Raw genomic sequence first — 144,179 nt, forward strand, 5'->3', positions numbered from 1 at the left:
ACAGAACCAATTGATATCCAATTGATGCATAATAAAGAGCAAAATATATGTGTTTCATAGTAATAAAATTGACTCAATTTGTCAATGTTAGGGGTAAAATTGCTATTTGCTGCCAATGTTAGGGTTAAAATTGCACTATTTTAGACGTTAAAGATAAAATTTCTCATGACTATAAACGTTAGAGACATATTTGCACCTTATCTTTTTTAATTATATAAAATTTTAATACACTTAATTAATTGAGTTTCTTATCCGCCAAGTATTCCATCCATTACTTAACGGTAAAAAAAACAAGTTTTCCGATAAGATACCAAAATATGCTTATGTTTTTGGGAAGTATCAATTTAAGCTGGGTATTGTTATATACCGCACCCAAATTCCTTATCACCGCACCCATTGGACCATTTTGCCCTTAGCATAATTTTTTTGTCAAAATTGGGAAAAAAAAATTTTGAGAGAAAATTCAAAATTTAGCCTAAACGGATGCGGCACCCGTTCCCGCCATGGTGGGAATGGTATGCCGCATCTGTTCCCGCCATGGTGGGAATGATATGCCGCATCCGTTCCAGCCATGGTGGGAACGGATGCGACATACCATTCCCACCATGGCGGGAACGGATGCCGCATCCGTTCCCACCATGGTGGGAATGGTATGCCGCATCCGTTTAGGTTAAATTTTGAAATATGCAAAATCGTAAAATTTTTAGTGATGAAAAATACTAAATCATTCAATTTTTTGTGACGAAAAATTAAAAATTCTCCTATTTTTTGAGACGAAAAATTCAAAATCGTCATGAAAAATATGTATTATTTTCATGAGTTCTTTGATAAAAAGATGTAAATCTTAATGTTTCCGACTCGTAATCATCTATTTTCGGGGTTCGGATTGTCACACATCAATTATTTTCATAATTTCAGTTATTGTTGTTCGGGTTTATGATTTTGGAGAGAGAATTTTCTGTTTTTGATCAAAATTATGAGAAGGGCAAAAAAGTCCAAAAGTGGCGGTGAAAAGGAATTTTATGGCGGTATTTAGCAGCTTACATTTAAGCTCCATGTACAAAATAGTACAAATATAGGTTTAACCTTTAAAAAAGATACCAATTTATACTTCGATAGCGGTCTGTCAATTGTACATGGAGAGAGAAATCAGAACTTAACCGAGTAATATGAATGGTGTGTCACGTTCAGTTATCGAAACTTAAATTAATATTTTTTAAAACGTTAAATCTATATTGGTGTTATTTTATATATGGAGTCTAAATAGATACTTCCAAACAACTATAAACCTATTTTGTTACTTTATCTTTGTTAAATAAACACCTCAAACAAAAAGGAAAGTTAATGGCCTAAGTTATGGTTCCATACACTTGAACATTTTTGTTTGAAGCATATATTCTCAAGGTGGGTGAGCTTTGGCGCGATGGTAAACGTTGTTGCCGTGTGATCGAGAGGTTATGGATTCGAGTCTTAGGAGCGGCCTCTTGCCACAAAAAATTGGCTGGTGAAGGCTTGTCTCCAATACACCCTTGTGGCGGGACCCTTACCCAGACACTCGTTTAGCAGGGACTTTTAGTTAACTTAAGTAATAGTTTTGGCCATAGATGCTTAAGTCTTTGCTCTACTTCTGATTAAAGGATTTGCCTGATTTTTATTGCATACAGGAAAAATGCTCTAATATGGCGTCTTTATGTTCCAAATTAAAAAAGAAAATTTAGTTCAGGCTCTTTTGTCAGTTATATATAATCTTGCTTGAAAATTAAGTGTTGTATGGGTAACCAATGATTCTCTATGCAGTATTAGATTTGTATCAGCCAATTACAAACCAAAAAGGGACTAAACAAAGATCTGACTTATTAGCAGATATATTTCATGCTTATGGATATTGATTTTCTTGTTATTTTAAGGTTTTGCAAATCATTAGTAGATATACTTGATGCTTATGGATATTGATTTTCTTGTTCTTTTAAGGTTTTGCAAATCACCAGGAAATTGAAAATGACCCCTATTACATGTACATGGAATGCAAAAGAACTTCTAATTCATGCTGAAAAAGTTCTTCATCTATGGGATTCTTTTACCATATTCATCTAGTTATTCTTGTTGATACATGGATGATACGTTTCTTGAAATATCCGCATGAAATCTCATTCTATTGATAATTTTTTTGAAATAATAAATTTATAATTAATAGTCTTTATTTTGATAAAGATCAAGGATTAAAATTAATTATATTCCTATGGCGAAAGAAAGAGAGAAAACGGCGAAGTCAAGGGCGACAGGGGCGTTGGGGGGAGATGGCGGCCGATCGGTGTAGGGGATAGGGGATCGGACGGCTGGGAGGGCGAGGGTTGCGGATCCAGGACCGGAGGGGGAGTTGGCGGAGGGAGATGGGGGTTCGGCCTCCTTGTCGTGCGTTAGGCGTGGGAGTGGTGAGAGGTTGAGGGATCGGAGCAGGGAGAGAGGGAGATCGGCTCTTATGGGGGATGAGAGATCGGATCCGGCGGCGTCTGTGGCTGGCGTTGGGGGTGAAGGGGCGGTGCAGGCTAGGGAAAGGATTGTGTGGGCTGCGGATTTGGGTTGTGATGGGGGCGGGATGCTGGCGTTTGCGGCAGAAAGTCCGGTTTCCAGATCTGGAGCTGGGGTTCTTACCGCGCGGGCCCGCAAGGGTGGTGAGGGGCCAGGTCCGGGGTCTGACACGGTAGGCGGTGGAGATTGGAGGGCGGAGAAGGCAAAAGAGTGGTGGGATGTATCGGTGGAGGGTGGATCTGGCGGGGATGGGAAGGATGATGAGTGCGGGGGGCCGATGGGTGCCAAGGGAGGGCTGGTTAGGGGCGCAGGCGCGGGGGATTACGAGGGGCACGAGGATCCTACGGGGGATTTAGCCCGCGTCTTGCAGGGATGTGGCCCAAAGGGCTGTGCGGTTACGGGTAGCCCGGCCGCAATTATGCCAGCAGCGATGGCCGCTGCCCAAACAGGAATTTCGGTAATGGCCCCTTGCTCTAGGGTAGTTTTTTAGGCGGATGCTGTCCCGATGGGCGGACCGTTGGCCCAGGGGGCTGCGGGTCAAATTCCTATATATCCTAATGCTAATCCAGGTTCTTGGAAATCTGTGGATATGATTAAAAATTTCACTTTTGAGAATGGTATGGGAAAATCCTCCTGGAGAGATAAGGTATAAGGGGTGGTCGAGGAGGAGCCCATGTTGGAGGATGACATTATCGAGGATGAGTCTGAGGAAGCATTTTCCGACTCTGATGTGGAGGATGGTGAGCAAGAGGACCCGTTGTGTCCTGTGATCCATCTCTCCTCTGAAGATAAACGAGTCCTCAGATCGAAGTGGAAATTATCCCTAATTGTCACTGTGCTTGGAAAAAGGATTAGCTTTAACTACTTTGCACAGAGGATCCAGGCACAATGGGCGAAGAAAGGGAAGGTTACCATCACGGACCTTGAGAATGACTATTATGTCATTAAATTTACAAGGACAGAAGATTTTAATGCAGTTGTTAATGGTGGACCTTATATTATTTCCAATCATGTATTGGCGCTGAGGCCATGGGTCCCAAATTTTAATCCTTATGACTGCTTTGTAAATAGGATCCTTACTTGGGTCAGATTCCCAAGTCTTCCTATTGAATACTATAACGAAATATTTCTGAATAAGATTGGTGACCTTGTTGGGAAAGTTCACCATGTAGACAAAACTACCGTTGGGGCAGTGAGGGGCAAGTTTGCCAGGGTTTGTATTGACATTGATCTTGCTAAGCCTCTTCTGTCTAAATTCTGCGTTCAGAATAAGGTTTTTCATATTGAATATGAAGGTATTCACAATATCTGCTATGAGTGTGACATGTTTGGCCATACTTATGATGGATGTCCTAAAAGAAGGAAGGTGGTTGAGGAAGTGGTGGAGCCTAACATAGGTAGAGCTGATGAGAGTCAAGGTGAAGGGAGGAATTTTGGCCCATGGATGCTTGCCAAAAGGTCGGTCAGAAGGAAGCCACGGGCAACTGCTGCTAGGAATCACTCTCCAGATATCAGTAAGGAGATGACCTCTCTCCAAATTGCTCCTGAGATTAAGGTCAAGCCCCCTGTCATCAAGAGTGGCGCTGGCATTGATTCTGCTTCCGGTTCAGGGTCAAGGTTTGGAGTCCTGACTATTGAGGAGGGACAAGAGTCAGATCTTTCAAATGAGCATATGGAGTTAAGCATGCCAGGCCTTGAATCGGCCGAGCCAGCTTCCATCCTAGGTGAATCTATTAATCCTCTTTTTTGTCTCCAAATCCGTTGTCAAAGGGAGCCCCCAGGTCTTTGACTCAACAGGAAAAGTGATGAACAATGAGGTGAGTAATTCGAAAACTATTGTTGATGGCCCAATTGGAAAATCTATGGGAGTCAACAAGTTGAATATGAAGAAACCGAAGGCTAACCCTAAAAAAACCATAGTTATTTGGATTCTTGGGATAAAAGGGGGCCTTCTGGCACTTCTTCTAGGCTCTCAGGAGCCCCGAATAAATACCTGATCTAGGGTGTGGGCCTGTGTCAGTAGTCTTCCTTTCTGATGGACTTTTTTGTTTGGAATGTTAGAGGTGCGGCTAGCAAGGCGACCCGCATCCATGTTAATGATCTAATTAAGCAATTTAATCCTTCTTGTTTTGCTCTTCTGGAAACCAAGGTTAGTGGTTCCAAAACAGATGAAGTGGTTAGAAAGTTTAAAAATTGGAGTTGTGTTAGATCGGAGGCTACTGGTCGGGCAGGGGGGATTTGGATTTTTTGGAAGCCAGGTCGTGTTAATATTGACATTATCAGTATGGATAATCAATTCATTCATAGTAAGGTGTGTTACCCTGGTAATAAACCTTTCTTTGTCACCTTTGTTTATGCCGATCCTGTTTTGACTAACCGAAAAATGTTATAGGAGATCCTGTACTCTATGAGTGTAAGCATGGTGGATGCTTGGTTGGTTGCTAGGGACTTTAATGATATTGCCCTTATGAGTGATCAGAAAGGGGGGGTAATCATTATGTGAACCGGTGCCTAAATCACAAGCAGGATATGGATTTATGCGGGCTGTCGGACCTGGGAGCCACTGGTCACAAGTTTACTTGGAAAAGGAATAGCGTTTTTGTTCGGTTGGATAAAGTTTACGCAAATGTTGCTGCGATATATAGATTTCCCGAGGTGAACGTGCTGAATCTCCCTTTCCGGCATTCTGACCATTGTCCTATCCTCTTTAAGCTGGTTAATTGTCATAAGCGTAAATGGAATAGACCTTTTAAGTATCTTGTTGCTTGGGAATCCCATCCTGAGTTTAAAATTTTTGTGAAAAACAATTGGCAACCTCATTCTAATGTTCTCCTTGCCGCTGAAGGGTTCAGAAGGAATGTGGTGGGATGGAATAAAAACATCTTTGGCCATATTATCAGGAGGAAAAATAAACTGTTAAGAAGAATTGATGGCATTCAACGCTGTTTGGAGATTCTTTTCGATCACAGTCTGAATTGTCATCTTAGATCTCTCCAAAACGAGTTGGAAGTTGTGCTTAGACAGGAAGAGCTTCTTTGGTTCCAGAAATCTAGAAAGGCTTGGATTAAGGACGGTGACCGGAATACCAGGTTTTTCCACCTTTCTACTATTATTAGGAGGCAGAGGAATCGGATCGATGATATTAAAGATTCCAATGGTGATTGGGTCTATGAGGACGAAGATATTCGTCGCCTTGCCCTTGATTTCTATAAAGACCTCTTTAAAGAGGAAGAGGTGGATCTGGACAAAGCCCAATCTGGGATCTCCTTTCTTAGGCTAGAGGAGGATGCTATTAAAGAAGCTTTTCATCCTATTGACCAGAAAGAAATTGATCTGGCCTTCACCAGTATTGGAGCTACTAAGGCTCCGGGGATCGATGGTATTCCTGCTAGTTTTTACCATAAACACTGGGATACGGTGAAGGAAGGCATTTACAGTTTTGTTATAGGTGTTTTCGACGGATCCAACGATATTAGGCTGGTGAATAAAACCCTCCTGGTTCTGATCCCTAAAGTTGAAAAACCTTCCTCCTTTTTACAAATGAGGCCGATCAGTCTGTGCAATGTGTTATATAAAGCTATCACTAAGATTGTGGCTAATAGGCTCCGGCGTATCCTTCCTGAGATTATTAGCCAAAATCAAGGTAGTTTTGTTCCTGGCAGGCAAATGATGGACAATGTGGTTATTGCCCAGGAGGTGGTTCACTCCATGCAAATGAGGAAAGATAAGAAAGGGATCGTGGCGCTCAAACTAGATCTGGAGAAAGCTTATGACCGTTTAAATTGGAGTTTTCTTCTGGATAGTTTAAAGAGAGCTGGTATCCCGGAGAACTGGAGGAGATTGATTGAGGATTGCATTTCTTCTCATGTTTTCCAGGTTTTGATCAATGGAGATATGTCTGATGCGTTCTCTCCCTCCAGGGGTATCCGTTAAGGGGATCCTATGAGCCCCTTCCTTTTTGTTATTGCTATGGAGAGGCTGTCTCACCTAATTCAAGAGGCTGTGAGCAAGGGGATTCTCCATCCTGTGTCCATTAACAAGTTTTTCCCTCCTATTTCCCATTTGTTCTTCGCTGACGATGTGATGATCTTTGTGGAAAGGAATGAGGAGCAAGTTGGTGTGGTTATGGATATCCTTAATTGCTTCTACGCTGCTTCTGGCCAGAAGATTAATATCCAAAAGTCTCGGATGCTTTGATCTAAGAACATGGATAAAAGCGTTTGTAAAAGGCTTAGTGATCTTTCTGGCATTCCTCTTACTCACTCTTTGGGTAAGTATATTGGGGTTCCCCTCCACAGCGACAGAGTTTCCAAAGCCTCTTTTAAAGAGACTCTGGATAAAACTAATGGGTTGTGTGCTAGTTGGAAAGCTAATTCTCTTTCCCTGGCAGGCCGTCTAACTTTAATTCAGTCTATCAATTGCGCGGCTCCCAATCATATCATGCAAGCCTGTAAATTGCCTGAGCCGGTTCTCAATGAGCTTGACAAAACTAACCGGCGTTTCCTTTGGGGAGGGTCTGGAGAGGGAAAAAAGATTCACCTGGTCCCTTGGAAGGAGGTCTACCAGCCTAAAAGCATGGGGGGTCTCGGCATTAGACAAGCTAAGGACAACAACAAAGCTTTATTAATGAAGCTCCTCTGGAGAATGTGGCAATGCCCCTCTTCTCTTTGGGTTCGTCTGCTCTGTGGTAAGTATCGGAAAGACAAAATATTTGGGGGCCCTAAGGAGAGAGTTGTCAATTGTTCTTTCCTCTGGAAAAGGCTTAGCGCTGTGTTTGCTGAATTCTGCTCGGGGGTTAGCCTGGAGTTGGGTAATGGCAAGTCCATCAACTTCTGGAATGACACCTGGATTGGAGATAAACCGCTTGTAGATGTTTGTAGCTTCCCCCCCCCCCCCCCCCGCCTAGTAATATCCGCAACTGGAGGATTGCCGATGTGGTGGACTCTGATGGGGACTGGATTTGGTCAAAGTTTGATACCTTCTTTAGCCTGGATACTCTCCTTAGAATCAGGGGAGTTAAGATTAGTAATCAAGAGGAAGACAAAGATAGGCATTGCTGGGCCCTGACTAACAATGGAACTTATTCTCGCAAATCAGCCTTTGAAGCCTTTACCCTCAACAGATCCGACCCTCTCTCGAATACTTGGAAATCCATTTGGGCCCTTAAAATCCCTTACCGTATTAGGAGCTTCCTGTGGCTGGGAGTTAGGGACAGGTTGCTTACTAATTCGGATAGGCACAGACGGCATTTGGCGGATTCCAGAGCTTGCAGTAGATGCAGAGGCCATGATGAAACTTTGTGCCATGCTCTTAGGGACTGCTCTAAAAGTAAAGAGGTGTGGAATAAAGTTCTCCCACACCACATTCTTCCTTCCTTCCTAGCCCACTCTGAGTTTGACTGGTTCTCTAATGGGGTTAGTGGGAAGTTACTGGCTAACATGGAGCATGGTGACATTTTCTTTGCTATTATCTGTCACCAAATCTGGAAGTGGAGGAACGAGGAGATTTTTGGTGATAAAACTGTTTTTATTCAGAACTTACCTGAGTTCTTCTCGAAAAAGCTCTTTATTATTACTGAGAGCTTCAAAGGGGATTCCCTTGCCAGGTCTACCCAGAATAAAGAGGTTCACCTCGTTGGTTGGAGTAGGCCGAAGGATGGGGTGGTGAAGTTGAATACGGATGGCTCATGCCTCAACAATGGAAGGATCGCGGCCGGAGGTGTTATTAGAGATGCGGGGGGCGCCTGGATGTCTGGGTTCACCCAAAACCTGGGGTTGGGCTCGTCCTTTTCGGTGGAGCTTTGGGGTATTCTCTCTGGTGTCAAGCTTGCCAGAAGTCTGGGTGTTAAGAGGCTATTTGTGGAGTCTGATAATAAGGAGGCCATCAATATGATTTCTGATAATCATGTTATTTGTCTTAATAGCCAAAACCTTATCAGAGCTATTAAAAGGCTTGGCTCTTCCTTTCAGTTCTTAGAGTTCAGCCACATCTTCAGAGAACAGAACCGGGTTGCGGATCGCTTGGCGGTGGCTGGTCATGAGGGGATGTTAGGTGTTACTACCCTTTCTGATCCTCCTATCTTTCTTTCTTCTCTTCTTTTAGAGGATATGATTGGGGTTAGCTTTCCTAGGTTGATCCCAGGTTAGTTTGTTCTTTGTTTGTTCTTTCTTTTCCTGTTTCTACCAAAAAAAAATAGTCTTTATTTTGATTGTTAGCAAAATTAAGTTAACTTGTAACTATTAGAGTTACTTAAGTTACTTTAGAATAACTTATAAAAAGTTATGTGATGTTAAGTTAGTTAAATTCTTAATTAGTAATTAAGAGCCATTAAGTTTATTTATTAGGTTTGTAATAGTTACATTTTCATGTACTATAAATAGCTTATCTTGTATAAGCTAAAAGTGAAGAAGCATGAATTAAAAAGAAATAAAATTAAGAAAAGCTTCATCCTTTTTTTTTCATTTTGTATATTCTTCTTTTATCTCCAACAAATTTTGTTTTTGTTTTGCATTTCTTTTTTTAGTATTGTGGAATTGCGTTGTGGGAGCCTGCAGGTTTCTGAGTGGATGAATAGCAAGATTTGATATTTCCTTTGAGAATTACAGCTATAGAATGCATGACTTCTTGTGCTGCAAGAGATGATCTTAGTGGTGTGGAGAAACTTCTGGAAGAAATAGAGAACCAACCTGACATCTCATTGGATTGACTTTTACTTGTTCAACAGTGGCTAATATCTACAGAACCGTCAGCTTAAAAGAGAGGGCACTTGTCTACCTCAAGAAATGCAAAGAATTAGTTGGTGAAAATTCACCAATTATAATTCATTTTCTCCCTTTCTCTCTTATCTTTCTCAAAAGAAACACATAATCTCCGCCACCGCTGGGGTCATCTCCTGCAAAAATCCTCTGATCATATTCTTTCTAGGTTTTGTAAAAAAACCAAAACTAACTACACCTCACTTCACCTTGTAATGATCTCTTGCTTTTGCTTTGAAATCTTTTATAGCCGTTCCACACTCTCCAGTCTCTGCTTTATAAACATGAGAGTGCATCCTTTTGCTAATATGTCTGTCAGTAACAATTTTGACAGACATATTAGCAAAGGGATTCACTCTCGTTTTTACAAAACAGAAACTGAAGAGGGTGAAATGGCTATAAAATATTTCAAAGCAAAAGCAAGAGATCAATACGAGGTGAGGTGGGGTGCAGTTAGTTTTGATTTGTTGCAAAACCTAGAAAGCATATTATTAGAGGATTGAAATTATTGTGTAACCAAATTTGATTTTGACAATAAAACATGAATCAATATATTAAATGGAACACTTATATCATTTCAATTTTTTTATACCTATAGAATAAAACATGTATCAATATATTAAATGGAAAACATGTATTATCTCAATCTTTATATTATATTCGGGAACTGTGGCTTGCACGATTCTAGGTATGAGCTAATTATTGCTATGTGCAATTAGAAAAATGTCAGCATAGTTATATTAACAGTTCAAAATGATGGTATTAATTTAAGCTTAATGTTCAATATTATACACTAAACGAACAACACAATCTGTGAATTTGTTTCAGGCTTGGATCACTATAAATAGTTAAATACAATAGAACCACATGCACAATTTCATCCCTCTTTCCAATCAACACATGGAAGTGTTTTGCGTAACTTATTACCTTGTTGGGACTGAAATTATATTGTTAAATGTCTCAATTTTTATTATTGAAACTTTTAATTGCACCATTTGATAAACTTGGGATTTAAATTATACGATTTTGTACATAAATTCTCTCAAACGTACCTTACCCGTTGTCATCCTTACTTATCAAATGATATAAAACCAAAGGCCTAATAAATCACCGGCTCCTTTAACTTGTCTAAAATAGTAGATTGGCTCTCTGAACTTTGCAAGTGTCTCACCAACTCCCCAAACTTGCTTATTCTGTAACAACTAAATACAAAAACCATAATACTAACTCTCGACCCTCACCTCAAACCTACAATACTAACTCTTATAATAGCTTGAAAGGCAGGAGAAGCGAAAAAATTATCTCTCGAATAGATGAAGACGTATTTTTAGAATTTAGGTTTAATAAGTTTCTTATATTTATTTGTTACAGAATAAGTAAGTTTAAGGAGTTAGCGAGACACTTGCAAAGTTCAGGGAGGTAATCTACTTTTACAGACAAGTTTAGGGAGCTGGTGAGACACTTGCAAAATTCAGGGAGCCAATCTACTATTTTGGACAAGTTCAGGGACCTGGTAATATAGTAGGCCAAAACCAAAAGATCAAAGTAAGTCATCCAAGTCCATACATGATGAATAGAGATACGAAATGCACATGGAACAACAACTACCTGTTAAGCTCGAGTTAAATACACAGTTGGTCATTAAATTTTTATAGTTGTTTTAAAATGGTCACTCTTCTTCAATTTATCTCAATAAAATTAATAAGTTTTGAATTTTATCTCAATAAAGTCACTCTAGTGACTTCAAGAGCAAAAACACACTGGAAAAGTGACGTGACTGCAACATCAACAATAATCAACTTTTCATCACTGATTGAAGCGACACGTGTCAGTTAGGTGAAAGCCACGTGTCGTTTCGATCAGCTAAGTATCATCAGCATGTCATTTCGATCAACAGTGAAACTTGAATAGTGCTGACGTGGAAGTCACGTCATATCTCTAGTGTCCTTTAACTCTTGAAGTGCCCAGAATAATTTAAGGAAAAATTCAAAGTTGAATGATTTTAATGAAAAAAATTAAAGTTGAGCGACCATTTTGAGACAATAATAAAATTCAATGATCCTTTAGTTAACTTAAGTCTTCCCCGGACACTCGCTTAACGAGGACTTTTAGTTAACTTAAGTAATAGTTTTGACCATAGATGCTCCCTTTGCAGAATTCCTTTTAGGTCTTTGCTCTACTCCTCCTGAGTAAAGGATTTGCCTGATTTTTATTGCATACAGGAAAAATGCTCTAATATGGTGTCTTTATGTTACAACTTAAAAAAGAAAATTCAATTCAGGCTCTTTTATTAGTTATATATAATCTTGCTTTGAAAATTGAGTGTTGTGTAGGTAAGCAATGATTTTCTATGCAGTGTTAGAATTGTATCAGCCAATTACAAACCTAAAAGGGACTAAACCAATATCTGACTTATTAGCAGATATACAGATATACTTGATGCTTATGGATATTGATTTCCTTGTTCTTTTAAGGTTTTGCAAATCACCAGGAAATTGAAAATGACCCCTATAATGACCCCTATTAGCTGTACATGGAAAAGAACTTCTAATTCATACTGTAAAAGTTATTTATCTATGGGATTCTTTTACCATATTCATCTAGTTATTCTTGTTGATACATAGATGATATGGTTTCTTGAAATATCCGCATGAAATCTCATTCATTGATATTTTTTTTGAAATAATAAATTTATAATTAATAGTCTTTATTTTGATTGTTAGCAAAATTAAGTTAACTTGTAACTATTAGAGTTACTTAATTTACTTTAGAATAACTTATAAAAAGTTATGTGATGTTAAGTTAAGTTAAATTCTTAATTAGTGATAGAGTCATTAAGTTTATTTGTTAGGTTTGTAATAGTTATATTTTCATGTACTATAAATAGCTTATCTTGTATAAGCAAAAAGTGAAGAAGCATGAATTAAAAAGAAATAAAATTAAGAAAAGCTTCATCCTTTTTTTTTCATTTTGTATGTTCTTCTTTTATCTCCAACAAATTTTGTTTTTGTTCTGCATTTCTTTTTTTTAGTATTGTGGAATTGCGTTGTGGGAGCTTGCAAGTTTTTGAGTGGATGAATAGCAAGATTTCATATTTCCCCTGAGAATTACAGTTATAGAATGTGCATGACTTATTGTGCTGCAAGAGATGATCTTAGTGGTGTGGAGAAACTTCTAGAAGAAATAGAGAACCAACCTGTCATCTCATTGGATTGACTTTTACTTGTTCAACTGTGGCTAATATATCTACAGAATAGTCGGCTTAAAAGAGAGGGCACTTGTCTACCTTAAGAAATGCAAAGAGTTAGTTGGTGAAAATTCATCAATTATAATTCATTTTCTCCCTTTCTCTCTTATCTTTCTCAAAAGAAACACATAGTCTTCGCCACCGCCGGTGTCATCTCTTGCAAAAATCCTCTAATGATATGCTTTCTAGGTTTTGTAAAAAAACCAAAACTAACTGCACCTCACTTCACCTTGTATTGATCTCTTGTTTTTGCTTTGAAATCTTTTATAGCCACTTCACACTTTTCAGTCTCTGCTTTATAAACATGAGAGTGCATTCTTTTGCTAATATGTCTGTCAGTAACAATTTCAGAATGACAGACATATTAGCAAAGGGATGCACTCTCGTTTTTACAAAGCAAAAACTGAAGAGGGTGAAGTGGCTATAAAAGATTTCAAAGAAAAAGCAAGAGATCAATACGAGGTGAGGTTGGGTGCAGTTAGTTTTGATTTGTTGCAAAACCTAGAAAGCATATTATTAGACGATTGAAATTATTGTGTAACCAAATTTGATTTTGACAATAAAACATGGATCAGTATATTAAATGGAACACTTGTATCATTTCAATTTTTTATACCTATAGAATAAAATATGTATCAATATATTAAATGGAAAACATGTATTATCTCAATCTTTATATTATACTTGGGAACTGTGGCTTGCACGATTCTAGGTATGAGCTAATTATTGCTACAGTAAAACCTTTATATAAGAATACACTTGGGATCGGGCTATTTGTATAACAATTGGGAGGTTATTACTAAATAGAGTTTGGTATAATAAAATTTCTCAACACATAAAATTTTAAATTTTTATCATAGACATGTATGGTTTATATATAATGTATAACAATAGGAATTAATGTAATAAATTAAATATTTAGAATTTCAGTTTAGAGTTTAGATTTTCAATATATAGATAATTGGAAGAGTTGTATGGGAAAAATGTAAACATCAATGAGAATATTAAATATTTATAATTTCAAGTTGTAGTTTGTGTTTCCAACTCATAGATAATTTCAATAGTTTTTTTTAATATTTTATAATTTAGTTTGAATTCTTAATATATATATATATACATAGTTTCTAAAGGTGGAACTTGAAAAGTGTATAATAAATAACGTTTGGGAGGTTATTCCTATTTATAACTGGCCCAAGTTGGGACCGATTTTTTTTTATAACAAAATAGAGGTTATTCCTATATAGAGTATTCATATATAGAGGTTTTACTGTATGTGCAATTAGAAAAATGTCAGCATGGTTATATTAACAGTTCAAAATGATGGCATTAATTTAAGCTCAATGTTCAATTTTATTTCTATTCTCATAGTAAGAAAACTCTAGTCATGAAAGGTTTGCACTAGGTAACACCTCTTCAAGATTATACACTAAATGAACAACACAATATGTGAATTTGTTTCAGGCTTGGATCACTATAAATAGTTAAATACCATAGAACCACATGCACAATTCCATCCCTCTTTCCAATCAACACATGGAAGTGTTTTGCGTAACTCATTACCTTGTTGGGACTGAAATTATGTTGTTAAATGTGTCAATTTCTATTACTGAAACTTTTAATTGCACCATTTGATAAACTTCGGGATTGAAATTATACAATTTTGTACATAAATTCTCTGAAAATTAAATTATGCGATTTTGTACATAAATTCTCCAAAAAAACTTTAAGAATTTTGATACTTTATCCTCGTATAGTAATAAAAAATATGTTATATTATTGAGACAAAATCAACTTATGTTATTTTATTAAAATATTGGTCTTAACATATATGATATATGTATAATTTACCAATGATTCCGAGACTCGCCAAGTGCACACTAAGATGTGAATTTGAGATCTCAAGTCTAAGCGACTTGTAACTTTTAATTACTCAATCCAACTTTAATTTAATGAGGGTATCAATAGGAATAAGGAAATCTAAGATCATAGCAACAAATTTGGTCAACTTGGTTCATCAAGATTACGAACGAGCGTAGAATAAAGTTACATGGAGATCAAAATTTTAAAAGGAGTTGCTGCTGGCTAGGGGGAAGTTGGGATCAAAATCTTTCACCCATCGTACTAAAAGACATTTTTAGGCTGGGTAGAGAGAGAGCAAGCCCCTTCCAGCCATTGTGTGGGTCTGCTCTTGAGCATGATGATATGGTAGATAAAACGCATAATGTGTTTATATTATATGAAGTCTAATGTGTTGCTTTTAAGTACTAATGTAGGTTGCAATAAGCTGTACCAAAACAGATTTGTAAGCCTTTGGATTAGGCCTAACCCCTTCTCAGCCACTTAAACTTGTAACTTTTTTTCATTTAGCCACTTTAACTTTAGGTCTTCCTATTTAGCCATTTAAACTCAAAAATTGTAACTCTTTTGGCCTCTTTTTCCAAATCAAAATTTTAAAAAATAGTAATTCGTCAAATGCAATTGTTAATTCATCATAACCAATTAAGTTATTAAACAACTAACCCCATAATTTGAACATCCATAAAACAATCTTCCCGGATTTGAGGGTTTCCGTGATACTTTAAGTGGTGAAATTTTACCGTTATACAGCCTAGAGGAATAGAAATTTAATATCCTATGCGCCTCCTAATGTTTGGAAAGACAACAAGTGACACTTAAGTGCCATGTAGGCTTATAAGGACTAAAGGTGTCTCATTTGTTGAGTTTAAGTGGCTAAATGGGAACACTCTAAGTTTAGGTGGCTAAATGAAAAAAAGTTACAAGTTTAAGGGGCTGGGAAGGGCTTAGGCCTTTAGATTATTATTTCCATTCAACAATAATAAGCTGGGTTAAATCCATTATTAGTCACTGAACTTATATGGTTGTCTTAAAATGGTCACTCAACTTCAATTTATCTCAATAAAATCACTCAACTTTGTTTTGTCTCAACTAGGTCACTCCGTCGATTTTAGTGGTTAAAACGCATCGAAATAATGACATGGGTGACACGTAGACATGAGTTAACTCAAATCTCTGACCGAAACAAAATGTGACAGCCACATGTCGGGTATTTTTCTGAAAAAACTAAAATTTATTTTTTTTTTCATGAAAATAATCGACATGTGATAAGCTAGGTGGCGCATATGTTGATATTATGTATCATTTCAGTTAGAAATATGAGTTGTTTCATATTGACGTATCACTTATGTCATCATTCTGATGTTTTTTAATCACTGAAATCGTCATAGTGACCTAATTGAGACAAAACTCAAAGTTAAGTGATTTTATTGAGACAAATTAAAGTTGAGTGACTATTTTAGAATAACCATGTAAATTCAATGACTAATGGTGCATTTAACCCATAATAAGCTAGGAAAAACTCGTAACTAAGTATTAAACTAATAGCTTTCCAAAAAAACATATTTGAGCTTAGGAACAACCCAAGAAGTACTAAAAAAACTAATTTATGGACTTAAACTTGAGGTTTACACATAAAAGCTTAGCATAATACGCAATTAAAAAAAGTTATGTTAGGTCCCTAAAGTTAGAAAACTATACAATGAAAGGCCTAAACAGACTATCATATGTGAAGCACAGATTCGAGTGTGGACACAGATGCAGGTATGGGCGCAGCAAATGACATTTTTAAAAAATATGAGATATGGTGCATAAATTAGTTTTTAGGTCCCTAAAGTTAGAAAACTATACAATGAAGGGCCTAAACAGACTATCATCTGTGAAGCACAGACTCAAGTGTGGACACAGATGCAGGTATGGGCGCAGCAAATGACATTTTTAAAAAATATGAGACATGGGTGCGGTGGGACACGATAAATAAATAAATAAATAAATATATATATATATATATATATATATATATATATATATATATATAGAGAGAGAGAGAGAAAGAGAGATAAAAATATATAAAAAAACGTAAATAAGATTTAAAAGTGATATAACTACACAAATTACAGTCTAATTATGTAACCCCCGTCTCGGGTCACATTGAAAACGTATAGGAAACCAAACAATTATTATAATTAAGCATAAACACCAACATAACTACATATAGGCTCTCCATTTATTTCCGTCTATCAAAACCTCATAACCAAAAGGTTAAATAACCAACCAAATAATTTAATCTATCAATAATATTCACTTAAATTTAAGCAAATAATCCAAACCAATAATATAATAAATCCTAATGAATGTCTACAAAATTGCTAATGGGAATAAGACACTTATGCTTGTCAGCGTGAACGCATGGTAACCCTGAAAATCTAGCAAATAGGAGAACCTCTGAACCTAGCCTGAAAAATATGGCAAGGGGTGAGCTGCCTACTCAATAAGCATAATTACAAATATTTATACATATACATATATAAATACATATCATTCACACCTATTATATTTAACCAGATAACATAACAAATCAGACTCTTGATTATAAATAATATCCTAAAGTTAATATATTTATTTTTAAGGGCCCTGACTAAACCTAAGTGAAATATGTTCAATGGTCTCATGGTTAACAATATTCAATTGTAGGTATACACTATCACCCTCAGTTTCAGGACATGTATCCTTTTAACCTTATAATAATTATCTAAATAATACGGTACTGCTATTGCCCCCCAGTTTCAGGACACAGTACAAATTCGATTAGAGTAAAGTAACACCCTACCCAGGTGCATGTGATCACAGTATCAACAAACCTCCAGACCATTGTACCTATCCACTTAAGCTAGGTAATTAAGTGAGATTTTAAAATGAGACGTATTGTCATTCTACCATAGGCAATCACCTTGTAAAATAATTACTTCAATATATGATCAAAATAATATGCATCATCTGCGAATTTAAGCACAACCATCTCCAAATTTCAGACATCTATATATCACCTAGTTGCGTAATCTATGATTTTAAATTTGATTCTATCCAATTAAATAATAATTATTCTTCACCATCTCATCAGCCAAGACTAAAATAACTCAATCATCGTAATTAGCAAGTTTTTCCAAACATCACAACCATATACACAATTCCCTTTTCCTCGAACAATAATCCATAGCATATAATAATCATAGCAAATTTATGCATATATAACAATCCATAGCATGGTTTCATCATCACCTCACACAAATATATTTGTTTGAACAATTCACATATATATATATATATATATATATATATATATATATATATATATATAAATATATAAATATATAAATATTAATAATTATGATTACCTCTCGTTCCAAACTAATCAAATTGTTCGAGTTCTTGTTCACCCGTTTCTTCCTCTCCTATAAATATAAAAATGCATTCCTATAATTAATTCGTGTTTAGGAAAAATGATAGATATGTAATGTATGTTCGGAATGTTCCTAAGCCCTCCCCACGATATTAATTAAGGTTCCAACTCAATCTAATTAATCAATAACCATCTACTTAAATCTAAAATTCTAACCCTTTAAAAATTCAATTATCATATAAGACTAATAATTTATAAAAACCATCATATATATTGGAACCTAAACAAAGGGTAAAATTCTGCTTGGAAAAACGCTCACCGGAGTCTCGCCAGAATCTCGTCGGACTTGTTGGAAATGCAAACTAAGGCTACCACGAGATAGCCAACGTTCAGAGGAGTCCAAAAATACACTTTTCTCACTACTAAAATCGCCTAGAAGGTCAGGATCTAGCACTTTTTCGGTGAAAAATACCCGCTCCGATCACCACACTTTTTGGTCAGAAAAATATGAATAGTGGTCTCAAAATCTTCCTTACGCAATAAGGAATTTAATGGTATGATTTCCGCTTCAAAAGTTTATCGGAATAAGGAGTTACGAGGGAAATTAGGAGATAAAAAGAAAATAAAACTCAAACTGCGGATAGAGAAAGGTTTGGTTCTGGAAATATATTCCAGGAACCAACTCAACCTAATAATAATAATAATAATAATATAACTAATAATAATACAAACATTCGAATGGTCCCACAACTTTGGTTTATTTCTTTTCCTCTTGTTTTTGTTTTACACGAAAACTTATTTCATTTCCTCAATTTATTTATTTATTTATTATTATTATTATATTAATTGTAATTAATTATTCGGATGTTACAGGTTTACCCTCCTTAAAAGAAATTTCGACCCCGAAATTTATATACCTGCATGTGCAAATAGATATGGATATTGTTCCATCATGTTTTCTTCTAGCTCCCAAGTTGCTTTTCTAAGCGACTTGTTGTGACTCCACCTTACTCGTACCATAGGCATTTCTCACCTCCTAAGCTTCCGTATTTGTCTCTCCAAAATTTTTACTGGCTTTTCTTTGATTGTCAGATTCTTATTTACAACCTCGATCTTCGGCTCGGGAATCATATGACTCGGGTCCGAATTATACCTCCTCAATACGGATACATGGAAGACATTGTGAATCTGAGATATTTCATCACTTGGAAGGTCTAACCTGTATGCCAATGGTCCAATCCGTTCAATAATTTCATAAGGTCCAATGAACCTTGAGTTTAATTTTCCCCGTCTGCCAAAACGTACTATCCCCCTTCCATGGAGATACTTTCAGAAATACTTTGTCCCCAACTTCATACTCCATTTCTCTCCTGTGTTGATCTATGTAAGTCTTCTGTCGTTCTTGAGCTGCTTTAAGGCATTTCTTCACCATATTTATCTTCTCTACTGTTTCCTGAATTAACTCAGGTCCCTCTAACTGTCTCATACCCTCAACATCCCAACAAACTGGACTTCTACAAGGTCTCCCATAAAGTGCTTCATATGGTGCCATACCAATACTACCATGGAAGCTATTGTTATAAGCAAATTCAATCAACGACAAGTACATGTCCTAATCTCCCTGAAAATTAAGTACACAAGCTCGCATCATATCCTCCAAAGTCTGAATGGTCCTCTCGGACTGGCCATCAGTCTGAGGATGAAAAGTAGTACTGAAATTTAGCTTTGTTCCTATAGCTAACTGCAAACTAACCTAGAATCTAGAGGTAAATCGGGGATCTCTATCTGACACAATAGAGATAGGTATGCCATGCAGCCTCACTATCTCAACTACATACATCTTGGCCAATTTGTCCATTAGATCAGTCTTTCACGTCGGTATAAAATGAGCAGACTTTGTCAATCGGTCCACAATCACCCAGATACTATCATGCTTCCTTCTAGTCCTCGGTAAGCCAATTACAAAGTCCATAGTAATCAGTTCCCACTTCCATTCTGGAATAGCTAAAGGCTTCAACTTTCCAGCAGGAGCTTGGTGTTCAATCTTGACTTGTTGACAAGGCAGACACTTGGAAACAAATTTTGCCACATCTTTCTTTAAGGCAGGCCGCCAATAATAGGATCTTAAATTCGTATACATCTTAGTCATACCAGGATGCATAACATAGGGAGCATTATTTCCTTCCTTCATAATCTCTAGTCTCAAATTATCCACATATGGGACACAAATTCCTCAACTATAATGTTTGGTTTCTTGCTTAGTTTCACTTTCTCATACATTCTTTGTAAGAATGGATCTTGCATCTTTGCCAATCTAATTCTGTCTCTCAAGTCTGGTTTCAGTTGTAAGCTTAGCTATAAGTCCAGTCACCTCATCGACTTTCAGTTGAACATCGATGGATCTCATTTCCTGTAAGGGATTCATTTTTTTTTCAACGTACTAGAATTCTTCCTACTTAAGGCATCTACAACTACATTAGCCTTTCCCGGATGGAAATCTATCGTGCAATCATAATTTTTTAACAGCTCAATCCATCTTCTCTGTCTCAAATTCAACTCCCTCTGAGTGAGGATATATTTCAGACTCTTATGATCGGTCAGAATCTAAAACGTCTCTCCATATAAATAGTGTCTCCATATCTTTAAAGCATGAACTATTGCTGCTAACTCCAAATCATGTGTAGGATAATTCTTCTCATGAGGCCTTAATTGCCTAGAAGCATAAGCTATCACCTTCCCATTTTGCATCAGAACACATCCTAACCCTTGTCATGAAGCATCTGTATACACAACAAATCCTCCACCCTCAGATGGTAGCACAAGAACTGGATTTGATGTCAGACTCTTCTTCAGCTCATCAAAACTCTCTTGACACTTCTCATTCCACTGAAATATAGCTCCCTTTTTCAGCAGTTTAGTTAAAGGCGACGCAATTAATGAAAAACCTTCCACAAACCTTCTATAGTAACCAACCAAACCAAGAAAACTTCTCACCTCTGTCATATTCTTTGGTGCTTCCCACTCCATAACTACCTTTACCTTAGAGGGGTCAGGCCTAACACCTTCACCGGATACCACATGGCCTAAGAATACCACCTGCTCCATCCAGAATTCACACTTACTGAGCTTTGCATACATCTGTTGTTCTTTTAGGATTTGCAACACTATCCTCAAATGATGCTCATGTTCTTCTGGCGTTCGCGAGTAAACCAATATATCATCAATGAAAACGACAAAAAATTGGTCTAAGTATGGCTGAAAGGTCTTATTCATCATTGCCATAAAATCCGCAAGAGCATTTGTAAGTCCAAAAGGCATTACAAGAAATTCAAAGTGACTGTACCTCGTGCGAAAAGAAGTTTTTGGAATATCAGAATCTGCCACTCTCAACTGCTAATAGCCTGATCTCAGGTCAATCTTAGAGAAGTAGCGAGCTCCCTTCAACTGATCTAGAAGGTCATCTATTCGGGGCAAAGGATACTTGTTTTTAATTATTACCCGATTTAGCTGCCTATAGTCAATGCATAACCTCATGCTTCCATCCTTCTTCTTGACAGACAAGACCGGTGCACCCTAAGGTAAAGTGCTAGGTCTCACGAATCCTTTCTGCAATAGCTCCTCCAATTGCTTCTTCAACTCATGTAACTCCACCGGTGCCATTCGATATGGTGCAATGGATATAGGGGGAACCCCCGGTATGGTCTCAATGGTGAAGTCAACCTCTCTATTAGGTGGTAATCCAGGAAGATCATCTAAGAATACCTCTGGAAACTCCCTCACTACAGGGATAGCTTCTAATTTCATATCCTCGACACTTGTATCAATAATGTGTGCCAAAAAGGCTGCACTCCCCTCTCTAATCCACCTAAAATCCTGAACTGCTGACACTAAACACGAAGGCACTATTGACCTTTCTCCTACAAATAGTACCCAATGTTACCTCCTTAGAATAGCAGTCCACTATTGCCCTATATTGTGAAAGCCAATCCATATCCAAGATCACATCAAACTCGTTAAAATCTAAAACAATTAAATTAGTTGGAAATTCTCTCTCACTCACTCTTATAGGATAATCTTTTACAACCTTATTCACTACTACACTATCCCCAGTTGGCATGTCAAACCCGATCCAAAATAGAATCGGATATGACAGTGAGACATTACCACAAACGTGAACGAGTCGGAAGTAACATCTCACAATCAAAAGTTAAGAATTACAAATCATGTTTGAACTTAAAAACATTTTCTACATATACTTTTACATTTGTAAAAGGTCGAAAATCATTTATAATTTCCAATTACGAATCCTTTTCTCGTGTGTTTTACCAAAACGAGTTCGAAACATAGAAAATTACTCCAATTCTGACTTGTTAACTTTTAATTTGCCTAATCTCACAAATTAGCACCATACTTGGACATTCAAACCAAAATCCGGCATACCACAACTTTATATTCGATTCAAAATGGGCGACGTAAGTTCCTACATATTCACAAGCACAAAAAAAACGCCTATATCTACATGTACAAAATGGTATGCAATACCCTAGAAGACGACTTGGACAATCGTGGCCGTATCCAATCCTCGCCCTAGTGTCGAACACTTCCCTCAGTACCTCGTACTTGTTTGCCTAAAAACATTAAAACATTTGAAAATATGAGACAAAAATCTCAGTAAGCAAACTATCAACTATAAAAACTAGTTTTTACGTAAAATAGCTATATGTATACATTTGTGAAAACATTTAACCAAACCAAACCTTAAACTTATTAACTTGTAAACAACATCAAATTAAAATAGAATGTTAATCAATAACCTCAAATCAAGCTTAATCAAAACACCATGATTCTTATATAAACATTTACTAAAAACCGAAGTTCGAATTAAATTCAATATCGTATCCATCACCGAGTATCCCCTCGTAAATCGATCCACAACACGTAAACATAATCGAGACGTCTCTTTAACCATGCCTAATCCCGTATTGGTCTTACCCAACACTTCGCTGCCAATACCCGACTAGGTCTTTAGACTGTGTACACAGGCCATGTTCCTCACTGAACATGGTCTTCAAATATCAAACCACCCGTCCGGACTACTCCTGATGGATACAAACGTTACCCAAAATCCAACCAAACTTCAATTTCATCAAATAGATCCAACTTTACTACAATCATCAATAAATCGAAATCCAACATTTACTGAACCAAAATAGCAATTGAACCCTGAAGAAATCCAAAATATCATTAAAACCCTTTAAGAAATCCAATTGAACACTAATTGAACCAAAATAACATTAAAACCCTTAAAGAATTCCAATTGAACACTAATTGAACCAAATTCCAATTTGAACACTAATTGAACTAAAATAACATTAAAACCCTTAAAGAATTCCAATTGAACACTAATTGTACCAAATTCCAATTTGAACACTAATTGAACCAAAATAACATTAAAACCCTTAAAGAATTCCAATTGAACACTAATTGAACCAAATTCCAATTTGAACACTAATTGAACCAAAATAATATTAAAACTCTTAAAGAAATTCAAATCAACATCAATTGAACCCAAATAGCACTTAAACCCTTAAGAAAACCAATTCAACATCAATTGAACTAAATATCCCTTAAGAAAACCAATTCAATATAAATTGAACTAAATAATAATCAAACTCTTAGGAAGAACCAATTCAACATCAAGGTAAAACCAATTCAACATCAAAATAGTTCAAAATTACCATTGTGAACTCATTTCCTTCAAACTTGAACACAATCTCAAATCAACAACCAATACTCAAATAATTTCTAAGAAAACCCTTAGGAGACAAATTCATGGAGATTTATATCTTAATATACATATATTTATACATGCAAACCAAAAACTAGTTGATAGTTACTTACCTTAGTCTAAATTTGAGATTAACACCACAAAACCCTAAATCTGTCCCAAAATCTGCCTAGCCCGTATTCTCTTCTCACACCTCCAAATAAAAATCCCTCCGGTAATACGTTGCTTCTATGTGTCTATAGTCTCCAGTTAAAATTTGAGGTCATTTGGACGGTTAGATCTCCGGCAACACCCAAAACGGTGGAGCTGCCCTATTTTTGGTGGTGGTGGAAGGTGGAGGAGAATGGAGAGAGAGAGAGTGGTGGAGGAAGAACAATGTAAAAGGATGAATTGATCCAAATGATTTTCAATTCTCAATAAGGCTATATATAGGCTTTGAATTAAGTGGTTAATTAGTCTTTTTGGTCCTCCAAAAATCTAATTTCTTTTAAAACTTACCCTAAACTTATAATTGTTATAAAAATATGCAATTACTCTCAAAACTATACCCGTAACACCCAATTAATCGACCAATCCTATAACGAATTTAATATAACTTAGGGTTTGGGGTATAATAAATAAAATTTAAGGGCACAGACGTGACATGGCATTTGTACCCTCAAATCATAACCTAGAGGCTCTACTTTCCCAGACACTTTCAAAGTAAAAATAGATGTTATGTATGAATGGGTTGGCCAAGAATCTATCAATACAAAAGCAGGAGTATCAAAGATAGTAATGGTACCAGATATCACATCATGTGAAATGGCCGCTTCATTTCTAGTCATCTTGAATGCTCTCGGGGTACCTTGTGTCTGAGTCTGAGTGCCTGCCACACCATTTTGTCCACCACCAACATCAGATCCACGACCTCTACCTCGGCCTCTTCCAGCACCAACTATGTCGTCAACTATATTGCCTCGACCTGCTATTCCAGATGAAGTCACACCACCAGTCCCTATGACATATGGGCACTTGTTTTTATAATGGCCTAACTCGCCACACCCAAAACAAATGATCTTTTGAAGCTCCCAACACTATCCTCTATGATGTCGTCCACATATCTCACACGTCGGAACAGAATATGATCTTGTACCTCCTCTAAAACCACTCCCTAATCCACTACCAGGCTCTCTATTGCTCCCTACATATGGTGAGCTATAAGTTCTCTATCGACCTGGAACTTGGCCAGAATTCGCTGATCTGCTACCCCCAAATCTACCTCCTCCTCTCGATAGCTACTACCACTCTATGAAAAACTGCCCCTTCCACTAGAGAAGGACTGCGATCCACTTCTCTTGGTTGATGGACCCTGCTCTCCCTGACTCTCAGATCTAGCTCTCTTAGCTGCCAGTGTCTCCCATTCATTAAAAGAATTCTCAACTTTAGCAGTTGTCTTATGGAGGATACGATAATTTTTGACACAATTGGCTACACAAGCTTTGATTTTAGGGGTCAGACCGCGCTCAAATCTTCTACATCGTTCATCTTCAGTCATAAGTGGTGCATACCGGGATAATGCAGCAAAACGATTCTCATACTCAGCTACTGTCATCTCGTTCTGCTTCAGATTCATAAAAATAAGTAAAACCTTCATAAATTAATACTCGATAGACTAATAATCTGCTTAAAATAATAATTTCTTATGGTCTCGACTTGGATCAGTTCAGTAAATTTATACTCGATAAATTAATATATCTATAAATTAATAAAATTCCATGGTCCTAACATTATTAATTTATAAAGGTTTTACTGTTTAGGCTAAAGCCTAATAAAAGATCCACAGAGGAAACAGAAAGACTACAAAAAGCAAAAAATGTCATAAAAGGTAGTACAACTAAAATAAAAGGATAACAAATCTCATACTTCTCTTGAATCCAAATCCGTATGAAAGCAGCTGCAAACCAGTCGTTATTAATGTAGATACAAAAAAAATATATGAAACTGCTTCAATTTATGGATAAATGTATGAAATTGCTTCAATTTATCGATAAATTCATTTGGAAAGTTCAATTTGAAAGTTAAATAACTGTCAAACCTATCTTTTCAAACTTCTCATAGCGCATGGTTAAAATTGATCTTAATTGGAAATATTATGGTTACATTTGCATCATTGCATACGTTATTGGCTAAATCTTCACTTGGGTTGAAAAGTTAGGGTTAAATTTGACTATTATCCTTTAATTATATATGTTTACTTTGTATAAAAAAATTAAAGGGATAAGATGCAACTGTGCCCTTAACCTTTTTAGTGAAGTGCATATTTACCTGTAACATATGAAATGATGCAATTTTACCCTTAATCTTGTAAAAAAAGATAAATTTTACCCCTAACATTGTCAAACAAGGTCAATTTTATCCTTACCTAAAATAAAATTTAAATAGATTGTTTTATTGTTATTTAACTCATTTTTTAATTATCACATCAGACATTCTAAACATCAATTATGTTTAAAATATTGATTCTGTTACTAATATAATTACAAACAACCTGTCGAAATAATAATATTTAAGTCTGCCAGATACAAATTAATCGCAAAAGTGCATAAAATGCTTACATATTATTAAAATAGGTATAAATAACCCTCCAAGATACATTTAACTGCTTTATTTTATCGACAAACTTGTTCGGAGATCCAATATGATAGTCGAATAACTGTCAAATCAACCAGTTTAAAATTTTTGTTGTATAGGGATAGAATTGAACTTGCTTGATAACGTTAGAAGTAAAATTAAACCATTTTATATGTTATGGGTAAATTTGCACTTCCCCAAAAACGTTAGAGATAAATTTGGATCTTATAAAATAAAAACATATGTATTATGTTATCAGCCTCCTCTTTTTTGACTAGTACGGATGCAATAATACTAAATAATTTGTTAATTTATCTAAATTAATAAACTGGATGTAAGTGAAGCATCATGTGGAGATGTCAGCTTCAGAATTAAAAAAAAAATGTTAGCCTTGGATTATTTTTTTATATAAGGGAAGTGTAGATTTAGCTTAAGTAACTAAATGGTGTAAATTTAATCCTAACATTTTCAGAAAAGATCAATTTTAACCTTAACATATGAAATAGTATAAATTGATCTTTCTTGGAAACTTTATGGTTAAATTTGCACAATTTTGTATTTCAAGGTTAAACTTACACTTCTCTTAAAACGACAAGAGTTAAATTTGGCTCTATCTCTTTTTTTTTTATGTAAAAAAAAAAAGAGCCCGAGTCCACAATATTCCACCTCTAATTTCAGAGATATACTAAGTGAATTATACTATTTTGGTAGCAAGTTGAAAGGGTCTACACTAGGGATGACAACAGGTAGGGTACGCGTGGGTAGTGTCAATCTCAAACATTTACCCGTTTATTTTTTAATTATTCGTACCCGTCTCATTACCCTAATGAGTATACTTTTTGCATCTCATAGCCATTCCATGTAATTTGCGGGTACCCGTGGGTATCTTTACCCATTAAGAATCAATAAATAAAACAAAAAATATTACCAGTTTAATGAAGTATAAATTTAATAAATCATTCATCTAAAAATTGAACAAATTAAACATTAATTGATAAGAATAAAATAGTTTAGTGGTATCACGAAATAGTTAAAAAATAAAAGGTTGAGTTCCAAATCTCACATCCCATATTTAAAAAAACAATAATATTTTTTTAATATATAAAAGAGTTATGATGGATAACGGGTAACTATACCTTGAGGATATTCTCATACTCGTCTTATTACTGTAACAGATAATGTTTTTTTATCTCATAGTCGTCTCATACATTTTATTCAGGGTAGGGATAATACCAACTTACTCTCCCTAATAGCGAACGAAAAGGGCAGGGCTAGAATTCAAACTAGACTAGACTCTTACCCATGCATATAGTACCCATTCCATCACTAGTTTGGACCACAAATTATTCAAATATTTATACCAAGTTACAAATTTGACCATTTTGGCATTGTTCACATAATGGTTTACATATCTTTTCTTGGTAATGGCCCCTTTGCCATTATCCAAATAGTTTATTCTCTTATTGTAGACTTTACAAAAATAAACTTTAAGTTTTGGTAGATTTACAAAAACATTATTTATGGTTTAAAAGTTTGTAAATAGAAGTTTGTGCGGTATAAATTTGGCAGTTAAAGGATATATGAATCAATTTTTTGACCAAATAATACTTATGAATCATTTTTTTTATTGTTGTTAGCTGTTTATTAATAAGTAGTAGTCCTTTGGTTGATTTTTCTACTAAAAGCTTATATTGTTAGCTGTTTACTGTTTTCAAAACACTTTTTTTATCTCCTATTTTGAATTAAAAGGCAAAAAGTATGTTTTGAAATATGAAAATAAACAAATACACCGAGGGTGTTTGTTTTAGCTTTTTGAAGCAGCACAGTATGATATAGTGGTTGGTTAGGTTTTGCAACAATGGCGTTTACCATTTTTTTTATGGAAACAACAATATTTAGTTATTTTTACTATTTTTATTAATTTTTATTATATTTTTTATTAGAAAAATTCCAAATATCACATTTATAAGTGTTTGTGGTTTTTTATCCTAACGAAAGATTAATTTGCGAATCCACAAAACCATATAGTTATATTTCGAAGTTGCCTTTTTTTATTATTGATTAATTAGAATATGTCAATATTAGATATTTTACATACTAACAGCGAAAACAATTGATCATAATTTTATCAAATACTAAAACTTAATCGGCTTAAAAGAAAAAGCTAACCACTAACCGTAACAACAAAAGTTAATGGATAAAATCATCTCCAACAGCCTCTTAATTTGGCTCTTAAATTAAAATTTGAGTAGGGAGAGTTAAAATCAGCTCTAACAGCCTCTTAGTGGCTCCTCAAATCACTACGAGCATTTTCATTCTCTCTATTAATAGAGAGCCTCACTCCACCTCTTAGTATCTTCTTAATTAATTTTTTATTAATAATTTATTATTAATGAGTATCTTGGAAATGCTCTTAGCATCTCCAAACGACTCTTAGTGAACTTATTAAAAATAATATAAATAATTGACTCTTATTTATTTAAGAGTGACCAAGATATATCATCCCCAATAATACTGTAATTAATTTATTAGTCCCTATATTTTGACAAAACACACTGTTTAGTCCCTGTATTTTCAAAAACACATGGTAAGGTCCCTAACATTTTTCTCAGTGAACTGTTTAGTCCTTCCATCTGTTTGTTAGATTTTTTACCGTTTATGACTTCAAAAATGACGAAATAACCCTTTACTATTTACCTTTAAACTTCAGAAGAGGAAATCCAATGTAGAAGAAGAAGCTATTTGTATGGAGAACAAGAAAAAGAACAGACCCAATGCTTACAAATTTGAACGATTAAGAAGAAAATCAAGGAAAAGAACATTCAAAGTTGATTTCAGATGCATTAGAGTTTAAAGGAAAGGAAAATAAAGGAAAAGAAGAACGCAAATCCAAATTGACTAACAGAATCTTCATGAGAGTCTAACGGCATGGACTAAATAGTTCACCGAGAAAAATGTTAGGGACTAAACAGTTCACAGAGAAAAACATTAGGGATTTTACCGTGTGTTTTTGAAAATATAGGGACTAAACAGTGTGTTTTATTAAAATATAAGGACTAATAAATTAATTACCCTTTATTATTTTATCATTAAAATTACTAATTAGTGTTATATTTACCAATAATGAAAGGAAAGAGACTCTACAATAATAAATTATTAATAAAAAATGAATTAAGAAACACTAAAAGGTGGAGAGAGACTCTTAATCTATCCGTATAATTAACAACTCATGATCTATCCTTATAATTATCATGTTTTTATATGCAAAGCATCTCCGTTTTTTTAGGACACTATTGGACGTATTGGTTTGGACCACATATTATTCAAATCAAATATATTTAACAAGTTACAAATTTGATTTTAATATATTTCTACACTTGCCATTTATTTAATTTATTCAAATAAATAATTATCAAGTGCCATTTATTTAATTTATTCAAATAAATAATTATCACGTTTCTAAATGAAAAGCATCTTCGTTTTTATAGGACACTATTGGACGTATTATATTATTCATAACATTTCTACACTTCCCAATGAGAAGAACACGTGCCAATTTCTCTTTCTTTTTTTAAATACATATAATATAATTATTTATTCGGTTTCATAGCATCTTTGAAACATTTATACACTATTATATGATTTACAGATGGATATTTTTTTACAAATGTTGTACAAACGCAATCATGTAGTTTGAATAATTTTATATTTTTTTTACTTTACCAAATTTTATCTATAACAATCTCAAAATAATTTTTTTAAGAATTAAAGTTGCGTAATGTCATATTTACTATGAAACCATATTTTTAATTTTTCAAAACCATCATTTTTAGAGTTTTTTCTCTCTAGATATTAACTTTCTCTCTCATAAAAAAACAACACCTAAATGACTTTAAACCTGAAAAGTTAAAGAATTAAAGTTGCTTAAAATATCATTTAACTCTTGAAAAGTTTCATTTCGGTGTCGTTATCGGTCAAACCCTGACAAAGTGAACCAAAATACAAAATCTTGCAAACCACATAGTTGCATTTGTAAGATTTTACAAACCACAGAGATGTGTTTGCAAAAACAAATATCACAGATACCAATCTGTAAATCGGTAAAACTACAGAACATCTATATGTAATTAATCCTATAAATAATTGACATTATAGAATTGATCTATTCACGAATCTAGATACCCGTTCAATCCATCTAGGCTCGTATCCATTAAACCGGACTTAGACAAAAAAAAAAACTCATAGATCACCAGAGAGCATGGACGGCTGTAGTATTTAGAGGCACTTGGCCTAATTTTTCTTTTATAAATTTAAATTTAATAAATATAAAATTTATTTAACATCTAATGAGATAAAGAAAATTAGAATAAAATTAGACTTTCGGGCAATTTGCAGAATGAAACAATTAACAACTATTTTATTATTAAGGTAAAATATAAAACAAACTTTATAAATTTAAAAGTTTGTGGTTTGTGCAATTTGTAAATTTAGGCTTTTTGTAAAAAATATTGTCATAATTTAAAGGGGGATTCGAAGCATTTAAAAGTTCTAACTTTATAAATTACCCTATACATAAGTTCTGCTTTTGCAAATTAATAATTAAACCATAAATATATTAATAACATGGTAAATATTTTACACAATTTGACCAAAAATATTATATTAACTTATATGTAGACCTCGCCATGGGCCGATGAGCCCGTCCGCCCGGCCCGAGCCCAGGCCCATTTAGCCAGGCCTGGACACATAAACTTAGTATCAGGTCCGGCCCGGCCCAAGCCCGATTAAGTCCGTCTATTAAATGGGCGGGCCTGGGCTATGTAAATACCCGGCGGGCTTGGCCCCGGCCCGGCCCGTTATATATATGTGTATTTATAATTTTAATTATATAAATTAAATGAATCCATAAAAACCCTACATATATAAATTTTAAAATTTATAGATAATTATATAAGTAATGAGTATTTACAATTTACAATTAGTTTGCATAAAAACCCTACAATTAGTTTGTTATATTTTTCTAAGACTTATTAACTATTATGTTTATTATTTTCTATTAAAAAAGTTAGTATTTTATTTTAATTGATTTTTTTTAATTTAGATATGGGCTTGGACAGGCGGGCTTAGGATTCCGTTTTTAGGTCCGAGCCAAGCCCGACTATATTAGTGTGGGCTTGGGCTGGGCTTGGGCTTATCAGATTTGATCACAAGCCCGACATGCCCGGCCCGAGCCCGGCCCAGCCCGGCCCATGCCGAGGTCTACTTATATGTAGTAGAGTTCGTTTTTAGCATTTTAACAAAATATTTGTAAAACACTAAATATCTTAAACATAATTGATATTTGGAAGGTCTAAGGTGACAGTTAAATACTAGTCAAGCCAATTTTTTCTAATTTTCAATAACATAGAGCTAAAATTGATATTGTTTGGGAACGTTAGGATTAAATTTAACCACTTTATATATACGTTAACGCTAAATTTGTTTCCCTTAAAAAGTTAGGATTAAATTTAGGGTTAATTACAAATAACTATCATGTTGTAATTTAACAGACCGGTACCTGTAGTATTTTTTTTGTGAACGCAACCCTGTGGTTTGCAAAATTTTGCATTTGAGTTCACTTTGTCAGAATTTGATCGATAACGACATCGAAATGAAAATTTTCAAGAGTTAAATGATATTTTAAGCAACTTTAATTCTTCAACATTTTAGGTTTGAGGCCATTTAGGTGTTTTTGATGAGAGAGAAAGATAATGGTTAGAGAGAAAACTCCAAAAATTATAATTTTGAAAAATTAAAAATATGGTTACATAAAAAATATGACACTAAACAACTTTAATTCTTGAATTTTTTTTATTTTAAAGTCGTTATTGGTCAAATTTGATAAAATAGAAAAACATGTAAAATATTTCAACCACAAGATTGTGTTTGCAAAAAAAAAAAATTCCACAGATACTGGTCTGCAGATCGACCAAATCATAGAGTAGTTATTTATAATTAACCCTTAAATTTAGTGTTTATCCTTATCCTTAAACAATTAAGAAATGAATATGAGACCAAGTTGGTAGCCTTATTTTCCTCTATAAAAGGAATAGATATCAAACTCTAAAAAATCATCTCTTTCCTCACTTGCTAACTCTGTAAGTACATCAAAATCTCTCTCTTCTTTCTTTCATATTTTATGCTTTATTTTCATTTAATATTATTGATTAAAAAATTCTATAATATTTGGTTACTTTTAGGGTTAATTTTAAGTAAAACACTGTGATTTCACGTTTTTGTAGATTGATACTTGTGGTTAGAATCGTTAGCCATTTTGGATTGATTTTGCCAAAGTTGGCCGATAACGACCTCAAAATGAATTTTTTAAAGAATTAAATGATATTTTAAATAATTTTAATTCTTCAACTTTTTAGGTTTGATGTCATATAGATATTATTTTTTAGGAGAGAGAAAGTTCATGTTTAGAGAGTGAAAACTCCAAAAATGATGATTTTAAAAAATAAAAAATATGATTTCATAGTGAATAGAATATTAAACAACTTTAATTCTTGAAAATTTTCATTTTAAGGTTATTATCGGTCAAATTTTATAAAATCAATTCAAAATGGTTAATGATGCCAACCATATGGTTTTTTTTGTAAGAAAAAAAAAACTACAGTTATTAATCTGTAAAAACGTGAAGTTTTATTCGAAATTAACCTTAAGTTTAAGTTTATTTTACCATAATAATCGTATTTGTTAAAGAATTATATATATTCAATTGCTTTGAAAAAAATTAATACTAGTATTATATTTTTTGTTTAATAAATACTAAAGGGTTGAGTTTTGAACCCATAAGATTCGATCTGTATTATAGAATTAATTCCAAATAAAATCCTGTAATTTCACATTTTGTACGGATCATTATTTATGGTTGGTAAAAATTTCATTTTTTGAAATTTGACCGATAACGATCTAAAAATCAAACTTTTTAAGAATTAAATGATATTTTAAGCAACTTTAATTCTTCAACTTTCTAAATTTGATGTCATTATTTTAATGTTTTTAAGAGAGAAAGTTAATGTTCAGAGAGATAAAACTCCAAAAATGATGATTTTTTGAAAAATAAAAAACATGATTTCATAGTAAATATGATATTAAATAACTTTAATTTTGAAAAATTTTCATTTTAAGATTATTATCGGTTAAATTTTGCAAAATCAACTCAAAATGGCTAATGATGCCAATCACATGGTTCATTTTGTAAAAAAACACATACAGATCTATAAAAACGTGAAATTACAGAAGTTTTATTTAAAATTAACCATTAAGTTTATTATACCATAATCGTATTTGTTAAAGAATTATATATATATATATATATAATTGCTTTGAAAAATTAATAGTATTATATTTTTTGTTTAATAAATATTAAATGGTTTAGTTTTGAACCCATAAGATTCGATCTCTTTTATAGAATTAATTTTAAAATTAATTTCAAATAAAACCCTGTAATTTCTTATCTTTTGCAAATCAGTATTTATAATTGGTAAAATTTTCATTTTTTAAAATTTGATCAGTAACAACCTCAAAATGAAAATTTTCAAGAATTAAATGATATTTTAAACAACTTTAATTCTTCAACCTTTTAGATTTGATGACATTATTTAGATGTTTTTTAGGAGAGAAAGTTAATATTTAAAGACTAAGAGAGAAAGTTTAGTATACCGTAATAATTGTATCTATTAAAGAATTACGTATATATTTATATTCAATTGCTTTGAAAGAAATTAATAGTATTACATTTTTTTGTTTAATAAAATATTAAAGGGTTGAGTTTTTAACCCATAAGATTCGATCTTGATATACCAATTGAGTTATACGTAATTATTAATTATTAATATTATAGGGATAATTTCAAATAAAATTATGTGATTTCATAATTTTTACAAATCGGTATTTATGGTTGACAAAATTATCATTTTTCTAAGAATTAAATGATATTTTAAGAAGCTTTAATTCTTCAACTTTTTAGGTTTGATGTCATTTAAGTACTGTTTTTTTTATGAGAAAAAATTAATGTTTAGAAAGAGAAAATTCCAAAAATGATGATTTTGAAAATAAGAAATGTCATTTCATAGTAAATATGATGCTAAACAATTTTAATTCTTGAAAACTTTAATTTTGAGGTCGTTATTAGATAAATTTGGAAAAATGAAAATTTTACTAACCACACACACCAATCTGAAAAAAAACTATTTTAAATTAAACCAGTATTATATTGAACGTTGAGTTTATTTATGCGGATTTTTTTTAGAAAATAAATAAATAGAAGTTTAATGTTATTAGGGTTAAATTTTTTGTTACTAATTTTCTGTTGTTATAAATTTTCAACAGGTGAAGAAAATTTGAGAACAAAGAAGTTGAAAAGATGAAAACTTGGATTGTGTTTACAACATGGTTATGTTTCAGTATTGCAATGGCTTCTAGTTTCACGACTATTCGATACACGACGAACGGTGCCAGTGTCGGTAGTTACCAATTATTCATTACATCTCTCCGACGAGAATTATCAAGTGGAATTACAAGCCACGATATTCTAGTAACTCGGAGACCCTCCACCATTACAAACCAGAATCGGTATCTTTTGGTTCAGTTGACTGGCGCAAATTCCGGTGAAACAATCACAATGGCATTAAATATGGAGAATGCTTATTTTATTGGCTACCTAGCCGATACTCGTCGCTCTTTCTTCTTCATAGATTCTCCACCGAATGTTGAAGCACCAAACAGTGGACTTTTTGACGGAACAACGAAAGTGAGAGTGCAAGGACTTGATACTCATTATATGAATTTAGGAGATAGAACGAGAATTCCATTAGGAATTTCAACTCCGATTAGGACTGCAATCAATCATCTCCGACTATTTAATGGTGTTGTGACCACCAATATTCGTGAAAGTGTTTTAGTTCTTATACAAGTTGTTTCAGAGACCGCGAGATTTAGAGTTCTTCAGAGAGGGATTGAGGGTAATGTTAATGATGCGTTTAATGTTAATGATGCGTTTAGACTAGGAGGTGTTGTTATTAGCTATCAGAATTCGTGGGATGCGGTATCGGAACAAGTTCAGCTCGCCAGAGCAGATGGAAGATTTAGAACTCCGGTTCAATTGCAAAATGAAAATTTTACACCTAGGATTGTGTCCACAGTTGCACAAGTTAGACCTGATATGGGATTGTTGCACTATAATGGACCCCGAATGTTTGAAAATCACAACAATTCTATCGGAGCTGAAGATCTTCTCCAGGAACCGCTACTGGCAGCACTTTAAAGATTGATGCAACTTACTGTTAGCTGTTTGCGAATACAGTAAGTTGTTTGTTGTTTAATTATTAGTGTTTGTTAAAAATACTGAACTCTGTTAGTATTTAAAATACATGTTTTAAATTAATCAACAAATAAATTATAAAATAAAAAATGTATTACACAAATTAATAAAAATAATCTAAAATAAAAAATAAAAAAAAATTATTGAACGCAATAAAACCTTGTCCTTTCGTTAATTATGTTATAGAAATAGAAATAATGTTAAAGAAGAAACATTTTGTGAAAATAAGAAATATAATTTTTTCAATAACAAATAAGTACAAACATTTGTTTATGAAAAGCTCTAAAAAAGAGAGCTTTTTGTGAAAAGCTTCAAAACACTACAGTTTTTAGAGAAAATGTTAAACCATGAAATTATATAAATCTAACCAAACGATATATTTTATGTGGTTTGGAGTGAAACGATTAACGCTTATCTGAAAAGCTGAAACAAACACCCTAATAATCACCTATGAATTTATGATTGTTCGTCGCTACTCGGAAGCTAGCTAGCTACCAATTTTTTATAAAGGATAATAAATAAGATATCAAATTTTATCTGGAATTGTAAGGTTGATGAAATCCTAATATTTTGCTATATATAGGCTTAATACATCCGTTGTCTCCTAAACTTGTTTAAAAAACTTGATTGACCTTCTGAACTTACATGGTGTCTCATTAGCCCCCTAAATCTGCTTAAAATGTCATGATTAAGTTCCTAAATCTATAAAAACGCGATAAATATGTACAAACTAGAAAGTTAATTTGTTTTACATACTTAAAATCGCGAATTAGATCTTTATTTTTTAAGTTTTGATTTTTTTTTAATAAATTTAGACAAATTGCAATATATATCACTTTAAACAAATTCAAGGGGCAAATGGATTACAGTAAGCAAGTTCAAAGGGCAATATGTTACTTTAAACAAACTTAGGTGGCTAGTAGGTTATTTTAAGCAAATTGAGGAAACTAATTAAATATCATATAAATTTAGGGGCCAATTAACCTTTTTGACAAGTTCAACAGACTTTTGATATATTAAACCATATATATTGTATTTTCTCCTATAAATCACATGGATAAACATAGTTTCTTTATTTATTTTTTTTGTTACAGATAAAGCATAAATAAAAAAAATATAAAAATAAATTTTATGGTTTGACCGATTTGTAAAGATAATTTACATGGTTTAAAAGTTTACAAATAAGAGTCTGTATTTTTTTCCAGCTTACAAACTCAATCATTTCTTTAGAAATTATTATCGTGAGTATTTATTTCAAAATGGAGCAATTTGGAACAAATTAAAAGATCGACTTTACAAATTATCCAAAACTCAAGGTCTAACTTTGCATATTAACTAAACCACAAGTATTATTTAGTTGAAAAAATGACTCACATATCTTTTAACTATAAAAGTTATAAAATACGAACTTCTATTTACAAATTTTCAAACCACATTGACTGTTTTGTAAATCTACCAATTCTTAAAGTTTATTTTTGTAAAATCTACAATAAGAGAATAAACTATTTGGATAATGGCAAATGGGCCATTATTACCAAATTGCATAATTCCTGTATTTATTAATATTAAATCAAATTTGCTATAAATATTTGAATAATTTGTGGTCCAAACTAGGAATGATAACGAATACTATATCCGTGAGTAAGAGTCTGGTTTGGTTTGAATTCTGGCCCAGCCCTTTTCCTTCGCTATTAGGGAGAGTAAACCGGCACTATCCAATTTTAATTGGACTACCCGTATCCTGAATAAAAAGGTATGAGATGCGTATGAGATCAAAAGCATTACTCGTTACCCGCCAGAACTCTTTTATATATTAAAAAATATTTTTTTTAGATGTAAGATGTGAGATTTTACAAACCACAGAGATGTGAGATTTTACAAACCACAGAGATGTGTTTGCAAAAACAAATATCACAGATACCAATCTGTAAATCGGTAAAACTATAGAACATCTATATGTAATTAGTCCTATAAATAATTGACATTATAGAATTGATCTATTCACGAATCTAGATACCCGTTCAATCCATCCAGGCTCGTATCCATTAAACCGGACTTAGACAAAAAAAAAACTCATAGATCGCCAGAGAGCATGGACGACTGTAGTATTTAGAGGCACTTGGCCTAATTTTTCTTTTATAAATTTAAATTTAATAAATATAAAATTTATTTAACATCTAATGAGATAAAGAAAATTAGAATAAAATTAGACTTTCGGGCAATTTGCAGAATGAAACAATTAACAACTATTTTATTATTAAGGTAAAATATGAAACAAACTTTATAAATTTAAAAGTTTGTGGTTTGTGCAATTTGTAAATTTAGGCTTTTTGTAAAAAATATTGTCATAATTTAAAGGGGGATTCGAAGCATTTAAAAGTTCTAACTTTATAAATTACCCTATACATAAGTTCTGCTTTTGCAAATTAATAATTAAACCATAAATATATTAATAACATGGTAAATATTTTACACAATTTGACCAAAAATATTATATTAACTTATATGTAGACCTCGCCATGGGCCGATGAGCCCGTCCGCCCGGCCCGAGCCCAGGCCCATTTAGCCGGGCCTGGACACATAAAATTAGTATCAGGTCCGGCCCGGCCCAAGCCCGATTAAGTCCGTCTATTAAATGGGCGGGCCTGGGCTATGTAAATACCCGGCGGGCCCGTTATATATATATGTATTTATAATTTTAATTATATAAATTAAATCAATCCATAAAAACCCTACATATATAAATTTTAAAATTTATAGATAATTATATAAGTAATCAGTATTTACAATTTACAATTAATTTGCATAAAAACCCTACAATTAGTTTGTTATATTTTTCTAAGACTTATTAACTATTATGTTTATTATTTTCTATTAAAAAAAGTTAATATTTTATTTTAATTGATTTTTTTTAATTTAGATATGGGCTTTGGGCAGGCGGGCTTAGGATTCCGTTTTTAGGCCCGAGCCAGAGCCCGACTATATTAGTGTGGGCTTGGGTTGGGCTTGGGCTTATCAGATTTGATCACAAGCCCGACAGGCCCGGCCCAGCCCGGCCCATGCCGAGGTCTACTTATATGTAGTAGAGTTCGTTTTTAGCATTTTAACAGAATATTTGTAAAACACTAAATATCTTAAACATAATTGATATTTGGAAGGTCTAAAGTGACAGTTAAATACTAGTCAAGCCAATTTTTTCTAATTTCAATAACATAGAGCTAAAATTGATATTGTTTGGGAACGTTAGGATTAAATTTAACCACTTTATATATACGTTAACGCTAAATCTGTATTTCCCTTAAAAAGTTAGGATTAAATTTAGGGTTAATTACAAATAACTATCATGTTGTAATTTTGCAGACCGGTACCTGTGGTATTTTTTCTGTGAACGCAACCCTGTGGTTTGCAAAATTTTGCATTTGAGTTCACTTTGTCAGAATTTGATCGATAACGACATCGAAATAAAAATTTTCAAGAGTTAAATGATATTTTCAGCAACTTTAATTCTTCAACTTTTTAGGTTTGAGGCCATTTAGGTGTTTTTGATGAGAGAGAAAGATAATGGTTAGAGAGAAAACTCCAAAAATTATGATTTTGAAAAATTAAAAATATGGTTACATAAAAAATATGACACTAAACAACTTTAATTCTTGAATTTTTTTTATTTTAAAGTCGTTATTGGTCAAATTTGATAAAATAGAAAAACATGTAAAATATTTCAACCACAGGATTGTCTTTGCAAAAAAAAAAAATTCCACAGATACTGGTCTGCAGATCGACCAAATCATAGAGTAGTTATTTATAATTAACCCTTAAATTTAGTGTTTATCCTTATCCTTAAACAATTAAGAAATGAATATGAGACCAAGTTGGTAGCCTTATTTTCCTCTATAAAAGGAATAGATATCAAACTCTAAAAAATCATCTCTTTCCTCACTTGCTAACTCTGTAAGTACATCAAAATCTCTCTCTTCTTTCTTTCATATTTTATGCTTTATTTTCATTTAATATTATTGATTAAAAAATTCTATAATATTTGGTTACTTTTAGGGTTAATTTTAAGTAAAACACTGTGATTTCACGTTTTTGTAGATTGATACTTGTGGTTAGAATCGTTAGCCATTTTGGATTGATTTTGCTAAAGTTGGCCGATAACGACCTCAAAATGAATTTTTTAAAGAATTAAATGATATTTTAAACAATTTTAATTCTTCAACTTTTTAGGTTTGATGTCATATAGATATTATTTTTTAGGAGAGAGAAAGTTCATGTTTAGAGAGTGAAAACTCCAAAAATGATGATTTTAAAAAATAAAAAATATGATTTCATAGTGAATAGAATATTAAACAACTTTAATTCTTGAAAATTTTCATTTTAAGGTTATTATCGGTCAAATTTTATAAAATCAATTCAAAATGGTTAATGATGCCAACCATATGGTTTTTTTTGTAAGAAAAAAAAACTACAGTTATTAATCTGTAAAAACGTGAAGTTTTATTCGAAATTAACCTTAAGTTTAAGTTTATTTTACCATAATAATCGTATTTGTTAAAGAATTATATATATTCAATTGCTTTGAAAAGAATTAATACTAGTATTATATTTTTTGTTTAATAAATACTAAAGGGTTGAGTTTTGAACCCATAAGATTCGATCTGTATTATAGAATTAATTCCAAATAAAATCCTGTAATTTCACATTTTGTACGGATCATTATTTATGGTTGGTAAAAATTTCATTTTTTGAAATTTGACCGATAACGATCTAAAAATCAAACTTTTTAAGAATTAAATGATATTTTAAGCAACTTTAATTCTTCAACTTTCTAAATTTGATGTCATTATTTTAATGTTTTTAAGAGAGAAAGTTAATGTTCAGAGAGATAAAACTCCAAAAATGATGATTTTTTGAAAAATAAAAAACATGATTTCATAGTAAATATGATACTAAATAACTTTAATTTTGAAAAATTTTCATTTTAAGATTATTATCGGTTAAATTTTGCAAAATCAACTCAAAATGGCTAATGATGCCAATCACATGGTTCATTTTGTAAAAAAACACATACAGATCTATAAAAACGTGAAATTACAGAAGTTTTATTTAAAATTAACCATTAAGTTTATTATACCATAATCGTATTTGTTAAAGAATTATATATATATATATATATATATATATAATTGCTTTGAAAAATTAATAGTATTATATTTTTTGTTTAATAAATATTAAATGGTTTAGTTTTGAACCCATAAGATTCGATCTCTTTTATAGAATTAATTTTAAAATTAATTTCAAATAAAACCCTGTAATTTCTTATCTTTTGCAAATCAGTATTTATAATTGGTAAAATTTTCATTTTTTTAAATTTGATCGGTAACAACCTCAAAATGAAAATTTTCAAGAATTAAATGATATTTTAAACAACTTTAATTCTTCAACCTTTTAGATTTGATGTCATTATTTAGATGTTTTTTAGGAGAGAAAGTTAATATTTAAAGACTAAGAGAGAAAGTTTAGTATACCGTAATAATTGTATCTATTAAAGAATTACGTATATATTTATATTCAATTGCTTTGAAAGAAATTAATAGTATTACATTTTTTTGTTTAATAAAATATTAAAGGGTTGAGTTTTTAACCCATAAGATTCGATCTTGATATACCAATTGAGTTATACGTAATTATTAATTATTAATATTATAGGGATAATTTCAAATAAAATTATGTGATTTCATATTTTTTACAAATCGGTATTTATGGTTGACAAAATTATCATTTTTCTAAATTTGGTTGATAAGGATTTCAAAATGAAATTTTTCTAAGAATTAAATGATATTTTAAGAAGCTTTAATTCTTCAACTTTTTAGGTTTGATGTCATTTAAGTACTGTTTTTTTTATGAGAAAAAGTTAATGTTTAGAAAGAGAAAATTCCAAAAATGATGATTTTGAAAATAAGAAATGTCCTTTCATAGTAAATATGATGCTAAACAATTTTAATTCTTGAAAACTTTAATTTTGAGGTCGTTATTAGATAAATTTGGAAAAATGAAAATTTTACTAACCACACATACCAATCTGAAAAAAAAACTATTTTAAATTAAACCAGTATTATATTGAACGTTGAGTTTATTTATGCAGATTTTTTTTAGAAAATAAATAAATAGAAGTTTAATGTTATTAGGGTTAAATTTTTTGTTACTAATTTTCTGTTGTTATAAATTTTCAACAGGTGAAGAAAATTTGAGAACAAAGAAGTTGAAAAGATGAAAACTTGGATTGTGTTTACAACATGGTTATGTTTCAGTATTGCAATGGCTTCTAGTTTCACGACTATTCGATACACGACGAACGGTGCCAGTGTCGGTAGTTACCAATTATTCATTACATCTCTCCGACGAGAATTATCAAGTGGAATTACAAGCCACGATATTCTAGTAACTCGGAGACCCTCCACCATTACAAACCAGAATCGGTATCTTTTGGTTCAGTTGACTGGCGCAAATTCCGGTGAAACAATCACAATGGCATTAAATATGGAGAATGCTTATTTTATTGGCTACCTAGCCGATACTCGTGGCTCTTTCTTCTTCAGAGATTCTCCACCGAATGTTGAAGCACCAAACAGTGGACTTTTTGACGGAACAACGAAAGTGAGAGTGCAAGGACTTGATACTCATTATACGAATTTAGGAGATAGAACGAGAATTCCATTAGGAATTTCAACTCCGATTAGGACTGCAATCAATCATCTCCGACTATTTAATGGTGTTGTGACCACCAATATTCGTGAAAGTGTTTTAGTTCTTATACAAGTTGTTTCAGAGACCGCGAGATTTAGAGTTCTTCAGAGAGGAATTGAGGGTAATGTTAATGATGCGTTTAGACCAGGAGGTGTTGTTATTAGCTATCAGAATTCGTGGGATGAGGTATCGGAACAAGTTCAGCTCGCCGGAGCAGATGGAAGATTTAGAACTCCGGTTCAATTGCAAAATGAAAATTTTACACCTAGGATTGTGTCCACGGTTGCACAAGTTAGACCTGATATGGGATTGTTGCACTATAATGGACCCCGAATGTTTGAAAATCACAACAATTCTATCGGAGCTGAAGATCTTCTCCAGGAACCGCTACTGGCAGCACTTTAAAGATTGATGCAACTTACTGTTAGCTGTTTGCGAATACAGTAAGTTGTTTGTTGTTTAATTATTAGTGTTTGTTAAAAATACTGAACTCTGTTAGTATTTAAAATACATGTTTTAAATTAATCAACAAATAAATTATAAAATAAAAAATGTATTACACAAATTAATAAAAATAATCTAAAAAAAATAAAAAAAAAATTATTGAACGCAATAAAACCTTGTCCTTTCGTTAATTATGTTATAGAAATAGAAATAATGTTAAAGAAGAAACATTTTGTGAAAATAAGAAATATAATTTTTTCAATAACAAATAAGTACAAACATTTGTTTATGAAAAGCTTTAAAAAAGAGAGCTTTTTGTCAAAAGCTTCAAAACACTGCAGTTTTTAGAGAAAATGTTAAACGATGCAATTATATAAATCTAACCAAACGATATATTTTATGCGGTTTGGAGTGAAACGATTAACGCTTATCTGAAAAGCTGAAACAAACACCCTAATAATCACCTATGAATTTATGATTGTTCGTCGCTACTCGGAAGCTAGCTAGCTACCAATTATTTATAAAGGATAATAAATAAGATATCAAATTTTATCTGGAATTGTAAGGTTGATGAAATCCTAATATTTTGCTATATATAGGCTTAATACATTCGTTGTCTCCTAAACTTGTTTAAAAAACTTGATTGACCTTCTGAACTTACATGGTGTCTCATTAGCCACCTAAATCTGCTTAAAATGTCATGATTAAGTTCCTAAATCTATAAAAACGCGATAAATATGTACAAACTAGAAAGTTAATTTGTTTTACATACTTAAAATCGCGAATTAGATCTTTATTTTTTAAGTTTTGATTTTTTTTAATAAATTTAGACAAATTGCAATATATATCACTTTAAACAAATTCAAGTGGCAAATGGATTACAGTAAGCAAGTTCAAAGGGCAATATGTTACTTTAAACAAACTTAGGTGGCTAGTAGGTTATTTTAAGCAAATTGAGGAAACTAATTAAATATCATATAAATTTAGGGGCCAATTAACCTTTTTGACAAGTTCAACAGACTTTTGATATATTAAACCATATATATTGTATTTTCTCCTATAAATCACATGGATAAAACATAGTTTCTTTATTTATTTTTTTTGTTACAGATAAAGCATAAATAAAAAAAATATAAAAATAAATTTTATGGTTTGACCGATTTGTAAAGATAATTTACATGGTTTAAAAGTTTACAAATAAGAGTCTGTATTTTTTTCCAGCTTACAAACTCAATCATTTCTTTAGAAATTATTATCGTGAGTATTTATTTCAAAATGGAGCAATTTGGAGCAAATTAAAAGATCGACTTTACAAATTATCCAAAACTCAAGGTCTAACTTTGCATATTAACTAAACAACAAGTATTATTTAGTTGAAAAAATGACTCACATATCTTTTAACTATAAAAGTTATAAAATACGAACTTCTATTTACAAATTTTCAAACCACATTGACTGTTTTGTAAATCTACCAATTCTTAAAGTTTATTTTTGTAAAATCTACAATAAGAGAATAAACTATTTGGATAATGGCAAAGGGGCCATTATTACCAAATTGCATAATTCCTGTATTTATTAATATTAAATCAAATTTGCTATAAATATTTGAATAATTTGTGATCCAAACTAGGAATGATAACGAATACTATATCCGTGAGTAAGAGTCTGGTTTGGTTTGAATTCTGGCCTAGCCCTTTTCCTTCGCTATTAGGGAGAGTAAACCGGCACTATCCAATTTTAATTGGACTACCCGTATCCTGAATAAAAAGGTATGAGATGTGTATGAGATCAAAAGCATTACCTGTTAGGGTAATAGGACGGGTATGGAAATACCCCCAGGGTACAGTTACTCGTTACCCGCCAGAACTCTTTTATATATTAAAAAATATTTTTTTTAGACGTAAGATGTGAGATTTGGACCCATACCTTTTGTTTTTCAACCATTTAGTGATACCAGTAAGTTAGTTTATTCGTATTGATTAATATTCAATTTGTTCAATTTGTTTAATTGTTAGATGGATGATTTATTAAATTTATAATATTTTTTATTTGTGTATTGTTTCTAACGGATAAGGTACCTACGGGGCTTAAAAATGTCAATAATTAGATAATACAACTATTAGTTGTGGATTTAAATATCAAGGGTTTTATGGGGCTGACTTGTAAATGATCGAGACCTCGCCTCTTTCAGCAGAGAAGAAAGCTTTCTGACAGTTTTCTGAACTTGTTAAAAAAACTTGATTGACCTCTGAACTTACAGGTTGTCATATTAGTCCCATAAGCTTACTTAAAATGTCATGATTATGTTCCTAAATCTATAAAAATCTTGTAAAATGTACAAAATAGAAGGTTAATTTATTTTAAAGACTTTGAATCACAAAAATGTACAAAATGTTATATTTTTTAAGTTTTGATTTTTTTTTTTTTACAAATTTAGACAAATTGCAGTATATATCACTTTAAATAAGTTCAATGGTAAATGGATTATTATAAGCAAGTTAAGGAGGCAAATAAGTCACTTTAAACAAATTCAGGTGGCTAATTAAGCCATTTTATGGTGTAAATTCAGGAGGCCGATCAAACTTTTTGAACAGAGAGCTTTTAATGTATTAAGCCATTTTATGGTGTAACTATCAATATATACATTTAATCTATATACTATAGACAGTACCATCTATTGAATAGGGCCAATTAAGCCGCTGTAATTTACATGTTTTATGGATTAAATCCATGATTAATTATTTTTCCATATTGAGCTATTAATCGTTGATTTCGTTATGGATAGAAATTGATTTCTAGTAGGTTCTTCCAAGTTGGAAATCGAACTTGGAAGAACCTCCTGGAAATGGATTTTGGTATTAAGGGAGAAGATCGATTTGACGATTCTGATGCTGCAAATCGCGAAATGGGAGAGGAGAAGACTGAGCTTGGAAGAACCTACTGAAAATTGATTTCTATAATTTCTTTTACTTTTTACTTTCTATCTTGTTTAGTCGAGAAACTCGTATTTTTATTTGTCGACATCAATATGGCGAATCGCCCTTACAGGACGTGCCATCCAAACTCGACAATAAAGTTCAATAAGGGCCGAATCCATAACAAAATCAATGATCAAAAGCTCAATATTGAAAAATAATTGGTCAGAAACTTGATCATTAAAACATGTAAAGTTCGGATAAATTACACCCATTGCTACTAAACTTTATCCATTTTAATATTGTGACCACTAAACTTTATTTTTTAACAGTAAAGTTGAATAGCTTGATTATGTTTTTTTTTGGCCTTATTTTCTTTGGGATTAGCTTTACTTGTGTCTTGCTTTATCACTTTAAAACAATTTTTGCAAATACGCTTTCCCAAGCATTATATAGATTTAGGGTCTGTTTGTTTCACATGCTCATGTTTGCTGTTTGCTGCTACTATTAGCTATTTGCTTTTACTGATAAATAGCAGATATTAATTGATTTTTCTGTAAAAAGCATCTGTTTCGAATTTTTACCAAACATTTTTTTTGTCTCATGTTTGACTTAAAAGACAAAAAAAAAAAAAAACAGGTCCGAAAATTAAAAACAAACGGACACTCCCTAAATTTCAATCTTTTATTTTTTGTTACAAAATTCATTTAATAGAGTGTTACTAATTCCATTTACGTTCGATGAATTTGAAAGGAGTTTTTATAAACTCTTAAATTTGTAACCCTTAAATTTAGTGTTTATCCTTATCCTTAAACAATTAAGAAATGAATATGAGACAAAGTAGGTAGCATTATTTTTCTCTATAAAAGGAATAGATATCGAACTCTAAAAATCATCTCTTTCCTCACTTCCTAATTATGTAAGTACATCAAAATCTCTCTCTTCTTTCTTTCATATTTTAAGGTTTATTTTCATTTAATATTTATTGATTAAAAAATTCTATAATATTTGGTTACGTTTAGTGTCACACCCGACCCTAGACGACCTCAATCGGCATCGGACGTGAAATAGAAAGATTGTAATCAACACTTAGGAGTCTCCAATTTATCCCAATATCATAATATCATATATATTACAATTGAAATACCAAAGTTCTTACCATAATTCTAACAATAAGCAGCCAACGTCCAAACCTCGCCTAATCGGTTGGTAACCTTCTCTATATCCTGTACTTTATCACCTAAAAACATTAAAACATTTAAAAACGTGAGACAAAAATCTCAGTAAGAAACTATCAGCTATAAAAACCAACTTTACTTAACATAGCTACATATATACGTTTATAAAGGGCTTAATCAAAACCTTATAAACTATACTCAAAACTTAAGTGTATAATATAATCATCAAACCTTATAAAATATACTCAAAACTTAAGTAGTAAACCAAAAACATAATAAATATATAATATTGTATCCATTCTTGAGTTCAAAACCTTATAAAATATTGGAATCAAATAAGTGTTTTATCAAACCAACTCGTATTTAATCAAACGTAAAACCTGATATCAAAATCAATAATAACCAAAAACATAATCCAAATGAACTTAAAACATTGTATCCATCCTCGAGTTTTTCCCCTTAAGTATCAATCCATAATCACATATATAATCGAGACGTCTCTTAACATTGCCTATCCCATATGGTCTTACCCAACACTTCACTGCCATACCCAATAGGTCTTCAGACTGTGTACACAGGCCATGTCCCTCACTGAACATGGTCTTCAAATATGGAACCACTGATCCGGATAACTCTCGATGGATATAAAATCATAAAATCATAACGTGCTCAAATTTCCTTTCACAATCAAATTCCAAACTATTACATAATCATAAGTCATTTGGCTTCAATTAGCCCTTTTGTATCATAACAATCATATTTGGACTTCAATCCAAAATAATAACAATAATAACCACAATAGATTTCTCAATCCAAAAACAATTCGTAAGAAACCATCAAATTCAAGTAAAATCTGAAATTCACATAGAAGCATAATCAATAGCTTCATTTGAACCATAATTTCACAATAAAAAGCAAAATCGGGAAAAACCCCGATTTACAAAATTCCTGCATAACCTTAAAATATCACTTTCTGAAAATTCTTTGATTATATATATATCCATATACATAAAACTCAAAATATAGTTGATAGTTACTTACCTTGGCTCTTAATTGAAAACCACAAACCCATTCAATTCGCCTCTAAACTCTGTCTAAGCCATTTCCCTCCAAACACTGCCGAAACTCAAAAACTCTTCGGCTAGGACTTAGATCTATGTATAAGGATACTATGGTTCCCATTTCACATGATTCGGACGGTCGAATCTTCGTAAATCAAAGAAATGGTTCAAGAACGATGATTGAGATGAAGAGGCAGGGTAAGAAAAGAAAAAGGGAAAAATGAAATCAAAGTGATGATGATCATCACGAATTCTCTGAAAATATATATCCAAATCTGGATAAAATCCAGTTTGATCCTCCATCTTTATATAATCTTTTAAAAATTATCATAAACTTTTAATTACATCTAAAATCCCCAAATTAACTCCAAACTTTTCCTATAACACCAAATTAACCGCACATACCCAATAATTATCCGATATACTAATATCAAAATATACATTTTAGAAATTTAGTCACGGACGTGACATTTAGGGTTAATTTTAAATAAAATTTTATGTGGTTTCACGTTTTTGCAGGTCGGTATTTATGGTATTTTTGTTACAAAACAAACTATGTAGTTAGAATCGTTAGCTAGTTTGGATTGACTTTACCAAAGTTGGCAGATAACGACCTCAAAATGATTTTTTTTTAAAAAATTAAATTATATTTTAAACAACTTTAATTCTTCAACTTTTTAGGTTTGATATCATATAGATCTTGTTTTTTTTACGAGAGAGAAAGTTAATATTTAGAGTGTGAAAATTCCAAAAATGATGATTTTGAAAAATAAAAAATATGGTTTCGTAATAAATATGATACTAAACAACTTTAATTCTTCAAAAATTTCATTTTGAAGTTATTATCGGTCAAATTTGCAAAGTCAACTCAAAATGGCTAATGGATGCCAACCACATGGTTTATTTTGTAACAAAAAAAATTATAGATACTGATCTGTAAAAATGTGAAATCACGGAGGCTTTTTTTGAAATTAATTAAACTTGTCTTTTTTTTTTTGCCAACCATTATATATATATATATATATATATATATATATATATATATATATATATATATATATATATTCAATTGCTTTGAAAGAAATTAATAGTATTATATTTTTTGTTTAATAAAATATTAAAGGGTTGAGTTTTGAACCCATAAGATTCGATCTCTGTTATAGAGATATACTTACTTAATTATTAATTAATAGTATTACTTGATTTCAAATAAAACTCTGTAGTTTCATATTATTTACAGGTTAGTATTTATGGTTGGTAAAATTTTTATTTTTCTAAATTTGGCTCATAATGATTTCAAAATGATAATTTTTAAGAATTAAATAATATTTTAAGCAATTTTAATTCTTCAACATTTTAGGTTTGGAATCATTTAAGTGTTGCTTTTTTACGAGAGAAAGTTAATGTTTAGTAAGAGAAAATTCTAAAAATGATGATTTTGAAAAATAAAAAATGTGATTTCATAGTAAATATGATACTAAACAATTTTAATTCTTAAAAACTTTAATTTTAAAATCGTTATCAATCAAATTCAGAAAAATAAAATTTTTCAAAGTACCGATCCGAAAAAGTCAAACCATAAGGTTTTATTTTGAATTAAACCAATATTATATTCAACGTTGAGTTTATTTATGTGGATTTTTTTTAGAAAATAAATAAATAGAAGTTTAATATTATTAGGAATAAGGGTTAATTTAAATTTGTTACTAATTTTCTGTTGTTATAAATTTTCACAGGAGAAGAAAATTTGAGAACCACTGAGTTGAAAAGATGAAAATTTGGATTGTGTTTACAACATGGTTATGTTTCAGTATTGCAATGGCTTCTAGTTTCATGACTATTCCGTACACAACGAACAGTGCCAGTGTCGGTAGTTACCAATTATTCATTACCTCTCTCCGACGAGAATTATCAAGTGGAATTACAAGCCACGATATTCTAGTAACTCGGAGACCCTCCACCATTACAAACCAGAATCGGTATCTTTTGGTTCAGTTGACTGGCGCAAATTCCGGTGAAACAATCACAATGGCATTAAATATGGAGAATGCTTATTTTATTGGCTACCTAGCCGATGCTCGTCGCTCTTTCTTCTTCAGAGATTCTCCACCGAATGTTGAAGCACCAAACAGTGGACTTTTTGACGGAACAACGAAAGTGAGAGTGCAAGGACTTGATACTCATTATACGAATTTAGGAGATAGAACGAGAATTCCATTAGGAATTTCAACTCCGATTAGGACTGCAATCAATCATCTCCGACTATTTAATGGTGTTGTGACCACCAATATTCGTGAAAGTGTTTTAGTTCTTATACAAGTTGTTTCAGAGACCACGAGATTTAGAGTTCTTCAGAGAGGGATTGAGGGTAATGTTAATGATGCGTTTAGACCAGGAGGTGTTGTTATTAGGTATCAGAATTCGTGGGATGCGGTATCGGAACAAGTTCAGCTCGCGGAGCAGATGGAAGATTTAGAACTCCGGTTCAATTGCAAAATGAAAATTTTACACCTAGGATTGTGTCCACGGTTGCACAAGTTAGACCTGATATGGGATTGTTGCACTATAATGGACCCCGAATGTTTGAAAATCACAACAATTCTATCGGAGCCGAAGATCTTCTCCAGGAACCACTACTGGCAGCACTTTAAAGATTGATGCAACTTTAATTTCTATGAAGCATCCGAATAAAGGACACTCATTTAATTATGGATTTGTATTGTAGAGCCTGTTTGGTTCATCTGTTAGCTAATAGTTGTTGTTGTTGCTGTTAGCTGTTTACGATTGCAGTAAGTTATTTGTTGTTTAATTATTAGTGTTTGTTAAAAATATTGAACTGTTGCTGTTATTATTTAAAATATATAATAGGGAAAAGTATAAAAATAAACCTAGTGGTTACACTCATTTTCGAACAACACCAATGTGGTTTAAAAGTTTGTAAAGTGGTACCATGTACTTCATTCCGTTAGCAAACACATACCAAATTGACTAACGGTGTTAAAAGTCAAAAGAGAAAGAGTTAATTTGGTCCTTATATTTATTTATTTTTATAAATTGATCCCCTTATTATCTAATTATCATAAACAAACCCCAAAATAAAAAATAAAAATCAAATATACCATCTTCTCAATCTCTCTTTAATTTTTTTTCTTATTTCTCTCTCCCATCTCTCTCCTCTATTAATTTCTTTCTCTAAAATCAATTAAATTTCCATGTTTTCAATTAAATCTCCCCTATTTTTTTTCTTATTTTCGTTTGCACATTATTTTCCATTTTCGTCACTGGTATCCTATCCATCTTTTTTTTTTATTTTTTTTTGGTTTGAATTGAAAGCTACTAAAAGCAAACAACAGAAAATCAATGCGGATTTACAGAAATCAATCTGCAATTCCCTATGCTCCTACAATCTAATTGTAGTAATTATTGAATCTCGCTTGGAGGGCATCTGAAGGAAGTTACTCCTTTGCTAGCATCTAGAGCCGATTTGGCAAGCCAATCTGCACATTTGTTCGCTTCCCTGTAAATGTGGTTGAAAATAACAGTGCACTTACTCTTGAAAGAGAGGATGTCCTGGATAAGAACTCTTTGTGGGTGGAGTTGGTGTTGTTGAAAGCGGCCATTGAGAAATTGAATAACCTCTAGACAATCTGATTCCACAATTATAAATTCATATCCTTGTTCAACTGAGATCTTCAGGCCATTGTATATTCCCCATAGCTCAGCTACAAAACTGTCTCCTTTCCCTATGTTGTGTGTAAATCCTATTATCCACCTTCAGTTTGAGTCCCTTAGAAGACCCCCTGCTCCAATTACTTTCGAAACCTAATTGCACGACCCATCCGTGTTCAATTTAACCCAGGGATTGTTTGGTTTTTGCCAACTAACCCATATCTCTTGATTAGGTGCTCTAGACACATCTGCAGTATCCACCCCAGCCTCCACACAGTTAATAACATAATTTCTGATGAAATTAACCTTGTCTCGTGGGATGTCGCTCTCGTTCCCAAAGATCAACTTGTTTCTCCACCTCCAGATACTCCATAGACTCACTGCAAAAATAGAGTTCCAATTGGACTCCTAGAAGAGGGAATTTGAATTTCTCAAATTTGTATGTAACCAATCTGACCAGTTCTGATTAAAGAATGTTGAGTTTCCCATGGACCTGCTGATGGCTATCCAGAAGGAAGAAGTCTTTGGGCAATCTCGAAAAAGATGAAGAGTTGATTCCTCGCACTGCTTATAGCAACTGCAAATCGCTGAATCACTGAGGTGTCTTCTCTGTCTTTCCAGTTGGGTAAGTAATCGATTGTGTACCACTAGCCATAGAAAGCATTTTATTCGATAGGGAATATCGATTTTCCATATAAAGCTCCAAGCCCAAGAATTCCTCTGCCAGTCCGCCCCTGCTACTATTGCGTGTGCAATTTTGGTAGAGAATTTCCCATTAGAAGTGGGTTCCCAAATTAATTCATCATTTTGGCTGCCTGATATATCTACCTTGATAGCTGTAATATATAGACACATTTCTAGAGGGATGAGGTTTTCAAATTTTTCCCAAACTCAGTTACCTTCTTTGTTGACATAGTCAGCTACTCGCAACATCAACTGATCGATCGGGATGTTCGAGCAATGATCCTTCAGCACCACATCTCCTAGCCACTTGTCATTCCAAAATGAGACGTGTTTTTCATTACCTATGCTCCAGCTTGTTCCCAGCTGAAAGTTTTCAGTTACCGCCCGAAGGCTTCGCCAAACATAAGAGCACCGTTTTGACAATTGCGTGGAGGAGAAGAAATCTGAATTTGGGTAGTATTTACCTTTTAAAACTTTGACCCACAGTGAATCTGGTTCTCGAATAATTCTCCAAATTATTTTCATCAACAAGGCTCTATTTTGATCCTTTGTTTGTCTGATTCCTAGTCCTCCATTCTCTTTTGGTTGACAAACTTGATCCCAAGGAACCAGGTGTATCTTTCGTGCATTAGGCTGTCCTCCCCATAGGAAACATCTGTTCAAACTATCCAGTTTTATGCTTATGGATTTGGGAAGCAAATTTGTATTCATTTGGTGAGAAGGCATGGCGTTCGTAACTGATTGGATTAAAGTGGCTCTTCCTGCTAAAGATAGCGTGGAACTTTTCCACCCAGCGAGTCTTCTGCTAACCTTCTCCACATTTTCATGAAAATCTGCTTTTCCTGCCCTTTTGTGAAGGATGTTTACCCCCAAGTGTTTTCCTAGGCAAGACGTGAGAGGAATCCCACATTGGGAACTCAAGGCTCGTGCCACGCTGCTGGTAATGTTTTTGGAGAAACATATCTTTGACTTGGATAAGCTCACTTTTTGACCTGAAAGGGTGCAAAATGAATCTAAACAGTCTTTAATTACTGTCATTTGGCTCTGATTTGCTTCTGCAAAGAGGATCAAATCATCCGCGAAGAATAAATGAGAAATACGTGGACTTTCCTTGGAAATCTGTATTCCCTTCCATGCCCCATCTCTTACTCTTGCTGTGATCATTTGACTCAATCGGTCCATCTATACATCTAGACAACAACCCCACCAAAATGCATTATGTAACATCTCTTAATTAGTTTTCGATCTAATCAGAAATGACTTCATTAAACTAATCTTATTCCCGATTTAATCAAAATTAAGTTAATTTACCATTTATAAATTATATATTTACATAAAACTCCATTTCCATTACTAACTGAGCTAGAGCTAGAGCTGAGTAATGTAGAATTTGACTATGCACGTGGGTAGGGGCACGTGACAAGACGATGAGCAGTAGTAGTAGAAGAGGGAAAGAGTAAAGTGGTGCATTATTGGACGAACAAGTGTGCGTGTGTGGTTCATTTCATATTCCAGAGTTCACTTTGTCCTTTTCCGTTCATCACAATCTTTTTCTTATATATTTGTCTCCGGCCGCCGCTGGAAGAAGAAAGAAAGACAGTATGAATTGGGGCAGCGTGAGATTGGTGAGGTCGTCATCATCGATTTGCTTAGAAAATCAAGTCGGAAGCTGCTTTTCTTCTTCATCTGATAATTTCCGTTTGAGTTCAATTAAGATAAGAAAAGGAAGGAAAGTAATGGCGGCAATGCGGAATTTGAATTCTAATTGATTTTAGAGAGAGAAATTAACAGAGGGGAGAGAAATAAGAAAAAAAATTAAAGAGAGATTGAGAAGATGATATATTTGATTTTTATTTTTTATTTTGGGGTTTATTTATGATAATTAGATAATAATAGGGTCAATTTATAAAAATAAATAAATATAATCACCAAATTAACTCTTTTTCCATTGACTTTTAACACCGTTAGTCAATTTGGTATGTGTTTGCTAACGGAATGAAGTACATGGTACCACTTTGCAAACTTTTAAACCACATGAGTGTTGTTCGAAAATAAGTGTAACCACAAGGTTTGTTTTTGTACTTTTCCCTATATAATATAGACATGTTTTAAATTAATCAACAAATGAATTATAAAATAAAAAATATATTACACAAATTAATAAATTAATAAAAAAAATAAAATAATAATAAAAGAATTATTGAACGCAATAAAAACTTGTTCTTTCGGTAATTATGTTATAGAAATAGAAATAATGTTAAAGAAGAAACATATTTTATGGAAATAAGAAATGTAATTTTTTTCAATAACAAATAAGTACAAATATCTGTTTATGAAAAGCTCACAAAACACTGCAGTTTCTAGAGAAAATGCTAAACGATGCGGTTATATAAACCTAATCAAACGATATATTTCATGTGGTTTGAAGTGAAACGCTAAACGCTTATCTGAAAAGCAGAAACAAACACCCTAGTAATCACCTATGAATTTATGATTGTCCGTCGCTAATCGGAAGTTAGCTAGCTACCGATTATTTGTAACGGATGATTATTGTCTTTATATAATTGTTTAGTTAGTGAAAGCACAAGTAGTTGTAGGTCTCTAGTGCTTTGTTTGATCCAAACATGAACCAAATCGGACCTGACCGAAAAAATTCGGTTTGATCCAGAGCAAACCGAATTATAATTTGGTTTGGTTTGGTCCTAAAAAATAGAGGTAATTTGGTTCGGTTCAATTTGGTTTGGTTCGGTTTTTGGACCGAACCGGACCACGCTCACCCATATATATATATATATATATATATATATAGATAGAGTATTTTCTCCTATAAATCACATGGATAAAACATAGTTTTTTTTTTTTTTACAGATAAAAGCATAAATAGAAACAAGGGAAACGTATAAAAACATACTTTATAGTTTGACCGATTTGCAAAAATAATTTACATGGTGTAAAAGTTTGTAAATAAGAGTCTATATTTTGTTTTTTTTTTTTGCAGTTTACAAATTCAATAATTCCTTTAAAAATTATTATCGGGAGTATTTATTTCAAAATGGAGCGATTTGGAGCAAATTAAAAGACCGACTTTGCAAATTATCCAAAACTTAATGTCTAACTTTGCAAATTAACTAAACCAAAAGTATTATTTGGTCGAAAAATTGACTCACATATTCTTTAACTACAAAATTTATAAAGTACGAACTTTTATTTGCAAACTTTTAAACCACATAGACTGTTTTTGTAAATCTACCAATTCTTAAAGTTTATTTTTGTAAAATCTACAATAAGAGAATAAACTATTTGGATAATGGCAAAGGGCCATTACCAAATTGCATAATTCCTGTGTTTATTAATATTAAATCAAATTTGTAACTTGCTATAAATATTTGAATAATTTGTGGTCCAAACTAGGGATAATAACGGGTACTATATCCGTGAGTAAGAGTTTGGTTTGGTTTGAATTCTGGCCCTGCCCTTTTCCTAGGGAGAGTAAGCAGGTACTATCCAATTTTAATGGAACTACCCGTATCCTGAATAAAAAAGCTATGAGATGGGTATGAGATCAAAAGCATTACCTATTAGGGTAATAGGACGGGTATGAGAATACCCCAGAATACAGTTACTCGTTACCCGCCAGAACTCTTTTATAAATTAAAAAATATTTTTTTTTGAGATGTAAGATGTGAGATTTAGACCTCTACCTTTTGTTTTTCAATCATTTAGTGATATCAGTAAGTTATTTTATTCTTATTGATTAATATTCAATTTGTTTAATGGTTAAATGGATGATTTATTAAATTCATACTTCGTTAAATTTGTAATATTTTTTGTTTGTTTATTGATTATAATGGATAAGGGTACCCACGGGGCTTAAAAAATATTAATAATTAGATAATACAACTATTAGTTGTGGATTTAAATTTCAAGGGTTTTATGGGGCTGACTGCTCTCTGAACTTGTTCAAAAAGCTTGATTGACCTCTAAACTTACATGTTGTCATATTAGCCCCCCTAAGCTTACTTAAAATGTCATGATTATGCCCCTAAATCTATAAAAATCTTGTAAAGATGTACAAAATAGAAAGTTAATTTGTTTTAAAGACTTAGAATCACGAATTATGCTTTTATTTTTGGGTAAAATACAAAAAAAACCTTGTGGTTTCCGACTTTTGCAAACAAAGTCCCGTGTTTTAAAAGCGTACAAACGGGGTCTGTGGTACCAGCCGTTAACAAAGAAGAGATTTTTTATGGATGCCGTTAAGTTGGGCTGACCTGGCACTTTGACTGAAAATTGCACCAAAGGCAATTTCGTCCTTTCGCATCCCAATTGTGGTATAAAAGGCTTGAGAAATTTCATCCCCCAAATTCGCTCTTCCTCTTCTTTTTTGGTCCATACAGCCTCTGGTTCAAAATTTCCAGGATTGCAGTTCATTGTGATATGTCTTTAAGTATTTATAATGGTTCTAAGTATTGAGTTGGTAGGCTTTGTTGGATTGCTAATGCTTGGGAAAGTTCTTTCTCAATTTTATATGCACTGAACTAAATTTGTCAAGTAAAATTTTGGCCTTGTGAACGTATTTGCTGTGAAAAGAGGAAAATGCCACCAATGAAAAAAGCTACATAATTATCTCATTTAGACATTTCAACAAACACTAAAAAAATACCTTCTTTGTTAACGGCTGGTACCACAGACCCTCGTATGTACGCTTTTAAAACACGGGACCTTGTTTGCAAAAGTCGGAAACCACATGGTTTTTTTTTGTACTTTACCCTTTATTTTTTAAGTTTTGATTTTTTTTACAAATTTAGACAAATTGCTTATATATCATTTTAAACAAGTTCAATGCCAAATGGATCATTATAAGCAAGTTAAGGGGCAAATAAGTCACTTTAAACAAATTCAGGTGACCAACGAGACAACATGTAAATTCAGGAGGTCAATCAAACTTTTTGAACAGAGAGGTTTAATGTATTAAGCCATTTTATGGTTAAACTATCAATATATACATTTAATCTATATACTATAGACAGTACCATCTATTGAATAAGGCCAATTAAGCCGCTGAAATTTACATGTTTTAAGGATTAAATCCATGATTAATTATTTTTCCATATTGAGCTATTGATCGTTGATTTCGTTACGGATAGAAATTGATTTCTAGTAGGTTCTTCCAAGCTGGAAATCGAGCTTGGAAGAACCTCCTGGAAATGGATTTTGGTATTAAGGGAGAAGATCGATTTGACGATTCTGATGCTGCAAATCGCGAAATGTGAGAGGAGAAGACTGAGTTTGGAAGAACCTACTGAAAATTGATTTCTATAATTTCTTTTTACTTTTTACTTTCTATCTTGTTTAGTCGAGAAACTCGTATTTTTATTTGTCCACAACAATATGTCGAATCGCCCTTACAGGACGTGCCATCCAAACTCCATAAAAAAGTTCAATAAGGGCCGAATCCATAACGAAATCAATGATCAAAAGCTCAATGTTGAAAAATAATTGATCAGGCACTTGATCATTAAAACATGTAAAGTTCGGATAAATTACACCCATGACTACTGAACTTTACTCATTTTAACATTGTGACCACTAAACTTCATTTCTTAACCCGTAAAGTTGAATAGCTTGATTATGTTTTTTTTGCCTTATTTTCTTTAGGATTAGCTTTACTTGTGTCTTGCTTTATCACTTTAAAACAATTTTTGTAAATATGCTTTCCCAAGCATTATATAGATTTAGGGTCAGTTTGTTTCACCTGCTTCTGTTTGCTGCTACTGTTAGCTATTTGCTGTTACTGATAAATAGCAGATATTAGTTGATTTTTCTGTAAAAAGCATCTGTTTAAAGTGTTACTAATTTCACATATGTTGATGAATTTGAAAGGAGTTTTTTTATGTGTAACGTGACTATATGGAAACTGTAAAACCCTTAATTCAAATTGTAAAAAAATATAATTTCAAATACTGACGAAATGAATAACGACTTTATAACGTGACTATAGGGGAACTGTAAAATCCTTAATTCGAACCGTAAAAATATAATTTCAAATACAGACGAAATGAAGACTTTCAAATACATACCCGCATGAATGAGGTTAAAAGCATTGTTCTTCATTGAATTTTCATGGTTATCTCAAAATGGTTACTCAACTTTAATTTGTCTCAATAAAATCATTCAACCTTAAATTTTCTCTCAATTAAGTCATTTCAGCGACTTTAAAAGTAAATAGACTCCGAAAAAGTGACGTGGTTGCTATGTCAGTAGTAGTCAACTCTCAGTAGTGATCGAAATGACAAACGACTACCATATAGCTGAACGAAACGACATGTGGCTGCTACTTAGTTGCCATTTGTCGTTTCGGTCAGTTAGGTGACAGCCACATGTCATCCACGTGACAACTATGTGTTGTTTCGTTCAGCGGTGAAACTTGACTACTAATGATGTATATGAGAGTTCTTATATTAAGCATCCGGTCTTCCATATCACTTGGAGGACCCTCAATTCACATTTGGACACGTGTATTGTGATCCCACTGAATAAATAAAATAGTAGGGCCTCTTATAATATGTGTGGGTCCGTATTACACATGTCAAAATATGTATGGAAGGTACATCGTTTGACATGGAGAATCATGTGTTTTTAATAATTTCGCAATGATATGGTAGCCACATCACTTTTTCAGTGTCTTTTTATTCTTGAAATCGCTAAAGTGATTTAATTGAGACAAAATTCAAAATTAAATAATTTTATTGAGACAAAGTAACCATCATAAAATAACATCAAAATTCAGTCAACATTTAACTCCACATGAATGGCATAATACAAATAAGTAAAGCAAGATTTCACCTCTTTAATTGCAAATGTCAATATCATAAAACGTGAAGAAATAGGTCAAAAAAACAATGTTTTGCTTTGATTTGCACAAATTGAAATACCTCCTTATTTAGTAGTGGATTGCTATTAATCGTTGTCCTTTTACTTATCACCGTCCCTTTTAACGTTTTTCCCCTTTTCATTTTTTGAATCAAAATTTCTCATTCTCTCTAATCTCTCCAAAAATCACAAACCCCTACACGAGAATCATGACGGGAAATTACGGCAAATTTACTGGAAAATTACGTTTTTTTAAAATTTTCATTGAAAACACGAGTTCTGTCTCTGGATTTGGAGACGGAACTTGTCATCCGCCTATTAGGCGGATGAATCTCCCGCCCAAGCCAAATACGAGTATAAAAAAATTAAATCGTCCATTTCCGGAATTCTCGGGTCCATTTTTTAGCTCGTCTTCGAAATCGTTCATTTCCGGAGTTCTCGGGTCCATTTTTTTTAGAATTTCGGTTTTACTCGGGAGAGATAAAGAATTTTCAATTTTTGATCAAAATAAAATAAAAAGGGAAAAATTGTCAAATATGGGACGGTAATAAGTAAAATGGGGACGGTAAATAACAACACCCTATAATGTGCTTAAGTTATTAAATAGTTAAGGTGTTACAGAAATTTGACATTAAAAACCATATGAATATGAAACAAGCAAATAGAGAAAAAAGAAAAAAATTGCATTTAAGTATAGTGCATTAGTTAGTCACTCAATAGGAATGGTAAGGTAACGATTATGAGTTCACGTCAACCCGACATTACTTGATCTTAATGGGAGTACTCGAACCTTGTATAAAAAGATATGGGATCCAAAAAATTACTTGTGGCGGGTACAGTGCGGGTATGGGATTACCTCTAGGGTACCCGATACCCGACATGTATTTGAACACATAAATTTTATGTTTTTGAAGGTTGATGAATGTAGACATCAAATGAGAGAAAACGTGAATATTATCATTGTATCAGAATGGACTTCTTATGATTATTTTTAATGTGTTATAGTTTCTTGATAATTTGAGCGATTAAGCATATTGAATTTAAATGTTTGTTAAATTTATAAATGGTTTATTAAATTTATGTTTTGTTGGATTTATAATTTATTTATTTTATGCGTTGTTTTTTAACGAATAAAGATATCCGCGGGTACCCGTGATTTAAATGGGACGAGTATGGAATTTAAAAAGTATACCTATTAGGATAATGAAACGCGTATAAGTAATTAAAGAATAACCGAGTAAGTAAATAGGATTAACATTACTTGCGGGTACCCTACCTGTTGTCATCCTTACTTATCAAATGATATAACCCAAAGGCCTAATAGATCACCAGCTCCTTTAACTAGCCCAAAATAGTAGATTAGCTCTCTAAAAACTTTGCAAGTGTCTCACCAGCTCCCTAAACTTGCTTATTTCGTATCACCAACTCCCTAAACTTGTCCATAAAAGTAGATTAGCTCCCTAAACTTTGCAAGTGTCTCACCAATTCTCCAAACTTGTTTATTCTGTAACAATTAAATATAAAAACCTTAATACTAACTCTCGATCCTCACCTCAAACCTGCAACACTAACTCTTATAATAGGTTGAAAGGTATGAGAAGCGAAAAAATCATCTCTCGAATAGATGAAGACGTGTTTTTAGAATTTAGGTTTAATAAGTTTTTGTATTTAGTTGTTACAGAATAAGCAAGTTTAAGGAGTTGGTGAGACACTTGCAAAGTTTAGGGAACTAATCTACTTTTATGGACAAGTTTAGGGAGCTGGTGATACGAAATAAGTATGTTTAAGGAGTTGGTGAAATACTTGTAAAGCTCAGAGAGCCAATCTACTATTTTGGACAAATTCAGAGAGTTGGTAATATATTAGATCAAAACCAAAAGATCAAAGTAGGTCATCCAAGTCCATACATGATGAATAGAGATAAGAAATGCACATGGCTCAACAACTACCTGTTAAGCTCGAGTTAAATACACAATTGGTCACTAAATTTTTATAGTTGTTTTAAAATGATCACTCTTCTTCAATTTATCTAAATAAAATTAATAAATTTTGAATTTTATCTCAATAAAGTCACTGGTGACTTCAAAAGCAAAAACACACTGTAAAAGTGACGTGACTGTCACATCAATAATAATCAACTTTCATCGCTGATTGAAGCGACATGTGTCAGTTAGGTGAAAGCCACGTGTCATTTTGGTCAGCTAAGTATTAGCTGCCTGTCATTTCGATCAACAGTGAAACTTGATTAGTACTGACGTGGAAGTCACGTCATATTTCTGTTGTCCTTTAGCTCTTGAAGTTGCCAGAATAATTTGAGAGAAGATTCAAAATTGAATGATTTTAATGAAAAAAATTAAAGTTGAGCGACCATTTTGAGACAATAATAAAATTCAATTATCCATGGTACATTTAACCATATTAAGCTCGGGTTTATTTAACCATATTAAGCTCGGGTTTATGTTTTCTCTATTAACTACCCAAATTAAACTTTTATAATCTTTTAGACACATTTACTCCATTTGTAAAGCGAACTAATATATTAATGTAATTTCATTATCTAATTAATAAAAGAATGATATGTTATAATTACAAATTGCTTTTTGTTCAATGTGATAAGGTGTAAAAGTACCTGTAACGTTTATATTTAGGAGTAATTTGACCTTTAACGTTTAAAATGGTGTAATTTTACCTTTACCATTTTTATCATTGATTAGTAACAGATCACAAACACATGAATAAATATGATTTTTTAAAGTTAAAAAGTATACTGTCTTTTGTCTTTTGTACGAGTTGGATAAAAAAAATTCTAATATTTCGCCAAATTTATAAATATAAATCTCCAATTCTATTATTAAATCACACAAAAATATAAAATATATTTTTTACAGAACCAATTGATATCCAATTGATGCATAATAAAGAGCAAAATATATGTGTTTCATAGTAATAAAATTGACTCAATTTGTCAATGTTAGGGGTAAAATTGCTATTTGCTGCCAATGTTAGGGTTAAAATTGCACTATTTTAGACGTTAAAGATAAAATTTCTCATGACTATAAACGTTAGAGACATATTTGCACCTTATCTTTTTTAATTATATAAAATTTTAATACACTTAATTAATTGAGTTTCTTATCCGCCAAGTATTCCATCCATTACTTAACGGTAAAAAAAACAAGTTTCCCGATAAGATACCAAAATATGCTTATGTTTTTGGGAAGTATCAATTTAAGCTGGGTATTGTTATATACCGCACCCAAATTCCTTATCACCGCACCCATTGGACCATTTTGCCCTTAGCATAATTTTTTTGTCAAAATTGGGAAAAAAAATTTTGAGAGAAAATTCAAAATTTAGCCTAAACGGATGCGGCACCCGTTCCCGCCATGGTGGGAATGGTATGCCGCATCTGTTCCCGCCATGGTGGGAATGATATGCCGCATCCGTTCCAGCCATGGTGGGAACGGATGCGGCATACCATTCCCACCATGGCAGGAACGGATGCCGCATCCGTTCCCACCATGGTGGGAATGGTATGTCGCATCCGTTTAGGCTAAATTTTGAAATATGCAAAATCGTAAAATTTTTAGTGATGAAAAATACTAAATCATTCAATTTTTTGTGACGAAAAATTAAAAATTCTCCTATTTTTTGAGACGAAAAATTCAAAATCGTCATGAAAAATATGTATTATTTTCATGAGTTCTTTGATAAAAAGATGTAAATCTTAATGTTTCCGACTCGTAATCATCTATTTTCGGGGTTCGGATTGTCACACATCAATTATTTTCATAATTTCAGTTATTGTTGTTCGGGTTTATAATTTTGGAGAGAGAATTTTCAGTTTTTGATCAAAATTATGAGAAGGGCAAAAAAGTCCAAAAGTGGCGGTGAAAAGGAATTTCATGGCGGTATTTAGCAGCTCACATTTAAGCTCCATGTACAAAATAGTACACATAGAGGTTTAACCTTTAAAAAAGATACCAATTTATACTTCGATAGCGGTCTGTCAATTGTACATGGAGAGAGAAATCAGAACTTAGCCGAGTAATATGAATGGTGTGTCACGTTCAGTTATCGAAACTTAAATTAATATTTTTTAAAACGTTAAATCTATATTGGTGTTATTTTATATATGGAGTCTAAATAGATACTTCCAAACAACTATAAACCTATTTTGTTACTTTATCTTTGTTAAACAAACACCTCAAACAAAAAGGAAAGTTAATGGCCTAAGTTATGGTTCCATACACTTGAACATTTTTGTTTGAAGCATATATTCTCAAGATAGGTGAGCTTTGGCGCGATGGTAAACGTTGTTGCCGTGTGATCGAGAGGTTATGGATTCGAGTCTTAGGAGCGGCCTCTTACCACAAAAAATTGGCTGGTGAAGGCTTGTCTCCAATACACCCTTGTGGCGGGACCCTTCCCCAGACACTCGTTTAGCAGGGACTTTTAGTTAACTTAAGTAATAGTTTTGGCCATAGATGCTTAAGTCTTTGCTCTACTTCTGATTAAAGGATTTGCCTGATTTTTATTACATACAGGAAAAATGCTCTAATATGGCGTCTTTATGTTCCAAATTAAAAAAGAAAATTTAGTTCAGGCTTATTAGATTTGTATCAGCCAATTACAAACCAAAAAGGGACTAAACAAAGATCTGACTTATTAGCATATATATTTCATGCTTATGGATATTGATTTTCTTGTTCTTTTAAGGTTTTGCAAATCACCAGAAAATTGAAAATGACCCCTATTACATGTACATGGAATGCAAAAGAACTTCTAATTCATGCTGAAAAAGTTCTTCATCTATGGGATTCTTTTACCATATTCATCTAGTTATTCTTGTTGATACATGGATGATACGTTTCTTGAAATATCCGCATGAAATCTCATTCTATTGATAATTTTTTTGAAATAATAAATTTATAATTAATAGTCTTTATTTTGATAAAGATCAAGGATTAAAATTAATTATATTCCTATGGCGAAAGAAAGAGAGAAAACGGCGAAGTCAAGGGCGACAGGGGCGTTGGGGGGAGATGGCGGCCGATCGGTGTAGGGGATAGGGGATCGGACGGCTGGGAGGGCGAGGGTTGCGGATCCAGGACCGGAGGGGGAGTTGACGGAGGGAGATGGGGGTTCGGCCTCCTTGTCGTGCGTTAGGCGTGGGAGTGGTGAGAGGTTGAGGGATCGGAGCAGGGAGAGAGGGAGATCAGCTCCTATGGGGGATGAGAGATCGGATCCGGCGGCGTCTGTGGATGGCGTTGGGGGTGAAGGGGCGGTGCAGGCCAGGGAAAGGATTGTGTGGGCTGCGGATTTGGGTTGTGATGGGGGCGGGATGCTGGCGTTTGCGGCAGGAAGTCCGGTTTCCAGATCTGGAGCTGGGGTTCTTACCGCGCGGGCCCGCAAGGGTGGTGAGGGGCCAGGTCCGGGGTCTGACACGGTAGGCGGTGGAGATTGGAGGGCGGAGAAGGCAAAAGAGTGGTGGGATGTATCGGTGGAGGGTGGATCTGGCGGGGATGGGAAGGATGAGGAGTGCGGGGGGCCGATGGGTGCCAAGGGAGGGCTGGTTAGGGGCGCAGGCGCGGGGGCTTGCGAGGGGCACGCGGATCCTGCGGGGGATTTAGCCCGCGTCTTGCAGGGATGTGGCCCAAAGGGCTGTGCGGTTACGGGTAGCCCGGTCGCAATTGTGCCAGCAGCGATGGCCGCTGCCCAAACAGGAATTTCGGTAATGGCCCCTTGCTCTAGGGTAGTTTTTGAGGCGGATGCTGTCCCGATGGGCGGACCGTTGGCCCAAGGGGCTGCGGGTCAAATTCCTATATATCCTAATGCTAATCCAGGTTCTTGGAAATCTGTGGATACGATTAAAAATTTCACTTTTGAGAATGGTATGGGAAAATCCTCCTGGAGAGATAAGGTATAAGGGGTGGTCGAGGAGGAGCCCATGTTGGAGGATGACATTATCGAGGATGAGTCTGAGGAAGCATTTTCCGACTTTGATGTGGAGGATGGTGAGCAAGAGGACCCGTTGTGTCCTGTGATCCGTCTCTCCTCTGAAGATAAACGAGTCCTCAGATCGAAGTGGAAATTATCCCTAATTGTCACTGTGCTTGGAAAAAGGATTAGCTTTAACTACTTTGCACAGAGGATCCAGGCACAATGGGCGAAGAAAGGGAAGGTTACCATCACGGACCTTGAGAATGACTATTATGTCATTAAATTTACAAGGACAAAAGATTTTAACGCAGTTGTTAATGGTGGACCTTATATTATTTCCAATCATGTATTGGTGCTGAGGCCATGGGTCCCAAATTTTAATCCTTATGACTGCTTTGTAAATAGGATCCTTACTTGGGTCAGATTCCCAAGTCTTCCTATTGAATACTATAACGAAAGATTTCTGAATAAGATTGGTGGCCTTGTTGGGAAAGTTCACCATGTAGACAAAACTACCGTTGGGGCAGTGAGGGGCAAGTTTGCCAGGGTTTGTATTGACATTGATCTTGCTAAGCCTCTTCTATCTAAATTCTGCGTTCAGAATAAGGTTTTTCATATTGAATATGAAGGTATTCACAATATCTGCTATGAGTGTGACATGTTTGGCCATACTTATGATGGATGTCCTAAAAGAAGGAAGGTGGTTGAGGAAGTGGTGGAGTCTAACATAGGTAGAGCTGATGAGAGTCAAGGTGAAGGGAGGAATTTTGGCCCATGGATGCTTGCCAAAAGGTCGGTCAGAAGGAAGCCACGGGCAACTGCTGCTAGGAATCACTCTCCAGATATCAGTAAGGAGATGACCTCTCTCCAAATTGCTCCTGAGATTAAGGTCAAGCCCCCTGTCATTAAGAGTGGCGCTGGCATTGATTCTGCTTCCGGTTCAGGGTCAAGGTTTGGAGTCCTGACTATTGAGGAGGGACAAGAGTCAGATCTTTCAAATGAGCATATGGAGTTAAGCATGCCAGGCCTTGAATCGGCCGAGCCAGCTTCCATCCTAGGTGAATCTATTAATCCTCTTTTTTGTCTCCAAATCTGTTGTCAAAGGGAGCCGCCAGGTCTTTGGCTCAACAGGAAAAGTGATGAACAATGAGGTGAGTAATTCGAAAACTATTGTTGATGGCCCAATTGGAAAATCTATGGGAGTGAACAAGTTGAATATGAAGAAACCGAAGGCTAACCCTAAAAAAAACCATAGTTATTTGGATTCTTGGGGTAAAAGGGGGCCTTCTGGCACTTCATCTAGGCTCTCAGGAGCCCCGAATAAATACCTGATCTAGGGTGTGGGCCTGTGTCAGTAGTCTTCCTTTCTGATGGACTTTTTTGTTTGGAATGTTAGAGGTGCGGCTAGCAAGGCGACCCGCATCCATGTTAATGATCTAATTAAGCAATTTAATCCTTCTTGTTTTGCTCTTCTGGAAACCAAGGTTAGTGGTTCCAAAACAGATGAAGTGGTTAGAAAGTTTAAGAATTGGAGTTGTGTTAGATCGGAGGCTACTGGTCGGGCAGGGGGGATTTGGATTTTTTGGAAGCCAGGTCGTGTTAATATTGACATTATCAGTATGGATAATCAATTCATTCATAGTAAGGTGTGTTACCCTGGTAATAAACCTTTCTTTGTCACCTTTGTTTATGCCGATCCTGTTTTGACTAACCGAAAAATGTTATGGGAGATCATGTACTCTATGAGTGTAAGCATGGTGGATGCTTGGTTGGTTGCTGGGGACTTTAATGATATTGCCCTTATGAGTGATCAGAAAGGGGGGGGGTAATCATTATGTGAACCGGTGCCTAAATCACAAGCAGGATATGGATTTATGCGGGCTGTCGGACCTGGGAGCCACTAGTCACAAGTTTACTTGGAAAAGGAATAGCGTTTTTGTTCGGTTGGATAAAGTTTACACAAATGTTGCTGCGATATATAGATTTCCCGAGGTGAACGTGCTGAATCTCCTTTTCCGGCATTCTGACCATTGTCCTATCCTCTTTAAGCTGGTTAATTGTCATAAGCGTAAAGGGAATAGACCTTTTAGGTATCTTGTTGCTTGGGAATCCCATCTTGAGTTTAAAATTTTTGTGAAAAACAATTGGCAACCTCATTCTAATGTTCTCCTTGCCGCTAAAGGGTTCAGAAGGAATGTGGTGGGATGGAATAAAAACATCTTTGGCCATATTATCAGGAGGAAAAATAAACTGTTAAGAAGAATTGATGGCATTCAACGCTGTTTGGAGATTCGTTTCGATCACAGTCTGAATTGTCATCTTAGATCTCTCCAGAACGAGTTGGAAGTTGTGCTTAGACAGGAAGAGCTTCTTTGGTTCCAGAAATCTAGAAAGGCTTGGATTAAGGACGGTGACCGGAATACCAGGTTTTTCCACCTTTCTACTATTATTAGGAGGCAGAGGAATCGGATCGATGATATTAAAGATTCCAATGGTGATTGGGTCTATGAGGACGAAGATATTCGTCGCCTTGCCCTTGATTTCTATAAAGACCTCTTTAAAGAGGAAGAGGTGGATCTGGACAAAGCCCAATCTGGGATCTCCTTTCCTAGGCTGGAGGAGGATGCTATTAAAGAAGCTTTTCATCCTATTGACCAGAAAGAAATTGATCTGGCCTTCACCAGTATTGGAGCTACTAAGGCTCCGGGGATCGATGGTATTCCTGCTAGTTTTTACCATAAACACTGGGATACGGTGAAGGAAGGCATTTACAGTTTTGTTATAGGTGTTTTCGAACGATCCAACGATATTAGGCTGGTGAATAAAACCCTCCTGGTTCTGATCCCTAAAGTTGAAAAACCTTCCTCCTTTTTACAAATGAGGCCGATCAGTCTGTGCAATGTGTTATATAAAGCTATCACTAAGATTGTGGCTAATAGGCTCCGGCGTATCCTTCCTGAGATTATTAGCCAAAATCAAGGTAGTTTTGTTCCTGGCAGGCAAATGATGGACAATGTGGTTATTGCCCAGGAGGTGGTTCACTCCATGCAAATGAGGAAAGATAAGAAAGGGATCGTGGCGCTCAAACTAGATCTGGAGAAAGCTTATGACCGCTTAAATTGGAGTTTTCTTCTGGATAGTTTAAAGAGAGCTGGTATCCCGGAGAACTGGAGGAGATTGATTGAGGATTGCATTTCTTCTCATGTTTTCCAGGTTTTGATCAATAGAGATATGTCTGATGCGTTCTCTCCCTCCAGGGGTATCCGTTAAGGGGATCCTATGAGCCCCTTCCTTTTTGTTATTGCTATAGAGAGGCTGTCTCACCTAATTCAAGAGGCTGTGAGCAAGGGGATTCTCCATCCTGTGTCCATTAACAAGTTTTTCCCTCCTATTTCCCATTTGTTCTTCGCTGACGATGTGATGATCTTTGTGGAAAGGAATGAGGAGCAAGTTGGTGTGGTTATGGATATCCTTAATTGCTTCTACGCTGCTTCTGGCCAGAAGATTAATATCCAAAAGTCTCGTATGCTTTGCTCTAAGAACATGGATAAAAGCGTTTGTAAAAGGCTTAGTGATCTTTCCGGCATTCCTCTTACTCACTCTTTGGGTAAGTATATTGGGGTTCCCCTCCACAGCGACAGAGTTTCCAAAGCCTCTTTTAAAGAGACTCTGGATAAAACTAATGGGTTGTGTGCTAGTTGGAAAGCTAATTCTCTTTCCCTGGCAGGCCGTCTAACTTTAATTCAGTCTATCAATTGCGCGGCTCCCAATCATATCATGCAAGCCTGTAAATTGCCTGAGCCGGTTCTCAATGAGCTTGACAAAACTAACCGGCGTTTCCTTTGGGGAGGGTCTGGAGAGGGAAAAAAGATTCACCTGGTCCCTTGGAAGGAGGTCTACCAGCCTAAAATCATGGGGGATCTCGGCATTAGACAAGCTAAGGACAACAACAAAGTTTTATTAATGAAGCTCCTCTGGAGAATGTGGCAATGCCCCTCTTCTCTTTGGGTTCGTCTGCTCTGTGGTAAGTATCGGAAAGACAAAATATTTGGGGGCCCTAAGGAGAGAGTTGTCAATTGTTCTTTCCTCTGGAAAAGGCTTAGCGCTGTGTTTGCTGAATTCTGCTCGGGGGTTGGCCTGGAGTTGGGTAATGGCAAGTCCATCAGCTTCTGGAATGACACCTGGATTGGAGATAAACCGCTTGTAGATGTTTGTAGCTCCCCCCCCCCCCCCCCCCCGCCTAGTAATATCCACAACTGGAGGATTGCCGATGTGGTGGACTCTGATGGGGACTAGATTTGGTCAAAGTTTGATACCTTCTTTAGCCTGAATACTCTCCTTAGAATCAGGGGAGTTAAGATTAGTAATCAAGAGGAAGACAAAGATAGGCATTGCTGGGCCCTGACTAACAATGGAACTTATTCTCGCAAATTAGCCTTTGAAGCCTTTACCCTCAACAGATCCGACCCTCTCTCGAATACTTGGAAATCCATTTGGGTCCTTAAAATCCCTTACTTACCCGTTGTCATCCTTACTTATCAAATGATATAAAACCAAAGGCCTAATAAATCACCGGCTCCTTTAACTTGTCCAAAATAGTAGATTGGCTCTCTGAACTTTGCAAGTGTCTCACCAACTCCCCAAACTTGCTTATTCTGTAACAACTAAATACAAAAACCATAATACTAACTCTCGACCCTCACCTCAAACCTACAATACTAACTCTTATAATAGCTTGAAAGGCAGGAGAAGCGAAAAAATTATCTCTCGAATAGATGAAGACGTATTTATAGAATTTAGGTTTAATAAGTTTCTTATATTTATTTGTTACAGAATAAGTAAGTTTAAGGAGTTAGCGAGACACTTGCAAAGTTCAGGGAGGTAATCTACTTTTACAGACAAGTTTAGGGAGCTGGTGAGACACTTGCAAAATTCAGGGAGCCAATCTACTATTTTGGACAAGTTCAGGGACCTGGTAATATAGTAGGCCAAAACCAAAAGATCAAAGTAAGTCATCCAAGTCCATACATGATGAATAGAGATACGAAATGCACATGGAACAACAACTACCTGTTAAGCTCGAGTTAAATACACAGTTGGTCATTAAATTTTTATAGTTGTTTTAAAATGGTCACTCTTCTTCAATTTATCTCAATAAAATTAATAAGTTTTGAATTTTATTTCAATAAAGTCACTCTAGTGACTTCAAGAGCAAAAACACACTGGAAAAGTGACGTGACTGCAACATCAACAATAATCAACTTTTCATCGCTGATTGAAGCGACACGTGTCAGTTAGGTGAAAGCCACGTGTCGTTTCGATCAGCTAAGTATCATCAGCATGTCATTTCGATCAACAGTGAAACTTGAATAGTGCTGACGTGGAAGTCACGTCATATCTCTAGTGTCCTTTAACTCTTGAAGTGCCCAGAATAATTTATGGAAAAATTCAAAGTTGAATGATTTTAATGAAAAAAATTAAAGTTGAGCGACCATTTTGAGACAATAATAAAATTCAATGATCCTTTAGTTAACTTAAGTCTTCCCCGGACACTCGCTTAACGAGGACTTTTAGTTAACTTAAGTAATAGTTTTGACCATAGATGCTCCCTTTGCAGAATTCCTTTTAGGTCTTTGCTCTACTCCTCCTGAGTAAAGGATTTGCCTGATTTTTATTGCATACAGGAAAAATGCTCTAATATGGTGTCTTTATGTTACAACTTAAAAAAGAAAATTCAATTCAGGCTCTTTTATCAGTTATATATAATCTTGCTTTGAAAATTGAGTGTTGTGTAGGTAAGCAATGATTTTCTATGCAGTGTTAGAATTGTATCAGCCAATTACAAACCTAAAAGGGACTAAACCAATATCTGACTTATTAGCAGATATACAGATATACTTGATGCTTATGGATATTGATTTCCTTGTTCTTTTAAGGTTTTGCAAATCACCAGGAAATTGAAAATGACCCCTATAATGACCCCTATTAGCTGTACATGGAAAAGAACTTCTAATTCATACTGTAAAAGTTATTTATCTATGGGATTCTTTTACCATATTCATCTAGTTATTCTTGTTGATACATAGATGATATGGTTTCTTGAAATATCCGCATGAAATCTCATTCTATTGATATTTTTTTTGAAATAATAAATTTATAATTAATAGTCTTTATTTTGATTGTTAGCAAAATTAAGTTAACTTGTAACTATTAGAGTTACTTAAGTTACTTTAGAATAACTTATAAAAAGTTATGTGATGTTAAGTTAAGTTAAATTCTTAATTAGTGATTAAGAGTCATTAAGTTTATTTGTTAGGTTTGTAATAGTTATATTTTCATGTACTATAAATAGCTTATCTTGTATAAGCAAAAAGTGAAGAAGCATGAATTAAAAAGAAATCAAATTAAGAAAAGCTTCATCCTTTTTTTTTCATTTTGTATGTTCTTCTTTTATCTCCAACAAATTTTGTTTTTGTTCTGCATTTCTTTTTTTTAGTATTGTGGAATTACGTTGTGGGAGCTTGCAGGTTTTTGAGTGGATGAATAGCAAGATTTCATATTTCCCCTGAGAATTACAGTTATAGAATGTGCATGACTTATTGTGCTGCAAGAGATGATCTTAGTGGTGTGGAGAAACTTCTGGAAGAAATAGAGAACCAACCTGTCATCTCATTGGATTGACTTTTACTTGTTCAACAGTGGCTAATATATCTACACAATAGTCGGCTTAAAAGAGAGGGCACTTGTCTACCTTAAGAAATGCAAAGAGTTAGTTGGTGAAAATTCATCAATTATAATTCATTTTCTCCCTTTCTCTCTTATCTTTCTCAAAAGAAACCCATAGTCTTCGCCACCGCCGGTGTCATCTCTTGCAAAAATCCTCTAATGATATGCTTTCTAGGTTTTGTAAAAAAACCAAAACTAACTGCACCTCACTTCACCTTGTATTGATCTCTTGTTTTTGCTTTGAAATCTTTTATAGCCACTTCACACTTTTCAGTCTCTGCTTTATAAACATGAGAGTGCATCCTTTTGCTAATATGTCTGTCAGTAACAATTTCACAATGACAGACATATTAGCAAAGGGATGCACTCTCGTTTTTACAAAGCAAAAACTGAAGAGGGTGAAGTGGCTATAAAAGATTTCAAAGCAAAAGCAAGAGATCAATACGAGGTGAGGTTGGGTGCAGTTAGTTTTGATTTGTTGCAAAACCTAGAAAGCATATTATTAGACGATTGAAATTATTGTGTAACCAAATTTGATTTTGACAATAAAACATGGATCAGTATATTAAATGGAACACTTGTATCATTTCAATTTTTTATACCTATAGAATAAAATATGTATCAATATATTAATTGGAAAACATGTATTATCTCAATCTTTATATTATACTTGGGAACTGTGGCTTGCACGATTCTAGGTATGAGCTAATTATTGCTACAGTAAAACCTTTATATAAGAATACACTTGGGATCGGGCTATTTGTATAACAATTGGGAGGTTATTACTAAATAGAGTTTGGTATAATAAAATTTCTCAACACATAAAATTTTAAATTTTTATCATAGACATGTATGGTTTATATATAATGTATAACAATAGGAATTAATGTAATAAATTAAATATTTAGAATTTCAGTTTAGAGTTTAGATTTTCAATATATAGATAATTGGAAGAGTTGTATGGGAAAAATGTAAACATCAATGAGAATATTAAATATTTATAATTTCAAGTTGTAGTTTGTGTTTCCAACTCATAGATAATTTCAATAGTTTTTTTTAATATTTTATAATTTAGTTTGAATTCTTAATATATATATATATATATATATATACATAGTTTCTAAAGGTGGGACTTGAAAAGTGTATAATACATAACGTTTGGGAGGTTATTCCTATTTATAACTGGCCCAAGTTGGGACCGAGTTTTTTTTATAACAAAATAGAGGTTATTCCTATATAGAGTATTCATATATAGAGGTTTTACTGTATGTACAATTAGAAAAATGTCAGCATGGTTATATTAACAGTTCAAAATGATGGCATTAATTTAAGCTCAATGTTCAATTTTATTTCTATTCTCATAGTAAGAAAACTCTAGTCATGAAAGGTTTGCACTAGGTAACACCTCTTCAAGATTATACACTAAATGAACAACACAATATGTGAATTTGTTTCAGGCTTGGATCACTATAAATAGTTAAATACCATAGAACCACATGCACAATTCCATCCCTCTTTCCAATCAACACATGGAAGTGTTTTGCGTAACTCATTACCTTGTTGGGACTGAAATTATGTTGTTAAATGTGTCAATTTCTATTACTGAAACTTTTAATTGCACCATTTGATAAACTTCGGGATTGAAATTATACAATTTTGTACATAAATTCTCTGAAAATTAAATTATGCGATTTTGTACATTAATTCTCCAAAAAAACTTTAAGAATTTTGATACTTTATCCTCGTATAGTAATAAAAAATATGTTATATTATTGAGACAAAATCAACTTATGTTATTTTATTAAAATATTGGTCTTAACATATATGATATATGTATAATTTACCAATGATTCCGAGACTCGCCAAGTGCACACTAAGATGTGAATTTGAGATCTCAAGTCTAAGCGACTTGTAACTTTTAATTACTCAATCCAACTTTAATTTAATGAGGGTATCAATAGGAATAAGGAAATCTAAGATCATAGCAACAAATTTGGTCAACTTGGTTCATCAAGATTACGAACGAGCGTAGAATAAAGTTACATGGAGATCAAAATTTTAAAAGGAGTTGCTGCTGGCTAGGGGGAAGTTGGGATCAAAATCTTTCACCCATGGTACTAAAAGACATTTTTAGGCTGGGTAGAGAGAGAGCAAGCCCCTCCCAGCCATTGTGTGGGTCTGCTCTTGAGCATGATGATATGGTAGATAAAACGCATAATGTGTTTATATTATATGAAGTCTAATGTGTTGCTTTTAAGTACTAATGTAGGTTGCAATAAGCTGTACCAAAACAGATTTGTAACCGTTTGGATTAGGCCTAACCCCTTCTCAGCCCCTTAAACTTGTAACTTTTTTTCATTTAGCCACTTTAACTTTAGGTCTTCCCATTTAGCCATTTAAACTCAAAAATTGTAACTCTTTTGGCCTCTTTTTCCAAATCAAAATTTTAAAAAATAGTAATTCGTCAAATGCAATTGTTAATTCATCATAACCAATTAAGTTATTAAACAACTAACCCCATAATTTGAACATCCATAAAACAATCTTCCCGGATTTGAGGGTTTCCATGATACTTTAAGTGGTGAAATTTTACCGTTATACAGCCTAGAGGAATAGAAATTTAATATCCTATGCGCCTCCTAATGTTTGGAAAGACAACAAGTGACACTTAAGTGCCATGTAGGCTTATAAGGACTAAAGGTGTCTCATTTGTTGAGTTTAAGTGGCTAAATGGGAACACTCTAAGTTTAGGTGGCTAAATGAAAAAAAGTTACAAGTTTAAGGGGCTGGGAAGGGCTTAGGCCTTTAGATTATTATTTCAATTCAACAATAATAAGCTGGGTTAAATCCATTATTAGTCACTGAACTTATATGGTTGTCTTAAAATGGTCACTCAACTTCAATTTATCTCAATAAAATCACGCAACTTTGTTTTGTCTAAACTAGGTCACTCCGTCGATTTTAGTGGTTAAAACGCATCGAAATAATGACATGGGTGACACGTAGACATGAGTTAACTCAAATCTCTGACCGAAACAAAATGTGACAGCCACATGTCGGGTATTTTTCTGAAAAAACTAAAATTTATTTTTTTTTTCATGAAAATAATCGACATGTGATAAGCTAGGTGGCGCATATGTTGATATTATGTATCATTTCAGTTAGAAATATGAGTTGTTTCATATTGACGTATCACTTATGTCATCATTCTGATGTTTTTTAATCACTGAAATCGTCATAGTGACCTAATTGAGACAAAACTCAAAGTTAAGTGATTTTATTGAGACAAATTGAAGTTGAGTGACTATTTTAGAATAACCATGTAAATTCAATGACTAATGGTGCATTTAACCCATAATAAGCTAGGAAAAACTCGTAACTAAGTATTAAACTAATAGCTTTCCAAAAAAACATATTTGAGCTTAGGAACAACCCGAGAAGTACTAAAAAACTAATTTATGCACTTAAACTTGAGGTTTACACATAAAAGCTTAGCATAATACGCAATTAAAAAAAAGTTATGTTAGGTCCCTAAAGTTAGAAAACTATACAATGAAGGGCCTAAACAGACTATCATCTGTGAAGCACAGATTCGAGTGTGGACACAGATGCAGGTATGGGCGCAGCAAATGACATTTTTAAAAAATATGAGACATGGTGCATAAATTAGTTTTTAGGTCCCTAAAGTTAGAAAGCTATACAATGAAGGGCCTAAACAGACTATCATCTGTGAAGCACATACTCAAGTGTGGACACAGATGCAGGTATGGGCGCAGCAAATGACATTTTTAAAAAATATGAGACATGGGTGCGGTGGGACACGATAAATAAATAAATAAATATATATATATATATATATATAGAGAGAGAGAGAGAAAGAGAGATAAAAATATATAAAAATATATAAAAAAACGTAAATAAGATTTAAAAGTGATATAACTACACAAATTACAGTCTAATTATGTAACCCCCGTCTCGGGTCACATTGAAAACGTATAGGAAACCAAACAATTATTATAATTAAGCATAAACACCAACATAACTACATATAGGCTCTCCATTTATTTCCGTCTATCAAAACCTCATAACCAAAAGGTTAAATAACCAACCAAATAATTTAATCTATCAATAATATTCACTTAAATTTAAGCAAATAATCCAAACCAATAATATAATAAATCCTAATGAATGTCTACAAAATTGCTAATGGGAATGAGACACTTATGCTTGTCAGCGTGAACGCATGGTAACCCTGAAAATCTAGCAAATAGGAGAACCTCTGAACCTAGCCTGAAAAATATGGCAAGGGGTGAGCTGCCTACTCAATAAGCATAATTACAAATATTTATACATATACATATATAAATACATATCATTCACACCTATTATATTTAACTAGATAACATAACAAATCAGACTCTTGATTATAAATAATATCCTAAAGTTAATATATTTATTTTTAAGGGCCCTGACTAAACCTAAGTGAAATATGTTCAATGGTCTCATGGTTAACAATATTCAATTGTAGGTGTACACTATCGCCCTCAGTTTCAGGACATGTATCCTTTTAACCTTATAATAATTATCCAAATAATACGGTACTACTATTGCCCCCAGTTTCAGGACACAGTACAAATTCGATTAGAGTAAAGTAACACCCTACCCAGGTGCATGTGATCACAGTATCAACAAACCTCCAGACCATTATACCTATCCACTTAAGCTAGGTAATTAAGTGAGATTTTAAAATGAGACGTATTGTTATTCTACCATAGGCAATCACCTTGTAAAATAATTACTTCAATATATGATCAAAATAATATGCATCATCTGCGAATTTAAGCACAACCATCTCCAAATTTCAGACATCTATATATCACCTCGTTGCGTAATCTATGATTTTAAATTTGATTCTATCCAATTAAATAATAATTATTCTTCACCATCTGATCAGCCAAGACTAAAACAACTCAATCATCGTAATTAGCAAGTTTTTCCAAACATCACAACCATATACACAATTCCCTTTTCTGGAACAATAATCCATAGCAAATTTATGCATATATAACAATCCATAGCATAGTTTCATCATCATCTCACACAAATATATTTGTTTGAACAATTCACATATATATATATATATATATATATATATAAATATATAAATATTAATAATTATGATTACCTCTCGTTCCAAACTAATCAAATTGTTCGAGTTCTTGTTCACCCGTTTCTTCCTCTCCTATAAATATAAAAATGCATTCCTATAATTAATTCGTGTTTAGGAAAAATGATAGATATGTAATGTATGTTCGGAATGTTCCTAAGCCCTCCCCACGATATTAATTAAGGTTCCAACTCAATCTAATTAATCAATAACCATTTACTTAAATCTAAAATTCTAACCCTTTAAAAATTCAATTATCATATAAGACTAATAATTTATAAAAACCATCATATATATTGGAACCTAAACAAAGGGTAAAATTCTGCTTGGAAAAACGCTAACCGGAGTCTCGCCGGAATCTCGTCGGACTTGTTGGAAATGCAAACTAAGGCTACCACGAGATAGCCAACGTTCAGAGGAGTCCAAAAATACACTTTTCTCACTACTAAAATCGCCTAGAAGGTCAGGATCTAGCACTTTTTCGGTGAAAAATACCCGCTCCGATCACCACACTTTTTGGTCAGAAAAATATGAATAGTGGTCTCAAAATCTTCCTTACAGAATAAGGAATTTAATGGTATGATTTCCGCTTCAAAAGTTTATCGGAATAAGGAGTTACGAGGGAAATTATGAGATAAAAAGAAAATAAAACTCAAACTGCGGATAGAGAAAGGTTTGGTTCTGGAAATATATTCCAGGAACCAACTCAACCTAATAATAATAATAATAATAATAATAATATAACTAATAATAATACAAACATTCGAATGGTCCAACAACTTTGGTTTATTTCTTTTCCTCTTGTTTTTGTTTTACACGAAAACTTATTTCATTTCCTCAATTTATTTATTTATTTATTATTATTATTATATTAATTGTAATTAATTATTCGGATGTTACAGGTTTACCCTCCTTAAAAGAAATTTCGACCCCGAAATTTATATACCTGCATGTGCAAATAGATATGGATATTGTTCCATCATGTTTTCTTCTAGCTCCCAAGTTGCTTTTCTAAGCGACTTGTTGTGACTCCACCTTACTCGTACCATAGGCATTTCTCACCTCCTAAGCTTCCGTATTTGTCTCTCCAAAATTTTTACTGGCTTTTCTTTGATTGTCAGATTCTTATTTACAACCTCGATCTTCGGCTCGGGAATCATATGACTCGGGTCCGAATTATACCTCCTCAATACGGATACATGGAAGACATTGTGAATCTGAGATATTTCATCACTTGGAAGGTCTAACCTGTATGCCAATGGTCCAATCCGTTCAATAATTTCATAAGGTCCAATGAACCTTGAGTTTAATTTTCCCCGTCTGCCAAAACGTACTATCCCCCTTCCATGGAGATACTTTCAGAAATACTTTGTCCCCAACTTCATACTCCATTTCTCTCCTGTGTTGATCTATGTAAGTCTTCTGTCGTTCTTGAGCTGCTTTAAGGCATTTCTTCACCATATTTATCTTCTCTACTGTTTCCTGAATTAACTCAGGTCCCTCTAACTGTCTCATACCCTCAACATCCCAACAAACTGGACTTCTACAAGGTCTCCCATAAAGTGCTTCATATGGTGCCATACCAATACTACCATGGAAGCTATTGTTATAAGCAAATTCAATCAACGACAAGTACATGTCCTAATCTCCCTGAAAATTAAGTACACAAGCTCGCATCATATCCTCCAAAGTCTGAATGGTCCTCTCGGACTGCTCATCAGTCTGAGGATGAAAAGTAGTACTGAAATTTAGCTTTGTTCCCATAGCTAACTGCAAACTAACCTAGAATCTAAAGGTAAATCGGGGATCTCTATCTGACACAATAGAGATAGGTATGCCATGCAGCCTCACTATCTCAACTACATACATCTTGGCCAATTTGTCCATTAGATCAGTCTTTCACGTCGGTATAAAATGAGCAGACTTTGTCAATCGGTCCACAATCACCCAGATACTATCATGCTTCCTTCTAGTCCTCGTTAAGCCAATTACAAAGTCCATAGTAATCAGTTCCCACTTCCATTCTGGAATAGCTAAAGGCTTCAACTTTCCAGCAGGAGCTTGGTGTTCAATCTTGACTTGTTGACAAGGCAGACACTTGGAAACAAATTTTGCCACATCTTTCTTTAAGGCAGGCCGCCAATAATAGGATCTTAAATTCGTATACATCTTAGTCATACCAGGATGCATAACATAGGGAGCATTATTTCCTTCCTTCATAATCTCTAGTCTCAAATTATCCACATATGGGACACAAATTCCTCAACTATAATGTTTGGTTTCTTGCTTAGTTTCACTTTCTCATACATTCTTTGTAAGAATGGATCTTGCATCTTTGCCAATCTAATTCTCTCTCTCAAGTCTGGTTTCAGTTGTAAGCTTAGCTATAAGTCCAGTCACCTCATCGACTTTCAGTTGAACATCGATGGATCTCATTTCCTGTAAGGGATTCATTTTTTTCAACGTACTAGAATTCTTCCTACTTAAGGCATCTGCAACTACATTAGCCTTTCCCGGATGGAAATCTATCGTGCAATCATAATTTTTTAACAGCTCAATCCATCTTCTCTGTCTCAAATTCAACTCCCTCTGAGTGAGGATATATTTCAAACTCTTATGATCGGTCAGAATCTGAAACGTCTCTCCATATAAATAGTGTCTCCATATCTTTAAAGCATGAACTATTGCTGCTAACTCCAAATCATGTGTAGGATAATTCTTCTCATGAGGCCTTAATTGCCTAGAAGCATAAGCTATCACCTTCCCATTTTGCATCAGAACACATCCTAACCCTTGTCATGAAGCATCTGTATACACAACAAATCCTCCACCCTCAGATGGTAGCACAAGAACTGGATTTGATGTCAGACTCTTCTTCAGCTCATCAAAACTCTCTTGACACTTCTCATTCCACTGAAATATAGCTCCCTTTTTCAGCAGTTTAGTTAAAGGCGACGCAATTAATGAAAAACCTTCCACAAACCTTCTATAGTAACCAACCAAACCAAGAAAACTTCTCACCTCTGTCATATTCTTTGGTGCTTCCCACTCCATAACTGCCTTTACCTTAGAGGGGTCAGGCCTAACACCTTCACCGGATACCACATGGCCTAAGAATACCACCTGCTCCATCCAGAATTCACACTTACTGAGCTTTGCATACATCTGTTGTTCTTTTAGGATTTGCAACACTATCCTCAAATGATGCTCATGTTCTTCTGTCGTTCGCGAGTAAACCAATATATCATCAATGAAAACGATAAAAAAATTGGTCTAAGTATGGCTGAAAGGTCTTATTCATCATTGCCATAAAAGCCGCAGGAGCATTTGTAAGTCCAAAAGGCATTACAAGAAATTCAAAGTGACTGTACCTCGTGCAAAAAGAAGTTTTTGGAATATCAGAATCTGCCACTCTCAACTGCTAATAGCCTGATCTCAGGTCAATCTTAGAGAAGTAGCGAGCTCCCTTCAACTGATCCAGAAGGTCATCTATTCGGGGCAAAGGATACTTGTTTTTAATTATTACCCGATTTAGCTGCCTATAGTCAATGCATAACCTCATGCTTCCATCCTTCTTCTTGACAGACAAGACCGGTGCATCCCAAGGTAAAGTGCTAGGTCTCACGAATCCTTTCTGCAATAGCTCCTCCAATTGCTTCTTCAACTCATGTAACTCCACCGGTGCCATTCGATATGGTGCAATGGATATAGGGGGAACCCCCGGTATGGTCTCAATGGTGAAGTCAACCTCCCTATTAGGTGGTAATCCAGGAAGATCATCTAAGAATACCTCTGGAAACTCCCTCACTACAGGGATAGCTTCTAATTTCATATCCTCGACACTTGTATCAATAATGTGTGCCAAAAAGGCTGCACTCCCCTCTCTAATCCACCTAAAATCCTGAACTGCTGACACTAAACACGAAGGCACTATTGACCTTTCTCCTACAAATAGTACCCAATGTTACCTCCTTAGAATAGCAGACCACTATTGCCCTATATTGTGAAAGCCAATCCATATCCAAGATCACATCAAACTCGTTAAAATCTAAAACAGTTAAATTAGTTGGAAATTCTCTCTCACTCACTCTTATAGGACAATCTTTTACAACCTTATTCACTACTACACTATCCCCAGTTGGCATGTCAAACCCGATCCAAAATAGAATCGGATATGACAGTGAGACATTACCACAGACGTGAACGAGTCGGAAGTAACATCTCACAATCAAAAGTTAAGAATTACAAATCATGTTTGAACTTAAAAACATTTTCTACATATACTTTTACATTTGTAAAAGGTCGAAAATCATTTATAATTTCCAATTACGAATCCTTTTCTCGTGTGTTTTACCAAAACGAGTTCGAAACATGGAAAATTACTCCAATTCTGACTTGTTAACTTTTAATTTGCCTAATCTCACAAATTAGCACCATACTTGGACATTCAAACCAAAATCCGGCATACCACAACTTTATATTCGATTCAAAATGGGCGACGTAAGTTCCTACATATTCACAAGCACAAAAAAAATGCCTATATCTACATGTACAAAATGGTATGCAATACCCTAGAAGACGACTTGGACAATCGTGGCCGTATCCAATCCTCGTCCTAGTGTCGAACACTTCCCTCAGTACCTCGTACTTCTTTGCCTAAAAACATTAAAACATTTGAAAATATGAGACAAAAATCTCAGTAAGCAAACTATCAACTATAAAAACTAGTTTTTACGTAAAATAGCTATATGTATACATTTGTGAAAACATTTAACCAAACCAAACCTTAAACTTATTAACTTGTAAACAACATCAAATTAAAATAGAATGTTAATCAACAACCTCAAATCAAGCTTAATCAAAACACCATGATTCTTATATAAACATTTACTAAAAACCGAAGTTCAAATCAAATTCAATATCGTATCCATCACCGAGTATCCCCTCGTAAATCGATCCACAACACGTAAACATAATCGAGACGTCTCTTTAACCATGCCTAATCCCGTATTGGTCTTACCCAACACTTCGCTGCCAATACCCGACTAGGTCTTTAGACTGTGTACAAAGGCCATGTTCCTCACTGAACATGGTCTTCAAATATCAAACCACCCGTCCGGACTACTCCTGATGGATACAAACTTTACCCAAAATCCAACCAAACTTCAATTTCATCAAATAGATCCAACTTTACTACAATCATCAATAAATCGAAATCCAACATTTACTGAACCAAAATAGCAATTGAACCCTGAAGAAATCCAAAATATCATTAAAACCCTTTAAGAAATCCAATTGAACACTAATTGAACCAAAATAACATTAAAACCCTTAAAGAATTCCAATTGAACACTAATTGAACCAAATTCCAATTTGAACACTAATTGAACTAAAATAACATTAAAACCCTTAAAGAATTCCAATTGAACACTAATTGTACCAAATTCCAATTTGAACACTAATTGAACCAAAATAACATTAAAATCCTTAAAGAATTCCAATTGAACACTAATTGAACCAAATTCCAATTTGAACACTAATTGAACCAAAATAATATCAAAACTCTTAAAGAAATTCAAATCAACATCAATTGAACCCAAATAGCACTTAAACCCTTAAAAAAACCAATTCAACATCAATTGAACTAAATATCCCTTAAGAAAACCAATTCAATATAAATTGAACTAAATAATAATCAAACTCTTAGGAAGAACCAATTCAACATCAAGGTAAAACCAATTCAACATCAAAATAGTTCAAAATTACCATTGTGAACTCATTTCCTTCAAACTTGAACACAATCTCAAATCAACAACCAATACTCAAATAATTTCTAAGAAAACCCTTAGGAGACAAATTCATGGAGATTTATAGCTTAATATACATATATTTATACATGCAAACCAAAAACTAGTTGATAGTTACTTACCTTAGCCTAAATTTGAGATTAACACCACAAAACCCTAAATCTGTCCCAAAATCTGCCTAGCCCGTATTCTCTTCTCACACCTCCAAATAAAAATCCCTCCAGTAATACGTTGCTTCTATGTGTCTATAGTCTCCAGTTAAAATTTGAGGTCATTTGGATGGTTAGATCTCCGGCAACACCCAAAACGGTGGAGCTGCCCTGTTTTTGGTGGTGGTGGAAGGTGGATGAGAATGGAGAGAGAGAGAGTGGAGGAGGAAGAAAAATGTAAAAGGATGAATTGATCCAAATGATTTTCAATTCTCAATAAGGCTATATATAGGCTTTGAATTAAGTGGTTAATTAGTCTTTTTGGTCCTCCAAAAATCTATTTTTTTTAAAACTTACCCTAAACTTATAATTGTTATAAAAATGTGCAATTACCCTCAAAACTATACCCGTAACACCCAATTAATCGACCAATCCTATAACGAATTTAATATAACTTAGGGTTTGGGGTATAATAAATAAAATTTAAGGGCACAGACGTGACATGGCATTTGTACCCTCAAATCATAACCTAGAGGCTCTACTTTCCCAAACACTTTCAAAGTAAAAATAAATGTTATGTATGAATGGGTTGACCAAGAATCTATCAATACAAAAGCAGGAGTATCAAAGATAGTAATGGTACCAGATATCACATCATGTGAAATGGCCGCTTCATTTCTAGTCATCTTGAATGCTCTCGGGGTACCTTGTGTCTGAGTCTGAGTGCCTGCCACACCATTTTGTCCACCACCAGCATCAGATCCACGACCTCTACCTCGGCCTCTTCCAGCACCAACTATGTTGTCAACTATGTTGCCTCGACCTGCTATTCTAGATGAAGTCACACCACCAGTCCCTATGAGATATGAGCACTTGTTTTTATAATGGCCTAACTCGCCACACCCAAAACAAATGATCTTTTGAAGCTCCCAACACTATCCTCTATGATGTCGTCCACATATCTCACACGTCGGAACAAAATATGATCTTGTACCTCCTCTAAAACCACTCCCTAATCCACTACCAGGCTCTCTATTGCTCCCTACATATGGTGAGCTATAAGTGCTCTATCGACCTGGAACTTGGCCAGAATTCGCTGATCTGCTACCCCCAAATCTACCTCCTCCTCTCGATAGCTACTACCACTCTATGAAAAACTGCCCCTTCCACTAGAGAAGGACTGCGATCCACTTCTCTTGGTTGATGGACCCTGCTCTCCCTGACTCTCAGATCTAGCTCTCTTAGCTGCCAGTGTCTCCCCTTCATTAAAAGCATTCTCAACTTTAGCAGTTGTCTTATGGAGGATACGATAATTTTTGACACAATTGGCTACACAAGCTTTGATTTTAGGGGTCAGACCGCGCTCAAATCTTCTACATCGTTCATCTTCAGTCATAAGTGGTGCATACCGGGATAATGCAGCAAAACGATTCTCATACTCAGCTACTGTCATCTCGTTCTGCTTCAGATTCATAAAAATAAGTAAAACCTTCATAAATTAATACTCGATAGACTAATAATCTGCTTAAAATAATAATTTCTTATGGTCTCGACTTGGATCAGTTCAGTAAATTTATACTCGATAAATTAATATATCTATAAATTAATAAAATTCCATGGTCCTAACATTATTAATTTATAAAGGTTTTACTGTTTAGGCTAAAGCCTAATAAAAGATCCACAAAGGAAACAGAAAGACTACAAAAAGCAAAAAATGTCATAAAAGGTAGTACAACTAAAATAAAAGGATAACAAATCTCATACTTCTCTTGAATCCAAATCCGTATGAAAGCAGCTGCAAACCAGTCGTTATTAATGTAGATACAAAAAAAATATATGAAACTGCTTCAATTTATCGATAAATGTATGAAATTGCTTCAATTTATCGATAAATTCATTTGGAAAGTTCAATTTGAAAGTTAAATAACTGTCAAACCTATCTTTTCAAACTTCTCATAGCGCATGGTTAAAATTGATCTTAATTGGAAATATTATGGTTACATTTGCATCATTGCATACGTTATTGGCTAAATCTTCACTTGGGTTGAAAAGTTAGGGTTAAATTTGACTATTATCCTTTAATTATATATGTTTACTTTGTATAAAAAAATTAAAGGGATAAGATGCAACTGTGCCCTTAACCTTTTTAGTGAAGTGCATATTTACCTGTAACATATGAAATGATGCAATTTTACCCTTAATCTTGTAAAAAAAGATAAATTTTACCCTTAACATTGTCAAACAAGGTCAATTTTATCCTTACCTAAAATAAAATTTAAATAGATTGTTTTATTGTTATTTAACTCATTTTTTAATTATCACATCAGACATTCTAAACATCAATTATGTTTAAAATATTGATTCTGTTACTAATATAATTACAAACAACCTGTCGAAATAATAATATTTAAGTCTGCCAGATACAAATTAATCGCAAAAGTGCATAAAATGCTTACATATTATTAAAATAGGTATAAATAACCCTCCAAGATACATTTAACTGCTTTATTTTATCGACAAACTTGTTCGGAGATCCAATATGATAGTCGAATAACTGTCAAATCAACCAGTTTAAAATTTTTGTTGTATAGGGATAGAATTGAACTTGCTTGATAACGTTAGAAGTAAAATTAAACCATTTTATATGTTATGGGTAAATTTGCACTTCCCCAAAAACGTTAGAGATAAATTTGGATCTTATAAAATAAAAACATATGTATTATGTTATCAGCCTCCTCTTTTTTGACTAGTACGGATGTAATAATACTAAATAATTTGTTAATTTATCTAAATTAATAAACTGGATGTAAGTGAAGCATCATGTGGAGATGTCAGCTTCAGAATTAAAAAAAAAATGTTAGCCTTGGATTATTTTTTTATATAAGGGAAGTGTAGATTTAGCTTAAGTAACTAAATGGTGTAAATTTAATCCTAACATTTTCAGAAAAGATCAATTTTAACCTTAACATATGAAATAGTATAAATTGATCTTTCTTGGAAACTTTATGGTTAAATTTGCACAATTTTATATTTCAAGGTTAAACTTACACTTCTCTTAAAACGGCAAGAGTTAAATTTGGCTCTATCTCTTTTTTTTTTATGTAAAAAAGAAAAGAGCCCGAGTCCACAATATTCCACCTCTAATTTCAGAGATATACTAAGTGAATTATACTATTTTGGTAGCAAGTTGAAAGGGTCTACACTACGGATGACAACAGGTAGGGTACGCGTGGGTAGTGTCAATCTCAAACATTTACCCGTTTATTTTTTAATTATTCGTACCCGTCTCATTACCCTAATGAGTATACTTTTTGCATCTCATAGCCATTCCATGTAATTTGCGGGTACCCGTGGGTATTTACCCATTAAGAATCAATAAATAAAACAAAAAATATTACCAGTTTAATGAAGTATAAATTTAATAAATCATTCATCTAAAAATTGAACAAATTAAACATTAATCAATAAGAATAAAATAGTTTAGTGGTATCACGAAATAGTTAAAAAACAAAAGGTTGAGTTCCAAATCTCACATCCCATATTTAAAAAAACAATAATATTTTTTTAATATATAAAAGAGTTATGATGGATAACGGGTAACTATACCCTGAGGATATTCTCATACTCGTCTTATTACTGTAACAGATAATGTTTTTTTTTTATCTCATAGTCGTCTCATACATTTTATTCAGGGTAGGGATAATACCAACGTACTCTCCCTAATAGCGAACGAAAAGGGCAGGGCTAGAATTCAAACTAAACTAGACTCTTACCCATGCATATAGTACCCATTCCATCACTAGTTTGGACCACAAATTATTCAAATATTTATACCAAAGTTACAAATTTGACCATTTTGGCATTGTTCACATAATGGTTTACATATCTTTTCTTGGCAATGGCCCCTTTGCCATTATCCAAATAGTTTATTCTCTTATTGTAGACTTTACAAAATAAACTTTAAGTTTTGGTAGATTTACAAAAACATTATTTATGGTTTAAAAGTTTGTAAATAGAAGTTTGTGCGGTATAAATTTGGCAGTTAAAGGATATATGAATCAATTTTTTGACCAAATAATACTTATGAATCATTTTTTTTATTGTTGTTAGCTGTTTATTAATAAGTAGTAGTCCTTTGGTTGATTTTTCTACTAAAAGCTTATATTGTTAGCTGTTTACTGTTTTCAAAACACTTTTTTTTATCTCCTATTTTGAATTAAAAGGCAAAAAGTATCTTTTGAAAAATGAAAATAAACAAATACACCGAGGGTGTTTGTTTTAGCTTTTTGAAGCAGCACAATATGATATAGTGGTTGGTTAGGTTTTGCAACAATGGCGTTTACCATTTTTTTTTATGGAAACAACAATATTTAGTTATTTTTACTATTTTTATTAATTTTTATTATATTTTTTATTAGAAAAATTCCAAATATCACATTTATAAGTGTTTGTGGTTTTTTATCCTAAGGAAAGATTAATTTGCAAATCCACAAAACCATATAGTTATATTTCGAAGTTGCCTTTTTTTATTATTGATTAATTAGAATATGTCAATATTAGACATTTTACATACTAACAGCGAAAACAATTGATCATAATTTTATCAAATACTAAAACTTAATCGGCTTAAAAGAAAAAGCTAACCACTAACCGTAACAACAAAAGTTAATGGATAAAAGCATCTCCAACAGCCTCTTAATTTGGCTCTTAAATTAAAATTTGAGTAGGGAGAGTTAAAATCAGCTCTAACAGCCTCTTAGTGGCTCCTCAAATCACTACGAGCATTTTCATTCTCTCTATTAATAGAGAGCCTCACTCCACCTCTTAGTATCTTCTTAATTAATTTTTTATTAATAATTTATTATTAATGAGTATCTTGGAAATGCTCTTAGCATCTCCAAACGACTCTTAGTGAACTTATTAAAAATAATATAAATAATTGACTCTTATTTATTTAAGAGTGACCAAGATATATCATCCCCAATAATACTGTAATTAATTTATTAGTCCCTATATTTTGACAAAACACACTGTTTAGTCCCTGTATTTTCAAAAACACATGGTAAGGTCCCTAACATTTTTCTCAGTGAACTGTTTAGTCCTTCCATCTGTTTGTTAGATTTTTTACCGTTTATGACTTCAAAAATGACGAAATAACCCTTTACTATTTACCTTCAAACTTCAGAAGAGGAAATCCAATGTAGAAGAAGAAGCTATTTGTATGGAGAACAAGAAAAAGAACAGACCCAATGCTTACAAATTTGAACGATTAAGAAGAAAATCAAGGAAAAGAACATTCAAAGTTGATTTCAGATGCATTAGAGTTTAAAGGAAAGGAAAATAAAGGAAAAGAAGAACGCAAATCCAAATTGACTAACAGAATCTTCATGAGAGTCTAACGGCATGGACTAAATAGTTCACCGAGAAAAATGTTAGGGACTAAACAGTTCACAGAGAAAAACATTAGGGATTTTACCGTGTGTTTTTGAAAATATAGGGACTAAACAGTGTGTTTTATTAAAATATAAGGACTAATAAATTAATTACCCTTTATTATTTTATCATTAAAATTACTAATTAGTGTTATATTTACCAATAGTGAAAGGAAAGATACTCTACAATAATAAATTATTAATAAAAAATGAATTAAGAAACACTAAAAGGTGGAGAGAGACTCTTAATCTATCCGTATAATTAACAACTCATGATCTATCCTTATAATTATCATGTTTTTATATGCAAAGCATCTCCGTTTTTTTAGGACACTATTGGACGTATTGGTTTGGACCACATATTATTCAAATCAAATATATTTAACAAGTTACAAATTTGATTTTAATATATTTCTACACTTGCCACTTATTTAATTTATTCAAATAAATAATTATCAAGTGCCATTTATTTAATTTATTCAAATAAATAATTATCACGTTTCTAAATGAAAAGCATCTTCGTTTTTATAGGACACTATTGGACGTATTATATTATTCATAACATTTCTACACTTCCCAATGAGAAGAACACGTGCCAATTTCTCTTTCTTTTTTTAAATACATATAATATAATTATTTATTGGGTTTCATAGCATCTTTGAAACATTTATACACTATTATATGATTTACAGATGGATATTTTTTTACAAATGTTGTACAAACGCAATCATGTAGTTTGAATAATTTTGTATTTTTTTTACTTTACCAAATTTTATCTATAACAATCTCAAAATAATTTTTTTAAGAATTAAAGTTGCGTAGTGTCATATTTACTATGAAACCATATTTTTAATTTTTCAAAACCATCATTTTTAGAGTTTTTTCTCTCTAGATATTAACTTTCTCTCTCATAAAAAAACAACACCTAAATGACTTTAAACCTGAAAAGTTAAAGAATTAAAGTTGCTTAAAATATCATTTAACTCTTAAAAAGTTTCATTTCGGTGTCGTTATCGGTCAAACCCTGACAAAGTGAACCAAAATACAAAATCTTGCAAACCACATAGTTGCATTTGTAAGATTTTACAAACCACAGAGAAGTGTTTGCAAAAACAAATATCACAGATACCAATCTGTAAATCGGTAAAACTACAGAACATCTATATGTAATTAATCCTATAAATAATTGACATTATAGAATTCATCTATTCATGAATCTAGATACCCGTTCAATCCATCCAGGCTCGTATCCATTAAACCGGACTTAGACAAAAAAAAAAAAACTCATAGATCACCAGAGAGCATGGACGGCTGTAGTATTTAGAGGCACTTGGCCTAATTTTTCTTTTATAAATTTAAATTTAATAAATATAAAATTTATTTAACATCTAATGAGATAAAGAAAATTAGAATAAAATTAGACTTTCGGGCAATTTGCAGAATGAAACAATTAACAACTATTTTATTATTAAGGTAAAATATAAAACAAACTTTATAAATTTAAAAGTTTGTGGTTTGTGCAATTTGTAAATTTAGGCTTTTTGTAAAAAATATTGTCATAATTTAAAGGGGGATTCGAAGCATTTAAAAGTTCTAACTTTATAAATTACCCTATACATAAGTTCTGCTTTTGCAAATTAATAATTAAACCATAAATATATTAATAACATGGTAAATTTACACAATTTGACCAAAAATATTATATTAACTTATATGTAGACCTCGCCATAGGCCGATGAGCCCGTCCGCCCGGTCCGAGCCCAGGCCCATTTAGCCGGGCCTGGACACATAAAATTAGTATCAGGTCCGGCCCGGCCCAAGCCCGATTAAGTCCGTCTATTAAATGGGCGGGCCTGGGCTATGTAAATACCCGGCGGGCTTGGCCCCGGCCCGGCCCGTTATATATATATGTATTTATAATTTTAATTATATAAATTAAATGAATCCATAAAAACCCTACATATATAAATTTTAAAATTTATAGATAATTATATAAGTAATCATTATTTACAATTTACAATTAGTTTGCATAAAAACCCTACAATTAGTTTGTTATATTTTTCTAAGACTTATTAACTATTATGTTTATTATTTTCTATTAAAAAAAAGTTAGTATTTTATTTTAATTGATTTTTTTTAATTTAGATATGGGCTTGGGCAGGCGGGCTTGGGATTCCGTTTTTAGGCCCGAGCCCGAGTCCGGCTATATTAGTGTGGGCTTGGGCTGGGCTTGGGCTTATCAGATTTGATCACAAGCCCGACAGGCCCGGTCCGAGCCCGGCCCAGCCCGGCCCATGCCGAGGTCTACTTATATGTAGTAGAGTTCGTTTTTAGCATTTTAACAGAATATTTGTAAAACACTAAATATCTTAAACATAATTGATATTTGGAAGGTCTAAAGTGACAGTTAAATACTAGTCAAGCCAATTTTTTCTAATTTTCAATAACATAGAGCTAAAATTGATATTGTTTGGGAACGTTAGGATTAAATTTAACCACTTTATATATACGTTAACGCTAAATCTGTATTTTCCTTAAAAAGTTAGGATTAAATTTAGGGTTAATTACAAATAACTATCATGTTGTAATTTTGCAGACCGGTACCTGTGGTATTTTTTTTGTGAACGCAACCATGTGGTTTGCAAAATTTTGCATTTGAGTTCACTTTGTCAGAATTTGATCGATAACGACATCGAAATAAAAAATTTCAAGAGTTAAATGATATTTTAAGCAACTTTAATTCTTCAACTTTTTAGGTTTGAGGTCATTTAGGTGTTTTTGATGAGAGAGAAAGATAATGGTTAGAGAGAAAACTCCAAAAATTATGATTTTGAAAAATTAAAAATATGGTTACATAAAAAATATGACACTAAACAACTTTAATTTTTGAATTTTTTTTATTTTAAAGTCGTTATTGGTGAAATTTGGTAAAATAGAAAAACATGTAAAATATTTCAACCACAGGATTGTGTTTGCAAAAAAAAAAATTCCACAGATACTGGTCTGCAGATCGACCAAATCATAGAGTAGTTATTTATAATTAACCCTTAAATTTAGTGTTTATCCTTATCCTTAAACAATTAAGAAATGAATATGAGACCAAGTTGGTAGCCTTATTTTCCTCTATAAAAAGAATAGATATCAAACTCTAAAAAATCATCTCTTTCCTCACTTGCTAACTCTGTAAGTACATCAAAATCTCTCTCTTCTTTCTTTCATATTTTATGCTTTATTTTCATTTAATATTATTGATTAAAAAATTCTATAATATTTGGTTACTTTTAGGGTTAATTTTAAGTAAAACACTGTGATTTCACGTTTTTGTAGATTGATACTTGTGGTTAGAATCGTTAGCTATTTTGGATTGATTTTGCCAAAGTTGGCCGATAACGACCTCAAAATGAATTTTTTAAAGAATTAAATGATATTTTAAACAATTTTAATTCTTCAACTTTTTAGGTTTGATGTCATATAGATATTATTTTTTAGGAGAGAAAAAGTTCATGTTTAGAGAGTGAAAACTCCAAAAATGATGATTTTAAAAAATAAAAAATATGATTTCATAGTGAATAGAATATTAAACAACTTTAATTCTTGAAAATTTTCATTTTAAGGTTATTATCGGTCAAATTTTATAAAATCAACTCAAAATGGTTAATGATGCCAACCATATGGTTTTTTGTGTAAGAAAAAAAACTACAGTTATTAATCTGTAAAAACGTGAAGTTTTATTCGAAATTAACCTTAAGTTTAAGTTTATTTTACCATAATAATCGTATTTGTTAAAGAATTATATATATTCAATTGCTTTGAAAAAAATTAATACTAGTATTATATTTTTTGTTTAATAAATACTAAAGGGTTGAGTTTTGAACCCATAAGATTCGATTTGTATTATAGAATTAATTCCAAATAAAATCCTATAATTTCACATTTTGTATGGATCATTATTTATGGTTGGTAAAAATTTCATTTTTTGAAATTTGACCGATAACGATCTAAAAATCAAACTTTTTAAGAATTAAATGATATTTTAAGCAACTTTAATTCTTCAACTTTCTAAATTTGATGTCATTATTTTAATGTTTTTTAAGAGAGAAAGTTAATGTTCAGAGAGATAAAACTCAAAAAATGATGATTTTTTGAAAAATAAAAAAACACGATTTCATAGTAAATATGCTATTAAATAACTCTAATTTTGAAAAAATTTCATTTTAAGATTATTATCGGTTAAATTTTGCAAAATCAACTCAAAATGGCTAATGATGCCAATCACATGGTTCATTTTGTAAAAAAACACAAATACAGATCTATAAAAACATGAAATTACAGAAGTTTTATTTAAAATTAACCATTAAGTTTATTATACCATACTAATCGTATTTGTTAAAGAATTATATATATATATATATATATTCAATTGCTTTGAAAAATTAATAGTATTATATTTTTTATTTAATAAATATTAAATGGTTGAGTTTTGAACCCATAAGATTCGATCTCTTTTATAGAATTAATTTCAAAATTAATTTCAAATAAAACCCTGTAATTTCTTATCTTTTGCAAATCAGTATTTATAATTGGTAAAATTTTCATTTTTTAAAATTTGATCGGTAACAACCTCAAAATGAAAATTTTCAAGAATTAAATGATATTTTAAACAACTTTAATTCTTCAACCTTTTAGATTTGATGTCATTATTTAGATGTTTTTTAGGAGAGAAAGTTAATATTTAAAGACTAAGAGAAAAAGTTTAGTATACCGTAATAATTGTATCTATTAAAGAATTACGTATATATTTATATTCAATTGCTTTGAAAGAAATTAATAGTATTACATTTTTTTATTTAATAAAATATTAAAGGGTTGAGTTTTGAACCCATAAGATTCGATCTTGATATACCAATTGAGTTATACGTAATTATTAATTATTAATATTATAGGGATAATTTCAAATAAAATTATGTGATTTCATATTTTTTACAAATCGGTATTTATGGTTGACAAAATTATCATTTTTCTAAATTTGGTTGATAAGGATTTCAAAATGAAATTTTTCTAAGAATTAAATGATATTTTAAGAAGCTTTAATTCTTCAACTTTTTAGGTTTGATGTCATTTAAGTACTGTTTTTTTTTATGAGAAAAAGTTAATGTTTAGAAAGAGAAAATTCCAAAAATGATGATTTTGAAAATAAGAAATGTCATTTCATAGTAAATATGATGCTAAACAATTTTAATTCTTGAAAACTTTAATTTTGAGGTCGTTATTAGATAAATTTGGAAAAATGAAAATTTTACTAACCACACATACCAATCTGAAAAAAAAAACTATTTTAAATTAAACCAGTATTATATTGAACGTTGAGTTTATTTATGCGGATTTTTTTTAGAAAATAAATAAATAGAAGTTAAATGTTATTAGGGTTAAATTTTTTGTTACTAATTTTCTGTTGTTATAAATTTTCAACAGGTGAAGAAAATTTGAGAACAAAGAAGTTGAAAAGATGAAAACTTGGATTGTGTTTACAACATGGTTATGTTTCAGTATTGCAATGGCTTCTAGTTTCACGACTATTCGGTACACGACGAACAGTGCCAGTGTCGGTAGTTACCAATTATTCATTACCTCTCTCCGACGAGAATTATCAAGTGGAATCACAATGGCATTAAATATGGAGAATGCTTATTTTATTGGCTACCTAGCCCATGCTCGTCGCTCTTTCTTCTTCAGAGATTCTCCACCGAATGTTGAAGAACCAAACAGTGGACTTTTTGACGGAACAACGAAAGTGAGAGTGCAAGGACTTGATACTCATTATACGAATTTAGGAGATAGAACGACAATTCCATTAGGAATTTCAACTCCGATTAGGACTGCAATCAATCATCTCCGACTATTTAATGGTGTTGTGACCACCAATATTCGTGAAAGTGTTTTAGTTCTTATACAAGTTGTTTCAGAGACCGCGAGATTTAGAGTTCTTCAGAGAGGGATTGAGGGTAATGTTAATGATGCATTTAGACCAAGAGGTGTTGTTATTAGCTATCAGAATTCGTGGGATGCGGTATCGGAACAAGTTCAGCTCGCCGGAGCAGATGGAAGATTTAGAACTTCGGTTCAATTGAAAAATGAAAATTTTACACCTAGGATTGTGTCAACGGTTGCACAAGTTAGACCTGATATGGGATTGTTGCACTATAATGGACCCCGAATGTTTGAAAATCACAACAATTCTATCGGAGCTGAAGATCTTCTCCAGGAACCGCTACTGGCAGCACTTTAAAGATTGATGCAACTTTAATTTCTATCAAGTATCCAAATAAAGGACACTCATTTAATTATGGATGTGTATTGTAGAGCCTGTTTGGTTCATCTGTTAGCTAATAGTTGTTGCTGTTACTGTTAGCTGTTTGCGAATACAGTAAGTTGTTTGTTGTTTAATTATTAGTGTTTGTTAAAAATACTGAACTCTGTTAGTATTTAAAATACATGTTTTAAATTAATCAACAAATAAATTATAAAATAAAAAATGTATTACATAAATTAATAAAAATAATCTAAATAAAAAAAATAAAAAAAAATTATTGAACGCAATAAAACCTTGTCCTTTCGTTAATTATGTTATAGAAATAGAAATAATGTTAAAGAAGAAACATTTTGTGGAAATAAGAAATATAGTTTTTTCAATAACAAATAAGTACAAACATTTGTTTATGAAAAGCTCTAAAAAAGAGCTTTTTGTGAAAAGCTTCAAAACACTGCAGGTTTTAGAGAAAATGTTAAACGATGCAATTATATAAATCTAACCAAACGATATATTTTATGCGGTTTGGAGTGAAACGATTAACGCTTATCTGAAAAGCTGAAACAAACACCCTAATAATCACCTATGAATTTATGATTGTTCGTCGCTACTCGGAAGCTAGCTAGCTACCAATTATTTATAAAGGATAATAAATAAGATATCAAATTTTATCTAGAATTGTAAGGTTGATGAAATCCTAATATTTTGCTACATATAGGCTTAATACATCCGCTGTCTCCTAAACTTGTTTAAAAAGCTTGATTGACATTCTGAACTTACATGGTGTCTCATTAACCCCCCTAAATCTGCTTAAAATGTCATGATTAAGTTCCTAAATCTATAAAAACGCGATAAATATGTACAAACTAGAAAGTTAATTTGTTTTACATACTTAAAATCGCGAATTAGATCTTTATTTTTTAAGTTTTGATTTTTTTTAATAAATTTAGACAAATTGCAATATATATCACTTTAAACAAATTCAAGGGGCAAATGGATTACAGTAAGCAAGTTCAAAGGGCAATATGTTACTTTAAACAAACTTAGGTGGCTAGTAGGTTATTTTAAGCAAATTGAGGAAAGTAATGAAATATCATATAAATTTAGGGGCCAATTAACCTTTTTGACAAGTTCATACTTTTGATATATTAAACCATATATATTGTATTTTCTCCTATAAATCACATGGATAAAACATAGTTTCTTTATTTATTTTATTTGTTACAGATAAAGCATAAATAAAAAAAATATAAAAATAAATTTTATGGTTTGACCGATTTGTAAAGATAATTTACATGGTTTAAAAGTTTATAAATAAGAATGTGTATTTTTTTTTTGCAGTTTACAAACTCAATCATGTTTTTAGAAATTATCATCGTGAGTATTTATTTCAAAATGTAGCGATTTGGAGCAAATTAAAAGACCGACTTTGCAAATTATCCAAAACTCAAGGTCTAACTTTATATATTGACTAAACCACAAGTATTATTTGGTCGAAAAATTGACTCACATATCTTTTAACTGCAAAATTTACAAAATACGAACTTTTATTTACAAACTTTTAAACCATATGGACTGTTTTTGTAAATCTACCAATTCTTAAAGTTTATTTTTGTAAAATCTACAATAAGAAAATAAACTATTTGGATAATGGCAAAGGGGCCATTACCAAATTGCATAATTCCAGTATTTATTAATATTAAATCAAATTTGTAACTTGCTATAAATATTTGAATAATTTGTGGTTCAAACTAGAGATGATAACGAGTACTATATCCGTGAGTAAGGGTCTAGTCTGGTTTGAATTCTGGCCCTGCTATTTTCCTTCGCTATTAGGGAGAGTAAGTCGGCACTATCCAATTTTAATGGAACTACCCGTATCCTGAATAAAAAAGCTATGAGATGGGTATACGATCAAAAGCATTACCTATTAGGGTAATAGGACGGGTATGAGAATACCCCCAGGGTACAGTTACTCGTTACCCGCCAGAACTCTTTTATATATTAAAAAATATTTTTTTTAGATGTAAGATGTGAGATTTGGACCCATACCTTTTGTTTTTCAACCATTTAGTGATACCAGTAAGTTATTTTATTCGTATTGATTAATATTCAATTTGTTCAATTTGTTTAATTGTTAGATGGATGATTTATTAAATTTATAATATTTTTTATTTGTGTATTGTTTCTAACGGATAAGGGTACCTACGGGGCTTAAAAATGTTAATAATTAGATAATACAACTATTAGTTGTGGATTTAAATATCAAGGGTTTTATGGGGCTGACTTGTAAATGATCGAGACATTGCCTCTTTCAGCAGAGAAGAAAGCTTTCTGACAGTTTTCTGAACTTGTTAAAAAAACTTGATTGACCTCTGAACTTACAGGTTGTCATATTAGTCCCATAAGCTTACTTAAAATGTCACGATTATGTCCCTAAATCTATAAAAATCTTGTAAAATGTACAAAATAGAAGGTTAATTTATTTTAAAGACTTCGAATCACAAAAATGTACAAAATGTCATATTTTTTAAGTTTTGATTTTCTTTTTTTACAAATTTAGACAAATTGCAGTATATATCACTTTAAATAAGTTAAATGGCAAATGGATCATTATAAGCAAGTTAAGGAGGCAAATAAGTCACTTTAAACAAATTCAGGTGGCTAATTAAGCCATTTTATGGTGTAAATTCAGGAGGCCGGTCAAAATTTTTGAACAGAGAGCTTTTAATATATTAAGCCATTTTATGGTGTAACTATCAATATATACATTTAATCTATATACTATAGACAGTACCATCTATTGAATAGGGCCAATTAAGCCGCTGTAATATACATGTTTTATGGATTAAATCCATGATTAATTATTTTTTCATATTGAGCTATTAATCGTTGATTTCGTTATGGATAGAAATTGATTTCTAGTAGGTTCTTCCAAGTTGGAAATCGAACTTGGAAGAACCTCCTGGAAATGGATTTTGGTATTAAGGGAGAAGATCGATTTGACGATTCTGATGCTGCAAATCGCGAAATGGGAGAGGAGAAGACTGAGCTTGGAAGAACTCTTATTTTTATTTGTCGACATCAATATGTCGAATCGCCCTTACAGGACGTGCCATCCAAACTCGACAATAAAGTTCAATAAGGGCCGAATCCATAACAAAATCAATGATCAAAAGCTCAATATTGAAAAATAATTGGTCAGAAACTTGATCATTAAAACATGTAAAGTTCGGATAAATTACACCCATTGCTACTAAACTTTATCCATTTTAATATTGTGACCACTAAACTTCATTTTTTAACAGTAAAGTTGAATAGCTTGATTATGTTTTTTTTTGGGCTTATTTTCTTTGGAATTAGTTTTACTTGTGTCTTGCTTTATCACTTTACAACAATTTGTGCAAATACGCTTTCCCAAGCATTATATAGATTTAGGATCTGTTTGTTTCACATGCTCATGTTTGCTGTTTGCTGCTACTGTTAGCTATTTGCTTTTACTGATAAATAGCAGATATTAATTGATTTTTCTGTAAAAAGCATCTGTTTCGAATTTTTACCAAATATTTTTTTTGTCTCACGATTGAATTAAAAGACAAAAAAAAAAAAAACAGGTCCGAAAATTAAAAACAAATGGACACTCCCTAAATTTCAATCTTTTATTTTTTATTACAAAATTCATTTAATAGAGTGTTACTAATTCCACTTACGTTCGAATGAATTTGAAAGGAGTTTTTATAAACTCTTAAATTTGTAACCCTTAAATTTAGTGTTTATCCTTATCCTTAAACAATTAAGAAATGAATATGAGACAAAATAGGTACCATTATTTTCCTCTATAAAAGGAATAGATATCGAACTCTAAAAATCATCTCTTTCCTCACTTCCTAATTCTGTAAGTACATCAAAATCTCTCTCTTCTTTCTTTCATATTTTAAGGTTTATTTTCATTTAATATTTATTGATTAAAAAATTCTATAATATTTGGTTACGTTTAGGGTTAATTTTAAATAAAATTTTATGTGGTTTCACGTTTTTGCAGGTCGGTATTTATGGTATTTTTGTTACAAAACAAACTATGTAGTTAGAATCGTTAGCTAGTTTGGATTGACTTTACAAAAGTTGGCAGATAACGACCTCAAAATGATTTTTTTTTAAAAAAATTAAATTATATTTTAAACAACTTTAATTCTTCAACTTTTTAGGTTTGATATCATATAGATCTTGTTTTTTTACGAGAGAAAGTTAATATTTAGAGTGTGAAAATTCCAAAAATGATGATTTTGAAAAATAAAAAATATAGTTTCGTAATAAATATGATACTAAACAACTTTAATTCTTCAAAAATTTCATTTTGAAGTATTATCGGTCAAATTTGCAAAGTCAACTCAAAATGGCTAATGGATGCCAACCACATGGTTTATTTTGTAACAACAAAAATTATACATACTGATCTGTAAAAACGTGAAATCACGGAGGCTTTTTTTGAAATTAATTAAACTTGTCTTTTTGTTTTTTTTTGCCTACCATTATATATATATATTCAATTGCTTTGAAAGAAATTAATAGTATTATATTTTTTTGAGCTAATAGTATTATATTTTTTGTTTAATAAAATATTAAAGGGTTGAGTTTTGAACCCATAAGATTCGATCTCTGTTATAGAGATATACTTACTTAATTATTAATTAATAGTATTACTTGATTTCAAATAAAACTCTGTACTTTCATATTATTTACAGGTTAGTATTTATGGTTGGTAAAATTTTTATTTTTCTAAATTTGGCTGATAATGATTTCAAAATGAGAATTTTTAAAAATTAAATAATATTTTAAGCAATTTTAATTCTTCAACATTTTAGGTTTGGAATCATTTAAGTGTTGCTTTTTTACGAGAGAAAGTTAATGTTTAGTGAGAGAAAATTCTAAAAATGATGATTTTGAAAAAAAAAATGTGATTTCATAGTAAATCTGATACTAAACAATTTTAATTCTTAAAAACTTTAATTTTAAAGTCGTTATCAATTAGAAAAATAAAATTTTACCAAAGTACCGATCCGAAAAAGTCAAATCATAAGGTTTTATTTTAAATTAAACCAATATTATATTCAACGTTGAGTTTATTTATGTGGATTTTTTTTAGAAAATAAATAAATAGAAGTTTAATATTAGGAATAAGGGTTAATTTAAATTTGTTACTAATTTTCTGTTGTTATAAATTTTCACAGGAGAAGAAAATTTGAGAACCACTGAGTTGAAAAGATGAAAACTTGGATTGTGTTTAGAACATGGTTATGTTTCAGTATTGCAATGGCTTCTAGTTTCACGACTATTCGGTACACGACGAACGCTTCCAGTGTCGGTAGTTACCAATTATTCATTACCTCTCTCCGACCAGAATTATCAAGTGGAATTACAAGCCACCATATTCTAGTAACTCGGAGACCCTCCACCATTACAAACCAGAATCGGTATCTTTTGGTTCAGTTGACTGGCGCAAATTCCAGTGAAACAATCACAATGGCATTAAATATGGAGAATGCTTATTTTATTGGCTACCGAGCCAATGTTACTCACTCTTACTTCTTCAGAGATTCTCCGGCGAATATTGAAGCTCCAAATAGTGGACTTTTTGACGGAACAACGAAAGTGAGAGTGTAAGGACTTGATACTCATTATACGAATTTAGGAGATAGAACGAGAATTCCATTAGGAATTTTAACTCCGATTAGGACTGCAATCAATCATCTCCGACTATTTAATGGTGTTGTGACCATCAATATTCGTGAAAGTGTTTTAGTTCTTATACAAGTTGTTTCAGAGACTGCGAGATTCAGAGTTCTCCAGAGAGGGATTGAAGCTAATGTTAATGATGCGTTTAGACCAAGAGTTGTGGTTATTAGCTATCAGAATTCGTGGGATGCGGTATCGGAACAAGTTCAGCTCGCCGGACCAGATGGAAGATTTAGAACTCCGGTTCAATTGCAAAATGAAGATTTTACACCTAGGATTGTGTCCACGGTTGCACAAGTTAGACCTGATATGGGATTGTTGCACTATAATGGACCCCAAATGTTTGAAAATCACAACAATTCTATGGGAGCCGAAGATCTTCTCCAGGAACCGCTACTGGCAGCACTTTAAAGATTGATGCAACTTTAATTTCTATCAAGTATCCGAATAAAGGACACTCATTTAATCATGGATGTGTATTGTAGAGCCTGTTTGGTTCATCTGTTAGCTAATAGTTGTTGCTGTTACTGTTAGTTGTTTGCGAATACAGTAAGTTGTTTGTTGTTTAATTATTAGTGTTTGTTAAACATATTGAACTCTGTTAGTATTTAAAATACATGTTTTAAATTAATCAACAAATAAATTATAAAATAAAAAATGTATTACACAAATTAATAAAAATAATCTAAATTAAAAAAATAAAAAAAATATTGAACGCAATAAAATCTTGTCCTTTCGGTAATTATGTTATAGAAATAGAAATAATATTAAAGATTTTGTGGAAATAAGAAATATAATTTTTTCAATAACAAATAAGTACAAACATTTGTTTATGAAAAGCTCTAAAAAAGAGCTTTTCGTGAAAAGCTCCAAAACACTGCAGTTTTTAGAGAAAATGTTAAACGATGCAATTATATAAATCTAACCAAACGATATATTTTATGCGGTTTGGAGTGAAACGATTAACGCTTATCTGAAAAGCTGAAACAAACACCCTAATAATCACCTATGAATTTATGATTGTTCGTCGCTACTCGGAAGCTAGCTAGCTACCAATTATTTATAAAGGATAATAAATAAGATATCAAATTTTATCTGGAATTGTAAGGTTGATGAAATCCTAATATTTTGCTATATATAGGCTTAATACATCCTTTGTCTCCTAAACTTGTTTAAAAAACTTGATTGACCTTCTGAACTTACATGGTGTCTCATTAGCCCCCTAAATCTGCTTAAAATGTCATGATTAAGTTTCTAAATCTATAAAAACGCGATAAATATGTACAAACTAGAAAGTTAATTTGTTTTACATACTTAAAATCGCGAATTAGATCTTTATGTTTTAAGTTTTGATTTTTTTTAATAAATTTAGACAAATTGCAATATATATCACTTTAAACAAATTCAAGGGGCAAATGGATTACAGTAAGCAAGTTCAAAGGGCAATATGTTACTTTAAACAAACTTAGGTGGCTAGTAGGTTATTTTAAGCAAATTGAGGAAACTAATGAAATATCATATAAATTTAGGAGCCAATTAACCTTTTTGACAAGTTCAACGGACTTTTGATATATTAAACCATATATATTGTATTTTCTCCTATAAATCACATGGATAAAACATAGTTTCTTTATTTTATTTTTTTGTTACAGATAAAGCATAAATAAAAAAAATATAAAAATAAATTTTATTGGTTTGACCGATTTGTAAAGATAATTTACATGGTTTGTTTAGGCTCTGTTTGTTTCACATGCTCATGTTTGCTGTTTGTTGCTACTGTTAGCTATTTGCTTTTACTGATAAATAGCAGATATTAATTGATTTTTCTGTAAAAAGCATCTGTTTCGAATTTTTACCAAACATTTTTTTTGTCTCATGTTTGACTTAAAAGACAAAAAAAAAAAACAGGTCCGAAAATTAAAAACAAACAGACACTCCCTAAATTTCAATCTTTTATTTTTTGTTACAAAATTCATTTAATAGAGTGTTACTAATTCCACTTACGTTCGATGAATTTGAAAGGAGTTTTTATAAACTCTTAAATTTGTAACCCATAAATTTAGTGTTTATCCTTATCCTTAAACAATTAAGAAATGAATATGAGACAAAGTAGGTACCATTATTTTCCTCTATAAAAGGAATAGATATCGAACTCTAAAAATCATCTCTTTCCTCACTTCCTAATTCTGTAAGTACATCAAAATCTCTCTCTTCTTTCTTTCATATTTTAAGGTTTATTTTCATTTAATATTTATTGATTAAAAAATTCTATAATATTTGGTTACGTTTAGGGTTAATTTTAAATAAAATTTTATGTGGTTTCACGTTTTTGCAGGTCGGTATTTATGGTAGTTTTGTTACAAAACAAACTATGTAGTTAGAATCGTTAGCTAGTTTGGATTGACTTTACCAAAGTTGGCAGATAAGGACCTCAAAATGATTTTTTTTTTTAAAATTAAATTATACTTTAAACAACTTTAATTCTTCAACTTTTTAGGTTTGATATCATATAGATCTTATTTTTTTTACGAGAGAGAAAGTTAATATTTAGAGTGTGAAAATTCCAAAAATGATGATTTTGAAAAATAAAAAATATGGTTTCGTAATAAATATGATACTAAACAACTTTAATTCTTTAAAAATTTCATTTTGAAGTATTATCGATCAAATTTGCAAAGTCAACTCAAAATGGCTAATGGATGCCAACCACATGGTTTATTTTGTAACAAAAAAAATTATAGATACTGATCTGTAAAAACGTGAAATCACGGAGGCTTTTTTTTGAAATTAATTAAACTTGTCTTTTTGTTTTTTTTGCCTACCATTATATATATATATATATATATATATATATATATATATATATATATATATATATATATATATATATATATATTCAATTGCTTTGAAAGAAATTAATAGTATTATATTTTTTTTTTGAGCTAATAGTATTATATTTTTTGTTTAATAAAATATTAAAGGGTTGAGTTTTGAACTCATAAGATTCGATCTCTGTTATAGAGATATACTTACTTAATTATTAATTAATAGTATTACTTGATTTCAAATAAAACTCTGTAGTTTCATATTATTTACAGGTTAGTATTTATGGTTGGTAAAATTTTTATTTTTCTAAATTTGGCTCATAATGATTTCAAAATGAGAATTTTTAAGAATTAAATAATATTTTAAGCAATTTTAATTCTTCAACATTTTAGGTTTGGAATCATTTAAGTGTTGCTTTTTTACGAGAGAAAGTTAATGTTTAGTGAGAGAAAATTCTAAAAATGATGATTTTGAAAAATAAAAAATGTGATTTCATAGTAAATATGATACTAAACAATTTTAATTCTTAAAAACTTTAATTTTAAAATCGTTATCAATCAAATTCAGAAAAATAAAATTTTACCAAAGTACCGATCCGAAAAAGTCAAACCATAAGGTTTTATTTTGAATTAAACCAATATTATATTCAACGTTGAGTTTATTTATGTGGATTTTTTTTAGAAAATAAATAAATAGAAGTTTAATATTATTAGGAATAAGGGTTAATTTAAATTTGTTACTAATTTTCTGTTGTTATAAATTTTCACAGGAGAAGAAAATTTGAGAACCACTGAGTTGAAATGATGAAAACTTGGATTGTGTTTACAACATGGTTATGTTTCATTATTGCAATGGCTTCTAGTTTCACGACTATCCGGTACACGACGAACGGTGCCAGTGTCGGTAGTTACCAATTATTCATCACCTCTCTCCGACGAGAATTATCAAGTGGAATTACAAGCCACGATATTCTAGTAACTAGGAGACCCTCCACCATTACAAACCAGAATCGGTATCTTTTGGTTCAGTTGACTGGCGCAAATTCCAGTGAAACAATCACAATGGCATTAAATATGGAGAATGCTTATTTTATTGGCTACGAGCCAATGTTACTCACTCTTACTTCTTCAGAGATTCTCCTGCGAATATTGAAGCTCCAAATAGTGGACTTTTTGACGGAACAACGAAAGTGAGAGTGCAAGGACTTGATACTCATTATACGAATTTAGGAGATAGAACGAGAATTCTATTAGGAATTTCAACTCCGATTAGGACTGCAATCAATCATCTCCGACTATTTAATGGTGTTGTGACCACCAATATTCTTGAAAGTGTTTTAGTTCTTATACAAGTTGTTTCAGAGACTGCGAGATTCAGAGTTCTCCAGAGAGGGATTGAAGTTAATGTTAATAATGCGTTTAGACCAAGAGATGTGGTTATTAGCTATCAGAATTCGTGGGATGCGGTATCAGAACAAGTTCAGCTCGCCGGAGCAGATGGAAGATTTAGAACTCCGGTTCAATTGCAAAATGAAGATTTTACACCTAGGATTGTGTCCACGGTTGCACAAGTTAGACCTGATATGGGATTGTTGCACTATAATGGACCCCAAATGTTTGAAAATCACAATAATTCTATCGGAGCCGAAGATCTTCTCCAGGAACCGCTACTGGCAGCACTTTAAAGATTGATGCAACTTTAATTTCTATCAAGTATCCGAATAAAGGACACTCATTTAATCATGGATGTGTATTGTAGAGCCTGTTTGGTTCATCTGTTAGCTAATAGTTGTTGCTGTTACTGTTAGTTGTTTGCGAATACAGTAAGTTGTTTGTTGTTTAATTATTAGTGTTTGTTAAAAATATTGAACTCTGTTAGTATTTAAAATACATGTTTTAAATTAATCAACAAATAAATTATAAAATAAAAAATGTATTACACAAATTAATAAAAATAATCTAAATTAAAAAAATAAAAAAAATATTGAACGCAATAAAATCTTGCCCTTTCGGTAATTATGTTATAGAAATAGAAATAATATTAAAGATTTTGTGGAAATAAGAAATATAATTTTTTCAATAACAAATAAGTACAAACATTTGTTTATGAAAAGCTCTAAAAAATAGCTTTTCGTGAAAAGCTCCAAAACACTGCAGTTTTTAGAGAAAATGTTAAACGATGCAATTATATAAATCTAACCAAACGATATATTTTATGCGGTTTGGAGTGAAACGATTAACGCTTATCTGAAAAGCTGAAACAAACACCCTAATAATCACCTATGAATTTATGATTGTTCGTCGCTACTCGGAAGCTAGCTAGCTACCAATTATTTATAAAGGATAATAAATAAGATATCAAATTTTATTTGGAATTGTAAGGTTGATGAAATCCTAATATTTTGCTATATATAGGCTTAATACATCCGTTGTCTCCTAAACTTGTTTAAAAAATTTGATTGACCTTCTGAACTTACATGGTGTCTTATTAGCCCCCTAAATCTGCTTAAAATGTCATGATTAAGTTCCTAAATATATAAAAACGCGATAAATATGTACAAACTAGAAAGTTAATTTGTTTTACATACTTAAAATCGCGAATTAGATCTTTATTTTTTAAGTTTTGATTTTTTTAAATAAATTTAGACAAATTGCAATATATATCACTTTAAACAAATTCAAGGGGCAAATGCATTACAGTAAGCAAGTTCAAAGGGCAATATGTTACTTTAAACAAACTTAGGAGGCTAGTAGGTTATTTTAAGCAAATTGAGGAAACTAATGAAATATCATATAAATTCAGGAGCCAATTAACCTTTTTGACAAGTTCAACGGACTTTTGATATATTAAACCATATATATTGTATTTTCTCCTATAAATCACATGGATAAAACATAGTTTCGTTATTTATTTTTTTGCTACAGATAAAACATAAATAAAAAAATATAAAAATAAATTTTATTGGTTTGACCGATTTGTAAAGATAATTTACATGGTTTAAAAGTTTACAAATTAGAGTCTGTATTTTTTTTGCAGCTTACAAACTCAATCATTTCTCTAGAAATTATTATCGCGAGTATTTATTTCAAAATGGAGCAATTTGGAGCAAATTAAAAGATCGAGTTTGCAAATTATCCAAAACTAAAGGTCTAACTTTGCATATTAACTAAACCACAATTATTATTTAGTTGAAAAAATGACTCACATATCTTTTAACTATAAAAGTTATAAAATACAAACTTCTATTTACAAACTTTCAAACCACATTGACTGTTTTGTAAATCTACCAATTCTTAAAGTTTATTTTTGTAAAATCTACAATAAGAGAATAAACTATTTGGATAATGGCAAAGGGGCCATTATTACCAAATTGCATAATTCCTGTATTTATTAATATTGAATCAAATTTGCTATAAATATTTGAATAATTTGTGGTCCAAACTAGGAATGATAACGAATACTATATCAGTGAGTAAGAGTCTGGTTTGGTTTGAATTCTGGCCCTGCCCTTTTCCTTCGCTATTAGGGAGAGTAAACCGGCACTATCCAATTTTAATTGGACTACCCATATCCTGAATAAAAAGATATGAGATGTGTATGAGATCAAAAGCATTACTCGTTAGGGTAATAGGACGGGTATGGAAATACTCCCAGGGTACAGTTACTCGTTACCCGCCAGAACTCTTTTATATATTAAAAAATATTTTTTTTAGATGTAAGATGTGAGATTTGGACCCATACCTTTTGTTTTTCAACCATTTAGTGATACAAGTAAGTTAGTTAATTCGTATTGATTAATATTCAATTTGTTCAATTTGTTTAATTGTTAGATGGATGATTTATTAAATTTATAATATTTTTTATTTGTGTATTGTTTCTAACGGATAAGGTACCTACAGGGCTTAAAAATGTTAATAATTAGATAATACAACTATTAGTTGTGGATTTAAATATCAAGGGTTTTATGGGGCTGACTTGTAAATGATCGAGACCTCGCCTCTTTCAGCAGAGAAGAAAGCTTTCTGATAGTTTTCTGAACTTGTTAAAAAAACTTGATTGACCTCTGAACTTACAGGTTGTCATATTAGTCCCATAAGCTTACTTAAAATGTCATGATTATGTTCCTAAATCTATAAAAATCTTGTAAAATGTACAAAATAGAAGGTTAATTTATTTTAAAGACTTCGAATCACAAAAATGTACAAAATGTCATATTTTTTAAGTTTTGATTTTTTTTTTTACAAATTTAGACAAATTGCAGTATATATCACTTTAAATAAGTTCAATGGCAAATGGATTATTATAAGCAAGTTAAGGAGGCAAATAAGTCACTTTAAACAAATTCAGGTGGCTAATTAAGCCATTTTATGGTGTAAATTCAGGAGGCCGATCAAACTTTTTGAACAGAGAGCTTTTAATGTATTAAGCCATTTTATGGTGTAACTATCAATATATACATTTAATCTATATACTATAGACAGTACCATCTATTGAATACGGCCAATTAAGCCACTGTAATTTACATGTTTTATGGATTAAATCCATGATTAATTATTTTTCCATATTGAGCTATTAATCGTTGATTTCGTTATGGATAGAAATTGATTTCTAGTAGGTTCTTCCAAGTTGGAAATCGAACTTGGAAGAACCTCCTGGAAATGGATTTTGGTATTAAGGGAGAAGATCGATTTGACGATTCTGATGCTGCAAATCGCGAAATGGGAGAGGAGAAGACTGAGCTTGGAAGAACCTACTGAAAATTGATTTCTATAATTTCTTTTACTTTTTACTTTCTATCTTGTTTAGTCGAGAAACTCATATTTTTATTTGTCGACATTAATATGTCGAATCGCCCTTACAGGACGTGCCATCCAAACTCGACAATAAAGTTCAATAAGGGCCGAATCCATAACAAAATCAATGATCAAAAGCTCAATATTGAAAAATAATTGGTCAGAAACTTGATCATTAAAACATGTAAAGTTCGGATAAATTACACCCATTGCTACTAAACTTTATCCATTTTAATATTGTGACCACTAAACTTTATTTTTTAACAGTAAAGTTGAATAGCTTGATTATGTTTTTTTTTTGGCCTTATTTTCTTTGGGATTAGCTTTACTTGTGTCTTGCTTTATCACTTTAAAACAATTTTTGCAAATACGCCAAGCATTATATAGATTTAGGGTCTGTTTGTTTCACATGCTCATGTTTGCTGTTTGCTGCTACTGTTAGCTATTTGCTTTTACTGATAAATAGCAGATATTAATTGATTTTTCTGTAAAAAGCATCTGTTTCGAATTTTTACCAAATATTTTTTTTGTCTCACGATTGAATTAAAAGACAAAAAAAAAAAAACAGGTCCGAAAATTATAAACAAATGGACACTCCCTAAATTTCAATCTTTTATTTTTTATTACAAAATTCATTTAATAGAGTGTTACTAATTCCACTTACGTTCGAATGAATTTGAAAGGAGTTTTTATAAACTCTTAAATTTGTAACCCTTAAATTTAGTGTTTATCCTTATCCTTAAACAATTAAGAAATGAATATGAGACAAAGTAGGTAGCATTATTTTCCTCTATAAAAGGAATAGATATCGAACTCTAAAAATCATCTCTTTCCTCACTTCCTAATTCTGTAAGTACATCAAAATCTCTCTCTTCTTTCTTTCATATTTTAAGGTTTATTTTCATTTAATATTTATTGATTAAAAAATTCTATAATATTTGGTTACGTTTAGGGTTAATTTTAAATAAAATTTTATGTGGTTTCACGTTTTTGCAGGTCGGTATTTATGGTATTTTAGTTACAAAACAAACTATGTACTTAGAATCGTTAGCTAGTTTGGATTGACTTTACCAAAGTTGGCAGATAACGACCTCAAAATGAATTTTTTTAAAAAAATTAAATTATATTTTAAACAACTTTAATTCTTCAACTTTTTAGGTTTGATATCATATAGATCTTGTTTTTTTACGAGAGAGAAAGTTAATATTTAGAGTGTGAAAATTCCAAAAATGATGATTTTGAAAAATAAAAAATATGGTTTGGTAATAAATATGACACTAAACAACTTTAATTCTTCAAAAATTTCATTTTGAAGTTATTATCGGTCAAATTTGCAAAGTCAACTCAAAATGGCTAATGGATGCCAACCACATGGTTTATTTTGTAACAAAAAAAATTATAGATACTGATCTGTAAAAACGTGAAATCACGGAGGCTTTTTTTTGAAATTAATTAAACTTGTCTTTTTGTTTTTTTGCCTACCATTATATATATATATATATATATATATTCAATTGCTTTGAAAGAAATTAATAGTATTATAATTTTTTTGAGCTAATAGTATTATATTTTTTGTTTAATAAAATATTAAAGGGTTGAGTTTTGAACCCATAAGATTCGATCTCTGTTATAGAGATATACTTACTTAATTATTAATTAATAGTATTACTTGATTTCAAATAAAACTCTGTAGTTTCATATTATTTACAGGTTAGTATTTATGGTTGGTAAAATTTTTATTTTTCTAAATTTGGCTCATAATGATTTCAAAATGAGAATTTTTAAAAATTAAATAATATTTTAAGCAATTTTAATTCTTCAACATTTTAGGTTTGGAATCATTTAAGTGTTGCTTTTTTACGAGAGAAAGTTAATGTTTAGTGAGAGAAAATTCTAAAAATGATGATTTTGAAAAATAAAAAATGTGATTTCATAGTAAATATGATACTAAACAATTTTAATTCTTAAAAACTTTAATTTTAAAATCGTTATCAATCAAATTCAGAAAAATAAAATTTTACCAAAGTACCGATCCGAAAAAGTCAAACCATAAGGTTTTATTTTGAATTAAACCAATATTATATTCAACGTTGAGTTTATTTATGTGGATTTTTTTTAGAAAATAAATAAATAGAAGTTTAATATTATTAGGAATAAGGGTTAATTTAAATTTGTTACTAATTTTCTGTTGTTATAAATTTTCACAGGAGAAGAAAATTTGAGAACCACTGAGTTGAAATGATGAAAACTTGGATTGTGTTTACAACATGGTTATGTTTCATTATTGCAATGGCTTCTAGTTTCACGACTATCCGGTACACGACGAACGGTGCCAGTGTCGGTAGTTACCAATTATTCATTACCTCTCTCCGACGAGAATTATCAAGTGGAATTACAAGCCACCATATTCTAGTAACTCGGAGACCCTCCACCATTACAAACCAGAATCGGTATCTTTTGGTTCAGTTGATTGGCGCAAATTCCAGTGAAACAATCACAATGGCATTAAATATGGAGAATGCTTATTTTATTGGCTACCGAGCCAATGTTACTCACTCTTACTTCTTCAGAGATTCTCTGGCGAATATTGAAGCTCCAAATAGTGGACTTTTTGACGGAACAACGAAAGTGAGAGTGCAAGGACTTGATACTCATTATACGAATTTAGGAGATAGAACGAGAATTCTATTAGGAATTTCAACTCCGATTAGGACTGCAATCAATCATCTCCGACTATTTAATGGTGTTGTGACCAACAATATTCGTGAAAGTGTTTTAGTTCTTATACAAGTTGTTTCAGAGACTGCGAGATTCAGAGTTCTCCAGAGAGGGATTGAAGCTAATGTTAATAATGCGTTTAGACCAAGAGTTGTGGTTATTAGCTATCAAAATTCGTGGGATGCGATATCGGAACAAGTTCAACTCGCCGGAGCAGATGGAATATTTAGAACTCCGGTTCAATTGCAAAATGAAGATTTTACACCTAGGATTGTGTCCACGGTTGCACAAGTTAGACCTGATATGGGATTGTTGCACTATAATGGACCCCAAATGTTTGAAAATCACAACAATTCTATCGGCGCCGAAGATCTTCTCCAGGAACCGCTACTGGCAGCACTTTAAAGATTGATGCAACTTTAATTTCTATCAAGTATCCGAATAAAGGACACTCATTTAATCATGGATGTGTATTGTAGAGCCTGTTTGGTTCATCTGTTAGCTAATAGTTGTTGCTGTTACTGTTAGTTGTTTGCGAATACAGTAAGTTGTTTGTTGTTTAATTATTAGTGTTTGTTAAAAATATTGAACTCTGTTAGTATTTAAAATACATGTTTTAAATTAATCAACAAATAAATTATAAAATAAAAAATGTATTACACAAATTAATAAAAATAATCTAAATTAAAAAAATAAAAAAAATATTGAACGCAATAAAATCTTGTCCTTTCGGTAATTATGTTATAGAAATAGAAATAATATTAAAGCTTTTGTGGAAATAAGAAATATAATTTTTTCAATAACAAATAAGTACAAACATTTGTTTATGAAAAGCTCTAAAAAAGAGCTTTTCGTGAAAAGCTCCAAAACACTGCAGTTTTTAGAGAAAATGTTAAACGATGCAATTATATAAATCTAACCAAACAATATATTTTATGCGGTTTGGAGTGAAACGATTAACGCTTATCTGAAAAGCTGAAACAAACACCCTAATAATCACCTATGAATTTATGATTGTTCGTCGCTACTCGGAAGCTAGCTAGCTACCAATTATTTATAAAGGATAATAAATGAGATATCAAATTTTATCTAGAATTGTAAGGTTGATGAAATCCTAATATTTTGCTATATATAGGCTTAATAAATCCGTTGTCTCCTAAACTTGTTTAAAAAACTTGATTGACCTTCTGAACTTACATGGTGTCTCATTAGCCCCCTAAATCTGCTTAAAATGTCATGATTAAGTTCCTAAATCTATAAAAACGCGATAAATATGTACAAACTAGAAAGTTAATTTGTTTTACATACTTAATCGCGAATTAGATCTTTATTTTTTAAGTTTTGATTTTTTTTAATAAATTTAGACAAATTGCAATATATATCACTTTAAACAAATTCAAGGGGCAAATGGATTACAGTAAGCAAGTTCAAAGGGCAATATGTTACTTTAAACAAACTTAGGTGGCTAGTAGGTTATTTTAAGCAAATTGAGGAAACTAATGAAATATCATATAAATTCAGGAGCCAATTAACCTTTTTGACAAGTTCAATGGACTTTTGATATATTAAACCATATATATTGTATTTTCTCCTATAAATCACATGGATAAAACATAGTTTCGTTATTTTTTTTTTGTTACAGATAAAGCATAAATAAAAAAATATAAAAATAAATTTTATTGGTTTGACCGATTTGTAAAGATAATTTACATGGTTTAAAAGTTTACAAATAAGAGTCTGTATTTTTTTGCAGCTTACAAACTCAATCATTTCTCTAGAAATTATTATCGTGAGTATTTATTTCAAAATGGAGCAATTTGGAGCAAATTAAAAGATCAACTTTGAAAATTATCCAAAACTAAAGGTCTAACTTTGCATATTAACTAAACCACAATTATTATTTAGTTGAAAAAATGACTCACATATCTTTTAACTATAAAAGTTATAAAATACAAACTTCTATTTACAAACTTTCAAACCACATTGACTGTTTTGTAAATTTACCAATTCTTAAAGTTTATTTTTGTAAAATGTACAATAAGAGAATAAACTATTTGGATAATGGCAAAGGGGCCATTATTACCAAATTGCATAATTCCTGTATTTATTAATATTGAATCAAATTTGCTATAAATATTTGAATAATTTGTGGTCCAAACTAGGAATGATAACGAATACTATATCAGTGAGTAAGAGTCTGGTTTGGTTTGAATTCTGGCCCTGCCCTTTTCCTTCGCTATTAGGGAGAGTAAACCGGCACTATCCAATTTTAATTGGACTACCCGTATCCTGAATAAAAAGATATGAGATGTGTATGAGATCAAAAGCATTACCCGTTAGAGTAATAGGACGGGTATGGAAATACTCCCAGGGTACAGTTACTCGTTACCCGCCAACTCTTTTATATATTAAAAAATATTTTTTTTAGATGTAAGATGTGAGATTTGGACCCATACCTTTTGTTTTTCAACCATTTAGTGATACCAGTAAGTTAGTTTATTCGTATTGATTAATATTCAATTTGTTCAATTTGTTTAATTGTTAGATGGATGATTTATTAAATTTATAATATTTTTTATTTGTGTATTGTTTCTAACGGATAAGGTACCTACGGGGCTTAAAAATGTTAATAATTAGATAATACAACTATTAGTTGTGGATTTAAATATCAAGGGTTTTATGGGGCTGACTTGTAAATGATCGAGACCTCGCCTCTTTCAGCAGAGAAGAAAGCTTTCTGACAGTTTTCTGAACTTGTTAAAAAAACTTGATTGACCTCTGAACTTACAGGTTGTCATATTAGTCCCATAAGCTTACTTAAAATGTCATGATTATGTCCCTAAATCTATAAAAATCTTGTAAAATGTACAAAATAGAAGGTTAATTTATTTTAAAGACTTCGAATCACAAAAATGTACAAAATGTCATATTTTTTAAGTTTTGATTTTTTTTTTACAAATTTAGACAAATTGCAGTATATATCACTTTAAATAAGTTCAATGGCAAATGGATTATTATAAGTAAGGTAAGGAGGCAAATAAGTCACTTTAAACAAATTCAGGTGGCTAATTAAGCCATTTTATGGTGTAAATTCAGGAGGCGGATCAAACTTTTTGAACAGAGAGCTTTTAATGTATTAAGCCATTTTATGGTGTAACTATCAATATATACATTTAATCTATATACTATAGACAGTACCATCTATTGAATGGGGCCAATTAAGCCGCTGTAATATACATGTTTTATGGATTAAATCCATGATTAATTATTTTTCCATATTGAGCTATTAATAGTTGATTTCGTTATGGATAGAAATTGATTTCTAGTAGGTTCTTTCAAGTTGGAAATCGAACTTGGAAGAACCTCCTGGAAATGGATTTTGGTATTAAGGGAGAAGATCGATTTGACGATTCTGATGCTGCAAATCGCGAAATGGGAGAGGAGAAGACTGAGCTTGGAAGAACCTACTGAAAATTGATTTCTATAATTTCTTTTACTTTTTACTTTCTATCTTGTTTAGTCGAGAAACTCGTATTTTTATTTGTCGACATCAATATGTCGAATCGCCCTTACAGGACGTGCCATCCAAACTCGACAATAAAGTTCAATAAGGGCCGAATCCATAACAAAATCAATGATCAAAAGCTCAATATTAGAAAAATAATTGGTCAGAAACTTGATCATTAAAACATGTAAAGTTCGGATAAATTACACCCATTGCTACTAAACTTTATCCATTTTAATATTGTGACCACTAAACTTTATTTTTTAACAGTAAAGTTGAATAGCTTGATTATGTATTTTTTTTGGCCTTATTTTCTTTGGGATTAGCTTTACTTGTGTCTTGCTTTATCACTTTAAAACAATTTTTGCAAATACGCTTTCCCAAGCATTATATAGATTTAGGTTCTGTTTGTTTCACATGCTCATGTTTGCTGCTACTGTTAGCTATTTGCTTTTACTGATAAATAGCAGATATTAATTGATTTTTCTGTAAAAAGCATCTGTTTCGAATTTTTACTAAACATTTTTTTGTCTCATGTTTGACTTAAAAGACAAAAAAAAAAACAGGTCCGAAAATTAAAAACAAACGGACACTCCCTAAATTTCAATCTTTTATTTTTTGTTACAAAATTCATTTAATAGAGTGTTACTAATTCCACTTACGTTCGATGAATTTGAAAGGAGTTTTTATAAACTCTTAAATTTGTAACCCTTAAATTTAGTGTTTATCCTTATCCTTAAACAATTAAGAAATGAATATGAGACAAAGTAGGTAGCATTATTTTCCTCTATAAAAGCAATAGATATCGAACTCTAAAAATCATCTCTTTCCTCACTTCCTAATTCTGTAAGTACATCAAAATCTCTCTCTTCTTTCTTTCATATTTTAAGGTTTATTTTCATTTAATATTTATTGATTAAAAAATTCTATAATATTTGGTTACGTTTAGGGTTAATTTTAAATAAAATTTTATGTGGTTTCACGTTTTTGCAGGTCGGTATTTATGGTATTTTTGTTACAAAACAAACTATGTAGTTAGAATCGTTAGCTAGTTTGGATTGACTTTACCAAAGTTGGCAGATAACGACCTCAAAATGATTTTTTTTTTAAAATTAAATTATATTTTAAACAACTTTAATTCTTCAACTTTTTAGGTTTGATATCAGATTGATGACCCGCGAGGCTAAATCGGGTCATATTCATTTCGCAGGCTCAGCCCATACTTAGACCTATGGTCTAAGATCGGATGAGACCCGAATAAAGGAAGCGGGCGCAGCGAGTAACCGCCCCGAATGGGACCCGAATAAGCGGAAACGGGTGAAGCGAGTAACCGCCCCGAATCCTAAACGGAGCATCAAGACTCCCACTCAGAACCACGTTCGTTGCCATGAAAGCCACGAAAGGGACATGGCCTAAAAATGGGGAACCGCCCTCAGAACGTGGCCCACTAAGGAGTAACCGCCGTCGGCGGTTACCTAAAAAACACCTATAAAAGGCCTTAAGAACGAGGGAAAAAGGTACGCTCACAATTTTCCCCGCAATACTATTGTCAAATTACCAACCTTCTTACAAAAACTGACTTGATCGTCAGAGAGTTTTCCCGGAGATCCTGTCTCCGGTTCTGTTTTGCAGGTAACTCTGGCAGAGAATATCAAATCGGATCCGGCAAGTTATCATTGGTGCGGTGAACGTGGATCTTTTTTACCAACATTTGGTTAAAGGTACGCGAAGAACATGTCAGAACCATCACGAACGACCGGCGTTACCATTAGATCAACCAGTATGAACTCCAGGGGACCACGGATTGCGAATTCGCAACCTGCAAGTACACAGCCTGTGGTGCCTAGCTCATCGGGTCCTTCGGGACAATTGAGTCCCTTATTGGAAGTCCAAGTGCAAACTGAGATGGAAATGTCCAATAGTGATTTCGTGCAGATGGCAGGACAAGTCTTGGCTTCGAACATGAGCCAGGCGGCTGGAGATCGAATGATTAATTTACTAACTGCCCTCGCCGAACATAATACCGTCGTGGCGGCTGCTCCTCAAGAACCTGTGGTTATCTCAACACAATCACCGACTATCCCTGTCATATCGGCCCTCCCACAGCCATCTCAGGCGCCAAATCAAGTGGGCCAGAGTAGTCGCACAAACCCACACAGCCACCCGAGCAACTACTCGCACCCAGATCTCATTACGACGATACATCCGACCTGGCAGTCATCCCAACCGTTGCCAGGAGTGCAAGGCACTCTTCCGCTACAGCAAGTGGAACCTTTTCCTCACAGACATTCGGAGTTGATGACTCCTGGGCGAGAGCACACATGGAACTTTGATCCTATAACGGGACAGCGGTTAGTCCCGCAACAGGCACACGTCTCAACACCGATGGGCGGGTGGATGCTACCCAGAATTCACCAGTAGCGGATGGAAGAAGTCCTGCGAATACCCGATATTGACTTAGAAGATCAATTACGAAGCATGATGGAGCGAATGGGGTACTCACCTAGGCCGAGAGCAGAGGTCCAGAGCGATTCACCTTTTGCCCCTTCGTTGCGGGAATTCATTCCAGATCACAGAATCAAAGCGCCCGCGATACCTAAATACTATGGGGATCCAAATTTTGATCCTGAGGCTCATGTCAGGAACTACAGAGAACTAATGGATGTTGCAGGAGCGAGTGAAAGCATCATTTGTAGGTTATTCTCGACAACTTTGGGCGGAGCCGCATCTGATTGGTTTCGATCTTTACCCGCAGAATCTATTCACAATTGGCATCAATATAGTCGAGATTTTTGTGCAAAATTTATGGGCTGTAAGGCAGCGGATGTGACGGATAGGCAGCTGAAGGAGATCAAACAGAGGAACTATAATTCCCTAAGGGAATTTGTTGTCGCATTCAACGATATTCTGGTGCGATTGCAAAACCCGGATATCGTGAGCATCCGCAACATCATGGCAGATGGAACCACAGATTGGAGTATGCGGGAGGAAATCATCCGCAACAAACCGCGCACAGTGGCCGAACTCATGAAAATAGCAAAGGAATTCATGAAAGTGGATGATGTCAACAGGGAACATAGGGCTCAAACCCGACGAGAAAGAGATGCCGCTAGATCCACTTCGGACAATCGGCGCCAGACCCAGTCCAAAAGTAATTTTGTTCGAAGAGGCGATCGCCCCTTTCAAAGTGGCGGATATCAGACACCATTAAACACGACTCGCCAGGAGGTGTTACTTTGGATCGAAAAGAGCCCCCTGAAGAAGGATGTGCGGTTCCCCGAGGTAAAAGGTCGAACCAGTTTGGGGCGACATCCTAACAAATATTGCAGGTTCCACAGATTGAACGGCCACGACACGAATGATTGCTATGAATTGAAGAAGGAGATTGAAAGGCTGATCGAAAGGGGCAAGCTGAATCAATTTGTACGAAAGGAGACTAGTGACGAGAAAGCAACGTTACCACATGAAGAAGAGGTAAGGCCCGAAAAGAAGCAGAAAAAAGGAGTGATAAACGTGATATCCGGCGGAATCTATGAGCCTCCAACAAAAAGAGCTCGCCGTGAACAGCGAAAAAGCAACACTCATAGGGGGGATGCCCTCAATTACTCATTCGCGCGAATCACGGAGCCGCATGCGGATGCTTTGGTGATTACAATGGCTGTAGAAGGATGGGACGTCAAGCGGGTCCTTATTGATACTGGCAGTTCTTGTAATGTTATTACTCGGACTGCATTCAACAAGTTGGGAATTAATGACGAGCGAGTGGAACATACATTCATGGATGTAACAGGTTTTGGGGGTCAATCCTCTCAAACAAGTGGACAGGTGGTGTTGGAGGCAGAAATGGGCGATAAAAAGCTAAAATGGCGAGGTGATTTAGAATTCGCAATTGTTGATCTCCCATTGGCCTACAACATAATTCTGGGACGCCCATTCCTGTCAGAAACGGAGTCGCTCATCTCAATGAAGCATTTAACATTACATTTACCAACACACCAAGGGCGAGTCATAGTTGAAGGTGATCAACTTGTATCTCAACAGACCTATACATTGTCACTTGAACCAAAGCCAGACGAGGAAGATAGGGTAGAGGAGAAGTTGCCAGTGGAAGCATTGAAGAAACGGAACTATTCGCCATCTCAAGCGACAAAAATGTGCGAATAGCGACGGGCCTCCCCGAAGAAATGAAGAAAGCCATTGCCGAGGTGCTGGTCCAATGTGAGTCGGCATTTGCCGCCCCAAATGAAATAATGAAAGGAATAAGTCCAGACGTAGCAACCCATCGTTTGAATGTAGACAAAGGTGCAACCCCAGTGCGACAGAAAAAGAGAGGACATGCTTTTGAGCGGCAAAAGGCGATTGAAAAAGCAGTGGCGGATTTGCTAAAGTCAGATGCAATTCGAGAAGTCACCTATCCGGAGTGGTTAGCCAATGTGGTGCTAGTCAAAAAGCCAAATGGAACGTACAGAATGTGCGTCGACTTCAAAGATCTGAACAAGGCACGTCCGAAGGATATGTATCCGCTTCCTAACATTGATATATTGGTAGATGGAACTGCAGGATATGAAGCTTTATCATTCACCGACGTGAAATCCAGTTACCATCAGATACCCATGGAGAAGGCGGATGAAATCAAAACATCGTTCATAACTCACCAGGCGACTTATTGCTTCAAGGTGATGCCCTTTGGATTGAAAAACGCGGGAGCAACATACCAGAGGATGATGAACAAGATATTTTCAGACAAATCCGGTGAGAACTTCTCGATCTACGTTGATGACATGATCATCAAAAGCAAGAAAATGCAAGACCACCCGCAGGATATCAAAGAAATCCTGGAAGTGCTAATCAAATATGGCCTCAAATTGAACCCAGAGAAATGCACATTCGGAGCAAGAGCGGGAAAGTTCCTGGGTTTCATTGTTAGCGGCAAGGGAGTTGAGGCGAATCCCGAGAAGGTTAAAGCAGTAATGGAGATGAAAACGCCGAGGAGCATAAGAGAAGTACAGAGACTAAATGGGCGGTTGGTGGCATTAGGGCGATTCATATCATGCTCAGCTAGGAGATGTCTACCTTTCTACAATGCCATCAAAAAATCCAAGTCCTTTGAATGGACGCCGGATTGTCAAGAAGCATTCGAGGGGATAAAGCGATTACTGTGTTATCCGCCCTTAATGAGTAGGCCGGAGGATGGAGAAGATTTATTTCTCTAGGTATCCGTCACCAATATGGCGATATGCACTGTGATGGTGCGAGAAGAAGAAGGGCAACAATATCCAGTGTACTACGTGAGCAAAGTCCTGAAGGATGCAGAACTCCGGTATTCGAAGTTGGACAAAATGGCCCTCGTAGTGATAACCACGGCGGCTAGATTGAAACCATACTTTCAGGCGCATACTATCATTGTGAGAACTGGCATCCCAATGCGAAAGGTATTACAGAAACCTGACGCATCCGGCCGGTTGATGGAATGGTCAATTCGCCTGGGAGAATTCGATATTCGCTATGAAGGGAGACCAGCGCTAAAGAGCCAAGTACTCGCCGATTTCGTGAACGAATTCACCTGGGATGACGATGAATGTCCGAAGGCACAAAAAGAAGAGTGGAGCATGTACACAGATGGGGCATTATCTACAGATGGAGCTGGGCTGGGAGTCGTCATCAAGGGCCCGGAGGTTATTCGCCTGTGCTATGCAGCAAAATTAACTTTCAAAACTACCAATAATACCGCAGAGTATAAAGCAATGATATGCGGATTGAAGTTGCTCAATGAACTCACCCCAGAAAGAGTGGTAATCTACAATAAACCAGATCACAAAAAATTATCTGGTGAAACAGGAGGAGCTAGTAAAATACCATCAGGTAGTCGGCAGATTGACACAAGAGTTAACGCACAAGGGAGTCGTTTGGGAGATGGTGCATGTTCCGCGAGGCCAAAATGCAAAGGCTGACGAATTGGCAAAAGCAGCGGCAAGTAGAGAACCATGGAGTCAAAAGGCATGCAATTTGGAAATAAAATCGGCACCAGCATTCGAGGTCGATCAGATTATGGTCATCGAAGAACTGGAAGACGATGAAGATTGGCGGATGCCCATTCGCCAATATCTGGAGCAGGGAGATTTACCGGTTGATAAGAGCTTAGCCAGAAAGCTAATTGGGCAGTCAGCTCGATACTCAATTCGGGATGGAACTTTGTATCGGAAATCGTACACATGTCCATGGTTGAAATGCATTAGTCGCAACGAAGGAGACTACGTGCTGCGAGAATTACATGAAGGAATTTGTGGCGCGCACGAAGCTTCGGCGGCGTTGGCAAGAAAGGTCAAACTGATGGGATACTACTGGCCCAAGGTGGTGGAAGATTCCCAGAAGATGGTTGTGGAATGTCACAATTGTCAAATACATGCGAATGAAAAGCATGTTCCCGGAGCCGAACAAATCGCTATAATGACGGCGTGGCCATTCGCAACATGGGGAATCAATATAGTGGGTCCATTCCCAGAAACGACAAAGAAAAGGAAGTACTTGATAGTCGCAGTTGACCACTTCAGCAAATGGGTAGAAGCGGAGGCAGTAACCGCACAAACACCTGAGCGAATGATCGAGTTCTTACGAGAGAGCATTATCATGCGATTTGGAATCCCGCAAAAGCTTATAACCGACAATGGCACCCAGTTCAACTGTGCCAAGTTCAAAGCATACTGCGAAAGCATGGGGATCAAAAATCATTTTTCTTCCGTAAACCATCCCCAATCGAATGGTATGACGGAGGTTACCAACAGGGCCATGATTCAAGGCATCAAGAAGCGGCTAGGAGACAAAAAAACAGGTTGGACGGATGAGATACCCCATATGTTGTGGGCATACAGAACCTCTGTAAAGGCAGCAATAGGCGAAACACCTTTCTCGCTAGTTTATGGAGCTGAAGCAGTCCTACCTGTTGAAATCAAGTCGCCCACAGATCGGATAATTTATTATTGCGACACACAAAATCCTATCAACATTAAAGATGCTTTGGATTCTGTGGAGGAATGAAGAGAAAAAGCTTACATGCGAATGGCAGTATACCGCAATAGAATCAAGAAATATCATGACAGAAGAATGCGAAAACTAATAATCAACGAGAACGACTTGGTCTTGAAAAAAGCGGATAAAATACAATCCAGAGATGGCAAAGGCAAGCTGGGCGTCAACTGGATCGGACCATACAAAGTATCCAAGAAGCTGGGACCAGCCACTTTTGAAATAGAAGAAATGAGCGGAAAGAAGCTCCCGCGCACCTGGAATCTAGAGAATCTACGCCTATATAAAAAGGCCGCGTAGTTCGAGAAAATGACGAGTACTCTTTTTCCTTTTATGAGTTTTTCCCATTGGGTTTTCTGATAAAAGGTTTTAATGAGGCTTTGATCCCACACAGTTGGTGTACCTATGTAATAAACCTTTTCTCTTTATCAATAAAGGTATTCAATTATTACATTTATTCAATATGTTACGCCCGAATGCGGATTGTTCTTAAAAACACATAAATGTGTTGCCTATTAAAGAAAGGCGGATGCATGATTACGCATCACTCGCAAAACCCTTAGGGTTAAACTCAAAAAACACATAAATGTGTTGCCTATTAAAGAAAGGCGGATGCATGATTACGCATCACTCGCAAAACCCTTAGGGTTAAACTCAAAAAACACAAAAATGTGTTGCCTATTAAAGAAAGGCGGATGCATGATTACGCATCACTCGCAAAACCTTATGATTAACCTTATGATTATATTATTTTCGAAAGAAAAATAATAGAGTAAGACATAAAATTAAGCGAATAAACGAGTACTCAAAAATTGCAAAAAGGGTTTGGCCACCCTAGCGAAAGCAAAAATTACTATGAAGAATTACAAGTATGAAGTCGGCAAAAGGCAAGGATCATACATGAAAATAAAGTGACAATAATCGCACGTATAGGCAAAGCGGCAAGTGAAAGAAAATTAATATATACGGGCAGTTTGTTACATACAAAAAGTCCAAATATAAATTAAACTATGCTACAGCTTCCTTTCCTTCACCCCTATTGCTTTCCTCGCCTCCAGCGACTCCCTCATCTCCTCCAGTGGGCGGATCTACTTCAAGCGAATCCTCAACCCTCGAATCAATAACTGCTTCAGAGGGCGGTACCTCTTGCTCAGGCTGAGAGATGTCCTGCGGTGCCCCTTCTTCCGCATTCTGGGTAGGGATCTCGCCGATAATTGGAGATTCCTAAAAACTCTTCCAATCTAAGAGGAGTACCTCATCCATATCAGCATCCTCGGCTTCCAGCTTGTCCCACTTCTCAGTTAAATCCTTTTCAGGGATGGGAACCTTGGGGCGGTTAAGTACGAGACCCTGATGTCCATGCTCATAAGCGGCATGAATCCGCTCCCCATACCAGTAGATGCGGGCACCGTCTTCAGCCAGAATTTCCTCAGCCCTTTTCTTTTGTGTCTCCTTGGAATCAGCTAGATCATCGAGGGCCTTTCGCAGCTCATCGCACTTAGCTTGAAGAGATTTAAGAGCCTCCTCCTTCTCGCTCACAGCCTTCTGAAGGGCGCCTTCTAGGACCTTCACCTTCCCTTGGACATCATCATAAAGCGACTTCTGAGTCGCCAATTCAGTACCAAGACCTTCCAACTCCTTGTCTCGCTCGGCATCCCTTCGGAGAATGCCCTCAACGAAATTGATAATCTGCATATAAGACGGCTCACGAATAAAAAAGGGCGAATAGAAATAGGCGGTTGCAATGGACACAAGATCCTTGAAAGAGAATGACAAGCAACAATATACCTCTACAGAACGCTTTTCGATCCCCTCCACAGCGGTAGGGAGCGGTACTTGTTCGCGCACACGGGAAGTAGAGGGTAGCCGCCCGAGGACATTGCATATGGAAGAGACAATGTCCTTGCAAGAAAAACTCACGGCCATGCCAAAGGTCCTAGTCCACCATCCGCTGATGTCGGGAATTGGCTGCAAAGGTGTAAAGAAAAATATCAAGAGAACAGCAGATAGCTCATGAGGAAAAAAGTAGCAATATAGAAAGAGGGAATAGATCAGGATACCTCATGAATTGGGGTACTGCTCTTTCCTTTGGATGAGGCGGATACGGGTGTACCGCCAACAGTAAGGGACACGGAGGTGTTCTTCTTCTTGGGACGAGAAGACTCTGTATCCGCACTTATCTTCCGCTTCCTCGTCAAAGGAAGATCCTCGAAGGCAGAAGCGGGACCTTGTGAAACAGAGGCCCTTACAGGAGAAGCCGCCTCCATGGAAGGAATCGTTCCTCCAGAAGAATCCGCCCCTACAACGGAGGCGGTTCCCGCCATCCGCTTCTTCCTTCTCGCTAAGGCTTTAGCCTCCCGATCTGCAGCGATTTGAGATAAAGGATCACCCCTGCAAAGGGTTAAAAGAAATCATCAACTTGGAAATAAAAAGTACCTTGTACAAAAACGCGATAAGGGATATAGACCACGCGATCCCCCTCGCGGTAGGCAATCGCTACTCGGCTCCTTAGCATATGGAAGGCCTGATCATATGTCCATACAAAAGGAGGGGTACTTTTCAGGAATTTGATGACGGCGGATTCTTCCTCGCTGGGATAACCGAAGTTCAAACTCTTCACATTGGGCCGGCCCCAATGGCGAAGGAAGTTCGAATTTCCCTCATTAAACTTGATAAAAAAGTAAGAGCGATCCCACTCGCGGATCTTGTTCAGTTTCTCGTCAAAACCATAGTATCCGCTCTGGCGGATGAAAGTGAAATACCCCGCCGAACTCTTGAAATGATGAAGCTTGGAGAAAATTTTAAGCGAGAAAGGAACCTCCAAACAATCCGCCAGAAATTTATCCAGGGTCAAGTCGGCCCATCCATTTGGATGTAACTGCCCGGGTGCGATTCCGTAACCGCCGAGGATGGAAGCAATCTCATCCGCCAGCGGATAAGTGAAGCCGCAGATAATCTGGGCGATGAAAATGGTGAAATACCCCTTTGGGTAATCGCCCGGTCCTCTATCCTCCCCGGGAATGATGGTCTCGAGACCTTGGAGCCAAGGATATTGCACCCGCAAATCCTCAATGGTCTCGCGACAAACTAGGCTTCCCGACTTGTCCCTCTTTGGTAACAAACGGGGGGTTGGGACAGGTGGCGGAATCAACTTCTTAGGGTCAAAACCTAGACCCTCGTCGGTTGTATTCGCCAGGTGGAGGAAGTCAGCGGGGTGGGAATCAGACCCATGAGAACTGGTTGAAACTTCATCAACCATCTCATCAACTTCATGAGAAACCTCGCGGACGTAGCTCTCATCGAACGGTGCGAAGTCAAGGTCGGGGTTCGACATGTTGAGGAAAAGAAATAAACAGAAGTAAAAAGCCGAACGAGGTACAAATTATGAAGAGGAAAACTTACATGGGAAAGACAACACAGAGAAATGACGGAAATAAGAGGTCAACGCCGGAAAAGATGACGCCGGAAAAGAAATAACGAAAGAGGAAAAATTCACAAGTTTTTGAATTTTGAATAGACAAGCAAAAACGAAGCGTCCCCTATGAACAGACCCTAAAGGGCTCTTGTATCAAACTAAAGGGGAGGCATGTGATGACCCGCGAGGCTAAACCGGGTCATATTCATTTCGCAGGCCCAGCCCATACTTAGACCTATGGTCTAAGATCGGATGAGACCCGAATAAAGGAAGCGGGCGCAGCGAGTAACCGCCCCGAATGGGACCCGAATAAGCGGAAACGGGTGAAGCGAGTAACCGCCCCGAATTCCTAAACGGAGCATCAAGACTCCCACTCAGAACCACGTTCGTTGCCATGAAAGCCACGAAAGGGACATGGCCTAAAAAGGGGGAACCGCCCTCAGAACGTGGCCCACTAAGGAGTAACCGCCCTCGGCGGTTACCTAAAAAACACCTATAAAAGGCCTTAAGAACGAGGGAAAAAGGTACACTCAAAATTTTCCCCGCAATACTATTGTCAAATTACCAACCTTCTTACAAAAACTGACTTGATCGTCGGAGAGTTTTCCCGGACATCCTGTCTCCGGTTCTGTTTTGCAGGTAACTCTGGCAGAGAATATCAAATCGGATCCGGCAAGTTATCACATATAGATCTTGTTTTTTTTTACGAGAGAGAAAGTTAATATTTAGAGTGTGAAAATTCCAAAAATGATGATTTTGAAAAATAAAAAATATGGTTTCGTAATAAATATGATACTAAACAACTTTAATTCTTCAAAAATTTCATTTTGAAGTATTATCGGTCAAATTTGCAAAGTCAACTCAAACTGGCTAATGGATGCCAACCACATGGTTTATTTTGTAACAAAAAAAATTATAGATACTGATCTGTAAAAACGTGAAATCACGGAGGTTTTTTTTGAAATTAATTAAACTTACCTTTTTGTTTTTTTTTGCCTACCATTATATATATATATATATATATATATATATATATATATATATATTCAATTGCTTTGAAAGAAATTAATAGTATTATATTTTTTTTTTAGCTAATAGTATTATATTTTTTGTTTAATAAAATATTAAAGGGTTGAGTTTTGAACCCATAAGATTCGATCTCTGTTATAGAGATATACTTACTTAATTATTAATTAATAGTATTACTTGATTTCAAATAAAACTCTGTAGTTTCATATTATTTACAGGTTAGTATTTATGGTTGGTAAAATTTTTATTTTTCTAAATTTGGCTCATAATGATTTCAAAATGAGAATTTTTAAGAATTAAATAATATTTTAAGAAATTTTAATTCTTCAACATTTTAGGTTTGGAATCATTTAAGTGTTGCTTTTTTACGAGAGAAAGTTAATGTTTAGTGAGAGAAAATTCTAAAAATGATGATTTTGAAAAATAAAAAATGTGATTTCATAGTAAATCTGATACTAAACAATTTTAATTCTTAAAAACTTTAATTTTAAAGTCGTTATCAATTAGAAAAATAAAATTTTACTAAAGTACCGATCCAAAAAAGTCAAATCATAAGGTTTTATTTTAAATTAAACCAATATTATATTCAACGTTGAGTTTATTTATGTGGATTTTTTTAGAAAATAAATAAATAGAAGTTTAATATTAGGAATAAGGGTTAATTTAAATTTGTTACTAATTTTCTGTTGTTATAAATTTTCACAGGAGAAGAAAATTTGAGAACAACTGAGTTGAAAAGATGAAAACTTGGATTGTGTTTACAACATGGTTATGTTTTAGTATTGCAATGGCTTCTTGTTTCACGACTATTCGGTACACGACGAACGCTTCCAGTGTCGGTAGTTACCAATTATTCATTACCTCTCTCCGACGAGAATTATCAAGTGGAATTACAAGCCACGATATTCTAGTAACTCGGAGACCCTCCACCATTACAAACCAGAATCGGTATCTTTTGGTTCAGTTGACTGGCGCAAATTCCAGTGAAACAATCACAATGGCATTAAATATGGAGAATGCTTATTTTATTGGCTACCGAGCCAATGTTACTCACTCTTACTTCTTCAGAGATTCTCCAGCGAATATTGAAGCTCCAAATAGTGGATTTTTTGACGGAACAACGAAAGTGAGAGTGCAAGGACTTGATACTCATTATACGAATTTAGGAGATAGAACGAGAATTCTATTAGGAATTTCAACTCCGATTAGGACTGCAATCAATCATCTCCGACTATTTAATGGTGTTGTGACCACCAATATTCGTGAAAGTGTTTTAGTTCTTATACAAGTTGTTTCAGAGACTGCGAGATTCAGAGTTCTCCAGAGAGGGATTGAAGCTAATGTTAATAATGCGTTTAGACCAAGAGTTGTGGTTATTAGCTATCAGAATTCGTGGGATGCGGTATCGGAACAAGTTCAGCTCGCCGGACCAGATGGAAGATTTAGAACTCCGGTTCAATTGCAAAATGAAGATTTTACACCTAGGATTGTGTCCACGGTTGCACAAGTTAGACCTGATATGGGATTGTTGCACTATAATGGACCCCAAATGTTTGAAAATCACAACAATTCTATCGGAGCCGAAGATCTTCTCCAGGAACCTCTACTGGCAGCACTTTAAAGATTGATGCAACTTTAATTTCTATCAAGTATCCGAATAAAGGACACTCATTTAATCATGGATGTGTATTGTAGAGCCTGTTTGGTTCATCTGTTAGCTAATAGTTGTTGCTGTTACTGTTAGTTGTTTGCGAATACAGTAAGTTGTTTGTTGTTTAATTATCAGTGTTTGTTAAAAATATTGAACTCTGTTAGTATTTAAAATACATGTTTTAAATTAATCAACAAATAAATTATAAAATAAAAAATGTATTACATACCTGCATGTGCAAATAGATATGGATATTGTTCCATCATGTTTTCTTCTAGCTCCCAAGTTGCTTTTCTAAGCGACTTGTTGTGACTCCACCTTACTCGTACCATAGGCATTTCTCACCTCCTAAGCTTCCGTATTTGTCTCTCTAAAATTTTTACTGGCTTTTCTTTGATTGTCAGATTCTTATTTACAACCTCGATCTTCGGCTCGGGAATCATATGACTCGGGTCCGAATTATACCTCCTCAATACGGATACATGGAAGACATTGTGAATCTGAGATATTTCATCACTTGGAAGGTCTAACCTGTATGCCAATGGTCCAATCCGTTCAATAATTTCATAAGGTCCAATGAACCTTGAGTTTAATTTTCCCCGTCTGCCAAAACGTACTATCCCCCTTCCATGGAGATACTTTCAGAAATACTTTGTCCCCAACTTCATACTCCATTTCTCTCCTGTGTTGATCTATGTAAGTCTTCTGTCGTTCTTGAGCTACTTTAAGGCATTTCTTCACCATATTTATCTTCTCTACTGTTTCCTGAATTAACTCAGGTCCCTCTAACTGTCTCATACCCTCAACATCCCAACAAACTGGACTTCTACAAGGTCTCCCATAAAGTGCTTCATATGGTGCCATACCAATACTACCATGGAAGCTATTGTTATAAGCAAATTCAATCAACGACAAGTACATGTCCTAATCTCCCTGAAAATTAAGTACACAAGCTCGCATCATATCCTCCAAAGTCTGAATGGTCCTCTCGGACTGCTCATCAGTCTGAGGATGAAAAGTAGTACTAAAATTTAGCTTTGTTCCCATAGCTAACTGCAAACTAACCTAGAATCTAAAGGTAAATCGGGGATCTCTATCTGACACAATAGAGATAGGTATGCCATGCAGCCTCACTATCTCAACTACATACATCTTGGCCAATTTGTCCATTAGATCAGTCTTTCACGTCGGTATAAAATGAGCAGACTTTGTCAATCGGTCCACAATCACCCAGATACTATCATGCTTCCTTCTAGTCCTCGTTAAGCCAATTACAAAGTCCATAGTAATCAGTTCCCACTTCCATTCTGGAATAGCTAAAGGCTTCAACTTTCCAGCAGGAGCTTGGTGTTCAATCTTGACTTGTTGACAAGGCAGACACTTGGAAACAAATTTTGCCACATCTTTCTTTAAGGCAGGCCGCCAATAATAGGATCTTAAATTCGTATACATCTTAGTCATACCAGGATGCATAACATAGGGAGCATTATTTCCTTCCTTCATAATCTCTAGTCTCAAATTATCCACATATGGGACACAAATTCCTCAACTATAATGTTTGGTTTCTTGCTTAGTTTCACTTTCTCATACATTCTTTGTAAGAATGGATCTTGCATCTTTGCCAATCTAATTCTCTCTCTCAAGTCTGGTTTCAGTTGTAAGCTTAGCTATAAGTCCAGTCACCTCATCGACTTTCAGTTGAACATCGATGGATCTCATTTCCTGTAAGGGATTCATTTTTTTCAACGTACTAGAATTCTTCCTACTTAAGGCATCTGCAACTACATTAGCCTTTCCCGGATGGAAATCTATCGTGCAATCATAATTTTTTAACAGCTCAATCCATCTTCTCTGTCTCAAATTCAACTCCCTCTGAGTGAGGATATATTTCAGACTCTTATGATCGGTCAGAATCTGAAACGTCTCTCCATATAAATAGTGTCTCCATATCTTTAAAGCATGAACTATTGCTGCTAACTCCAAATCATGTGTAGGATAATTCTTCTCATGAGGCCTTAATTGCCTAGAAGCATAAGCTATCACCTTCCCATTTTGCATCAGAACACATCCTAACCCTTGTCATGAAGCATCTGTATACACAACAAATCCTCCACCCTCAGATGGTAGCACAAGAACTGGATTTGATGTCAGACTCTTCTTCAGCTCATCAAAACTCTCTTGACACTTCTCATTCCACTGAAATATAGCTCCCTTTTTCAGCAGTTTAGTTAAAGGCGACGCAATTAATGAAAAACCTTCCACAAACCTTCTATAGTAACCAACCAAACCAAGAAAACTTCTCACCTCTGTCATATTCTTTGGTGCTTCCCACTCCATAACTGCCTTTACCTTAGAGGGGTCAGGCCTAACACCTTCACCGGATACCACATGGCCTAAGAATACCACCTGCTCCATCCAGAATTCACACTTACTGAGCTTTGCATACATCTGTTGTTCTTTTAGGATTTGCAACACTATCCTCAAATGATGCTCATGTTCTTCTGTCGTTCGCGAGTAAACCAATATATCATCAATGAAAACGATAAAAAATTGGTCTAAGTATGGCTGAAAGGTCTTATTCATCATTGCCATAAAAGCCGCAGGAGCATTTGTAAGTCCAAAAGGCATTACAAGAAATTCAAAGTGACTGTACCTCGTGCAAAAAGAAGTTTTTGGAATATCAGAATCTGCCACTCTCAACTGCTAATAGCCTGATCTCAGGTCAATCTTAGAGAAGTAGCGAGCTCCCTTCAACTGATCCAGAAGGTCATCTATTCGGGGCAAAGGATACTTGTTTTTAATTATTACCCGATTTAGCTGCCTATAGTCAATGCATAACCTCATGCTTCCATCCTTCTTCTTGACAGACAAGACCGGTGCACCCCAAGGTAAAGTGCTAGGTCTCACGAATCCTTTCTGCAATAGCTCCTCCAATTGCTTCTTCAACTCATGTAACTCCACCGGTGCCATTCGATATGGTGCAATGGATATAGGGGGAACCCCCGGTATGGTCTCAATGGTGAAGTCAACCTCCCTATTAGGTGGTAATCCAGGAAGATCATCTAAGAATACCTCTGGAAACTCCCTCACTACAGGGATAGCTTCTAATTTCATATCCTCGACACTTGTATCAATAATGTGTGCCAAAAAGGCTGCACTCCCCTCTCTAATCCACCTAAAATCCTGAACTGCTGACACTAAACACGAAGGCACTATTGACCTTTCTCCTACAAATAGTACCCAATGTTACCTCCTTAGAATAGCAGTCCACTATTGCCCTATATTGTGAAAGCCAATCCATATCCAAGATCACATCAAACTCGTTAAAATCTAAAACAGTTAAATTAGTTGGAAATTCTCTCTCACTCACTCTTATAGGACAATCTTTTACAACCTTATTCACTACTACACTATCCCCAGTTGGCATGTCAAACCCGATCCAAAATAGAATCGGATATGACAGTGAGACATTACCACAGACGTGAACGAGTCGGAAGTAACATCTCACAATCAAAAGTTAAGAATTACAAATCATGTTTGAACTTAAAAACATTTTCTACATATACTTTTACATTTGTAAAAGGTCGAAAATCATTTATAATTTCCAATTACGAATCCTTTTCTCGTGTGTTTTACCAAAACGAGTTCGAAACATGGAAAATTACTCCAATTCTGACTTGTTAACTTTTAATTTGCCTAATCTCACAAATTAGCACCATACTTGGACATTCAAACCAAAATCCGGCATACCACAACTTTATATTCGATTCAAAATGGGCGACGTAAGTTCCTACATATTCACAAGCACAAAAAAAACGCCTATATCTACATGTACAAAATGGTATGCAATACCCTAGAAGACGACTTGGACAATCGTGGCCGTATCCAATCCTCGTCCTAGTGTCGAACACTTCCCTCAGTACCTCGTACTTCTTTGCCTAAAAACATTAAAACATTTGAAAATATGAGACAAAAATCTCAGTAAGCAAACTATCAACTATAAAAACTAGTTTTTACGTAAAATAGCTATATGTATACATTTGTGAAAACATTTAACCAAACCAAACCTTAAACTTATTAACTTGTAAACAACATCAAATTAAAATAGAATGTTAATCAACAACCTCAAATCAAGCTTAATCAAAACACCATGATTCTTATATAAACATTTACTAAAAACCGAAGTTCGAATCAAATTCAATATCGTATCCATCACCGAGTATCCCCTCGTAAATCGATCCACAACACGTAAACATAATCGAGACGTCTCTTTAACCATGCCTAATCCCGTATTGGTCTTACCCAACACTTCGCTGCCAATACCCGACTAGGTCTTTAGACTGTGTACATAGGCCATGTTCCTCACTGAACATGGTCTTCAAATATCAAACCACCCGTCCGGACTACTCCTGATGGATACAAACTTTACCCAAAATCCAACCAAACTTCAATTTCATCAAATAGATCCAACTTTACTACAATCATCAATAAATCGAAATCCAACATTTACTGAACCAAAATAGCAATTGAACCCTGAAGAAATCCAAAATATCATTAAAACCCTTTAAGAAATCCAATTGAACACTAATTGAACCAAAATAACATTAAAACCCTTAAAGAATTCCAATTGAACACTAATTGAACCAAATTCCAATTTGAACACTAATTGAACTAAAATAACATTAAAACCCTTAAAGAATTCCAATTGAACACTAATTGTACCAAATTCCAATTTGAACACTAATTGAACCAAAATAACATTAAAATCCTTAAAGAATTCCAATTGAACACTAATTGAACCAAATTCCAATTTGAACACTAATTGAACCAAAATAATATTAAAACTCTTAAAGAAATTCAAATCAACATCAATTGAACCCAAATAGCACTTAAACCCTTAAAAAAACCAATTCAACATCAATTGAACTAAATATCCCTTAAGAAAACCAATTCAATATAAATTGAACTAAATAATAATCAAACTCTTAGGAAGAACCAATTCAACATCAAGGTAAAACCAATTCAACATCAAAATAGTTCAAAATTACCATTGTGAACTCATTTCCTTCAAACTTGAACACAATCTCAAATCAACAACCAATACTCAAATAATTTCTAAGAAAACCCTTAGGAGACAAATTCATGGAGATTTATAGCTTAATATACATATATTTATACATGCAAACCAAAAACTAGTTGATAGTTACTTACCTTAGCCTAAATTTGAGATTAACACCACAAAACCCTAAATCTGTCCCAAAATCTGCCTAGCCCGTATTCTCTTCTCACACCTCCAAATAAAAATCCCTCCGGTAATACGTTGCTTCTATGTGTCTATAGTCTCCAGTTAAAATTTGAGGTCATTTGGATGGTTAGATCTCCGGCAACACCCAAAACGGTGGAGCTGCCCTGTTTTTGGTGGTGGTGGAAGGTGGAGGAGAATGGAGAGAGAGAGAGTGGAGGAGGAAGAACAATGTAAAAGGATGAATTGATCCAAATGATTTTCAATTCTCAATAAGGCTATATATAGGCTTTGAATTAAGTGGTTAATTAGTCTTTTTGGTCCTCCAAAAATCTATTTTTTTTAAAACTTACCCTAAACTTATAATTGTTATAAAAATGTGCAATTACCCTCAAAACTATACTCGTAACACCCAATTAATCGACCAATCCTATAACGAATTTAATATAACTTAGGGTTTGGGGTATAATAAATAAAATTTAAGGGCACAGACGTGACATGGCATTTGTACCCTCAAATCATAACCTAGAGGCTCTACTTTCCCAGACACTTTCAAAGTAAAAATAAATGTTATGTATGAATGGGTTGACCAAGAATCTATCAATACAAAAGCAGGAGTATCAAAGATAGTAATGGTACCAGATATCACATCATGTGAAATGGCCGCTTCATTTCTAGTCATCTTGAATGCTCTCGGGGTACCTTGTGTCTGAGTCTGAGTGCCTGCCACACCATTTTGTCCACCACCAGCATCAGATCCACGACCTCTACCTCGGCCTCTTCCAGCACCAACTATGTTGTCAACTATGTTGCCTCGACCTGCTATTCTAGATGAAGTCACACCACTAGTCCCTATGAGATATGAGCACTTGTTTTTATAATGGCCTAACTCGCCACACCCAAAACAAATGATCTTTTGAAGCTCCCAACACTATCCTCTATGATGTCGTCCACATATCTCACACGTCGGAACAAAATATGATCTTGTACCTCCTCTAAAACCACTCCCTAATCCACTACCAGGCTCTCTATTGCTCCCTACATATGGTGAGCTATAAGTGCTCTATCGACCTGGAACTTGGCCAGAATTCGCTGATCTGCTACCCCCAAATCTACCTCCTCCTCTCGATAGCTACTACCACTCTATGAAAAACTGCCCCTTCCACTAGAGAAGGACTGCGATCCACTTCTCTTGGTTGATGGACCCTGCTCTCCCTGACTCTCAGATCTAGCTCTCTTAGCTGCCAGTGTCTCCCCTTCATTAAAAGCATTCTCAACTTTAGCAGTTGTCTTATGGAGGATACGATAATTTTTGACACAATTGGCTACACAAGCTTTGATTTTAGGGGTCAGACCGCGCTCAAATCTTCTACATCGTTCATCTTCAGTCATAAGTGGTGCATACCGGGATAATGCAGCAAAACGATTCTCATACTCAGCTACTGTCATCTCGTTCTGCTTCAGATTCATAAAAATAAGTAAAACCTTCATAAATTAATACTCGATAGACTAATAATCTGCTTAAAATAATAATTTCTTATGGTCTCGACTTGGATCAGTTCAGTAAATTTATACTCGATAAATTAATATATCTATAAATTAATAAAATTCCATGGTCCTAACATTATTAATTTATAAAGGTTTTACTGTTTAGGCTAAAGCCTAATAAAAGATCCACAAAGGAAACAGAAAGACTACAAAAAGCAAAAAATGTCATAAAAGGTAGTACAACTAAAATAAAAGGATAACAAATCTCATACTTCTCTTGAATCCAAATCCGTATGAAAGCAGCTGCAAACCAGTCGTTATTAATGTAGATACAAAAAAAATATATGAAACTGCTTCAATTTATCGATAAATGTATGAAATTGCTTCAATTTATCGATAAATTCATTTGGAAAGTTCAATTTGAAAGTTAAATAACTGTCAAACCTATCTTTTCAAACTTCTCATAGCGCATGGTTAAAATTGATCTTAATTGGAAATATTATGGTTACATTTGCATCATTGCATACGTTATTGGCTAAATCTTCACTTGGGTTGAAAAGTTAGGGTTAAATTTGACTATTATCCTTTAATTATATATGTTTACTTTGTATAAAAAAATTAAAGGGATAAGATGCAACTGTGCCCTTAACCTTTTTAGTGAAGTGCATATTTACCTGTAACATATGAAATGATGCAATTTTACCCTTAATCTTGTAAAAAAAGATAAATTTTACCCTTAACATTGTCAAACAAGGTCAATTTTATCCTTACCTAAAATAAAATTTAAATAGATTGTTTTATTGTTATTTAACTCATTTTTTAATTATCACATCAGACATTCTAAACATCAATTATGTTTAAAATATTGATTCTGTTACTAATATAATTACAAACAACCTGTCGAAATAATAATATTTAAGTCTGCCAGATACAAATTAATCGCAAAAGTGCATAAAATGCTTACATATTATTAAAATAGGTATAAATAACCCTCCAAGATACATTTAACTGCTTTATTTTATCGACAAACTTGTTCGGAGATCCAATATGATAGTCGAATAACTGTCAAATCAACCAGTTTAAAATTTTTGTTGTATAGGGATAGAATTGAACTTGCTTGATAACGTTAGAAGTAAAATTAAACCATTTTATATGTTATGGGTAAATTTGCACTTCCCCAAAAACGTTAGAGATAAATTTGGATCTTATAAAATAAAAACATATGTATTATGTTATCAGCCTCCTCTTTTTTGACTAGTACGGATGCAATAATACTAAATAATTTGTTAATTTATCTAAATTAATAAACTGGATGTAAGTGAAGCATCATGTGGAGATGTCAGCTTCAGAATTAAAAAAAAAATGTTAGCCTTGGATTATTTTTTTATATAAGGGAAGTGTAGATTTAGCTTAAGTAACTAAATGGTGTAAATTTAATCCTAACATTTTCAGAAAAGATCAATTTTAACCTTAACATATGAAATAGTATAAATTGATCTTTCTTGGAAACTTTATGGTTAAATTTGCACAATTTTATATTTCAAGGTTAAACTTACACTTCTCTTAAAACGGCAAGAGTTAAATTTGGCTCTATCTCTTTTTTTTTTATGTAAAAAAAAAAAGAGCCCGAGTCCACAATATTCCACCTCTAATTTCAGAGATATACTAAGTGAATTATACTATTTTGGTAGCAAGTTGAAAGGGTCTACACTAGGGATGACAACAGGTAGGGTACGCGTGGGTAGTGTCAATCTCAAACATTTACCCGTTTATTTTTTAATTATTCGTACCCGTCTCATTACCCTAATGAGTATACTTTTTGCATCTCATAGCCATTCCATGTAATTTGCGGGTACCCGTGGGTATTTACCCATTAAGAATCAATAAATAAAACAAAAAATATTACCAGTTTAATGAAGTATAAATTTAATAAATCATTCATCTAAAAATTGAACAAATTAAACATTAATCAATAAGAATAAAATAGTTTAGTGGTATCACGAAATAGTTAAAAAACAAAAGGTTGAGTTCCAAATCTCACATCCCATATTTAAAAAAACAATAATATTTTTTTAATATATAAAAGAGTTATGATGGATAACGGGTAACTATACCCTGAGGATATTCTCATACTCGTCTTATTACTGTAACAGATAATGTTTTTTTTTTATCTCATAGTCGTCTCATACATTTTATTCAGGGTAGGGATAATACCAACGTACTCTCCCTAATAGCGAACGAAAAGGGCAGGGCTAGAATTCAAACTAAACTAGACTCCTACCCATGCATATAGTACCCATTCCATCACTAGTTTGGACCACAAATTATTCAAATATTTATACCAAAGTTACAAATTTGACCATTTTGGCATTGTTCACATAATGGTTTACATATCTTTTCTTGGCAATGGCCCCTTTGCCATTATCCAAATAGTTTATTCTCTTATTGTAGACTTTACAAAAATAAACTTTAAGTTTTGGTAGATTTACAAAAACATTATTTATGGTTTAAAAGTTTGTAAATAGAAGTTTGTGCGGTATAAATTTGGCAGTTAAAGGATATATGAATCAATTTTTTGACCAAATAATACTTATGAATCATTTTTTTTTATTGTTGTTAGCTGTTTATTAATAAGTAGTAGTCCTTTGGTTGATTTTTCTACTAAAAGCTTATATTGTTAGCTGTTTACTGTTTTCAAAACACTTTTTTTTATCTCCTATTTTGAATTAAAAGGCAAAAAGTATCTTTTGAAAAATGAAAATAAACAAATACACCGAGGGTGTTTGTTTTAGCTTTTTGAAGCAGCACAATATGATATAGTGGTTGGTTAGGTTTTGCAACAATGGCGTTTACCATTTTTTTTTATGGAAACAACAATATTTAGTTATTTTTACTATTTTTATTAATTTTTATTATATTTTTTATTAGAAAAATTCCAAATATCACATTTATAAGTGTTTGTGGTTTTTTATCCTAAGGAAAGATTAATTTGCAAATCCACAAAACCATATAGTTATATTTCGAAGTTGCCTTTTTTTTATTATTGATTAATTAGAATATGTCAATATTAGACATTTTACATACTAACAGCGAAAACAATTGATCATAATTTTATCAAATACTAAAACTTAATCGGCTTAAAAGAAAAAGCTAACCACTAACCGTAACAACAAAAGTTAATGGATAAAAGCATCTCCAACAGCCTCTTAATTTGGCTCTTAAATTAAAATTTGAGTAGGGAGAGTTAAAATCAGCTCTAACAGCCTCTTAGTGGCTCCTCAAATCACTACGAGCATTTTCATTCTCTCTATTAATAGAGAGCCTCACTCCACCTCTTAGTATCTTCTTAATTAATTTTTTATTAATAATTTATTATTAATGAGTATCTTGGAAATGCTCTTAGCATCTCCAAACGACTCTTAGTGAACTTATTAAAAATAATATAAATAATTGACTCTTATTTATTTAAGAGTGACCAAGATATATCATCCCCAATAATACTGTAATTAATTTATTAGTCCCTATATTTTGACAAAACACACTGTTTAGTCCCTGTATTTTCAAAAACACATGGTAAGGTCCCTAACATTTTTCTCAGTGAACTGTTTAGTCCTTCCATCTGTTTGTTAGATTTTTTACCGTTTATGACTTCAAAAATGACGAAATAACCCTTTACTATTTACCTTCAAACTTCAGAAGAGGAAATCCAATGTAGAAGAAGAAGCTATTTGTATGGAGAACAAGAAAAAGAACAGACCCAATGCTTACAAATTTGAACGATTAAGAAGAAAATCAAGGAAAAGAACATTCAAAGTTGATTTCAGATGCATTAGAGTTTAAAGGAAAGGAAAATAAAGGAAAAGAAGAACGCAAATCCAAATTGACTAACAGAATCTTCATGAGAGTCTAACGGCATGGACTAAAAAGTTCACCGAGAAAAATGTTAGGGACTAAACAGTTCACAGAGAAAAACATTAGGGATTTTACCGTGTGTTTTTGAAAATATAGGGACTAAACAGTGTGTTTTATTAAAATATAAGGACTAATAAATTAATTACCCTTTATTATTTTATCATTAAAATTACTAATTAGTGTTATATTTACCAATAGTGAAAGGAAAGAGACTCTACAATAATAAATTATTAATAAAAAATGAATTAAGAAACACTAAAAGGTGGAGAGAGACTCTTAATCTATCCGTATAATTAACAACTCATGATCTATCCTTATAATTATCATGTTTTTATATGCAAAGCATCTCCGTTTTTTTAGGACACTATTGGACGTATTGGTTTGGACCACATATTATTCAAATCAAATATATTTAACAAGTTACAAATTTGATTTTAATATATTTCTACACTTGCCATTTATTTAATTTATTCAAATAAATAATTATCAAGTGCCATTTATTTAATTTATTCAAATAAATAATTATCACGTTTCTAAATGAAAAGCATCTTCGTTTTTATAGGACACTATTGGACGTATTATATTATTCATAACATTTCTACACTTCCCAATGAGAAGAACACGTGCCAATTTCTCTTTCTTTTTTTAAATACATATAATATAATTATTTATTGGGTTTCATAGCATCTTTGAAACATTTATACACTGTTATATGATTTACAGATGGATATTTTTTTACAAATGTTGTACAAACGCAATCATGTAGTTTGAATAATTTTGTATTTTTTTTACTTTACCAAATTTTATCTATAACAATCTCAAAATAATTTTTTTAAGAATTAAAGTTGCGTAGTGTCATATTTACTATGAAACCATATTTTTAATTTTTCAAAACCATCATTTTTAGAGTTTTTTCTCTCTAGATATTAACTTTCTCTCTCATAAAAAAACAACACCTAAATGACTTTAAACCTGAAAAGTTAAAGAATTAAAGTTGCTTAAAATATCATTTAACTCTTAAAAAGTTTCATTTCGGTGTCGTTATCGGTCAAACCCTGACAAAGTGAACCAAAATACAAAATCTTGCAAGCCACATAGTTGCATTTGTAAGATTTTACAAACCACAGAGAAGTGTTTGCAAAAACAAATATCACAGATACCAATCTGTAAATCGGTAAAACTACAGAACATCTATATGTAATTAATCCTATAAATAATTGACATTATAGAATTGATCTATTCATGAATCTAGATACCCGTTCAATCCATCCAGGCTCGTATCCATTAAACCGGACTTAGACAAAAAAAAAAACTCATAGATCACCAGAGAGCATGGACGGCTGTAGTATTTAGAGGCACTTGGCCTAATTTTTCTTTTATAAATTTAAATTTAATAAATATAAAATTTATTTAACATCTAATGAGATAAAGAAAATTAGAATAAAATTAGACTTTCGGGCAATTTGCAGAATGAAACAATTAACAACTATTTTATTATTAAGGTAAAATATAAAACAAACTTTATAAATTTAAAAGTTTGTGGTTTGTGCAATTTGTAAATTTAGGCTTTTTGTAAAAAATATTGTCATAATTTAAAGGGGGATTCGAAGCATTTAAAAGTTCTAACTTTATAAATTACCCTATACATAAGTTCTGCTTTTGCAAATTAATAATTAAACCATAAATATATTAATAACATGGTAAATATTTTACACAATTTGACCAAAAATATTATATTAACTTATATGTAGACCTCGCCATAGGCCGATGAGCCCGTCCGCCCGGTCCGAGCCCAGGCCCATTTAGCCGGGCCTGGACACATAAAATTAGTATCAGGTCCGGCCCGGCCCAAGCCCGATTAAGTCCGTCTATTAAATGGGCGGGCCTGGGCTATGTAAATACCCGGCGGGCTTGGCCCCGGCCCGGCCCGTTATATATATATGTATTTATAATTTTAATTATATAAATTAAATGAATCCATAAAAACCCTACATATATAAATTTTAAAATTTATAGATAATTATATAAGTAATCATTATTTACAATTTACAATTAGTTTGCATAAAAACCCTACAATTAGTTTGTTATATTTTTCTAAGACTTATTAACTATTATGTTTATTATTTTCTATTAAAAAAAAGTTAGTATTTTATTTTAATTGATTTTTTTTAATTTAGATATGGGCTTGGGCAGGCGGGCTTGGGATTCCGTTTTTAGGCCCGAGCCCGAGTCCGGCTATATTAGTGTGGGCTTGGGCTGGGCTTGGGCTTATCAGATTTGATCACAAGCCCGACAGGCCCGGTCCGAGCCCGGCCCAGCCCGGCCCATGCCGAGGTCTACTTATATGTAGTAGAGTTCGTTTTTAGCATTTTAACAGAATATTTGTAAAACACTAAATATCTTAAACATAATTGATATTTGGAAGGTCTAAAGTGACAGTTAAATACTAGTCAAGCCAATTTTTTCTAATTTTCAATAACATAGAGCTAAAATTGATATTGTTTGGGAACGTTAGGATTAAATTTAACCACTTTATATATACGTTAACGCTAAATCTGTATTTTCCTTAAAAAGTTAGGATTAAATTTAGGGTTAATTACAAATAACTATCATGTTGTAATTTTGCAGACCGGTACCTGTGGTATTTTTTTTGTGAACGCAACCATGTGGTTTGCAAAATTTTGCATTTGAGTTCACTTTGTCAGAATTTGATCGATAACGACATCGAAATAAAAAATTTCAAGAGTTAAATGATATTTTAAGCAACTTTAATTCTTCAACTTTTTAGGTTTGAGGTCATTTAGGTGTTTTTGATGAGAGAGAAAGATAATGGTTAGAGAGAAAACTCCAAAAATTATGATTTTGAAAAATTAAAAATATGGTTACATAAAAAATATGACACTAAACAACTTTAATTTTTGAATTTTTTTTATTTTAAAGTCGTTATTGGTGAAATTTGGTAAAATAGAAAAACATGTAAAATATTTCAACCACAGGATTGTGTTTGCAAAAAAAAAAATTCCACAGATACTGGTCTGCAGATCGACCAAATCATAGAGTAGTTATTTATAATTAACCCTTAAATTTAGTGTTTATCCTTATCCTTAAACAATTAAGAAATGAATATGAGACCAAGTTGGTAGCCTTATTTTCCTCTATAAAAAGAATAGATATCAAACTCTAAAAAATCATCTCTTTCCTCACTTGCTAACTCTGTAAGTACATCAAAATCTCTCTCTTCTTTCTTTCATATTTTATGCTTTATTTTCATTTAATATTATTGATTAAAAAATTCTATAATATTTGGTTACTTTTAGGGTTAATTTTAAGTAAAACACTGTGATTTCACGTTTTTGTAGATTGATACTTGTGGTTAGAATCGTTAGCTATTTTGGATTGATTTTGCCAAAGTTGGCCGATAACGACCTCAAAATGAATTTTTTAAAGAATTAAATGATATTTTAAACAATTTTAATTCTTCAACTTTTTAGGTTTGATGTCATATAGATATTATTTTTTAGGAGAGAAAAAGTTCATGTTTAGAGAGTGAAAACTCCAAAAATGATGATTTTAAAAAATAAAAAATATGATTTCATAGTGAATAGAATATTAAACAACTTTAATTCTTGAAAATTTTCATTTTAAGGTTATTATCGGTCAAATTTTATAAAATCAACTCAAAATGGTTAATGATGCCAACCATATGGTTTTTTTTGTAAGAAAAAAAACTACAGTTATTAATCTGTAAAAACGTGAAGTTTTATTCGAAATTAACCTTAAGTTTAAGTTTATTTTACCATAATAATCGTATTTGTTAAAGAATTATATATATTCAATTGCTTTGAAAAAAATTAATACTAGTATTATATTTTTTGTTTAATAAATACTAAAGGGTTGAGTTTTGAACCCATAAGATTCGATTTGTATTATAGAATTAATTCCAAATAAAATCCTATAATTTCACATTTTGTATGGATCATTATTTATGGTTGGTAAAAATTTCATTTTTTGAAATTTGACCGATAACGATCTAAAAATCAAACTTTTTAAGAATTAAATGATATTTTAAGCAACTTTAATTCTTCAACTTTCTAAATTTGATGTCATTATTTTAATGTTTTTTAAGAGAGAAAGTTAATGTTCAGAGAGATAAAACTCAAAAAATGATGATTTTTTGAAAAATAAAAAAACACGATTTCATAGTAAATATGCTATTAAATAACTCTAATTTTGAAAAAATTTCATTTTAAGATTATTATCGGTTAAATTTTGCAAAATCAACTCAAAATGGCTAATGATGCCAATCACATGGTTCATTTTGTAAAAAAACACAAATACAGATCTATAAAAACATGAAATTACAGAAGTTTTATTTAAAATTAACCATTAAGTTTATTATACCATACTAATCGTATTTGTTAAAGAATTATATATATATATATATATATATTCAATTGCTTTGAAAAATTAATAGTATTATATTTTTTATTTAATAAATATTAAATGGTTGAGTTTTGAACCCATAAGATTCGATCTCTTTTATAGAATTAATTTCAAAATTAATTTCAAATAAAACCCTGTAATTTCTTATCTTTTGCAAATCAGTATTTATAATTGGTAAAATTTTCATTTTTTAAAATTTGATCGGTAACAACCTCAAAATGAAAATTTTCAAGAATTAAATGATATTTTAAACAACTTTAATTCTTCAACCTTTTAGATTTGATGTCATTATTTAGATGTTTTTTAGGAGAGAAAGTTAATATTTAAAGACTAAGAGAAAAAGTTTAGTATATCGTAATAATTGTATCTATTAAAGAATTACGTATATATTTATATTCAATTGCTTTGAAAGAAATTAATAGTATTACATTTTTTTGTTTAATAAAATATTAAAGGGTTGAGTTTTGAACCCATAAGATTCGATCTTGATATACCAATTGAGTTATACGTAATTATTAATTATTAATATTATAGGGATAATTTCAAATAAAATTATGTGATTTCATATTTTTTACAAATCGGTATTTATGGTTGACAAAATTATCATTTTTCTAAATTTGGTTGATAAGGATTTCAAAATGAAATTTTTCTAAGAATTAAATGATATTTTAAGAAGCTTTAATTCTTCAACTTTTTAGGTTTGATGTCATTTAAGTACTGTTTTTTTTTATGAGAAAAAGTTAATGTTTAGAAAGAGAAAATTCCAAAAATGATGATTTTGAAAATAAGAAATGTCAATTCATAGTAAATATGATGCTAAACAATTTTAATTCTTGAAAACTTTAATTTTGAGGTCGTTATTAGATAAATTTGGAAAAATGAAAATTTTACTAACCACACATACCAATCTGAAAAAAAAAACTATTTTAAATTAAACCAGTATTATATTGAACGTTGAGTTTATTTATGCGGATTTTTTTTAGAAAATAAATAAATAGAAGTTTAATGTTATTAGGGTTAAATTTTTTGTTACTAATTTTCTGTTGTTATAAATTTTCAACAGGTGAAGAAAATTTGAGAACAAAGAAGTTGAAAAGATGAAAACTTGGATTGTGTTTACAACATGGTTATGTTTCAGTATTGCAATGGCTTCTAGTTTCACGACTATTCGGTACACGACGAACAGTGCCAGTGTCGGTAGTTACCAATTATTCATTACCTCTCTCCGACGAGAATTATCAAGTGGAATCACAATGGCATTAAATATGGAGAATGCTTATTTTATTGGCTACCTAGCCCATGCTCGTCGCTCTTTCTTCTTCAGAGATTCTCCACCGAATGTTGAAGAACCAAACAGTGGACTTTTTGACGGAACAACGAAAGTGAGAGTGCAAGGACTTGATACTCATTATACGAATTTAGGAGATAGAACGACAATTCCATTAGGAATTTCAACTCCGATTAGGACTGCAATCAATCATCTCCGACTATTTAATGGTGTTGTGACCACCAATATTCGTGAAAGTGTTTTAGTTCTTATACAAGTTGTTTCAGAGACCGCGAGATTTAGAGTTCTTCAGAGAGGGATTGAGGGTAATGTTAATGATGCATTTAGACCAAGAGGTGTTGTTATTAGCTATCAGAATTCGTGGGATGCGGTATCGGAACAAGTTCAGCTCGCCGGAGCAGATGGAAGATTTAGAACTTCGGTTCAATTGAAAAATGAAAATTTTACACCTAGGATTGTGT

This window comes from Euphorbia lathyris, chromosome 10, assembly GCF_963576675.1.
Source record: "Euphorbia lathyris chromosome 10, ddEupLath1.1, whole genome shotgun sequence".
Classification (NCBI taxonomy): domain Eukaryota; kingdom Viridiplantae; phylum Streptophyta; class Magnoliopsida; order Malpighiales; family Euphorbiaceae; genus Euphorbia; species Euphorbia lathyris.